The 140,896-nt window shown below is 50.9% G+C and overlaps 4 protein-coding genes across 4 annotated transcripts; all 4 read left to right on the forward strand.

Moving 5' to 3' along the window:
- Positions 1 to 4,986: 4,986 nt before the first annotated feature.
- Positions 4,987 to 17,011, forward strand: BPIFB6 (BPI fold containing family B member 6). The gene is made up of 15 exons (XM_004746629.3): positions 4,987 to 5,083; positions 6,349 to 6,433; positions 7,121 to 7,225; positions 7,698 to 7,847; positions 8,003 to 8,066; positions 8,489 to 8,549; positions 9,343 to 9,434; positions 10,412 to 10,588; positions 11,639 to 11,692; positions 12,094 to 12,267; positions 13,259 to 13,326; positions 14,766 to 14,811; positions 15,609 to 15,672; positions 16,105 to 16,181; positions 16,800 to 17,011. The coding sequence occupies exons 1-15, from the start codon at positions 4,987 to 4,989 to the stop codon at positions 16,830 to 16,832; spliced, it is 1,347 nt and encodes a 448-aa protein (XP_004746686.1). The 3' UTR covers positions 16,833 to 17,011.
- A 6,230-nt stretch (positions 17,012 to 23,241) lies between these two features.
- BPIFB3 (BPI fold containing family B member 3) lies at positions 23,242 to 39,218 on the forward strand. Its single transcript, XM_004746628.2, has 15 exons — positions 23,242 to 23,359; positions 24,062 to 24,218; positions 25,878 to 25,982; positions 26,422 to 26,562; positions 27,818 to 27,881; positions 29,823 to 29,883; positions 30,611 to 30,702; positions 30,829 to 31,008; positions 32,562 to 32,615; positions 34,480 to 34,650; positions 35,456 to 35,523; positions 36,732 to 36,774; positions 37,513 to 37,576; positions 38,049 to 38,125; positions 38,924 to 39,218. The coding sequence occupies exons 1-15, from the start codon at positions 23,248 to 23,250 to the stop codon at positions 38,951 to 38,953; spliced, it is 1,419 nt and encodes a 472-aa protein (XP_004746685.2). The 5' UTR covers positions 23,242 to 23,247; the 3' UTR covers positions 38,954 to 39,218.
- Positions 39,219 to 45,955: 6,737 nt separating this feature from the next.
- Positions 45,956 to 73,237, forward strand: BPIFB4 (BPI fold containing family B member 4). Its single transcript, XM_004746627.3, has 16 exons — positions 45,956 to 46,049; positions 47,056 to 47,118; positions 48,080 to 48,599; positions 49,532 to 49,636; positions 50,396 to 50,539; positions 53,211 to 53,274; positions 53,724 to 53,784; positions 54,884 to 54,975; positions 56,589 to 56,792; positions 58,262 to 58,315; positions 61,066 to 61,236; positions 63,425 to 63,492; positions 65,913 to 65,955; positions 67,675 to 67,738; positions 69,670 to 69,746; positions 72,887 to 73,237. Exons 1-16 carry the CDS (start codon positions 45,956 to 45,958, stop codon positions 72,908 to 72,910), a joined length of 1,848 nt encoding a protein of 615 aa, XP_004746684.1. The 3' UTR covers positions 72,911 to 73,237.
- Positions 73,238 to 118,737: 45,500 nt separating this feature from the next.
- Positions 118,738 to 129,214, forward strand: BPIFA2 (BPI fold containing family A member 2). The gene is made up of 9 exons (XM_004746626.3): positions 118,738 to 118,849; positions 119,844 to 120,013; positions 121,680 to 121,824; positions 122,473 to 122,580; positions 123,916 to 124,065; positions 126,409 to 126,490; positions 127,513 to 127,576; positions 128,443 to 128,524; positions 129,039 to 129,214. Exons 2-8 carry the CDS (start codon positions 119,857 to 119,859, stop codon positions 128,481 to 128,483), a joined length of 747 nt encoding a protein of 248 aa, XP_004746683.1. The 5' UTR covers positions 118,738 to 118,849; positions 119,844 to 119,856; the 3' UTR covers positions 128,484 to 128,524; positions 129,039 to 129,214.
- The last annotated feature ends 11,682 nt before the right edge of the window (positions 129,215 to 140,896 follow it).

The raw sequence follows: 140,896 nt of genomic DNA on the forward strand, positions 1-140,896 counted from the left end.
CCTTACTTGGACCACAGGCAAATGTCTGTAGGAAGGAGGGGGCCTGCTTCCTGGGGCTGTGGCCCCACAAGCCAGTCTCACTCCTTACCTCTACAAGCTCTCTGAACCCCGCGGGTCAGCACGACCAGATGGCCTAGGGAAGACAAGGGACGCAAACCGTGACAGGCAAAAACCATGTGATATTTTTCCCCTTGATAACCTAAGCTCTTAGACAGACAGAGTGTTCCTTCCTGCCTAGATATACAGGCTTCACGTTCTGTTTATGTTTCTCGGGGGGTGAAAGGTGCCTGAATTCCAACCCTCAGTGAGCAAGGGCTTTGGGACAGTGGGACACTAGCCTGTCTCCCTCTAAGGCTTACGGGTTCACCCTGAAGTCTTGGTGTGGCAGGCTGAGGGGCCTGGACAAACCCAGAGTCTGGATGGCGGGTGGCAGGTGTGAGCAGTGCTGAGAAGGGGGAGAGGTGCGGCTGTAACATCCAACCTCGTGACTGTCTTCAGGAGAGCACAACTTTTCTTTCATTAGGTTGCTTAGTTAATTCATTCATTAATCCTACTTTTATTGGGACTTAATACAGGCTTAGCCCAAGGCTGGGTGATTTAGAATAGGAGAAAGATAAAATTCTAAGATACAGACCCAGCCAGGAGAGGAAGGTAATAACTTAGGAACAGATTGTGGGGTTGGGATCCAGGGTCCATGCAGGAAGCGGTCAGTGCAGGGATCCGACCACCCGCCGCTGAGAAAAGTCAGCATCACCCCCACTCTGACGGGGATGCGTTGAATTCCCTCATTTATCATAGGAGAGTGTAGGTGTGTTCAGAAGGTCACTGACCCGCTCAGGTCTGGCCCCTCCACAGATCCATCCCCACCTTGCACACACACCTTGCACACTTGCCCTCTAAGTCTTTGCCTTGGCTCCTTCTCTCCCAGGACATCTTAGCCAGGGGGTTTCTCCAGCCTCCCCCCCACCATGTCCTTCCTTGCTTCCTGGCTCTCCCCACAGTACCCAGGACGGCCCAGGGGAGAGACAGGGAGGGCCGGCTGCCGGGAGGCACATGGTGTGTGTGAGGGGGAGATTTGCCCCCAGGAGGAGGAGGTGAGGTTTGTGTGTCCATCTGCCCGTCAGGGGCGGATCAGCAGGGATAAAACGATGCTATCTGCGGACTGGCTCCTCCAGCTCAGGGCTCAGATCAGGATGGAGCCTGACTGGGCTGACCTGGGACCTTCTCTCCTCCTGTCCCAAACTGGCTTCCGTCCCGCTGAATCAGGCAGGCTCTCACCCCCTCCGGCCTCAGGAACCCCAGTGCACACTGAGCACAGTAGCCAACTCCGTCTTCCAGAGCTCCAGGCTCCCTGTGGGGTGGATGAAGAAAACCTCCGTCCTCTAGCAGCACCCCGGGACTCTCCATCACTCTCAAGGGGTCCCCCTTGAGACCATCATGGCATCATGGAAAGCACACGAGAGGCTGGACAGCCAAGCCCGGGTTCCAGCCCCAGCTCTGTGGCCGGTGTGGGTGCTGCCCTGGGATCCCCCTGCCCTCATTGTCCTGGGTTTGGACCCGGAGAGAAGCTCAGTGGCTATTCACCAACTCCCGGCATTCCCTCCAGGAGGGTCCCTCTGAGGATCCCGTGTGGGGCCATTAGCTCCTTGTGTCTCCTGTGCATCTCTGGCAGGTCCGGCAATGTCTGCCAGGCCTTTGCACTTGCCGACACCGGCCTGGAACACCTTGAGCAGGGGCTCTGCTCGCTCCTCGGGCATCAACTGTAATACCCTCTGCTCCACGAGTCTTCGGCACTAACGTCAACTCCTTGTTTCCCTTCCTGTCTCATCCCCCTGGGTCAGCGGGGGACCTGGCTTACCACACTTACGACCCCAGGAACGACCTGGCTCTGTGATTTGTCAATTTGTGGCATGTCTATCTCCCGCTGTAGGCTCTAGGAGGACCCCAACAGCTTTGTTCAATGCAGCACCTGCACAGGCCTGGCACACAGTAGGTTCTCAATAAACGTTTATGGAAAAAACAGACGAGTGCCAGCTACGTGTCCAGCCTGGTGGGAAGTGCTGAATGCAGGGAAGGGGAGGCAGTGTGAGCCCTGACACCGGCTAAGGCGACCGCATCCTCCGCTTCCCAGTGCCCACCCTCGTGCAGCACCCAGGCTCCCCAGCCACTCTCCTCCTCTGTGTTATTGACATTGGAACAGACTGAAGCATCACGTGAGCTTCGGGGCTCCTGTTCTTTGGGCCGCTAGATAATTATCTGGGCCTTATTAAACCCTTAATTACCCAAACAGCTAATCAGGTTCCTGAATATAAGGACTTTCTCATCCCAGGGTTGGGAGGCAGAGGTCTGTCATCTGCAGGCTATCCCTGGGCTCAGCAAGGTAAGGACAGGCCCCATCCGTGGAAATCTCCCCAGACGGTGTCATCTCCAGCTCTGTCATTTTACAGATGAGAAGAGGCCCAGAGAGAAGGGACTTGCCTGAGATCACAACAAGTGGGTGGAAGGTCAGGGCTTGGATCAATGTCCCGACCCCTGCCTGGATCCCCCCCACCCCCAACAGGAAGCCACTGAAATTTTCAGATGCTGCAGGACTTAGGCAAGATGGAGACAGAAGATCCAAGGGGCCTCGCTGGGCTCTGAGGCTGAGGGAAGACCGTGGAGATCCTGCTTTGCAGGATCTCAGAGCTGAGCTGGGGCAACAGGGGCAGAGAGAGGGAGGAAGGGACTTCAGTTGGAGGAAAACATGTGAGCAGAGGATGGGGTGCGGACCGCTGGAGACACTCATCTTCAGTAGGATGGATTAAGACAGTCAATTTCAAGCTGCAATCTTTGAGACTGGGGCTGTTTGTCTCTTCCTCCTGGTGGAGGAGACGAAGGCTGAAATTAGGACTTGAGGATGAGCAGGCTGTGGATTGGGGCAAGGAAGGGCATTCTAAAGGAAGAACAGCCGAGGCAAAGGACAAACAAAGCCAGAAACAAAACCTTAGCATTGACTGTCCCAGAAACACTCACACAACCCTGTTACCCCAAGCTGCTTATCCCCCAAGTAGGCTTTTCATTTTTAAAAAAAGATTTTATTGATTTATTTGAGAGGGAGAGAGCATGCACCACAGAGAGCACAAGTAGAAGGGAAGGACAGAGGGAGAGGGAAAGGTAGACGCCCCACCGAACAGAGACCCTGATGCGGGACTCGATGCGAAACTCAGTCTCAGGACCCTGAGATCATAACCCGAGCTGAAGGTAGACGCTTAACCCCCTGAGCCACCCAGGCGTTCCCTACCGAGTGGCCTCAATACCTGGCAATAGTGCTGGCCTGGGCATGAGAGACTGAGGTGGGCTGTCTTGGGGCTGGGAGGTGGGGTTGGGGCCGGAGGAGACCTTCACCAAGCCCCTTCCTGCTAGGTCACCCTGACATTGAACTTCACAATAACTCTGGGGATTTTCAAAGAGGCTCGGCCTTGAGCATGCAGGTACCCCACACATGCCCGTGGCACATGAGTGTGTGTGTTTACAGACGTCGAGGAAACACTAAGACTGATTTTGTTTAAGCCCAGAGAGAGCTTTAAAAATTGAATGAGAGACTATGGTTAGTGCTGTGAAGTGTGTAAACCTGGTAATTCACAGACCTGTACCCCTGGGGCTAATAATACATTATATGTTAATAAAAAAAATTTTTTTTAAATGTTTAAAAATTGAATGAGAGAGAAAGAGATTAGATTCTGATTTAGCAAATGTTGATTGTAGGCCTGAATGGTCTTCCTGGCGTTTTAAAAGCTGGCTGCTTCTCATCATTCAGGTCTCAGTCTCAATATCCCCGTCTCAGCAGGGGGGTCTTCCCTGACCCTCCCAGCCCTCATGCCCCGAGAGAGCATACACACACACACGCACAAGCAGATGCACACACATGCACACGCACACACACGCACACAGCCCCCTCCACACACATGCACGCACGCATGCACGCACTCTATCCCATTCTATTGCTTCTCTTTAAGATTCAGGAGGAGTAGGACTATCTCTGCCATGTGTACCTTGTGGCCTGGTCTGCCTAGCACATAACAGACACTCAGTAAATGTGAGGTAAATGAATGAATCCAGGTATGGGCTCTGGCCGGGGAGGCAGCTCCAGTAGGCGCCCACCTCTGTGGGTCCGTGGAGCCCCCAGTGGTAGAGCCTGATGTTAGCAGGAGTCCAGCTGGAACTCCCCGTCTCTGGGTGACTCAAGCCAGGCGCCACGGTCCCTTTTTAAATCTGCTCGTCCACAGCTCAAACCTGAAATAAACACTTGCCCTCTGCTTGGGAGAATTTCAGGTCTCGGTAAGTAAGAGGGTGGAATTTCTGGGGGTCCGGGGTTGGGGTGAAGCTTTTCTGGAAACCTTGAAGGGCCCGGGGAGGTCCTTATTCAGTTCTCTACTCACTGCCTATCAGACCTGTGTGTTTGCCTCAGTTTCCTTTCTGGTGTGGTAATATCTCAAGGGACCTTAAGGAGCTGTGAGTTGAGATTTCTGGAAGTGAGATTGAGCCAAAGGAAGTGGGGGATGCCATTGACTGTAGTATCAGGATTGGGGGAGCAGAGGGTTCCCCCATTCCCATACCATGGTGGGAGTTCCCCATCCCCTCTGCGGCCCTGGCATTGCCTGGCACTGAGCTGCCCTTGAACTTATGAAAAACAGCAGCTGAAGCCCCCCACCAACCCCATAATGCAGGCTGGTCAGAATATATCATGCCCACAGATGGGGAAACTGAGGCCTAGACAAGGGAAGTGACCTTCCTGGGGTGCCCCTGAGGCTCTGTGTTTAATCTGGACACTTTTGGACCCCTCTGGAAGTCAGCAATGAGGTTTGTGGAACTGGCTAGAGTTCAAAGGCTCCTGGACCCCCAAGACCATCCAGGGGGCCTGTTCTCTTTTGGAACATGGGAGGCCCCCAGGGCAACTGGGGCCTGGGGGGCTGCAACCAACTGCGGACCTGTGGCACAGGTGGAGCCATGATGCAGATCCTGTTTCTGGCCCTCTGCGGCCTGCTGACCCATACCCGAGCAGACCCTGGGGCACGGCTGCGGCTGGGCATGGACATCATGAACCGCGGTGAGCTGGCGAGCGGGGCTCGGGGCTGGGGGCAGGTGGGGCGTGGTGACCGCTCCTGTTTGCACGGCCTTGAGCATCCCACGATCCTCAAAATAAAAGTTAACGGCAATGATATTATTCCTCCATTTGGCTGAGGAAGAAACTGAGACCCAGAGAAAATAGGGTGACTTGTCCAGGGTCCCTCCACAAGTTGGAGGCAGAGCTGGAAACCCTGCTTCCCCAGAGACTCTCCAGACCCTGACAGCAGGCCTGGGGCCATAAGAGGATTGTGGGGAAGACAGACCGGAGCCAAAGCCCAGCTCTGCCAACAATTTGCTGTGTGACCTCAGGCAAGGTGTTACTGCTCTGTGTTAGGGTCTACTCCTCCATAAACTTAAAATGTAAAGAAATGTGAAATCGGGTGACCAGTCCTTACAATGAAGTGTGAGTTTACACTCTCCTGGGGTACCTTTAGTAAAAGTTACTTGCCACCTCCTAGCTCCACGATGTCAGGGGAAATGAAGTCACGTGCTGCTGCAAAGAGCTGATGACAATTCCTCCGGCTCTGTCTTCGTCCCCTTTCTGGGAATCAGTCTCTGACTGGGGGCTGGGACCCCCAGTGGGGAACCAGCAGCATCTGCATCTTTAATAAGCTCTCAGATGCTCCCTCGTCACGCAGCTTTGAGGGTGGCTGGGCCACAGGATAAAGTCAATACTCTAGCCTGGGGTTCGGACCTCCATGATATGCCCCCTGCAGACTGCTTCCTCCCTGTCCTGTCTGGCCCCTGCCCTCCAGCCTTGCTGAATTTTCTCACTCTTAACTCTCTATGCTACCTTCTTCCTCGCTTCTCGACTTATGCATTTTTCATGGACTAGCCTTCAAAGTCTCTGCCTCCTAGTGAAAATTCCTATCCCTCCTTCAAGAACCAGCTGATGGGGCACCTCCCCTTGGAAGCCTTCCCCAGCTCTTCTCCTCCTGGAACAAACCCCTCCTGCGGTTCCTCCAACTGTCTGCATACTATGGATAGCTCTTGTCACTTGTTACTGTCATTGCTGGTGACTGCTGCGTGAGGCTGAGGAGGACAGGGGCCAGGTGTGGCTCTTCTCTGAGTCTCCCCATCACCCAGCCCAGGGCGGGGCACAGGGACTGTGGGCACAGTGTTGTGCCACTTGTGAGTGGCCTATGCCTGGGATGTCTGAGAGGTTGGCTCCAGACAGGAAAGCAGTGGGGAGCCCCGCTAAGCATCTCTCTGTGACACCCCCCCACACCCTGTCCCATCCAGAGGTGCAGAGTGCCATGGATGAGAGCCACATCCTGGAACAGATGGCAGCTGAGGCAGGCAAGAAGCCCATCAAGGGCATCACCAAGTGAGTAGGGGATGGGCTTTGGGGGTGGCAGGGCAGAGGGTGGTGGGGAATGCTGTGTCCAGGACCTGAGAGGGCAGAAGGGAGAGGAGCCTACCTGGGATGTGCTGGGGAAGATGGACTCTGAGCACTCTGCACTGAGCTGGAAATAGACGGTGACCAATTAGCAGCGTCTGCTGAGAGCTTGGGTCAGCAATGGTGGTGATGGAGGGTGTTAGATGAGCCACATCTTTGTTATCCTGGATCTCGACTGGTGGTTCTCAACCATGGGGGATTTTGCCTCCAAGGAACATTTAGCAATGTCGGGAAATAGCGATGCTGCTAAACATCCTATGAGACACAGGACAGCCCCCCACAACAAAGAATTATTCTGCCCAAAATGCCAACAGTGATGCCATTGGCAAACCTCCCCATCTTGCCAGTGGGGAAGCTGAAGCCCCCAAAGAGGAAGGGTACAGCCCAAGGTCACACAGCCAAGTGTCCTGATTCACACATGGCAAGTACTGTGTACAAACAGTTTCCAGGCTTTCCATCTCACGATGGCCCCATGACGCAGGCTTATCCCTGTGACAGGATGGGGGCGGGGGGCGGTTACCCAAGAGTTCCAGACATGGTTGTGGAGGAACAGGGTTCAGGGCCTGGGTTTCAACAGTCGGGTTCTCATTGCTGTGGATGTCTGACCCCTCCCAGTGTGAAAGTGAAGGATGTGCAGCTGCCTGTCATCACCTTGAACTTCATCCCTGGCGTGGGTATCTTCCAGTGTGTGTCCACCGGCATGACCATCACTGGCAAGAGGTGAGGATGGCAGAGGAGGGGAGGGGGAGAGGGGCATGCCCTTGTCTTACTCTTCTGTGTACATTTATTGAGTACCTACTGTGGACCGCCTGGGCGCTGTGCTCTGAGATGGGCATATCTGGTTCCTGCGTTGGGTGGGAACCAGACCTGAGCCTAGACGATCACAGACTGAGCGCTTAGCCTAGGACAGAGGAAGCACTAGCAGTGTGAGGGCAATCAAAAAAGGCTTCGGGGAGATAATGATAGCTGAGGAGGGTTTTATAGGTTGTGTAGGAATTCCCCAAAGCAAGAGGGAAGAGGAAGACTGGTTTTGTGACCTTGAGCAGGTCCCATCCTCTTTTCTGTCCTGTGGGGGTGGTGCCTCTGACCCTTTCCCCCTCCCAGAGTTGCTGAGACTGAGAGCAAAGATGAGACAAGGATAGTGGCTGCAGTGGCATAGCTGTCCATGATGCCTGCTTGCCCGCCCCTCCAGCTTCATGGGCGGGAACATGGAGATCATCGTGGCTCTGAACATCACAGCCACCGACCGGCTTCTGCAGGATGAGGAAACGGGCCTCCCCGTGTTTAAGAGCGAGGGCTGTGAGATCATCCTGATCAGCGTGAAGACCAACATGCCTAGCAAGTGAGGGACTCCGTGGCTGGGGAGGTGGGTGGGGTCCACGGTGCCGCCCCTGCCCTCTGTCCCGCTCCCGGAGTCACTCCCTTTGTCGTGTCCCTGTATGACTCCTGTACCTAACTGCCTACCGTCTATGCCCTGTCCCCATCCTCTGTGTCCAGCATGCTGCCTAAGGTTGTCAACAAGTTCCTGGACAGCACGCTACACAAAGTTCTTCCGAGCCTGGTGAGTGCCTGGAGCAAGCCTCCACCCGCACCCACATCCAGGGCAGTGCTCGGACCAGGGCTGGAAAATGCCTTTTCTCTCGAGTGCCACTCCAACTGACTGAGGAGGACTCTGAGGCTATGGCTGCCTCAGGGGGAAGAAGTGCTTTGATCATCTAGTGATGTCTGCCATGAGCACAGAAGGAGGAATGCTTACCATTTGCTGGGGGACCAGTCCTTGCTGATTCTGCAGACTGTGGTTCGGAGCTTGGGACTCTAGCCCAGGCTCTGCCACTAACTTTCTGTGTGACTTGGGGCCTCGGTTTCCCCTCCAGTCCCTGTCCTTCCAGGACTCTTGGGTCTCCCCATGGAGTACCATTCAGCTGTGAGGAATGAGGTCCTCCATGCCGGGGCCCCCTCAGCCCAGCGCCTTTCTGCTTCCAGATGTGTCCAGCCATCGACGCGGTCCTGGTGTACGTGAACAAAAAGTGGGCCACCCTGAATGGTGAGTGGCCCCAGCCATGCCTTGCTCCCACATGGGGACATCTGGATGGCTGGATTTGGCAGCCTTTATTCCCCATTCAAGCACCTTTTCCAAGCCCAGCCTTGGGACAGAAGAGGTCTAAGGTCTCGGTCTAAGGTCTACCCCCCTACTGTCCAGATGGGAAACCTGAGGGCCTGAGGGACTCTGGGATTTTTGTCTCAGCCTTCCATCCAATGTTCTATCCATGACCCCCAATACTGCAAGGACAGCAGTCATGGTGGGCTCTTCCACAAACCTCGCACCCTGCATAGTAATCCTATAGTGATGATACCTGACTCTTTCCTCTGCCCCTGGGGATCTATGGCATCTGCTATCTCAGGGTTCATGGGGTTTGTTAGTGGGGTGAGAGGAAAACCCAATGGCTGGGAATGAAGAAAACTGGCCCATGTGCTCAGCAGCATGGCCTGGGACACTTTACTCCTCTGAGCCTCAGTCTACACATCTATAAAACAGGGCCAAGAACCCTGATCACACCAGTCTGTTGTGGGAACTGAGCCACAACAGCCCTCAGGAAACTCTCAAGTTCTGTGGCCACAGAGTGATGCAAGGGAGCGGGATTTCCAGGCCAGCCACCACTGGCTCTATTCTACAGATGAAGTTACTGAGGCCCAGAGATGCTAAGCAACTTGCCTTGGGTGACACAGAGGGCCAAGGCCTCTAGTACCTGGGCCAGCTCAGATAGCAGCTGGCTGATGCCAGCATCTATGACCTGCCCCTAGTTCGACCCTCTCTGAGTAGAACCCTTCTTGCACAGCCCCGATGCCCGTGGGCCAGATGGGCACGATCAAATATGTCCTGACGTCCATGCCGACCACCACGGCCAGCTCCGTCCAAGTAGACTTCAGCGTAAGTGCCAGGGGACCCCCCAGGGTCTGGGATCTCACCAGCCTGCTTCTGCTGGGGAGGTGGCTGGACTGGGCTGTGGAGGTTTGGAGGGTCCTTCTGGCTCTGGCAGACCAAGCCCACCAGGAGAGTGTTCCCTGACACTGAAGCTTTCTCCCTCTCTCTGCTCTCAACATGAATCCTGAGTCCTGAGCTGACTCCCAGGACTGCTGACCCCACACTCACACCTTCTGAAGGTTGTCTGCTTCTTGCAAAGAGTGGCTCACCCAGTTGTACCCATGGGAACACGGGGGCCAGGTGGTGGGGGAGACAGGACTTGGGTCTCACTGGGAGTTGGTGGCAGAGGTGGGTCTCCAGAACTCCAGGTGCCTCTTCCTGGATTGGGAAGAAAAACCCCGCAACATCATCTTCTCGTGAAGCCTTCCTCTGGTGCGGTGCTCCCAGGCCTTGTGTTGTTTGCCACTCACTTCCTTCTGAGTATAAGCAGAAAGCATGTCTACATCAACGAGAGCTCCAGTCAGATTAACTGGGGTTATTTAAGCAATCCCATGAGTGACCACCTGTGGCTTAGTGATTGATCCTTTATCCTCAAGGCCTCAGTTTACCCATCTGTACCCTAGGAGGATAGCCTGCTCTTGGCCCTACCATCTAGTGACTTGCTGACTTGAGGGCTGGTTTGGCACCACTTAGTTTGGAGGACGGAGTCTTTTTTTCTTTTTTTAAAGATTTATTTATTTATTTGACAGATCACAAGTAGGCAGAGAGGCAGGCAGAGAGAGAGAGAGGAAGGGAAGCAGGCTCCCTGCTGAGCAGAGAGCCTGATGCAGGGCTCGATCCCAGGACCCTGGGATCAGGACCAGAGCTGAAGGCAGAGGCTTTAACCTACTGAGCCACCCAGGCGCACCAAGGAGGATAGTCTTTTTCCCAGCCACAGTCCTTCATGGCCAAGGCCGAGCATCTCTCTCCCTGCTGTCCCACAGCCTACAGTGCAACAGCAAGGGGGCAACACCATCCAGCCTGCCAACGCTGGGGAGGCCTTTGAGTTCCCTGAAGGCTATGCTGAAGGCTCCTCACAGCTGCTGCTCTCGGCCACCTTCCTCACCGCAGAGCTGGCCCTTCTGCAGAAGTCGTTCGATGTGAATGTCCATGATATGAAGGTGAGCTGCCCTGTAATGACAGTCCCTGCTTGGTGTGTCTGTTCTGAGAATTATCCTGGGGCTGGGGAAAGCACCAAGACTGGAGTTGCCGGGACTGATTTGGGTCTCTATCATCAGTGTGCCCCAGCACCAACCATCTCTCTGTCCACGTAACCACATCTACTCATCCGTCCGTCCAACTGTCCATGCAACCAAGCATTTATAGATCAACCTACAAGTCTCATGCTCTGGCCATCCATCCACATTTTCTTATCCAGTCATCAGCCCCTTGTCCATCCATCTCACCGTCATGTATTCCTGCCCTAGACTCTATCCATCCAGCCGCCATCCAACCACAGGGTCTGATACTACCAAAGAAGTGAGTCTATATCTGTCCTTCGCCACCCAAACACCCATCTACCTACCCAACTCTCCATTATCCAGCCTCCTACTCATCTGGACATTCATCCATCTTTCCATCCATCACCGCTGATCCGTCAATTCATCATCCCATCCATACACCCTCCATCCATCCATGTACCTTCTCATCCATTCTACCACCTATCAATCCATTCCTTATCCACTCTACCTTCCATTTATCAGACCACCCCACATCTTCTTACCTACCCATCTTCCTATCCATCATTCCTTTCATCCCTCCACCCACCCCATCCACCTGCTCATTTATTATTCATTCTCTTGCATAACGGCTCATCCGTCCATCCACGAATCCATTCAGCACTCATTTGTTGATCCATTTCCCCATTCATCCACGCACCCACAAGTCCGTCCACCCACCCTCCTCTCATGCATCACATCCATCCATTCTACATCTGTCTGCCAGTTTTTCATCCAATATTTTCTCAGCATCTCACCTTATGCGAAGAGCCATGGACATTGGGTCATGTAAGCCACAATCTGGGCTACCCGGGAGCTCCTTATCTACTTAATCACAGGGTGATAATACGCAGGAGGGAACCACAGAGGGCTTACCTTATAGACTCAGAGGAGGTGTCTGTTCAGAAGGACAGGGGAAGACTTCAGTAATCTTAACCTTGATTTATTTTGTAGATTGGTCAACTGCCCCCACAAACCACGAAGACCCTGGCTGGCTTCATCCCTAAAGTGAGTGCCCTGACTGCCCATGATCTCCCTATTTCCCTGCTCTGTTCTCCAGTTGAAGGGAACAAGAGATTTGGGAGGCAGACTTTCAAGGTCACATTTCTCTTGTCTGATATAGAATCATCCTGACTTCTCCATAAAGTACTCTTTGGGTCTAGCATAGAAAGAGCTCAGGTTTTGTGGGTTATACTTTCTATGTCTAATAAGAAAGAGCCAGACTGCTTGTTTTGTTTCTTTTATTTCCCGGTAGACATGCATGTCATGTTTTCTGTGCATGCATGCCCTTGCATGTCATGTTTTCTGTGTCCAGGGTACTAATCACCCACTTCATGATGGACTCCTGGTTTCAGCTGAAGCCACCCATCTGAGGGTGGGCCTTGAGGGGAGTGTCCTGGTTTCTGTAGGTAACTAAGGCTTATCCCAAGCCGAAGCCCTTGGTGACCCAGATCAGGATAAACAAGCCCCCCAAGATCACCATGGAGACAGGCAATAGCCTACTGCACCTCCACGGCACCCTGGAGATGTTTGCTGTTCGGCGGCGGGGCAAGGCTCCCGTATCCCTCTTTCTCCTGGAAAGTGTGAGTATAATCTCTTTCCCACTTAAGCCCCACTTTATGGATATTCAAGGCTGCAGTGTAGGATTTTAGTTGATAGCCAAGTAATATATTGACATATCCTTAATTAATCCCAATTATGTGATCCTAACCTCCTGGGAGCTGTCACCTGGTATCTGATACTTGGCTCTGCCACTGAACCTTTGAATGGACAGAAAGATCAACAAACTGAGGGTCAACAGTTGGGTCCTTCCTTTCTCTCTCCTCCCTCCATGCCTATCTTCTTCCCCCCTTCCCTACCTCCTTTCCTTCCTCCAACATTCATTAGCATATACAAGGGCTGAAAAGGGCTCACCTAGGGAAATATAGGAGCCTAGGAAGTTCTCAAATCTAGTTGAGGAAATCACGGAGGACTTCCCAGAGGAGGTGATGCCTACACTATGTTTTCAAGGTTGAGCAGGAGCTGGCCACAGAAAGAGTTAAATGCTGGTGATAGAAGGTACCCCACGTAGATATAACAGGATGTGCAAAGGCTGGAGCAATAGCGTGGTGTGTGCAAGGACCTACAAGGTGTCAGATGTATTTATTTTATTTTATATAATTATTCAAGAGAGAGACAGACAGAGATAATGAGAAGAGAGCATGGGTAAGGAGGAGAGGGAGAAGCAGGCTCCCACTGAGCAGGGAACCTGACATGGGGCTCGATCTCAGGATCCTGGGATCATGACGTGAGCCAAAGGCAGATGCCCAACCAACTGAGCCACTCAAGTGCCCTGGTGCCAGATATTTTTAAGAGTCTAATCCTGGGGCAGGTACAGAGATGTTGAGGAACCTGGGCTGTGGGCAGGGGGAGACTACTAGATTCAGTTCCTGAAGGTGGGATGGGCAGAGAGGAAGACCCCTGCTTTGCCATGGCAATGATGCAGGGAAGGTGGTGGAGCCCCTGGGTTTTACCAGCCCTTAAGGGGCACCCACTGCCTTCTCCCTGCTTTTGTCCCCTTCTGCCGCCTGCCAGCACTTCAACCTGAAAATCCAGTACTCTGTTCGTGAGAACCGTCTGCAGATGGTCACCTCTCTGAACAGGTAGGATTCTGCTGCCTGTGCTGGTGTCCTTGTTCCCCTGCACGGGCATTACCACAAGTGCTTGGTTTTTCTGCTCCAGGGTCTCCCTCTGATCCATCCAGCATGACCCACACTGCCAGGCTGCTCTGGTCACCATCTCTCTTCTAGAATCCTCAATAGCTCCCCATTATTTGCATGATCTTCTCCCAAATCTTAGCCTGGCACTCAAGGCTCATCTCAAATTCTCCCACCACTGCTTCTGCTCTTCTAGGCTCTTGCACAGTGAGTCTGATCGTGGGTCCATGTCCCCTTTTCCATTAATAAGCTTTTGCCCATGTCATCCAAATGCCACCTGCCTCCTGGCATCCACCATAAATGCCACCTCTTCCTGGAAGCCTGTCCTTCTACTACCAATAGCTAACATTAATAGAGCTCTGTCTGTATGTGAAGCACTGGCTCCAACGTTATATTCATTATCCTACTTCAACACCGTAGTCTTCCTCCTTACTTTTTACATTTGACTTAATCTTGGATCTGACTTTTATCAGGCCAAGATTCTTTCGGTGCCAGAGACAATTCCAACTTAACTGGCTAAGCCCAAAAGAGAATCTTCGGGCTCACATCATTGAAAACTCTAGGGGTAGATCTTAATTTCTTACTTTCAGGCATGGCTGGATCTTAGGTACACAAAGTCCTCAGGATCTCCCTCCTCCCTTGATCTTTACTGTCCACTCTGTTGGCTGAATTCTCAGGCAGCCTGTCCCTAGGTGGTGTCAAAGTGACCCCAACACCAAGAGAGGCCTCTTGTCCAATGGGGGCTCAGTTCCAAGTTCAAGGCTGCTTCTCATTGGTTTAGCATGGATCACATCACCAGTCGGAAACTAGCCACTGATGTCAGAGATGAAATGTTCTGATTGGTAAGGTCCGGGTCGTGCTCACCCTAGGACTCTGAATGCCTTGGAATGAGAGTGGAAAATGGGAGGTCTGCTACTGAATAGAGAATAGAACTTGGGAAGACAAAATCAGATGACTGTCACGGGTGCCATCATGTATTAGTGCTTATTGGAGGCTGTGCAGGGAGGGGGTCATGTGAAGGGTCTTAATCCTATGCCCTGCAGGGATGTGGGACTGATTTATTGGGCAACAAACCCTTGCATGCCTAGCATTGGGCAGGAGCATAGACATGGCTGGGAGTCCCAGAGGGAAGAGTCAGGACCCATGAGAAGAAGGAGTGGTTTGAGCTGTAGGAAACAAAATAGGCTGTAATGAAAGGAGAGGACTGCTCCGTCGTAGGTAGTATCCAAGTAGGGACTTACGAGCATCTGGTCTGAAGGCTGTATAGGGACTTCTGCATCAGGGAGGGTCTGTAGGTGTTGGAGATCCCCTTTATCCGTGGTCAGGAGCAGTAGCTCTGACTGCCCTGCCCACTCCTTGTCCCCTGCCCCTGCCACCCCATGCAGATTACTGAGCCTGTCACGGGAGTCCTCATCGATTGGTGCTTTCAATGTAAGTATCTCAAGTGCTTCTTTCTGGTCTGGTTTGAGGGCAAGACTGTGCTTGTTCTCCCTTGGCAGGGATGGCCCCTGAAATGGAGGCAGAAGGAATAGAGCAGCTCACGCTGGGGCTTGGGGAAGCTGGCTTTGCTGTGTGACCTTGGGAAATTCACGTAGCCTCGCTGAGTCCCTCTCCTCTTCTGGATAGAATTTAGACATCTCCGTGAATTGATTTTAATTACACTGTTGTGCATAGCAGCAGCCTGGTCTGGGTTGGTTGGCCCAGCTGTCATTTTTATTAGTCTCTGTAGCCTTAGGTCCTAGGACAGAACCTGACCAGTAGGCACCAATAATAATAATAACAACAATAGCACTTCCTAAACACTTACTCTGTGCTCTGTGCTCTACCCAAACTCACTGATCCCCTGGGCATAGGCACTATTATATTCCATTTTCACAGATGGAGAAACTGAGGTACAGAGAGGTAGTGAATGAATGACTGATCAAAACTACTGAGTTTTCTGTAGGAGCAACATGAGACCCACAGGTCACCCTCTGTGTCCTCAATTCCTCCGTGCCTGCACCATGACCCAAGGCCCATCATGTCACTCAACAGGGGCTAACTGTATGCATTAGCATACAGTCAAACAGGGTCCTTCCAGTTTTGATGCTTGGTGAACAATTTGATGTCTCTAATATGCATTCCTGTGGCCCCCAGACGTGGCTGAAGTGAGGGCTGCAAAAATCTTTTGAACTGAGTTGAATCAAATGATGGGATGTGGGTGTTCTCTCTTTCTCTCTTACCCCCAGGAGAAGAAGTTGACTGGCTTCATTACTGATTATCTCCGAGAAGCGTACGTCCCAGTAGTCAACGGTGAGGGCTCCAGGGGGCTTTGATTTTACTGGTGTCAAGAAACACTGTAAGGAGGGGATGCCACCTTGGTGGTCTCAAATCCCCTTCACTGGCCCCAGATAAGGGAGGCAAAGAGAGAGTGGACTGTCACTGCCGGGTCTTTGAAGTTAATGGAGTCTGAATGTCACCTGTCTGGGGACAAAGGCCCCTTCCACAGTTTGGGATCCTCAGCTCTGGACCCCACACCATGAGTCAGATCTTGCCCCAGACCTGGGATGTGAGTACGCGGTGACCAGGCTTACATTCTCTATGCCACGCTGGCTGGCAGAGATCGTGAATCCGTCCCTGTGCTATTTCCCGCTACTCTGCTCCCAGTGGCCAAGGAGTGGCTTTAAGGAGTAATCAATTGACTGCAGAGTCATCAGCTCAAATGACTTTCACTGTGTTTCTCAGATGCGCTCCAAGTTGGGTTCCCACTTCCAGACCTTCTGGACATGGATTACAACCTGGCAGAGCTGAGCATAGTAGAGGTGAGTTAAGGAGCTAAGAAAAGCCGGGTCAGTCAGTACTTTTGGCCAGTGAATGATGAGCAAAAGCCTGCTTCTGTCAGCCTGGAGGGAGGAGGCCTGAGGAGGGCAGCGGCCATCAGTACAATCCTGCTGCTTTCCTGAACAAGAATCTCCTCCTCAGACCTAGGGCTCCCCTTGGCCAGGGGCTCCCCAGAAGGAAACTTGAGTCCTGCTACTTCCCTTCTCTAATACCTCTGGCAAATGACTTCACCTTTTTCTGTGGCTTAAAATAGGGCTGATAATATGGGTGTATCTACCTCAGAAAGAACTATTGAGATAATTCACCTAAAGGCATACAGTAAGTGCTTAATAAATATTAACTTTACACTGCATGCCAAGTATTTAATAGCAAGCATAAATGTATGTGTTTCTCATTTGACCTCTCCACTCTGGGAGGTAGGGATGCTGTCCCCACTCGATCACTGAGAAAACGGACACTTAGAGGTGCAAAGGGCCACAGGCAGGTCTAGGATATCCTTTGCTCCTACACACCACCCTGGCTTCCATTTTCTGGCCCCCAGCCCGAGCCATCCTGTGCGATGGTTCCCCGGCCCCACCGGTCCCTTTGCTTCCTTTCAGAATGCCCTGGTGCTGAACTTGAAGCTGAACTGACCAGGGCAGGTTTCGCCTGCTGGTTGCCCCCACGGACCCACCCAGCTGCGCCCCCTGGAGGAGCCCCCGAGTGGAGCCGGTGGGCCAGGGCCCCTTACTGCGAGTGGCCACCCTCTTTGACAAGGAGTGAGTGGGGCCGGCCTGGGCTGGGCCTTGGCAATAAATAGGAGAAAGCTCCTCACGAACATCTGATGGTTTGATCTCTTTATTTGTAGTAAAGTGACGCCTGCCTCTTCTTCCACTTCAGTGGGTTTTGGAGTGTAAGACTGGCTTGGAGTCTACAGGAACACTGGTCACAGCCTTCAGGGGCAGATGTGGGCATATAAGGAGCGCCTGCTGAATGCCATGCTCCAGACTTTACTTGTACTATCTCATTTCATCCACCCAATAACCCATGCAACTATGGCCATCTCCATTTTACAGATGGGGAAGCTGAGGCACAGGGCCAACTCCCTTCATGAGGTCACACATCTTAGCAAATGGCAAAGCCCCTCTCGGCCCATCTCAGCTGCTTACCCCAGATCTTGTGTTGAGGACGGCCCCATCCACAGGGAGCCTGCAGAAGCTCTCCCATGTCAGCCTCTGCAACCCTCACAACACCTGTGTGCGGATGGGAGGGTCCACTGTAGTGGTTTGAATGGGGTAGGAGCTCTGGTGTCCATCCTTGTCTGGGCGTCTGTGTGTTCCCGTGTACAGAGTCTGTGCGGGGGCGTTTCTATGTCTCACAGACAACACTCGCATGAGGATGGGCTCCCAGGATTTGCCGTATCTGCCCTGTCACCTCTTCCAAGACTGGCACGGCTACTGTTCTCTGCATGGTCTCCATTCACAAGTAAATGCTGTACACGTTCAATTTACACAAGGGTGTATGTCAAGTATATTTCAATTAAAAATAAATATAAAATAGAAAGTAAATGTATGTTTATACATAACAAAGTGAACAACGCATTTTAAAACAAGTCTGCTCTATATGGACCTTAAAAATCAGTGTCATTTGCTAGAATGTTAAAAAAAAAAATAATCATGACTTTGGGGGAAAAAAAATGTACATCAGGGGTGATCAGTTGGTGCTCCAGCCCCGAAAATTCCTGGGTTGGTAGCCATGGAGCTGTGTGTCTGGGCCTCAGTGCGTGTGTCTGTTAGGTTTTCTTTGTCTCCCAAGGGGTGAGTCTTTGTACGTGGGGCTCTGGGTGGGTCTGTGAGGGTGGGGGGCTCCATGTCTGTGGGTGGCATGGTGTGGCCAGAGGTCTGGTCGGGAGGCCAGCACTCCCAGAGCCTATGGGGCCCTGGCAGGTTCGCCCTGGCCCAGCCTGGCCTGGACTGACGCCACAGAGGAGGGACAGCCCTCCCCTGCCACAGTCCGGATGCCAGGGCTGTCTCCTCATCTCCCGTCCCAGGCCTAATCCCATTACCCATCATTTCCCCAAAGCCGGGACAATGGCAGCATTGAGGAAGGTCTGGCAGATCCAGAGGCCTGGGTGACCCAGCGCTGGCTGATACCCTACCCTGGGCATGCTAGAGACGTCCCTCCACTCCCCCAGACCGCCCTTGGATGTTCCGACAGTACACATACAGCCCCCTGAAGCCTCGCCGTCACCTTCCCCAGGCCAGTGCTCTGATGGAGAAATCAAGGCACATATCTGTGAGAGTCAGGAGGTCTGGTCTCCCCCCATGGTATGACTGGGGACATATTCTTTGGCCTTGGACAGGCCACAGCTCCTCTCTGGACTTCAGTGTTTCCATCTGGGAAATGAGAGAAAGGTCGGATGCTCTGACCTTAATCTGATTTCAACATTCTTTGAGTGGCCAGTTACCCCGGATTTACCCCTGGGCAGAAATGGGGTCTAAGCTGGCCAGGGGAGCCCTGTGATGTAACCCCACCTCCTTGGAAGGTAACGCTGGAGGTTCTCAGCCCATGGGCCCTACTCACCTTCCACTCTCTCCCAGCCCTACATGAACAAGTGGAAGCTCAGAGGGGTGACGTGACAGGCCCAAGGGTACACACGTGTGCAGCTGGGACGTGAACCCTGCCTGCCCACGTCTAAACCTCTTCCTTCCCCTGTTATGCCACACTCAGCAGTGGGACCCATCATTCTCCTGTAAGGAAATCCAGAGAAGGTGTGTGACTGGCTCGAGGTCACAGAGCAAGAAAGAAGCAAGTCTTTGACTCAGGTTTCTGACCCTGGGCCCACAGCTCTCAACTCAACTTGGCCTGCCAAGGAGCCCAGCCCTGGGAAGAGAAACACCACACAATGCTCCCCCAAATTTGCATCCACCCCAATCACCACCCATTCTGCCTTCTCCTGTCCCAGCCCACTTTCAATTCTGTGAAGACTTCCCAGGGATCTCGCCATCCCCGGGATTTCTCGGGCAGTCTGGGCACCCTTTCTTAATGCCCTAAAGTCCATTTCCAGGATATTTGTCCTCACAGCCAGACCGCTCGGGGGAGGGTGGGCACCTAATTTGCAGACGGGGAACTCGCAGCTCTGCAAGAGAAGTCACTGGACAGTCAGAGTCAGGTTTTGAACCCCAGAATTCTGGCTTCAGAGTCTTCACTCTAGGAGCTAATGCCTGTGGGTAGTTGGCCTCCTCAAGTCCACCCCCCCACTGCCACCTCCCTCCCCACTCTAATCCCTTCCTTGGCTCCCCATCACCCTCCCTGGGGCTCTCAATATGGCTGCCCATCAGATTGCCCTCAGAGGCTTGTTAGATCTGCCAGTTCCCAGGTCCCCCAGCCCTGCCCTGCTGGGTCACGGTGGCCAGGTAGGGCCTGGAGATATGTATTTTAATTCCCCCAAGGCAAACGCAATCTCTGACTTGGCTTGGGGGCCTGAGGTAGCTTACAGGTATCTGGGATCTGGATAATGTTTGGAAGGAGTTAGGAGAAGACAAGGCAGGCCAGATGCTAGGTAGCCCTTTCCTGCCTTCCAAGGGACCAAGCTGGGCAGTAGTTGTAATGGTGAGCGTTAGTCCCCCAGCCTGGCTGGACTTGCGTTGCAGGGCCCCAGGGGATGTCTGGGGAAGTCCAGGCGCCTCTCACAGGAGAAGGGAGAAACAAACTGTGGTATGTTCACAGAACAGAGTGGTAGAGAGCAAAGGGGAGCACATCACTGTGTCACACAACATGAATGAGTTTCAGAGACACGGAGCAGGAAACCGTGCCCACCCGTGACTCCATGCAGGGACCCTCGAGAGCACATGGAGCTCATCCCTTGTGTTGGATGTCAGGACTGTGGTCGCCCTTAATAGGCAACGACTTGGAGGGGACACAGGGGCTGCTGGAGTCTTCAATCAGTAATTATGCATCGAGCTGTAACTTAGGATCTGGGCCCTTCTCTGTATGTGCTTTCTAGTTGAATAAAAAGTTAATTTTAAAAAAGTGGTGCGATTGTGTCACCGGGCTCAGCGTCTGAAGTCATCAGGATGAATACCGTAAGGAGGGGTTCTGAGGCTATGGGGTGGGTGCGGCAAACACCGTCCCTCCTCTCCATCTCCCCAGGTAGTGGTTCTAGGCCCTGGGCAGGAGACAGACCCACAAACACCCAGAAACAAGGAAACAGATCTACGTGTCACAGACTCTGACAGAGGGAATCCCAGGCGGCTGTGGATCACAGCAGGCTTGGGGGTCAGGAGGGCTTCCTGGAGGAGGGGATGCCTGAGCCAGTACCTATAGAAGGATGACAAAACAATAGCCAAAGTCTCCTAAATCCATACAATAACCTGTAGGCTCCCATCGCCTCCTTGGCCATCTGTTTCCCACTGCCCTGCCCTTGGCCTTATGGGCTCTTCCCCAGATATACCCCCCGGCCCACCCCCTCTCCTCCTGGAGGTTAAAGGGGCACACCTGCGCCAATCGGAGACCTCCTCTGACTACCATATTGAAAGCTGCACCCATCCCTGCTTTATTCTTGTTATCAGCCTGTGCCTTTCTGGGTCATGGGTTTATCTGGTCCTTCCTCCAGAGCTACGCTGTCCAATAGGACAGGTGAGCGCTTGAAATGTGATGAGTCTAAATTTGGTGTGAGGTCAGTAGATTTTGCAGACATAATATGAGAAAAAGAGTATATGTCGTCTCATTAATAATTGTGTATTAAATGTTGAATGACAATATTTTGGATATATTGGGTTAAATAAACTGTGCTGTTAAAATGAATTCACTTGTTTCTTTTGACCTTTATAAAAACGTGGTGACTAGAACACGTGCATTCGTGTCGTGGTTATAGCGGTCACCTCCTTTGGGGTTGGGGTTTGCTCCTTCCGCTCATTTCTGGATCCCTGGTGCCCAACAAACAGTAGGGCACCTACTGCAAATGCCTGCTGAAGGGGGTACGGACGAAGGAAGGGATGGATAGAAGGATGAATGGATGGATGGATGAATTTCTCTCCACCATCACCGGCACCAGCCTCAGGAAGGAGGAAAAGCTCCTGTTCTGGAGCCTGGGGACACTGGGGGTTGGGAGGTGGGGGTGGAGTTGGTGCCCATCCCCCAAGTTAGCGCAGAGTTCCTCTCTCCAGGCCCCACCGCTATTTCCATGCCAGGCTTGGGGTCGGTGGGAGGTGGAATAGATTCTGTGCCATCCGGGTGGCCCTCGGGGAACCCTGGAGAGAGACTCCACAGGTGAATGCCCTGCCCTGCCCCCAGCTCTGGGAGGACCGGGCTGCTTCCAAAACCCCACACCTTCACTCCCGCCCCTGGGCACTAACCCCAGCCCCCACCCCCTCCCCCTTCTCTCTCCCCCCAGAAGGAAGGCTTAGCTCAGGCCCACAGGAAAAACCGCAATTGCTTCTGACATAACCCATTGATGGATTTCTGGCGGCTGTGCCCCCTTTGTGTCCCCAGAGCTGTTGTGGGCATATAAGGGCTGCCCCCAGGCCCAAGAGGGTGGAGGAGCTGGCAAGAGGCTGGGAACCTCCACCCACCCCTCGTGGAGCTGCAGGTGTGGGTAAGGCAGCCTGTGGCAGCCCCAGCCTCATCCAGATCCCCAACCATTGACCCTGCGACCATCCTGCTGTCCCATCTGAATAACGGGCATGGAAAGAATTCACCCTAGGAGGGCACTGGGGTTACCTGGAGGGTGATGGGACAAAAATCCCATTTTACCGATGGGAAAACTGGGGCTCAGCAGCGGCAAAGACAGGGATGGGTGCAACAGAAGACAGAGGACCAAACCGCACTACGGGCAGGGCTCGGGTGGGGGAGGGGGAGGCATTTTTCTTTAAGCCGTAGAAACCAGCTGGTTTCCCCTAGTGGGAATATTTCCTTCTGTAAGGGACCCTGAGGTTATAGGGAGCTGTTCTGGGACGATTCTTAGAAAAAGAAGATAGGCACTGCCAAGATTGCTACCGGTGCTTACGGCATCCATTTGTACATTCGTGCAAGTAAGGGAAGGTGCCCTCCTGGGCAGACACACCCTGTGCCAGGGCAGATGGTAGGTTAGTAAGGCATGGCTGGGTTTCCCTCTGCTCTTGCCCCCTCAGCAAGTACCCAGCCAGCACACAATCATGCACAGAAGCCCTAGACACAGTCCCTGACCTCGTGGAGCTTACACAGATGGCAAACAAGGACACAAACACATAATGCATAGTGGTAAATTATGATAGAACCTTAAAATAAATATTTTGAGTGATGTCTAGTGACAAACAGACTTCTTTAGACAAAGGAAAGGAGGGAAGCCTTTCCAAGCTGGTAATATTTGTTCAGAACCTGAGACGAAGAGTCAGTCATGCAAAGAACCAGGGGAAGAGCCTTCCTAACAGAAGGAAGAGCATATGCAAAGGCCCTGAGGTAGAAAAGGGCTTGGCATGTTTAAGACCATGGAGGTCGAAGAGGTAGGCAGGGACCTAGTGGGTCATGGCAAGAAGCCTGGGCTCTATCTCAAAGGCAGTCGGAAGCAGGGTTTAAGCAGAGGTTACACAAGGGGTTAGATGGGTATGTAACTCTGTTCTCAATTGCTCCATAAAGATAAGTCTCATCCTATGAAACTAGTAAGTCAGCCATGCTCTCACCTTCTGTCTCATTCCTTTCAACATGGAAGGACAGAAAGTGGGGAGGAGAGAAATGGGACATGTTAAGTAGCGGGTCCCCTGTCAGCCACACCTTCTGAAATGGCCTCATGAGCCAATGAGAAAGCAGGGCCAGGAATCGAAGCTCCCATCCTGCTGTCCTGGAAAGGAAGGTCCTTCTGTCACTCTCCCTCAGAGACCTGCAGGTCAACGTTCACCGGGGATTCAGAGGACTAAGACTTCTAAGTCAGGCACATTAGCTGCTACTCTCCTGGGAGTGAGGCTGGACGGAGCTGGGCCGGGTGGGCAGGGGGGCCCCCACGCTGGTGATGGGGCCCAGGGGCCAGGCAAAGACTTGGGCACAAGGGATGCCTCAGTTCCCGGTTCTCCCCTGCTAGGTGTGCCATCCAAGATGTTGGGTATGTGGTCGTTGCTTCTCCTCTTGGGGCTGGCGACTCCATGCCAGGGGCTGCTAGAGAAGGTGGGCACGCTCGCTCGGATTGACAAGGATGAACTTGGCAAAGGTGAGCCTGAGGCGGGTAGTGTGGACGTCGCATTGATATGCTAGGGTGGCTGCTTTAAGGAAGAGCAGTGACTCTCATCTACTCAGAGAGCTCGGGGACTAAAGGTTTGCTTGTGGGTTCCCGTGGGCGATCAGCTCACCTTCTCCTGAGAGGTGGGCTGGGTGAGGCGGTCTCCAGCCCTGTGGAGCTGTGTCTGCCTCAGGGATGGGGCCAGGTGGGCTGGGGGAGGTGACGAGGAGGGGGCTGGCTGGGCCAGTGTCTTTGCCCCATGTTTCCAGGATGGGGGAACTCAACTAGGCGTGGGAGCTCCGTGGCCCAACGGCCCAGGGTCACAGTCTCAGCGGTAGTGTATGGCAGCAGTGAATAGGAAATGCTTCAGGGAATTGACCCGGTCTGCCCCAGCCTCCCCAAGGAGGTCCCTTCTGTGCTGCCTTTCTTATAATCTACAGAGTCAGGCCAGGGGTACCCAGGAAGAGCAGAGGTCACCTCTTCCATCTTGGTCAAGCCCTGGTGGCTGTGGGCTTCCTCCTTTGCTCTCCCCTTTCTTTTGGTGCTACAGAGTGGCCCAGAGTCAAGGAGCCCTAGTCATACTTTTGGTCCCAAATCCGATTTGCGGTGCAACTTTGGGCAAGTCTCTGTCCTTCTCTGGGCCATACTTCCCCCTTCTGAAAAATGAACTTCCTCCCTCAACCCTCCTTGTAGCCATCCAGAACTCGCTGGTTGGGGGGCCCATTCTGCAGAACGTCCTGGGGACGGTCACATCTGTGAACCAGGGCCTCCTGGGCTCTGGGGGACTGCTCGGAGGAGGCGGCCTGTTGAGCTATGGAGGGGTTTTTGGCGTTGTGGAAGAGATTTCTGGGTGAGTCCGTACCCTGTGGCATCGCAACTCTCCGCCTACCATGAGCCCTATAGGAATCCTTTCTTTGCTTCAGGGAAGAGAGGAGAGATTGACGGTCTTCAATTTGTTGGCAGGCAGTGGGGGTAATGTGGGAAGCCCTGGATAGGGGAGTCCGAGAGCCCAAGTCAGGAAATAATGAGTTCACTGCCTACTAGGAAACATGGGAGTAGCAGCACATCCCTATGGCTGAGGGCTCTAGTTTTGGGGCTGACTTCAGTTACTCACTGTGTGAGCTAAGGCAAGTTGCTTAGTGTCTCTGGACTAATCCAGGTATCTGCCTGGCTCCCTCCCTCACATCCTTTGGGTGTCTACTCCAAGAAGCCCTGCTCTGGAAAAACCCCTTTTTTCTCCCTTGCCTGCTTTCAAGTTCTCCAGAAGATGAATCCCTCCTCCACCCCATACATGCTTTACTGGCTTGTTTCTTGCCTCCCCTGCTAGGTTATAAACCTAAGGGTGGGTAGGGCTTCTGTTTGGCTGGTTTATTGTCATATCCCCAATGTCATTAATAGTGCTTGATATATAATGGATGTTTGAAAAGTATTTTTTTAAAGATTTTATTTATTTATTTGACAGAAATCACAAGTAGGCAGAGAGGCAGGCAGAGAGAGAGAGAGAGAGAGGGAAGCAGGCTCCCTGCTGAGCAGAGAGCCCGATGCGGGACTCGATCCCAGGACCCTGAGATCATGACCTGAGCCGAAGGCAGCAGCTTAACCCACTGAGCCACCCAGGCGCCCCGAAAAGTATTTTTGAATGAATGAATGAAATCACATAATGGCTAATATTTATAACTTAATTACCACCTAGCCAGGTTTTCTGTGTAACTAGCACTGTGTTGAATGTTGTAAATTAAGTATCCCATGGAATCTAGAGGTAAGACTGTTATCAATAGCATTTAACAGGTGAGATTGAGGCCCTCAGCAGCCAAGGTACCTGTTCAAGCTCATCCAGCCAGATTGGTGGTGGGGGGTGTGGGTATAAATCAAAGGCCTTACCTGCCTGCCCCAGGGGGATGGTTGGTGGTGATCAGGGCAAGGTCAGCCTGGATAGCCAGGAGGAGTCAGCTGGCTGAAGGTGGATGCAGAATGGAAGGAAAGTCAACGGAAAAGTGTTCCAGACTGAGGGAACAGCCTGGGCAAAGGCCCAGAGGACAGAGAAAGCAATGAGCTGTGGGGAGCTGTGTTTGAGAACCCGGATGAGTTGCACGTGCATGAGTCTGAGGGGTGCGAGTAGGGAGACAATGATCCAGGTCAGAGACTGAACCAGGATGGAGGCCATGGGGACGGGGTAAGAACTTTAATTCACTGAGCCTCCAATGAGGGCGATATTACATTTACTTAACACACATGGTACCAGCTTGAGCACACACATTTATCTCACTTGCCTTTGCAACGTTTGAGACAGCTACTAGTATTGGCCCACTTTATAGCTGAAAAGACTGAGGCCCAGTGGACAAAGTAATTGGGCCCACAGTTGGCTTTATGGGTTACAGATAGGATGTGGGACATAGGCCAGAGAGGCTCTAGGCACCACTGGTCTGAGAAGGTCAAAGCACTAACGGACTGACACTAGGGGGTGCGGGCGTTTGGAAGTGAGTGGCCCTCCCCTTGACCCCCATCCCAGGCTGAAGATCAAGGAAATCACACTGCCCAAGGTGTCACTGAAGCTGCTGCCTGGTTTTGGGGTGCAGCTGAGCCTGCACACCAAGGTGGGCCTGCATGGCTCTGGGTGAGTGTGTCCCTCTACCCTCCTGCTCCCCACCCCAGCCCACTGCTCCACTGGGGACCCCTACTCTGCTGCCCCTCACCCCCAGCTCACTGACCACTGTACTTCCACCCACTGTACTTCCTCTCCACACTGGTCCCTTCCTGGATTCCAACCCACTACCCTCCCCAGGGACCTCCATCCCACTGCCCCCCAGCGACTTCTCTCTCTCCCTCCCTCCCTCCCCCTGGAAAGGTCTGGGACGGGGTGGGAAGAGGATACAGGAACATGCAAAATGGGGCAGGGACGCAGTGGGTGACAGGAAGGTATGGCGGCTAGCCCACTCGCAGGACTACCCCTCCCACAACTCAGGGCTCCCTCAGCCCCCGGGGGCGTGGCCGAGGCGGGCCCTGTTGGGTGGGGCCTGGAAGCCTGGCCACGCCCCCAGCATCCGGTCTCGCAGCCCTTTGGGGGGCCTCCTGCAGCTGGAGGCAGAGGTGAACGTGTCGTCGAAGGTGGCGCTGGGCGTGAGCTCGCGGGGCACGCCCATCCTCGTCCTCAAGCGCTGCAGCACGCTCCTGGGCCACATCAGCCTGCTCTCCGGGTTAGTCCGTCCCCTCCGGCCAGCGCCCTAACCCGAGGGTGGGCTTCCTGGGAGCCGCCGGGTGGGCGGGGCCTGACGTCACCCAGCTTCCGGTCGGTCCTGCCTGTTCAACCTGCTGCGTAGACTCGAGACCCGGGACCCGCAGACTGAGACCCATCACGGACTGGGACTTCGGCCCAGCCCCCAGCTACCTCACCCACTCCTGGGCTCTCCCCTTCTCCGCCCCGGCCACCCCCGACCTGAGATCCTGCAGTCTCCTCTCCCAGAGGGGCAGACCCTGGCCATCTCAGTTCCCCATCTCAGCCCGTCAGAGACCCAGCTCTGCCCCTGACTCTCTGTGCGACCCCAGAGGAACCTCCTCCTCTGCCTGGGCTCCAGTGTCCCCAGCTGTATAATGGGGACCTAAATTTGATGACCCAGAAGGCTCTTGGCACCTTTACATCCGTGTTTTTGCTGAACTGCTCAGTACACAGTGATCTTCCCTACACTTGTGTTGAACCATCACTTCTGTGGGACAACTGCGGTCTAAAAGGGGCAAGAAACTTGCCGAAGGTCACACACAGATTGTGGCAAGGATGGAGATGGGCCGCTCTCTGGACTCAGACCCCGGCCTTTTCCCCAGGGCTGGGCACCTGCCGCTCCTCTGTCTCTTTGCGGCTCCACATTGGTTTCTACATTTCAGGCCAAACCCCATGCCCCCAGCCCATCTTTGCTGGGTGGCTCTGAGCAGGGAGGGATAATCAGACAGTTCTGTGGTCACACCCAGGAATAGGGTGAACGAGGGTTCTCTCCTCTAGTTCTATCCACGTCGAGCAACATTTTTTTTTAAGATTTTATTTATTTATTTGATAGAGAGAGATCACAAGTAGGCATAGAGGCAGGCAGAGAGAGAGAGGAGGAAGCGGGCTCCCTGCTGAGCGGAGAGCCTGAATCGGGGCCTGATCCCAGGACCCTGGGATCATGACCCGAGCCGAAGGCAGAGGCTTTAACCCACTGAGCCACTCAGGCGCCCCGAGCAACATTTCTTTTAAGGTGGGCATTTTACAGATGGGTCAATGGAAGTCATCCCCTGGTTTCCACGGCATGGTGGAGTCAAGCTTGAAACCCAGGTTTTCAGAGCCTGAGTCATCCCCACCCCTTCCGCCGGAGAGAAGACAGAGATAGCCAGAGCCCTCAGTGCCCACTCCTCCCTGTCACCCCAGTTGGAGCTGTCCCTGTATGGTGGCCCCACCCTCACCCTTCTCTCCTGGCACAGGCTGCTGCCCGCACCTCTCTTCGGGGTCGTGGAACAGACACTCTTCAAGGTGCTGCCGGGACTGGTGAGTGTGTGGGCCCCGGGCCAGACATGCCCCTTCCCTTGACTGCGCCTCTCCCTCCCCAGCTTTGAGTAAATCTGGGCGCCAGGGAGATTAGGCTGTCCTTCCCTTGCACGCCCACTGAGTAATCCCATCCTGTCCTGCCCCTGAGCCTCCCAGGTTCCGCCAGCCAGTCTCTCCGGGGCCTGACACCATCCATCCCAAGACTTCCGGATCCCGAGTTGACAGCTCCAGATGACCTTAGCCCCCATTCCCAAATCCAAGCCCCTTTCTTGCCCCCTGCTCTGTCTTTGCCTCCTATATAATTATTGACTTTATACTTTTCTTTAAGACTAGCTTTGAATTGAAATTGAGTCACTCAGTTTCAAAACTGAGTTAAAACTGAGTCCTGGGCTTGGCAGACATGTCCTGAAAAGCACACATATATCAATTAATACAACCTAAGTCAAACACGTCGTGATTAAGCTGCTCCAGAATGCCCGGGCGTGGCCTGCCCCAGCTGTCCTGGTGTCCTCCAGGGGACGTGATGCGCCCCTGAGAACAGCTGGTCTGCCCAAAGCAGCCTTTCACTGGGCCCAGTGAGGGGACAGTCTTTGCTGGGGTCACAGAGCCAAGGGCAGCCAGGTCTTCTGCCCCCCAGTCCTGGTAGAACCTCTCTTGTGAGTCCTTGCGAAGAATACCTGTGGGAGCCCATGGTTAGCAAAACTGCGCCGGGCTTGAAAAGCCAATTGGAAATGAAGCTCAGGGGAGAAGGGAAGGTCCCAGCAGCAACATCCCCAGCCCAAGCCCATCTCAGGCGGATTTCAGCACCGTGGAGTGGGTGCATTTTTTTTTTAAGATTTTATTCATTTATTTGACAGACAGAGATTACAAGTATGTAGAGAGGCAGGCAGAGAAAGAGGAGGAAGCAGGCTCCCCATTAAGCAGAGAGCCGATGTGGGGCTCGATCCCAGGACCCTGGGATCATGGCCTGAGCTGAAAGCAGAGGCTTTAACGAGTGAGTGAATTTTAATCTCAGCCCCTAGCTGGGGTCCCTAGGACAACTGGGTGCAAGGCAGGATTTGTGTAACTCAAAAAAGTTTTAAAAGTGAGGGTTGGTTACTAGCATTTTGAGATTGGAGGTTTCTCCTAACAGGCTCTGGTGCAGTCAGCCAGCCCAGCTGCCGTCCCTCCTTCCTGCAGGTTATATACGCTGGGGCCAAGGAGAGCCCCTCTGGTCTCCTCTCATTTCTGTGACATGCCTGACCCCAGAAGTCCTGGAGTTAGGGCTCCCTGAATGTCAAAGAAAAGGCAGCCCTCTCTTGTCTGAGAACAGCTGTGACCTTGGGCAGTTTGCCTTTCTTCCACCCCAGCGGTGGCATGAAGGGACTGGACTGGGTCACCTCTGGGCTTCCTGCTCTGGCGGACTTAGACTCTATGACTCCCAGACCCAGGGTTCTGAGAGCCAAACTACCTGCTGTCTGTCTTCCTCTCCCAGGCGCTATCAGCACACACACGGTGGTGTAGCATGCACATTAGATGGGCCCAGGCCTGACTCTCCAGGTGGGGGAGAGGGGTTCCCCTCTTTGGTGTCTGAATTCTAGGTTGTCCAGAGCCCACCTGGAGAGCAGGAGGAGCCTGAGACCTTGGAGGGGGCAGCTACCTTTGTCTCCTCAGAGGAGGGCACACCCCAGCTGGCCTCTGGAACGTGCTTCCCCTGTTCCTCCGGCATCCTTCGAGGTTTTCTGAGGGGGCCCCTGTAACTGGCCCTTTAGGCCATCTGCTCTGCCCTCTGACACCAAGGTCCAGCCCCTCCCCTGCCTCTCGCCTGTGTGTCCGCCAGTCCGTCTGCACATTCTGACTTGCCTTGGACCCCAGAACCAAGTGATTTAGAGAAAAGGCAGCTGTCCCCTATGCTGGGCTGGGCCATTATCTTCCTGTAACACCAGTTTTCTCTGGACACAGCTGTGCCCCATGGTGGACAGTGTGCTGGGCGTGGTGAATGAGCTCCTGGGGACTGCGCTGAGTAAGCTGGGGCCCATCCCACCTCTCCCTGCCCCTTCTCCCTCCCCCACCCCATTAGCCCAAGGAGGGGCGGGTACCAAGGACAGAGGAAGGGGCAGAATTCTGGGGCTTTCACTTCCTCCTCAGACTTGATGAGGCCGGCACACGGAAGAGGTGTAATGGTGGGGTTCTGGGCTGAGGCCGGTTCTGCGGGGCCTGGAGGCAGGTCTCCCCCTGCCAGGGGCTGAGGGCCACTTGTCCAGCACTGGCCATGTGTCTGGCACTATCAAAAGCATGAGGCAGATATTATTATTACCTGGACAGACTAGATGACTGAGGCCCAGAGCTTAAGTCAGGAACCCAAAGCCCGACAGCCACCGTGGCCTCCAGTCTCTTTGAGCCTTGTGGAGACACAGGTGCCTTTGAAAAATATAAAAAGACATACCCAGGATAACGATAGAGAACTTAGAGGCACACCTGTCTCTCTATGTGGTGTTATGGGAGAGAGGCAAGACATGGCTGGCCAATTAGCTCTGGAAAACCGAAATCCTGGCTTTGCTATTCTGTGGCTTGTGTGACTTTGGGCTCGTGACTTCCTCTGTGTGAGCCTCAGTTTCCTTATCTATAAATGTGGATGACTGTAGTGCCCAAGTGAGCACTTAGTGGAATGCTAGGCACTCAATATGTAGAAGGTGGGCTTGTTATTATTGGGGGCTGGGCTCATGGGGTCTTTTTCCCTCCCCCTACAGGCCTGGTGCCCCTTGGGGCTCTTGGATCCGTGGAATTTACTCTGGCCACGCTGCCTCTTATCTCTAACCAGTACATAGAGTTGGACATTAACGTGAGTGCCTACCTAGGCCCTGCCCACAGCTGGGGGTGGGGTGGGGTGTGGGCTGCTGGCAGAGGCTGGGTAGGGGATGCTGGGTCCAAGAGAGGTGGACAAGCCATGGTGTCTCCTTCCCTACAGCCTATTGTGAAAAGCGTAGCTGGTGACGTCATTGACTTCCCCAAGCCCCCCAAACCCATTAAGGTGCCCCCCAAGGAGGACCACACATCCCAGGTGGTTGTGCCTCTGTACCTCTTCAGCACCGTATTTGGGCTCCTGCAGACCAATGGTGCCCTTGACATAGACATCACCCCGGAACTGGTAAGTGCGGCACCCTGCCCCACCATGGCTAGACAGTGCTAGCAATAAGCCAGTCCTATCACCACCAGCCAGCCTTGACTAGCCCTCTTCTCTATAACTAGAGAGGGTTGGACAAGTTTACAGCAAACAGAGGCCCACTCTTGTTGCTAATCAATAAAGGCCCTCTACTTGGCTAAGTCTGAATGGGACCTCTGAATCCTTCTCTACATGGCCCTCCAGGAAGTTACTTTCAACTGGTCAAAACTGGCAGATGAAATGTAGCTAGTTTTTGTCCCCATTCCATATGAGACCTTCTGGAGTCAAAGCCCAATTTTATACTAAAGTGTGAATGGTTGACATTTCCATTGCTTTCTCAAGGGCAGATTTGCATCGGAAAGAAGAAAACTAGGGTTGGACATCTGTTCTAAAGCTTCTCAGACTTCTCTGCTTCCATTCTGGCCCTTCTCCTACCCTCACAGATGTCTGGGAGCCCCCCAGGAGCTTTACCCAGAGACATTTTTCTTAGTTTCACCCTTTCCAAAGGCAGTGAGTCTGAGCCATCTGAGGCCTCTACCTGCAGTTCAGGCCCAAGACGGCAAGGGTTGATCATTCACTTCCTGATGGTGGGGTCCAGAGAGTACATGAAGGCCTATGGGAGGTGGGAATAGGGCCCTGAGCTGGGAGGCATGTATCTTCTAGCTGGAGGGAAGAGACTGGGAAGGCTAGGCAGAGACTATGAGCGTGAGAATGTGTGTGTCTGAGCGGCTTTGTGTGTGTGTGCACGTGTGTGTGTGTGGGCAGGAGGAAGGGACCTCAGTGGCCATGCATGATAGCTGTGTGTTGAGTGAGTGTCTGGGAATCCTCTAACCAGGAGAGAATGTGTTTGTATGTTTATCCTGTGTGAACAGTTATGTTCTGAAAAGTAGACGTGTAGTTCAAAGACCTCAGATGTCAGGGCTGTGTGGCTGGGCCATTATCGGTGAAAACAGGTCTGATAGGGCTGTAGTGAGCTAGGGATCTTGTGCCTCATGTCTCTGGCAGCTGCCACTCAGTTTCCCGCAGGGGATGGGGTGCAGGCCCAGTGTGATCAGGCTTTCCAAATTCTTAGCCAGAGCCTGGCAAATTGACATGAAATTTCTTGATTTGTAAATGCTGGAAAGAAATTCTCAGTTTTTGAAAATACCGTTTGGATAAAGGGCAGAAATGTCTGGGTTCAGATCCCTGGGCCTTCAGATCATAAGCTCTGGCAGAGTAGTGTAAGAGCTCTGGAGTCCGCTTCCCAGGTCAGATCCCACAGCGCAACTTACCAGGGGTGACCTTGGGCAAGAGCATCAGGTTTCCTGCCCGCAGTGTAATGTAACGCTGACAGGAGCAAAGGCACACAAAGCCCTTAGCGTGTGCCTGGCAAGTGATAAACACTCATCACTGGCCAAGAGAAAAAACCCAAGTGTGTGTAGGGATGTGTGTGTGTATAATGGGTAGGAGTGGGTGGGCTGTGGGCAGAACACTTCATGTATGCTGAAAAACTCCTGTCCTGTCTGTTCAACCCGCACCCCATTTGGGCTTGGGTCCAGGTCCCCAGCAATGTGCCACTGACAACTACAGACCTGGCGGCTTTGGTCCCTGAGGTGAGTGACCCTCTCATGGGCTTTGATCCTTGTCGCTCTTTCCCGATAAGCCTGAGTGAACTCCTGAATCTTTCTCAACACAGCTCTCATTGAGTCCAAATTCACACTAAAATTTCAAAGACTGCCGCTTAAACTTTCCTGACAACAGACTTTACTCAGGGAGGAAAAGATCTGTTTAACTGCCCAAAAGTCAACCGCGCATTTGTCCTGTGGCTCCGTCAGGCAGAGGACAGGAGAGTCTTCCTCTCCTTCCATCAGCCCAACTTCATCTTGGTCTCGGTCTTCTCCACTCACAGGGAGAAGATTCCGGGTGCTGGCCCTGAGGAGGGAAAGGGAAGGAGGATTCAGGGAGGGTTGACTAGTGGGCATCCCTCTGTGCATGACTGCAGGGCCTAGGCCCAGCTTTCCTGACTGTTCAGCTGGGGCTGGACCAGCTACTTTCCAGCTGTGGGAATCTGAATTCATACTAAAGTTGAAATGACTACTACAAGGTCCTTATATAATAGTAGATTCTGATAGAGGTTGGAATGAGGTCCAGAAGGTCTGGGTTTCTACTGGGGAAGATGGAGGGGGGCAGCTGAGTTTAGGGGTGTAGAGAACAAACTGAGTCCTTGAAAGGTGGTGATTTATATCCACCTTAGTGGGCATGGTTGGGGCTGCTGCTTCTTGGAGTCCTTGGCCAAAGCACATACAGGTCTTAGGCAAGGGAGGGGATGGGGCTAGATAAGCAGAGGAACCTCCCAAGAGCAGGAGTTGGAAGATGGAGAGGGACCTGGGGGAGCCAGGGGTGGCATGGGTGGGGGGAACCTGTGCCTGCAGCAAGCTGGGCCTTGTCCCTCCAGTGTGGGGAGGCTGGGCCTATTTGGAGGCAGAAGCATTTGTAATTGTGGGATCAGAGCCCTGTAGCCCCAGCTCTGAGGCTGGTTCTGTGGCTTCAGAATCTGAACACATAAGGATGGAATCTGGCGATTCTGTCTTTATGACCCTGTGACTCTGGCAGTCGGGGCTGGATGGGTTACCAGGCTCCAGCATTCAGGTGGTCTTAAGCCTTGGTGACTCCCTGGCTTCCAGCATTTCCATGATGTTGTGATTGGGAAGCTTGGAATTTCCTGACTGTGAGATTCATTCAGTCAGTCAGCAGCACTCACCGAGCACCTGCTGTTTCCCAGGCCCTGTGCTAGGCACTGGGCGTGCAGAAGGAGCCAAAGGGGAAAAGCAGACCAACGTCTGTCTGCTTCAGGAGCGGCCATCCTGGTAGGGGTGACAGACACTGGACACATGAATAAGGAGACTATTCACAGCATCAGAAGGCAGAAGAGGGCGGGGCGGTGAAGGTCGAGGAAGAGGTGGGAGTAGTGATTTTAAGGAGGTGCTTTGCGAAGGCCTAAACTAAGGAGTTTGACGTTTGAACAGTAGGCCGAAGGAGCGGAGGGAGGGAGTATCTGGAGGAGGGAACAGCAAGGGCCAAGGCCCTGAGGTAGGAGTGTGCTGGCAGGCAGGAGGGACAGCAGAGGGGCCAGTGAGGCTGGACAGAATGAGGGGCCAGTGGTTGGAGGGGAGATGGAGAGGGGGGCCGAGGACGGGTTGCGCAGGGCCTGTGGGTCTGGTGGGGGATTTTGACTTAGAGACGGAAGGCTGATTCAGTTCCATGGGTTGACGTCTCCCCACTTGAATGTCAGGCTCGGGGGGGGGGGGTTGGGGCGGGGCATGGGCAGGTCTGTCTGGGTCAGGCTGTCACCTTAGACCCCAGCATGGCGCCCAGTGCCCATCGGGTGCTCAGGGAGTGTTTGCTGACTGACTGGTTGCATTATTGGGGCACTGAAGCTGCCCTCATGCCCCCTGCCCTGCCCCTGCCTCTCCTCAGGCCCTGGGAAAGTTGCCCCCGGACCAGCAGCTCCTGCTGTCCATGCGGGTGAAGGAAGCGCCCTCGGTCACGCTCCAGAAGGGCAAGGCCATCATCTCTATCCCAGCTAACATCCATGTGCTCTCCTACCACCCGAAAGGGACCCCTGAAGCCCTCTTCGAGCTGAATGCGGTGAGTGGCCCAGGGATAGGAGCCTGGCACTGGGGTTCTACACCGTCCAGGACCCTGATTTCGGGGAGGAGGGCCAGCATGACACGGCCCAGGAAGTCCCCGTCTCCATGGCCGTCATCTGAGCCAAGGCCTGGGTACCTGCTCCATCATGCATCTGTCTGGTCCTGTGTGCTCTGTCTTCCCCAGATCCCAGGAATGACTCCCCAACTCCTCAGACTCTCTGTGCTCAGATAGCGCTCGGGGGACCCTCTCACTTTCTCCTGGCCCTCCACCTCTGCTGGTTTCCCCAAATGCACAGCTGGGAGAGGCAGGGCCTTCCCTGCTCACCCTCCGTCCTGGGCCCCCAGGACCAAGCAGCTTTGCCCGGCATTCAGTGCCCTCCCGCCATCCTCTGCCTCAGTGACTCAGGGCTTGCGGGTCCCACCTCCCCGCCTTTGTTGGGCAGGGCCCACCACCTGCAGTGCCCTCTCCCCCTGCCCTTGGCTAACTCTTCCTCTTTCAAGATTCAGCTCCGGTGTCACCTCACCTCTGGGGCGCCTTTCCTTGCCCCCCTGTAGGCTGGAGTCTGGGTCTCTCCAAGCTCCTGGAGCCTCAGAGCTTCCTCTTGTGTAACACCAGGTCCTGGACACCAGAACCTTCAAGTCACTTCCTCATAGCCCAACAGGGACGCTAGCACACAGTAGGGCCACAGTAGGGATTCATGGAGGGAACGGATGTTGGAAATTCACCTGTTGGCCAAAGCGGACCTGTCCTCAAGCCCTCCTGCCACATTCATGGTTGACCTCCGCTTGCTTTTTCCATGCAGGTTTTGACTTTAAATGCCCAGCTGGCTCCCTCGGCTACCAAGCTGCACCTTTCACTGTCCCTGGAATGGTAACATGGGGTCCTGGGCCTTGTCTTTAGGAACAAGAATTAGGGGCCAACTAGAACCACCATCCATTCATGGAGCATCAGTTAAGCCGCCGGTGTTCTACCAGCCTCTTCCTTAACCTGCAGGACCTGCCAGGGAGGGGTCGGTATTAGCCCATTTTACAGATGGGACAACCGGGGCTCAAGGAAGCAGGATCCATAGCAGTCCTCTTCTTCCACATCTGCTCCAAACCTGGCCTGGGAGATAAACTGGCCTCCAGGTCATGGAGCCCCAGTATCTGAGTTACCAACCCCAGAGACTAGTCACAGAGATAACTGCAAAATGCTTTGTTTTTCCCGTGAACTAGTTACTTCTCTAATCTCTCCACTGCCCGTGGTAACTAGGCCCCAAGATAAAAACCGAGATGGTGATGTTGGTGACAGTCCTTCCTGACACATGCATGGCACTTTACAGCCAGCAAAGCCCGGGCTCACACAGCAGTCTTTCTCCAGAAGCCAGGCTGCGGTCTGGGCCTCCACTGTCCAGGGCCAGTGCTGTTACCATGGCCTGAGGCCTGGGGACCTGCCTGTCCCTCCCCTAGATGTGGGGAGCTTTCCTAGGGGTCTCTGGGATCTGCCTGTCCTGAACTGTAGGCACCCAAAGCTCACCTGACCCCACCACATTCGTGTTCTCTGCAGGCCCCCCTGCAAGGTTCCATTATCACCCTGACTCTAACCTTGTCCCCCTGCCTGGGTTTGCTTCTCCTCCCTGGGGGTAGTTCATAACATCAGCCCTTCAGGAAACAGAGGTGTGTTTCCAGGCTCTGGCGCTGCACCTGTATTTGGACCAACTGGGATCTGTCAGTGCGTTGCTTAGTGTGCACCTGCTGGATGCAGGGAACCCTGTGTCTAGTGCTTAGTCTGTGGAAGGGCCACTCCTTTGGGAGGTTCAGCCACTTGCTCAGGGCCGAACAGCTGGGAGGGAGATCAAGACAACAGGACCACAGAGTCAGAGGTGGCGGTCATGATCCCTCAGAAGGTTAGATCTGTTCAGGTCCATTTTACAGGTGAGAAAACTGAGTCCCTGAGTCAAGGCTGAACAGAGGCAGAGCTGGGGCTGTAACCCTGTTTCCTGATCCTGGAGAGCTAGGGGTGGGGCAGGCTGGGAGTGGGGTGGGCAGAGTGGGGCAGTGGGTGCTGTGGCCCCTCAGTGGCTCTCTTCTTTCCACCAGGCTCAGTGCCAAGCTGGCCTCCTCCTTCTCCCACGCCTTTGATGTAAGTTCCTGGGAGGGGGAGCAGCTTCCCAATGGTGAGGGTCTTCAAGTGGGGGGTGGAGAGGGGCGGGATGAGTCATGGCTCATATGCCTGAGCTGACTCCAGTCTGGGCTCTGCCCCGGCAAGCCAGAGTGGACAAACATCAGAGCAAATATGCATGTGTGTGTCATCGTCTTAGGAAAGGGAATCTTGTGATCTTCAAAAGTCTTGGAACCTCACAAAGTTGTAAAAATCCAGAATATCACAAGGGCTCAAAATTCTGGAATTTCACACAAGTAATTATGTTCCTGAACTTGGAAAGTTCTAACATTTCAGAGGCCCACAGATCCCTGGTGTCTCAGAGTTCTAAAGTTCTGGAGTCCCACAACTGTCTTATGTTCTAGAACATTCTAAGGGTCCCTAAATGGATAGGAATCTAAGAGCAGATCACTCAAAGTTCTATTGGAGCTGGGCATGTTTTCTGCACTTTCTCAGGCATTCCCTCTCCCAGCCCCACAGACCCTTCCTCTAGGTAGACAGCTCTTCAAACTCATGGGGCCTGCATGAAACTGTTCTAAATCAGAGTCCCATTTGGGGTTGTTGATGGACAGCCACCCCAGTGGGCCCTGTGCCCACCAGGAATGTGTCCTCAGGCTTGGAGAAGGCTCAGCATCTGAATTTCTGGATTCCCTGCCCAGGAACGGAGGTGCTGCTCCTAGCGAAGCCACACCTCCCAGGCTTCCCTGTTCTCTGTTGCAGGCTACCCGATTAGAAGAATGGCTCAGTGATGTGGTCCGGGTGGCCTATGTGCCGAAGCTCAACGGTATGGGTGGGCTTTGCTCTCTTCTTGGAAACATGGAATGCCTAAAATCAGATTGCTCATTGTTCTGATAGAGACACTGAGGCTGGAGGGGTTGATCTCCTTTTCTAAGATGTAGAAACTGAGGCACTGATGTTTCCATTCAAACTGCATTGATGAGCACCTCCATCACGCCAGACCCTGGGCCCTGAAATCGGTCTGACCGATGTTGGCTTAAGCTCACAGTCCAGAGAGAAATAGTCATATAAACAAATGATTAAAATACAGATGACTCAGAGTGTGCAAGGGACTGATAGAACCTAAAGGCAGCCACTGATGACAATTCAGAATAGGAACATTTTTGTTTGGGTTTAGTAGGATGAGTAGGAGTCTGCCCATCGGGACAACTGAGTCCCCAAGAACAGAAATGGCTGGCTCAAGGAAACTGGTCCCAGTCCCCCACATATTTTTGTTTTCAACCATTTCCTCCTCACAGTGGACCTGGGTGTTGGAATTCCCCTGCCCAAGGTTCTCAATGTCAATTTTGCCAATGCAGCCTTGGAGATCATCGAGGTAAGCTTCTCACGCAGGTATGGCTTTGACCTGAGGGGAATGCCCTGCCTCACTGTCTGGTCTGTCCCTGCACTGTTCTCTAAGTTGCTCAGGGCATTACAGGTTACTTCACCTGGGAATGTCAAACATAGGATGGGTGCTACAACTCTTTCCTCACTTGCCCACGGCAGGCATTGTCAGTCGATCACAGAGTCCTCTTCTGTTGAATGCAGACACGCCTCTGCCCTATAGAATGGGATCTCAGACTCACTCGCAGAGTCCCAGCTCCCCTGGCCCAGGGGGAGCAAATCTATGTATGTCCCGTCTCTCCTTTATCCTCTGCCTGTGGCGGGCATTGACAGGCATGGCTAATAGATCATGACACTTTTTCTTGCCGAATATCAACATGGCCTCACTATCCTTTTCAATCCAGCACCACTCTGAGTCTTGGAACAGCTCTGGGAGGTGGACAGAGCAGGGAATTGTGGATGCATTTCTCAGATGAGGATCGGGAATGAAGGAGGTCAAATTTCTGGCCCAAGGCCACTCAGTAAATTAGCAGGAGAAATGGCACTTGAACTTGTGTCTCTTGACTTAAGTCCCGAAGTCAGTGACCTCTCCCACACTAGATGTCACTCATTCACCATCCACTCACTTGCTTGTTCATTTAGTTAACGAGTGCTTGCTGGGTTCCAGGTTCAGTGCTAACCCCAGGGCAGGACTTGGGGCCGGTGTGGGGGGGAGGAGGAGGGTCAACATGGAGACCCCGGGGGCAGAGGGCATGGCAGATGGGCTAACTGAAAACCTCGCTCCTTGCAGAATGCCGTTGTGCTGACTGTGGCCTCCTGAAGCTGAGAATGGCCACCTGCCCTCCCGTTGACTTCCAGAGTCCATGTACCTGCCCACTTGGCCTCAGTTTCCCTCCTGGTCTCTAGCCTGTGTCGGTGACAGGGTTAGTGTCCCTTATCCACCCAGGACCACCCAGATGCTCTGGCCCCACCGCTCTGCCCCCAGTCTGGGGTGGGGACTGCAGGGCTGGCCACAGGACACTGCTTTGAAGAGCACTCTGGCCTCAGTGGAGAGCTTTGAGCTTTCAATAAACCGCTTCTCTCTCTCTTGGCACCTCCTGGCTCGTTATTCCCTGGCATGGAGAGGGGCTGCCTCGGCCTCTTTGTGGAACCCTCCTTGCCAGCTCCAGGCCGGGGCTCCTGGAGGGTAAGGGACTTGGGGCCTAGCCCTTGTAGCTTTGCCTCCCAAATTTACCTCGTTGGCCTGGGAAGCCTCTGTGTCTTGTCCTGCCTTCCTTCACCTCTGCCTCGGGCTCTTCATGCCCCTCTTGCCTGACCCCTGCTCCCCTTCCATCTCTAGTTTTCTAAGTACCTGGATCTTTCACTCTGAGTCTCTGATTCTGTATCTGTCTGTCTCTGCCTCTCCGACTTGGGGACCCTTCTCAGAAGCGATCTGTGAGCAGAAGGGTGAATAGGAGTTTTTCAGGGAGAAAAGGAGCCGACATTCTTGGAAGGAAGGAAGGCCTGGTTCTGCCCTGGAGGGATCCCTATGGGCTGCACATCAGTGGTGGACTTGCCGCAGGACAGGCCTCAGAACAAACTACACCAAATGCTCATAGAGAGGATGGGGAAACTGAGGCACAGAGAGGGTCCTGGCTGGCCCAAGACCGCACCACAGTAGAGCTGCATTGGGAAACTGGGAGTCCTGCCTCAGTGCTGGGGCTCCTCTCCACTGTTCAGGATTGGCCCCCCGGGTTCTGGGGAATGGCCCCAAGTTGGCACTTACATGTGGGCTTGAGGGAAGACGTGCCAATGAAGTCTTGGTGGGGGGTGGCTCAGGATTTGGGGAGACAGAAGAGAGTTGCAGCATTTGTGCATTAATAGGTTGAAGGGTTTTGCATTAACAGGAATGACCCTGTGACCACCCACCCGTCCAGCTCCTGTGAAAATCATCCTCAAGTATAGAGAAGCGTGTCTGGCATGCGGTAGACCTGCCTGCTATGTGGCCAGCTAGTCTCCCTGCCTCCTTCCTTTCCTTCCCCCTCCTGCCCCATCCCATCCACTCACCCCGCAGCCATCGGCCCCTGTTGGCATGTATGCCAAGCCTGGGGCTAGCTGACATGTTGGGGTTTATCTTTGCCTCTTTTCTTACTTCCTTTGTCTCTTGACTCCCACCCAGAACAGGGCAGTGGTTCAAGGAGTGGCCCAGGCTAGCTGTCTGTGTTCAAACCCCATCCCAAGTGCCCACGAGCCACGTGGCTTTGGGCAAGTCATTCAATCCCTCTGACTCTCGATCTCTTCCTTGGTAACTTGCGGATGATAGTAGTGAGGTTTGGCGGGTACCCAGCGCTCTGAACGGTGAGCTCCTGTTACTGCTACATGGCTCTGCCTTCCCAGCACGCTTCGTCCGCTCCCTCCCTCCTCCCATCCTCCTCCAGCCCTTCCTTGACCACTTCTGACCATCTCACCACCGTGGACAGCACTCCATTGTCGGGATTCTCATGGCCAGCAGGAAATCATCCAAAAATCCCAGCTCGGCAGTCAAGGCTGCCCATGACCTGGCCTCTGCCAATTCCTCTGAGAGCATGAAGAAGGAGCAGAGTGGTCCCTGGGCCTCGAGCTCCTCATCTATGAAATGGGAACACTCTAGGACTCCCTCATAGGTCGTTGGAGGATTAAATGAGAAAATCATCCTCAAGTATAGAGAAGCGTGTCTGGCATGCGGTAGACCTGCCTGCTGTGTGGCCAGGCCCTCACGTGGGGCTCCCCCTATTCCTGGAGCAGCACCCCTCACCCAGGTATGCCTGGCAGACTCTTGCCGGCCCTCCACATGCAGGGCTCCTAAAGCCTTCAGCCTCCCCGTGCTATAGGCAGGGTCCATTACTGTCCCCGCCACACTGGGTTGTCACTCCTTGGTCCCATTTTCCCCCTCGACCAAGAGCCAAATTAGGGACGGTACCTGCTGCACCACAGTGAGCCCTGTGGCTTCGTAGGGTAGCTGAGAGCAGCTGATCTCCACTGAGCACCTACTGTATATCAGTCTTGGCATTTCCTGCCTAACATCCCTTACCTTAGTGAATTTTCACAGCGACCAGAATCAGTGGATGTGATGGCTCTGTTTTACAGAGGAGGAAATGGAGCCTCCGAGAAATAGAACTGTCCAGCCCCGGAGCGGTAGAGCCAGGATTTGAACCAGATCCTTCTGACCGTTTTTCTAACACCTGGGCGTTTCCCCTGTCATGCTATAAAGTATTTGCTGTATTTATTATGTTTCCTGTTCCAAGGGCTTTAGGTATGTTGTGTTTTTGACTACTTGAACCAACCCTGCTTTCTAGGAACTGTTTTTACCCTCAATCCATAGTTGAGGACCCTGAAACACGGAGAGGTTAAGTGACTGGCCCCCGGCCCAACACAGCTTAGGAAGAGACAAGGTCAGGATTTGAACCCAGCTCCCTGACTCCAGACCTCAAGCTCTGAACCTTTGCACTTCGAGTAGGGGGATGAAATCAGATATGTAGAGAGCCCCTCGATGGGCAGCCCCTTTGCAGCCCTCGTAGCTGACAGCTCACGAGACCCAGTGGAAGGAAGGGCAATTAATGGGACTGGTTCTGTTTCCTGATCCCTCAGCCCCTTGCCTGAGCCCCCCACGTGGCCCCCTGCACAACTGAGTCATCTCTGGGTGAGTCAGTCACCTCCCAGGGCCTGGTTGCTTCAGCCCCAGACAAAGGTGCCTTTTGGACACTAATCCCAGGTGAGCTCCCTGGCGCCAGAGTTGTGCTAATCCTCTTGGAGCTCCAGGGGACAGGCCAGCCTCATGGCCACCGGGGTCTGGCGGGTCGCAGGACTGGGAAGGGCACGGAGCCTCAGGTGACAGGTGCTAGCCAACCATCTTCCCGTGTGTGCTGCCCTCTGGTTTCCAGTGCGCACTGTTCCCTGTGGGGGCAGGGAGGAGGCCACAGAGCACCACTGCCTTCTTGCATTGTATTTCCATTTTTAAAGGTAAAATATTTGTTTAAGAAGCATTTATATCCCACTAAATGCCAGACAATGGGGAACCAACAAGGGGGCTGCTGTTTGCTGAGCCCCCACGAGGCTCTAGGCACATTCTAGGCATCTCCTGTGTAACCTTCTAAACCCAGCTAGGGCAGTGAAGTTATGCCAGACTGAGGGCCTGGAGCGGAGCTTGTGTGGGGTGGAGAGAGCAAATGGGACATTGGAGGAGTGCAGGTATGCGTGGTTCTCAGGGCCCCTGCCCTAGAGCCCTTCCAGCCCCCACAAGTGATCAGCGAGCCCAGGGCTGGGGCTAAAGCCCACTCCCCCCGCAACATTCACGGCTCGCTCAGATTTGCCGCCATGTGGAACCAGCAGGGACCCGGATCATGGGGACAAGAAGGCCACCTACTAAGCACCCGCTGTGTGTCTAGCCCTGTTCTCAAGGCCACGTGTGATTAAGTCCCTCCATCCTCACAACACTCTTGAGGCAGACCCATCCTGGTCACCATCTCAAAACCGAAGAATCAGAGGCTTGGAGAGACATGGCAGCAGTACTCAAATCCAGCATCCAGCTCCAAAGTCTGTTCACTGATGCACCCACTGCAGATGGGGAAACAGAGTCCCAGAGTGGGGCAGACCCAGGGGCCAGTGACGACAGTGAGCTTGGCGGGACTTGATGGCTCTGCTGCCCCCAGGAAGGGAGGAGGAAGCCATCTCCTTGCAGAATTCAGGGAAACACATTTCTTCTCAGCCCGATTTGAAACCAGGCCTTGATGGGGAGAAAGAAGTGCCCCCCACAGCCAACCGCCCCGAGGAGTTCCCAGGAGAACCTAGTCAGGGCAGGGAGGAGGTGGTATCAATGAAACATGGAGGCAGGACCCTGATGGGGGTCCGAGAACTCCAAGCCCAGCGGAGAGTGAGCGCTCACTCTGGCAGCTATGCCCGTGCTCGCTGGGTTTTTGGGGACAGGTCTGGTTTGTCCAGAGCAACACCATCTCTTATGGGCTGTAGAGGGCCTGGGGTGGCCCAGGGGAAGGGTCAGGGTTGGGGTTGTCACAGAAGGTTCTCCAGAGCAGCTGACATTTCTGTACAATGATCACCAACAGAGTCTGGAGAAGGGAATCCTGTGGCAAATATTGCACGTGCAAAGACCCAGAGACAGGGAATGGGGTGGGGGGTGGAGTGGAATGAGCAGCACACTGTACGGAGAAGAGCAGGATGGAGTATGGGAAGTGGATGCATCTTGGATGCCAAGGAAGGGGCCCCGGGCTCTGTCCCGGCAGGTCTTGGAGGGGAAGTGGCTGCCTCTGAGGCACTGACTGGGAAGGGGCAGGAGGCAACATTCTGAGGTGATGGAAATGTTCTATACGGAGATGGGTGCGGGCTACATGATTGTACTGAATTGTCAAACTTCAACAAATAAACACTTCAGATCCGTGCATTTCACTGTTTATACTTTGCATCCACAGAAAAGAGTCACGATGACATGGGTATTGAGGCGTTTAGAAGGAAATGTACTGTTCCCTGCAGTTTACTTTGAAATTCATTTTTTAAAAAGAAGGATTATCAGATACATGGGTGGATAGGAGATGGAGTAAGAGGAACAGCGTTAACGGCCAGAGTAGCCGTTAACGGGGGGGCGGGGCGGAAGGTGACAAGTGTGTGGGTCTTCAGGGTACGATTATTTCAACTTCGCTGTATGTGTGAACATTTCAGAATAAAGGACTGGGAGAAAATCTTCTACAGAAAAAAAGTCCATCTACTTGTTCTCTTCACACCAGTCCCAAGTTTGAAGAGTCAGACCTATATGCATCTCCCTGAATCTTCCAATCTGTCCCGGGAGGCAGGCATTATACCCATCTAACAGAATGGAAATGATGAGAGACCCAGAGAAGGGGAACGGCTAGCCCAAGGTCATGCAGTGAGTTGGGGGTTGAACCTGAGTCAGCCTGAGGCTGAGTCCAGTACTTGAGTCCAGTCCCGGGGCTCTTCCTGGCTGCCCAGGCCAGGGCCTGACTCATAGCTGAAACCAGATGCGTCTTAGGTGTTTCTAGTTCTCCCATCTGGGGCCTACCTCTACAGAGAACCCAGTAATGTGCACAGAGGCTGATAAACCCCAGCTCTTGTGACACCATCCGGGGCTGAACATAGCTCTCAGAATTAGCCGCAAACCGCAAACCTTTGTGGTTTTGGGGCTCAATGCCCGATTTGCAGAGCACATCTGGATTCCAATCTCTCATAATTACATGGTGTTTCCCTCTCTAGGTCTGGGCTCCGACCCAGCTGCTATATAAGCTTGGCCTGTAACTAGACTCAGCCAAAAGCAGAGGGCTGGGTGGACAGGACCTCTCAAACCGGAACTTCAGGGACATTTCAGGGGTAAGGAGGAGTCCCTTCCCCATTCAGTATCTGGGTCGGGGGGAGGCTGAGGAGAAGAGTCTCAGACAGGAGATCTGTGAGGGTGACCCCTCTCTGAGCCTCTGTTGTCTTGCCTATAACATAGACACAGACAGGAGAGCCTCTTAGGGATCAACAAAAGGGCCTGAACCACACCAGTGACCATGGGTTAACAGAGCTGCACTTACATTTCCAGGGATTTGGGGTACCCGGCACCTTTGCTACTTCTCTGAGACTTCTCAGCTGCTTGCCAGAAATCCCTCCATTGGTGCCCATCTTTCTAACTGAAGATGGTGATCCCTCTTTGTACACAGAACTTTCTAGGTAGTAGGTAAAGATGAGGTGAAGAAGCCAGGACAAAAAATTTTTTGCATCTATTAGTCCTTCATATTCTAGTATAAGTGATTGCTTCCAATATTCTGCAAGTAGATGGAAGTGGGGAAGAAACATGGGGGCTTTGTGACCTTTAGGAGAAGTGGAGGCCAGGAGAAACGAAGAGGTTATGTAAGTGGAGGGGGCTGAAGCTAGTGATTTTACAATTTGGCCCAGAGGGGAGTCAATGATCCTCTAAAGCTGATGACTGGGTAGACTGAATTAAGAGTGAGAGAAGTGGGTGAGGGCATGGTGGCAGCAACATTAAGTCTCTTAGAGGCCAAGCAGCTCATCCCAAAACGCATGCTTTCCTCCTCTCCAATCCCATAACAAGCCACACCCACTCTTTAGGGCTCTGTAATAATAGTACCAAGACATCAGCAACAGCTGCTGTTTATTGAATGTCTACCTCATACCAGAAACAATGTGTCAGTAATTAGGAGGCAGAGGTTCAGAAAAGTAAAGTCTCTTGTCTAAGGATTAAAACCCAGACAGCTCTGATCCAGAGTCCTTAATCTTAACTACTTGGTGTAGGACTGTCTCCTCCAAAGAGGCAGAAATGTTTTCTGGCTGGCTGGGTGCACTGAAAGGGTGGTTAGATTAATGTGTTAATAGGTGGATGAACTGATAGAAAGATGGATGGATGGATGGATGGATGGATGGATGGATGGCTTGGTGGGTGAACAGAGGGGTAGATACTGAAGAGATTTCCTCTAGAGCCTGTCTGCTACTAGTCTTCTACTCTGGTTGGAATCAATATGACCCCCCTTCCTGATACTGCATTTGGAAATTTCATCTTGAGGGATAATCAGACGTCCATGGCTCTAGGACAGTTTGGTTCATGAGTTTGCTTTATATCTCCAGACTCATTTCATTTTGAAAAACTTAGAAGATGGTCTTGGGAATTCTGGACCTGCCCCATGTGTGACCTCAGTACATCCACTCTCCCTCAGTCTCTGGGCCTCAGGGTGCTAGTAGGACCCTAGGGAGGGGCTGCCTAGCTCCACCTGCTGGCCAGGGTGGTGACTCCGGGCCACAGCCATCCCATGCACTGTCTCCTCAGCAGAGAAGCCGCACCAGCATGTGGACGGCCTGGTACGTGGCTGCTCTGTCTGTGGCAGCTGTCTGTGGCACAAACACTGTCCTCAGGGTCACCAAAGATGTGCTGAGCAACGGTGAGTCCAGGACTGCAGGGGGTGAGGGATGACACAGGGTGGGTGGGGCTGTACAGCCGCCTCTGAGGTGCCCCGGGGACACCCTTCATCATTGGCAGGTTCTGTGTCAGGTGGATGAGCGAATTATTGCACCTTTTGCCTTTTTTTTTTAAGATTTTATTTATTTATTTGACAGAGAGAGATCACAAGTAGGCAGAGAGGCAGGCAGAGAGAGAGGAGGAAGCAGCCTTCCTGCCGAGCAGAGAGCCTGTTGCGGGGCTCGATCCCAGGACCCTGGGATCATGACCTGAGCCGAAGGCAGAGGCTTAACCCACTGAGCCTCTTTTTGCTTTTTGCTTTTGGGTACCATTTCCTTAGCACTCACTGTGTGCATGATAGCGTGTTGAGGACTTTAGAGCTGAGGCAGCAGACGCCGCTAAGAGCCTGGAGTCCTGGAATCGGCCTTCTTGGGGCTCAAATACGGACAATGTGGCCTTAAGTCCACTACTTGCATTCTCCGAGCCTCAGTTTCCTTATCTTCAAAATCTATCTGAATTTGTCCGAATCACAGAGGACAGATACGAGGACGAATGAGAAAGCCTTTTGAAAACTTAACACGGTTCCTGGTGCATAGGAGGCCCTCAAATGCAGGAGCTGTTATCAGTCCTGCCTTTAATTCTTGGGACCTCATTTTTGTCATCTGGCAAACAAAGACACTCCCTGCCCTGATTCCCGTCTGAGCAGGTTTATAAGCTCTAAAGTCTGGAGCACTCGGAGCAGGGGATGGAGAAGAAAATCTTTCCAGGTTTGGTGAATGGTGTGAATCTAGTTCAAGTGAGAGCAGGTCAAGGTCAGCAGCTAGTGAGAATGCGGGACGTCAGGGCTGGATTGGTCTGGAGGCATTTTCCCATTTAACCCTGACGTTTTGCCACAAGGAAAAGTAGGGCCCAATGAGGTGAGCAGTTCCAGGGGCGGCACCCAGGAGCTGTGGGAGAAAGCCCTGACTGGTACCTTTGCTTCCCGGCAGCCATTTCGGGCACCCTACAGCAGAGTGATGCTCTCCGCTCAGCCCTGAGAGAGGTGCCCATGGGTAAAGCCGGTGGTGATGGTGGCGGACCGCTCCTGGGGGGTCTGCTTGGTGGAAGTGGAGGTGGAGGTGGTGGGGGCGGTGGTCTTCTGGGGGGCCTGCTTGGTGGTGGGGGTGGAGGGGGTGGTGGTGACCTGCTGGGTGGAGTTGGGGGAGGCTTATTAGGTGGTGGAGGCAGCAGCGGTGGGGGGCTTCTGGGTGGTAGTGGTGGGGGGCTTCTGGGTGGTAGTGGTGGGGGGCTGCTGGGTGGTGGAGGCAGCAGGGATGAGGATTTGTGGGGTGGTGGAGGCAGCAGTAGTGGGGGGCTTCTGGGTGGTAGCGGTGGGGGGCTGCTAGGTGGTGGAGGCAGCGGTGGTCGGGGGCTCCTGGGGAGGTAGCGGTGGGGGGCTGCTGGCGGGTGGCGGAGGCAGCGGTGGTCGGGGGCTCCTGGGAGGTAGCGGTGGGGGGCTGCTGGGTGGCGGAGGCAGCGGTGGTCGGGGGCTCCTGGGAGGTAGCGGTGGGGGGCTGCTGGGTGGCGGAGGCAGCGGTGGTCGGGGGCTCCTGGGAGGTAGCGGTGGGGGGCTGCTGGGTGGCGGAGGCAGCGGTGGTCGGGGGCTCCTGGGAGGTAGCGGTGGGGGGCTGCTGGGTGGCGGAGGCAGCGGTGGTCGGGGGCTCCTGGGAGGTAGCGGTGGGGGGCTGCTGGGTGGCAGAGGCAGCAGGGATGAGGAGCTATTGGGTGGCGGAGGACACAAGGGTGGGTCGCTGCTGGCTGGTGGTGGTGGTGGTAAGGGTGGTGGTCTTCTGGGGGGCCTGCTTGGTGGTAGGGGTGGAGGGGGTGAAGACAACCTGTTGGGTGGAGGCGGGGGAGGTTTATTGGGTGGTGGTGGCAGCAGTGGTGGTGGTCTCTTGGGTGGCAGTGGTGGTGGTCTTTTGGGTGGTGGCCGACACCATTACAATGACTACAGACGCGTTGAATTCTCCCGAGGTGTCGGTGGCGTTCCCTACAACGATTTCCATGTCCGAGAGCACCCCCCAAAATATACAAATGGCAACCAGCTTGGCGGTAATTACAAGTATGGTCACATCGAGACCAATGACAACACTGCTCAGCTAGGGGGCAAATACAGATACGGTGAGATCTTTTATTCAGATGGAACCATCAGGGACCTCCGAAGCGGCAACTACCGCCATGCCGAGAATGCATATGGCTACAACAGGGGCCATGGGCGGTACAGGTCAGCCGAAGGTGCACCAGCCGTGGGCAGGCTTCACCGGAGAGAGCTGCGGCCTGGAGAGATCCCAGCCGGTGTAGCCACCGGGGCGCTGGGCCCAGGTGGTTTGCTGGGCACTGGAGGCATGCTGGCAAATGAAGGCATCCTGGCGGGCCAAGGTGGCCTGCTCGGTGGAGGTGGTCTCCTTGGTGATGGCGGGCTTCTCGGAGGAGGCGGAGTCCTGGGCGTGCTCGGCGAGGGCGGCATCATCAGCACTGTACAGGGCATCACTGGGTAAGGAGGGGCTGGGCTTTTCCTATCAAAGTCAGATGATGAACCTACAAATTGGGTGATGACCCCCAAGGGCCTGGAGTTGGAGGGGCGACAGTCTTCAGAACCCCATGCACTTCGAGGCTTGGCCTCAGGACTGGAGGTCTTGGGAGTCCCCAGTTGTATGGCTTGGGGTCTTGTCCTTAAGCAGTCTTGAATTTGAGTCTCAACTCACATTTTTGTATATGTGTGTGACTCTGGGCCACACTTTACATCACTCTGAGTCTTGATTTCCTCATCTGGAGACTGGTCCTAGTCACAGTTCAAGTGGAAAGTACCCAAGGATTTAAAATTACACACAGATAGTAATTTCAACTGTGCCCAGTCTCCTCCTCACATTCACTATCTAATTCATCAAATACTTAGTGCTCCTCCTATGTGCAGGCCGCTGTATTGGCACTGAGCACACAGTCACATGGTCAGCGAAAAACGTGTCTCTTGTCCTCATGGAGCTTACAGGCTGATGGGGCATATGGGCTTTCATAAAAACCCCTGAAAATAATCATACAATTATGACACTGGTAAGCAGTTTATGGGGAAATGAAGATGTGTATAATGGGGGAGGTCAGGGAAGGCTTCCTGGAGGGAGAGGGTCTTAAACTGTAATCTGAGAATATGTAAGAAGGAACCAGGCAAAGAAGGGGCAGGGACAAGCAGAGGGAATGGCATCATTACGAAAACAAAACAAAACAAAAAAAAAAAACAAAGGAAATGTAAACAGTGCATCTCCAAGCAGTAGGGCGAAGGGCCATGCATTCTTCCCCTTTCATTTCTTCAGGTCTCTTTAGAGGCAGGAGGGATGAATGCAGCACAGAGAAGGGGGTGGCGTGAGACTCCTAGTGGAGGGTGGCAGGCGGGGAGGGGATGACCCCATCTTACCACCCTGTCCTATGCAGGCTGCGCATCGTGGAGTTGACCCTCCCCCGGGTGTCCGTGCGGCTCCTGCCCGGTGTGGGTGTCTACCTGAGCCTGTACACCCGTGTGGCCATCAACGGGAAAAGGTGTGTGCCCTCAGCCCCAGAGGGGTCCCCGTCACCCTGTGTCCTGGCTGGGTGATCTTGGGCAGCTCATTTCCCTTCTCTGGCCCTCAGCCTCTTTGTCCACAATGTGGGGAATAGTAAGACCTAATGCGTTACCAGTGCATGACTTATACTTTTGAGCTGAGGTCATCCTGTGGTCCCTGTCAGCAGTGAAGGAAGGTGTGACATCCTGAGTTTGAATCCTGACTCTCTTTAAAGCTGTGTGACCTCGGGTCAGCCCCGTCATGTCACTGAGCCTTTGTGTCTTCGCCTGCAATGGGCGTAATGACATCTCCTTTCCAGGTGGCTGTGGCCACAGGTGAAGGAAGGCAAGCAAAAGCCTCCATGCAGAGGGCCTGCCACAAAGTAGGTGCTTATCCAAGGACCTCAGACAGTGGACTTCTGCGCTGAATTCTCCCTGTGGGATGAGGTCATGTCTGTATTGCTAGGTCAATGGGTAGTCACCTTGGAAACCAGATTTTATGTATAGAGCTCATTTATTGACCGATCTCATGGACTAAGGGGGAGATAGATTTGTTCAGAGATGTAGAGGGAGCAGGGAAGCCTTCTGGTTTGGACCCCTAGAGATGAGTAAGGGGCTTAATAGATGCCCAAAAGCAAGAGGCGGGGAGAGCAAGGCTCAAGGCCAAGGTGAAAGGTTCTATGTAGAAATGAATGAAGCTGAGCTGCCTGGCAGTCGAGGTTGACTCACTATCTCACTGGCCCCATGATCTCCTCTAGTCTCATTGGCTTCCTGGACATCGCTGTGGAAGTGAACATCACTGCCAAGGTCCGGCTGACCATGGACCGCACGGGCTACCCTAGGCTAGTTATTGAGCGATGTGACACCCTATTGGGGGGTATCAAAGTCAAGCTGCTTCGGGGGTGAGTACCAGTGGGCAGTGGAGTGCCTTGGGAGATGGTGGAGTGGTCCGTCTTTGACAAACCATATGGCTCCGGGTAAAGGCTCTAGAAGCAGCCTGGAATTCAAACTTTAGCTACACTATTCCTTGCTGTGTGACTTTGAGCAACTCTGTTGCCCTCTCTGTGCTCCAGTTTCTTTGTCTATGGGATGGAGGTGATATTTTTCCCTTTGAAATTGAGATAATGAGTTCAAAACACTTAGTACAGAATCTGGTACATTTTCAGGGTTTTCTGAATATATGTCTAGTGGGAGTTTTGTGTCCCTTGGAGCCCCTACTCATGGGGAAATTTCCCAGCTGATTCTGTCCAAGGCAGTGTTGGTTAGGGGTTGAGTTTTTTCTGTTATGCTCTCCCCACAAAATGGCCAAGTCCCCATAATCTGTTTGGAGAGGTTTCAAGTGTCAGTGTATTGAGGGCTATGCTGCCCCCAAGTGATGGTCTTGAATGAGGGCACATCAGGGCAGCTCAGATCTGAGTCCTTTCTTTTCACTGCCTGGTCCTCATCATGGGAGATGCTTCTTTGGCTTCTCTCTTTGAGACCTCCACCCCCTACTCCTTCCCCTCCTGTGTTATCAATCTTTTCTCCCTATCACTCCTGTGCTCATCCTACCTATATTTTGGGAGTAGAAAAACTCATTGTGCCATTTGGACTCAAGAATTTCTGATTCACATGAGCTCTTCTGAGTCTTTGTGTCTGCTCTAGGGTAGTTAAGGACATAGAAAACTGGCCCCTGATATTTTGGTGAGGAGAGGAGGCAGAGAGAAACACCTAGAAACCTCACAGATTTTTACATTCACATTTTCACTAGGAAATATGTTTGGTAACACATGGCTCAAAATATAAAAAAAAAAAAAATAGGGATGCCTGAGTGGCTCAGTTGGCTGAGTGTCTGACTCCTGGTTTTGGCTCAGGTCATGATCGCAGGGTCATGAGATAAAGCCCCGCACTGGGCTCTCCAAGCAAGGAGTCTGCTTGAGATTCTCTCTCTCTTCCTTTGCCCCTCTCCTGCTCTCTCTCCAATAGATAAATTAATCTTTAAAAATATATATGTATATACATAACTAAAAATGCACAGACTGAAGAGCTCCTTTCCCACCTGGACTCCCATCTGCCCCTCCCCAGCAAGCTCACTGTGCTTCTCTCCTGATTCTCCTTCCAATTCCTTTCTATCAATGAAGCAAACATGAACTTAAATTCTCATTCCCAACCCTCCTTTGAACACACATAAGTACACCTTACACACCCCATTTTGCACTTCGTCTTTTTCTTTTACTCTGTTCGGAGATTTTTCTGTGTTTGAACATTGAGAGTTTCATCCTTGTTTTAATGGCCGTGTAGTATTCCATTGTCTGGACGAACCACCATGTGTTTGTCTAGTCGCCTGGTGTGAGGACATGATAATTTGTCTGAACTTCTGCTTTGACAAACAGGTTACAATGAATAACCATTTACACACATTTTAAACACAGGCCGATGTGTCTGCCAGATAATTTCCCAGAAAAAGAAAACAGTCTGTGCCCTGAGTGTACACAGATGAAATCCCGAGGCTCCCTCGCCCACACATGCGGGCACACACATGCACCCATGCGTGGGTAAACAGGCAGGTGAATTCTCAAGGGTTTTATCCTCCAAGGAGAACTGGAACCAAGACAAAGCCCCCTGAGGTACTCATCCCCTTTAAAAGGAGGCCAAAATGCATCTTGAAACATTCTAATTAGGACACGATCTCAAGAAGTTCTTGGCTCTGTCCAACCGGCAAGTGCTGGATGGTGAGCTACGATGTGAGCAGGCACAGGCAGGTAGTGGTTGCTGGGGGCAGAGATGGCTAGATTTTTAAGGGGATGAACTGTTTGTTACTCTTTGTGGTAAGAAAGCCATGTTTCCACTCACCTTCCCATCACACTGCAAAGCCTCAGAAACATGCTTGTTTTACAAGTCGTCTGTCTATCTGTCCATCTGTGTGTTTTGTCCTTGCATCAACACTGTGATTTCCCCCCACCCCACACACACACACTTGACTAACTGGTTAGAACAGTTAATTTACAGTTGGTGATGGACTTAGAACTCACTCTGGACCCCTTCTCTGGACCTGTTTCTTTGTAGGACCGATCATATGTCCCAGGCATTTCAACATCAACAACTCATTTCTGCTTGTGGACCACAAGATCATGTTTTACCTGCCTTCCACAAACATTAACTGAGCATCTACTATGCCCCAGAAACTGTGATAGGTGCTTGGATCAAGTGATATGTTCATTTGACTTTGGGAAGACTGCACAAAGCTGCACCAAGCAGCTCACTAGAGGGCCAGATGAGCAGGAAGGAATGACTTTTGCACTCATGAAGGGGGCCTGGCCAGTTGCAGAGTTCAAGGAGCATTTGTTTGTTGGTTGGATGTATGGATAGATGGATGGATGGATGAACAAACAGATGGGCAGACAGGCAGACAAGTGAATGAATTGAATGAAAAGCCAAGTGATTGCCAGGATCGCCTGTCCAGTCAGGCCCAGCCACTGTCCTTCTAACTTCCTGAACAATTTTCCAGTTCTTGGTGGTCAGGGCCTGGCTAGGGAGCCTGAGTGTGGGCAAGCATGGTGAGCTCCCTCCTTCCCTCCACTCCTCTCTCCTCAGGCTTCTCCCCAACCTCGTGGACAACTTAGTGAACAGAGTCCTGGCCAACGTCCTCCCTGACCTGGTAAGAACCCACCCTGGATCGGGAGGCTGGAGCACAGACTTTCCCCAGACTGAGGGACCACAGGCCGGCTCCATCCCTGTGGGCATATAGGTGACCCAAAGGGATGGTGGGAGCCAGAGGGCTGGGGTATATTCTTGGGGTATGGGGAGGACCTGGAGGACCATGGACGGACAGATTAGTGAAAGCATAAGGAAGTGGAGCATAATGGTCACCTGTTCTGGTTTGAATCCCAGCTCGGGTGCTTCCAAGCTGCATGATGATCCTATCCCCTCTCTGAGTCTTGGTTTTCCTAGCTATAAAATGGGGATTATGAGAGAGCCTTCCCCATAGGGCTGTGGGGTGGACCGTGCCAGGCACAGAGCGAGCAGGCAGGAAATGCTGGCTATTGTCAGTATCCGGGCACCCTTCCCCTCCCCAGCCCTGGAGCCTCATACCATCTCCCCCTACAGCTCTGCCCCATCGTGGACGTGGTTCTGGGTCTTGTCAACGACCAGCTGGGTCTCGTGGACTGTAAGTCCTTCCTGCTTTGCTTCATTCAGCCAACATCTGTCAGCCCTGATCTGGGCCCAGCCATGGGGACATAGTGTGTCTAGGAGGAGGGTCCAGTGTGGTGGGGACACACCTGCTGAGGCCCTCATAGTGTGGTGTGGCTGGTGCCACTAGAGAGAGGTTACCTGGCCAGGCATGCCCCTGGAGGGAGGAGCTTCCCACCTGGCCTGGAGTCTCAGGCTCTAGACTGTGATGGGGTGGGGGGGTGGGGGCAGTGCTGGGTTTGAGTCCTGGCTCTGCCCTGAAAACGGTGTGGGCTTGGAAAGACTTTCCAGTTTCCTCATCTCTACAATGGGGGGCTGGCTTCAGCCTGGGGAGGGACTAGAGAATGAAGAGCAGGAGACATGGTGGCGACTGTCCGGGTCCTCAGAACCAGGCTCCAACACCACCCCATGATCCAAGATTTCTTAGTGAACATTCCTGAAGGCAAACCTGCCCCATATAGTTGTGCAGTTCATGCACAGCTTGTTCCAGGGATCTCCTTTCATATAGACCACAACATCACAGAGGCTCCTGACTTATGAGGGCCTATAGGTCCTAACGGCCATAAAGCGCACCCCTCTGGGATGGCTGTCACATCTCTAGGGACCCCAGGCAGTTTGAGGATGACTTACCCAGACAGATAAAATTCTCTTCCTTTGTGGCCAGGAACAAGAGAGGAAGAGCCCAGATGATGGGGCTGTTGGATACAAGCAGTCAGGGACATCCCAGCTTCAACTCAGCACCACATTGTGGAACCTTAAAACTTCCTCCCTGGTCACAGTACTTCACAGTTTACAAAGTTTATCAATATCCAGAATCTCATGGACCCTACAGTATAGTCCAAGGGGTTCTGTTAAGCCCATTTTACAGAGGAGGAAACAAGTTCCGAGAGGTGCAGTGTCTTGCCAGAGGTCACACAGCAAGGAAGAGGCAGAGCTGGAATTTGAAACCAGAGCTCTTGGTCTTTTCATGCTGTCTGGATCTGGAGCCTTGACGCTTTGCCTGCTTTGGGGAACAAGGAGGGAAGGCATCTTGGAGGGTCAAGGGGACTTCCCGTGACCCCTACCTTTGCCGGCAGCTCTGGTTCCTCTGGGGATATTGGGAAGTGTCCAGTATACCTTCTCCAGCCTTCCGCTTGTGACTGGGGAATTCCTGGAGCTGGACCTCAATGTGAGTGCCGGGGCTTGGGGGCCGGGGGAGGCGGGCAGGGGGTGATTGCCAGACCCATGGGCTTCTACTCAATGTCTGGGAAACAACGTTTGAACAGGACCCTCTTCTGATGACTTGAGGACCTTCTAGGAGCCACATCAGAAACATAATCACAACCAACACTTACCAAGGGCTTACTACTACTTTTCAGGCACATTCCAAGTGTCCTATGTCGATGAACACAGGCTATCTTCACAACCATATGACATAATAAGATGAACCCTTAGTGAGGAAACTGAGGCACAGATATCAAGCCACTTGCCCACGGTCACACAGCGAGTAAATGTGAGCCTTGGATCCAAACCCAGGCAGTCCACCTTCTGCTGCTACAAGCTTGGGTCTGCTGGAGGAATGAATCTGGCCATAGGGGGTTGATGAGCGCTAACAGCCAGCTCTTTATGATGTTAAAAAAAAAAAAAAAAAAGTCCTGATTTGTAGTATTTGCGGATTTCCATGTCTAAATACTGCCTCTGTGGCCCATTTCAAGCTACCAACTTGATATCACTAAAGAGCTGGGAAGACAAGTACAGAATATCACAAGAGTGCTATGAGCCAGCATGAGCTGGTTCTAGCCCACAGCGGCATCTGGACCCTGACTGCATGGGGTACACGCATGCGTGCTTCTCCTGGGCTGTTCCAACATGGGTGCATCCCCCCACTTTGCTCCATTAGAAACAGAGCTACAGGTGAACACCCACGCAGCCCCAGACACAGCCTGCTTATGCACACATACACAGGCACACCTCGTCTATTCATAAACAATAGCCATTCAGGAGGTATTTGTTGGTTACCTGCTGTTTGCCAGACTCTGGGCCAGGGATGGAGGTGCATGGTTGAACAAGGTGAGTTCTCTGTCCTCATGGAGCTTATAGTCCATTGGAGGGGATAGGCCATCCAAGAGTCACTCAGAAGAATACACAACTAAGGCTCATGAGTACTGTGAATGAGGGTTCCACAATATCAGAGCCTAAAGCAAAGAGAAACGATGTAACCAGGGAGGTCATGGAGTGCTTCTTGGAGGAAGTGACACTTAAACTAAGACCTGCCAAATAAGTTGGCCATTATAAGAGAAGAGTGCAGGGGAGGTTTGGAACAGTGTGGGGGAAGGTGATGTGGTGGGAGTCATGAGATGGTGGGTGGCAGGGCCTGGCTGGGGCAGTAGGGACAGAGTGACTCTCCAGGAGGTGGAGAAGTCCCCAAAGGCAGACCATGCACATTTGTAAACCATGGAGACATGTCTGGTCTCTAGAGAGTAGATACGCCACAGCATTTGGCAGATCCATAACATGCTAACTCGTTTTGGCAAGACTGAAAGGGGAAGAATCTATGTCATACGTGTCCTGAAAGCAAAAGAGGGCTAGAAGTGGTCATAAAGTGAGAACTCTTAAGAAGTTCCATTCCATCACAAATGAAGAAGAGCTGGGGCCATGAAAGAAAAGGTAACCCAGACCCAGTGGGTCTAATCAAGGAAGGTGGCTTGGCGGCAGATTCAAGACTTCACCCCAATCTCAGCCTCCTCCTCCACTCATCTCCCCTTACCCCTCCCTGTGACCCTTTTCTCTCTGCTTCCCCAGACTCTGGTTGGGGAGGCTGGAGGAGAGCTCGTTGACTATCCACTGGGGCGGCCAGCCGTGTCTCCCAGACAAAGGATGCCAGACTTGCCCCCCATGGGTGAAAACACCAACTCACAATTGGCCATTTCTGCCAACTTCCTGGGCTCAGTGTTGGCGCTCCTGCAGAAGCAGGGAGCACTGGATATCGACATCACCAATGGCATGGTGAGTCTCGGCCCCATGGAGAGGTGGCCTGGGCTGGGCAGCAAAGAGCTCCCCTCTGATCCTGTCTAGTCCCCACAACCTTGGGGAAATTGCTTTAAAGCAAGAACTGTAGTAGATAGTCCAACCCCCACTCATTTCCCACTCACAGACATGTACTGATTACATTAGTGTTTACCAAAGCATGGTGCCTGGGATGATTTTAGGCAATTCACAGTCATGGAATGAATTAACATCAAGTCATATGATGAGAAAGTTGCTCCTAGTCAGTTCTACTTAATTTTATGCAATCCTTCTTAAAAGGCTTATAATATATTCCCATATAGGTGTCACAATATAAATGCTTAGAGCCCTTTCACTTGGTAAACATTGATAATAAAAAACTAAGTGATACATAAGAATAAGGTATGATCCAGAATAATTTTCTTTCCAAACCTTTTCTCGTGAAAATTTCAAACCTTCAGAAAAGTCACAAAATAACACAATTAATGCCCAAGCATCCTTCACCTAGATTCACCAGTTAATATTTTGCCATATTTGTTTCATGTCTACCAATCCATCCATCCATCTGCTTATTCACCCATCTACCCACCGACTTATCTATATATCTATCATTCTAGTCATCTGTCCACCTACCCATCCCCCCATCCATTCTTCCATCTCTCCATCTTCTCACCCACCCATCCTTCCATTCATCCACCTATCTAACCTATCATCTAGTTAGCTAGCTAGTTATTTTTGAACAATTTAAGTTTTTGAAAACATTTCACTCCATAACTTGTGTCTATCTACTAAGAATAAGACGTTCTCAAAAAAAAAAAAAACCACCATATGATTAGTGTCCATCTTCGTTCCATCAAAAGGAAAGTCTCCACTTAGTGCTAGTATGTAGTTAACCCTCTCTTGAACTTTTAAGTGTCTTCTTTTTAACTCAGAGAGAACAGAACTCACACCTGTAGCCCTCCACAGACAATGATATCCAAGCAGAATGTAATGGCATTATTTTGTTTTTATTGCATTTATTTTTCCAGTTGCCATGTCTTTCTGTCAAATGGTACTGGCTTTCCAGTGTTTGAGGTCTTTAAAAGCAAGTCAGTTGGAAGAATACATTAAGTAAATAATAGTACGGGTTGTTCAGAGATATGGCAGAATTATGCCTTTACTGGACACTGGGTTATGCACATGGACTCACTGATGCTGAATTGTTTTAATCAAGAATTACACTTAGAGGAGAAAGAGTCAGGTCTGCGGTGAGCTTATGTGGCTGGCCCTGTCCACTTAACCACAAAACAGCTACCATGATCAGTATGGTGGTTGCTGTTGGGCAGGCAGGGCCCCCGAAGGGCTCTTTGAGGAGAAGAATGTGCCCCCCACCGGTTGTCTGAGGGTGTGTGGAAGTTTAATCAGTGTTAGCAACTTCGTCTGTCCCCATAACCTCAGAGACTCACATGACCCTTTCTCTTGTCCTGCAGTTTGAAGAGCTTCCTCCTCTCACCACGTCCACACTGGGAGCTCTGATTCCCAAGGTAGGTAAGGCAGATGTGTCCCCTGGTCTTCAGCCCTACCCTCCTTCTAACTGTCCCAGGAACTGGATCAGAAGGGAGACACTCACCACCAGGGTGGGGAGATCTGACACCCTCCTTAGGGGTATAGTGATGACGGTGTGGTATCCAAATTTTTATGGGCAGGGGCAGCCTGGAGGGTTGAGGTGGAAAGACCCTGAGCTCTTCAATAGACTGACCTGCCTAGCTCTAATCTTGCCCTGGCTACTTTGTTGCTGTGTGTCTTCAGGTAAGAGTCTTAACATCTCTGAGCCTTAGCTTCCTCATTTGTCAAAAAAGGGTGCTAACTCCCACTCTACAGCTTCATCTAGGAGAGTAAGGGCATGAAGGTGATAATTCATATAAAGATGCTGACACAGAGCACATGCAGGTAGAGGATGGCTTAGATGGGAAGAGTCAGATATGTGGAACAGAGAAACATGATTTTGAATTCTAGATCAGTGTGTCTCAACCACACTACCATAGGCAAGTGACTTCTCACTGGGCCTCGGTTTTCTCATCTGGAAAATAGGGATAGCAACACCCACTTTGTTGTGTGGCTGTGAACCTGGGATCTGAACATAGGCCCAGTACGCATTTGATAAATGTTCACTGTTATTGTTCTTCTTTATAGTAACAAAATCTTCTTTAAAAGGGGTGGGGGTAAGTGAGCTCTTATCAGATTAGTAGCTAGGTACAGTGGGAACAAAGGCCTTTCTGATCCCAGTTCTTGTCCCAGTGTGGGTCCCAAGCCTGTTACTTTGCCCCTGCTGCAAAGAGCTTCTTCCGTAGTAAGTGTCATTGCTGTAACCTACACCCATTTTAGACACTTCCCTGTTCTACCAGTTCTGTTTCCGGTTGTAATTCCGAGGCAGGAAGGGAGACCCAACTCAACAAATGGTCACTATCGCCCTCGTGTGGTTGGAAGCTGAATGGCAAAGCACCATTATCTAACATCGTAAATAGCGGCAGCTCCGAGAGGCAGGGAGAGCCGTCAGTCAACCCGACCTTTGATTTACTGGGTCCCTTCTTACGTTAACTGTACCTTACAGCTTGTGAAAAAAAATTAAGAAGACGCTCTTTTATTTGGTTTTAATCACCCCTCTCCCCCGCATTAATGGGGCCAGAAGAGAGGAGCAATCCATTCTACGGACCGGGAAAAGAGGCTCAGAGGAACCACACAATGCAGCAGTAGCAGGGCTGGGTCTGCAGCAGGGGGAGGATTCAGGCTGGACACAGAGGAGTGTATCCAGGAGACCCAGGTCGGGGTGGAGTCACCACGAGAGGCTTCATCAGAGCTGGGAGGAGCATCCTGGATCTCCTGCTGCTGTGGGGAGAGTTTGAGGGGGACTCTCCACGTCCCTGCGAAGGAAGGTATTGCTAGTTGTTAGAGACTGTGTATGTTGGGGTAGGCCCCTCCAGCTATCCTGAAAATCCCTTTAGGAAAAAACAGTCCACCAAGTCCCTGATTTGTTGAAAGCAGTTCGCCGAAGGGTGAGTTCACTAAGTGGTCATTTGGCTGAATTTACTAGATTTGCCAATAGACCCAGTTTGTTCAAAAGAATTTCCATTTAAGGCACCTGGGTGGCTCAGTCAGTTAGGCATCTGCCTTCGGCTCAGGTCATGATCCTGGAGTCCTGGGATCGAGTCCCATGTCTGGCTCCCTCCTCAGTGGGGAACCTGATTTTCCCTCTCCCACTGCTTGTGTTCTCTCTCTCACTGTCTCTCTCTGTTAAATAAATAAATAAAAGCTTTAAAAAAGAAGAAGAAAGAAAAGTGTTCTTTCAAATAAAATTTTTTGAGATCTTATTTATTTGACAGACAGAGATCACAAGTAGGCAGAGAGGCAGGCAGAGAGAGAGGGGGAAGCAGGCTCCCCGCTGAGCAGAGAGCCCAATGTGGGGCTTGATCCCAGGACCCCCGAGACCACAACCCGAGCCAATGGCAGAGGCCCCAACCCACTGAGCCACAGTCAGCCCCCTTCAAATAATTTTTTTGATGAAACATTTATTTAGCAAATATGGGAATGGATTGCTTGATGAATTCTCCTTTTAGCTAATTAGCATTTAGGGAATCCATTTGCAGCAAACAGGCTCCGATTCCTACCACCATGGGTCTCTAGAGACCCCAGCCAATCCAGGTAGTCTGTGTCCTGCTCTGGGACTTTTCTTCGAGGCACCCTGAACTGTGGCTTTCCCATTCCAGGTGGGGCATCCAGAAGAGCAAGAGGGGAGGGAGACCCTGGACTTCTGAGAGGCATAGACCTGGGCTGGACCCTCAGATCTCCTGCTGACCTTAGACCATTTGCTTGAGCCTCAGTTTTGTTTCGTTTTTAAAATCTATAACATGGAGAAAAAAATACCCCATGGAGTTGTTACGATGACTCGATTCAATGGTGAATGTCCTAGTGAACCCAGCTTGCTCAACAGCAGGTTCTGAGCATTTCCAGGCATTAGGCATTGAGCTCGAAGACTTGCTGTCACCCCCCCCACACACACACACTTTTTAATTCTCCCATTAACCCTATGCAAAAGGCACAGAAAGAGCAGCCCCCTCCCCAAACCCAGCAGCAGGTCAGAGCCCCGGCATGTGGTTTATAGGGCTTGAGCAATCCTGTTGGATTGGAAGATGCCCAGTCTGAGACCCTGGGCCATATGTTTAGAGGTTGGTTGATGGTCCACTGGAACCACAACTCTCTAGGGCTCCACTGACTCTGGCCTGGTGTCCACCCCCAGGTGTTCCAGCAGTACCCTGAGTCCTTCCCACTCACCATCAGGATCCAGGTGCCAAACCCACCTTCAGTGACATTGCAGAAGGACGAGGCACTGGTGAAGGTGTTCGCCACCTCTGAGGTCATGGTCTCCCAGCCCAATGATGTCGAGACCACTATCTGCCTCATCGATGTGGTAAGTATCGGTGATACGGTGGGGACGCCATGGTCTTCTGAAGTCCCTAGACCCCTTCAAATACCCACGGACCAACTACAATGACTACAAGCCCCACATGGGGCCAGATGAGCTGATTCAAATCCAGTCTTTAGTACTTGCAGCTATAACCTTAGTTGGATCACTCCCTCTGTCGGAGCTTCATTTTCTCCTCTACTTTGTGGGGGTGGCAGCAGGTATTAGTAAGATGCTCAGAGTGGTACCTGGAAAACTGTAAGTGTTCCTTCCCAGGTGACAATTCATGCACTCAGCAATTTGTGTTGAGCACCTACTCTGGGTTACGCTTTCTACTAGATGATGAAGAAAGAGGAACCAAGGCAGATGGTGCTGGTTCTTATGTCCCTGGGACCCACATACAAATACAGTAATTTCCAGTTATCTCATAGAGGGGAATCCTCTTAAAACCATGTGGCTCCTTTTGGCAAAACTTTTCCTTTCAATCCTGAAACAAAAGCCCATCCCCTAACAATGACCCACAGAGTTCTTCTAGATCATCCCCTGGTTACCCTTCAGCTCCTCCCTCTTTCCCTCTTTCAGCAACATGCCAGGTGGAGTTCTACCCCAGGGCCTTTGCAAATGCTGTTTTATCTGCTGTTTGCAATGCTCTTGCCCCAGGTGTTTGCATGACTCACTTGTCACCTTCCCAGAGAGGTCTTCCCAAGACAAGGTCTTCCCCATTGTCTAAAATGTCCCCACCCCTGGCTTCCCTCTCTCTCTCTGTCTTCCTTGTTTTATGTGGTTCATGGACTTAACCTGACACCATATAATGTGTTTGTTAATTTACTGCTGGGCCGAGATGTGCATTGTCTTCTTCACTACAGGATCCTCAGAGCCTCGCACAGGGTCCCGCACATAGAAGGTGCTCAGTAAATATTTGTTGAAGCAATGTGCTGTGTTAAGTACCACTTCCCCCTTGATGGCTAAAGCTTAAGATTCAGACACTTAGGCTTCTGTCCCATTTGCTGTGTCTTCTCAGGCTCATCTACCAGGGCTCAAGACCAAATGGGCCACCTCTAATCCAGGAAATGGGCATTTTCAGCAAGAGTATGCCAAGCCAGGGCGTGCTGAGGGTCATTTCTGGGCATCAACAGATGCCAGATTAAAAGGGCTGGTTCTCACCCAGGGAGTGGAGATGGCTGCCCCTTGTTGCTTAGTCCCTGCTGTGTGGAAATATTTCCAAATCCCAAATGTCATATGATCCAGTTCAGAGCCCTGCCATGACTCCCCAGTAGCCCCGGGATGCAGCCATGACTTCTTTCCAGCCTGCTAGCCCTGCCTGGTCTGGCCCCTTCTCACTCCAGTCTCCTGCAGTCCTCTTACCTCCTTGCTCTCTAGCCTTCTCTTTTCCCTCTAATGCCAACCTCTTTCTTGCCCCGGGGCCTTTGCACATACTTTTCCCAGTGCCCGGATCACCCTCACGCCTTCTTTTTCACGTGGTCAAATTCTTCAGGCCTCAGTTCATGTATGGATGGGATGATTTTGCACGCCCATGCGGGTCCCTGCCATACACACCCAGAGCATCCAGTCCTCCATCATCCTAATTTTTGTTACTATCGTTGCTAGCAATAATGTTACCGGGGTGTGTTAGAGCTTCCATTTTCCCACAAGACCAATTTATTTTATTTTATTATTTGGTGGGGGAAGCAGGGAAGTAAAGAGGAACATTCCTATGACCCAGACTCTGCCAGAGAGGGGTTGAGTCTGGACCTTTCATGCCCTCTGCTGGGAATGGGGGTGGGGCCCTTGTGCTTGACATTAATGATGCCCAATCCCCTACAGTGGCTCATCTGGAGCAGGGTTCATAGGCTACAGTCCCCCAACCCTGAGACAGCTCAGACATCCCCACCAGCCAAGGGATCGCTGCTCCCTGCGAGTCTGGTCTTTCTGCCCAACGTTCACTCGGCCCTGCTGACTTACTTGAAAGCAACACACTTGTTGGTGAACGTAGACAATTTATTATTCCCAACCCCTTCCCTCCAGAGTGGGGATATCCATCCTATAGGGAGCGTAACTGGGTCTTTGCTAGTAAAGGGAGGTTTGACCAAGACCTTGGGGGAGAGACACCCTGTGTAATGCAGCACCTAGTGGTCACCCCACACACACAGCCCCCGCTGTCAGCAGCACCTCATTGTCACCCCCTTTCTTCCAGGACACAGAACTCTTGGCCATGTTTTCCGTGGAGGGAGATAAACTCATGATTGACACCAAGCTGGACAAGTAAGAGGGTTTGTGGACTCGGGCTCCTGCTGCTCAGAAAGGCCTCTTTGGTGCTGCCCTGCCTGGAGCCAGCTCCTGAAGGGACCCCTGGGAGGACACTGGAGATCCCCTCGCATGGCTGTCAGGGCTGGGTCCATCCCAGAGGCTGCAGGGGTGAAACTGGGCTATGACTGCCAAGGCCACTGGTGCGAGCTGGGCAGGGCAGGTGATGCCGTGAGCTTCATAGAGAGGACCCACGGCCAACAACAACTACAATGTCAATAATAATAACAGTGATGGGCGTGAGGATGATGTTCCAGGCTTTGCACGAGGTATTAATATGCATGACCTTGTTTAGCCTTGCAATGGCCTTGTAGAGTTGAGGCTCCTATTCTCCCATTTTAAAGAGAAGACAGACAACTAGGCTTAGAGAGGACGGTTTACTGACTCGGGGCCTCACCGTGGGTACAGAGAAGGGCTCTGGGCCAGCCCAGGTCTGTCTTGAGCCGCCCTGCTCCGTTATAAGCACGCACTTTGGAGCCAAGCAGTATGAGTTCCAATCCTAATGTGACCACTGACTGGCTGTGTGACATGGGCCAAGTGACTCTCCCTCTCTGGAATTCAGTTTGCTCACCTGAAAATGGGGATAATAGTCCCTACCTCGTAGCACTCATGAGAACAGCTGCTACCTGTTGGATGCTCTCTCTGGGCCAGGCATTGAGTTAAGCCCTAAGTGGGTCCCAATTCATTTCATCCCTGACCTCAGCCTACTGCAGTAAGTACTATTACGATTCCTACTTCAAGATAGATGAGAGTGTGTGTACAATTGTCTCCAGTCAGTAGGAGTGCGTGTGTACAGGTGCCTAGTTCATTATAAGTTGTTCTCCTTACAACAAATACTTATCAAGCCCATTAGTGGGAATTTCTCGGAATATGACACGAATCCAGAAGCATCCAAGTGTCTCTAAGGAGGTGATGCTGACCTGAGGCCTGGATGGGGAGAAGGGGCCAGCGGGGGGCCTCAGGCAGTGAGAGCAGGGCAGGCAAACTTGGAAGGTCAGGGAAAAGTTCAGGTCCTGTGGATGGAGTGACCAAGGGGGAAGGAGGAGCAGGAGTGGAAGTCGGCCCTGGTTTCTGTGCTGAAAATGTGCAAGGGCTCCAGTGACTCTGGCCCAGGCAAGTCTGGTCTGGCCTCCCTCAGGTGGGGCTGTCACTTTGCAGGTGAGATTCAAGTGCAGCGAGACAGAGACCCTTATGGTGCAGAGAGAGACCTCGAACCCCGGCCTCGGGCCCCCTCCTCAGAATGGTGCAGCGGCCAAGAACACATCTCGGGGCATGAGTCCCCATCTTTGGGCTTTGCCTCCCGAGCTCTGTAGACACGGCAGGGTCCCCTGGAGCCTCAGGTTCCTCCCCCAGGGGCTGGCAGAAAGGATCAAGCCAGGTGCGGACAATCACTCCTGGGTGCACGGCCTGCGCCGTGTACCAGGCACGGGCTCTACCTGGATTGTTCATTCAGTCCTGGCAGCCCCTCTCTTTGCAGAGGGGGACACACAGCCGATAGGTGTCACAGGACAGGGACACACAGCCAGTAGGAGTCACAGCTATGATTTGAGCCGGACGTACAGCCGTCCCTTCTGATCCATGGGAGATAAGCTCCAAGACCCCCAGTGGCTGCCTAAAAGCACAGGGAGTACCACATCCCAGCTACACGTGAGTGCTAGGCACACATACTTGTGATAACAATTTATAAATTAGGCACAGCAGGAGGGTAACAGCAATAACCCATAAATAAAACAATTATAATAATATACTGTAGTAAAAGTTATGTAAATGGCCTCTCTTTCAAAATACTGTACTATACTCACCCTTCTTTTTTTAAGATTTTATTTATTTATTTGTTTGAGAAAGAGACAGCACAAACTGGGGGAGGAGCAGAGGGAGAGGGACAAGCAGGCTCCAGGCTCAGTGCGGCGCCCAGCATGGGGCCCGATCTGAGCCACAATCAAGAGTCAGACACTTAACTGACTGAGCCACCCAGGGGACCCTATACTCACCCTTCTTCTTGGGATGATGTGAGATGATAAAATGCCCACGCGATGAGATGAAGGCAGGTGAATGACGTAGGACCTTCCGATAATAAGTCAGAAGGGGGATCATCTCCTCCAGGCCACAGCTGAGCACAGGCCACTGAGCCCGTGGACAACAAGACCTCGGGGAAGGGGGCTACCGTGTATGGTAGAAAAGCCCAGACACCATGTCTGGCATACAGTTGGTGCTCACTCCCTGGACCTCAACACTGTTCTTATTTATGTCTCCCGGGGATCCCGGGATGCCTTTGTGAGGATGCTGGTGGGGGGGGCTTCTTAGAGTTTATTGAAATACAGCCTCTTACGACTCTCAGGCAATTGCTCCTTCTAACGGGCTGTGTGCTTTCTTGGCAGGACTCACCTCAACCTCAGAACCTCAAACGTAGGCAACTTTGATGTAAGTACTAAGCTCAGGCCCCAGGTCAAGGTCTTCTGGGAATGGTCCCCCACCCCGTGTGGCTGGCCGGGGCCCAGGGAGGTGGAGAATGTGAAAGCATTGGCATCATCTCTGGCAGGCCTCATTTACAGGTGGGGAAATGGAGGCCCACAAAACCGGGGAGGTGCAGAGTATGAACTCACAGCTCCAGCTCTGCCAGTGAGGCTGTCCCATTGTAACCCACCACTTCCGTGGAGGCCACTTGGCCCCGATCCCTCCACTTCGGGCTGGGGAAGTGGTGTCCTACGGGACCGCCTTGTCCTGTGAGACCCCTGCCTTTCTGGAAGCAGGGGTTGGCTTTGCCACTGATTCCCATGTAATCTCGAGCCACCCCAGTCCACTCTGAGCCTCAGCAAACAGGTCTGGGTTTATTTCTAGCCATCATTTTACCTCCGAGCTCCGGAGCGCTGCCTTTCTAATCTGAGACGCCCAGATTCCAGGATCTGGTCCTGTTTCCTCATTTCTTTGTTGATTCTTGGGTCCCCCCCACACACCACCAAAGTCTCCAGACATGCCTCCCTTTTCTTTTACAAATTGACGACTAAGCATGTGCCTGCTTATCAGAATGAGCTGGGGTGAGATTTCCACCTGTGCAGAGAAAACTCAAGTACCTGTTGCATTGCCTTCTTCCTGTTTGCAACCCCAGCTGCTCCAACCCGTGGAGTTGGGTGTCACCAGCATCATTTTATAAGTGGGGGAACTGGGGCCTGGGCGTGGGCAGCAACATGCCTGGCAGCTGGTTGGGACACAGTGGGGACCAGAACTGGAATCTCCAGACTCCAGGCAGAAGAAACAGCTCCCACAGTGTGAAATTAGAGAATAGTTCGGGGACAACAGACGCGGGCATGGGGCACCCAATTAAGCTTTTGTTTTCCTTAATTTTTTTTCTTTGTTCAAACAAACTTCTCTTATTTAATCCTCATGACAAACTTCCGATTTGGGTACAGTTATTATCCCATTTTCCACATAAGGCAGCCGAATGCAGAGAGAAGTTGGGTGGCGTGTCCAAGGTCACGGCACTGGGATAAGAGTCCCGTGCGCTTACCCTGGTCCTACCGTGTGGTTCTCGCCAAGGCTCATACTTTACATAGAGGAGTTTACATTTGGCTTTTACAGCCTACAGAGGAAGGGCTCCTCACACCCGTTTTCAGCTGTGGAAACCGAGGCTTAGAGACATTGAGATGCACACGCACACACATGAAAAGTCTCAGGACAGAGCATTTCAGCTGATCTGCCTATAATCCTGGCTGCCTCCTTAAAGTGGGGCTTGTTGGCCCATTTTACAGCTGAGGAAGCTGAAGGTCTGAGAGGTCAGAAAGGCTTCCCAGAGGCCCACAGAGGCTGAGCTGGATGGGAACCTGGAGTGTTGGTGACACAGCCCCTGGGGCCCTGCGTGACATCACCATAGACTACAGGCCTTGGGCCTCCCCCAGTCCCTGCCTCACCACGAGCCTTGGACCAGCACTGGCCCTGCTCTGGGCCTCTCCTAACCGTACAGACAGCAGGCTGACTGATGTGCCTTGTGGCTGTCCAACTCGGTGGTTCTGGAGTCATGGCAGCTCCCAGATTCTCCCAGAGCAACCCTGCACCTCCTGCTTGGGCCTCAGGGCGGGGCCTCAAGGAGCCCTTGGGGATCCAAGTGAACTGCTGCAAGGGTTGAGTTTTCCTTGTTCCCTGCAGGTTGGCCTCCTGGAGGTGCTGGTGGAGAAGATCTTTGACCTGGCGTTTCTGCCCGCCATGAACGGTGAGAGCTATGGCCATGCCTCTGTAGGGGGGTGTGGCTCGGGGGCCCGCAAGCTGCTGGTTTGCTGGAAATATTTGACACATAGCCGTTCTGCCTCAACTGTCTTTCTGAGAACAGCATCCTAAGCTTAAGTATTTAACCCTCTGAATGCAAATGTTGCCCCAGGGGGCCAGCAGCTTCTTTATTTGCTGCTTCTGCTCTGTTCTCTTTCTCCTCCTTCTCCTGCTCCTCCTCCTCCTTCCTTATTTGGCTGATTGTTTTGTTTTTCTCATTATCGATGTAAAATTCTGATTACCTATGAAAATGATATGTGCGTACGTTTTCCAAAGTCCGGAACAGTTTAGAAAGTAACACCTCACCTCCCAGAGGCAATTCATCTCAGTATCTGGTTAGAGTTACTTTTAAATTCTTTTTTCTCCATTTAAAAAAAGTCCAAGATATTTCCTGATTCTTTGTTGTGTGTTCATTTTTAGTTGGGGTAAAATACACATCACATGAAATTTACCTGCTTAAGCCTTGTTAGGTGCAAATTTAGTATTGGTAGGTATATTCACAGCATGATGGCCCTGGTTGATTTTTAATTGTGTATTTAATTTTACTTCTATAGGGACTATGTGAAAATGTTATTAATGTAAAGAGTTCAGTCAATACAGATAAAGCTGAAATTGTTCTTAACACCGGACCCAGAATCTGGGCCCTCGGCAGCCAGGTGATCAGTGACAGGGTTTTCTGCTTCATAGAACAGAAGGAAGGAGCATGATTCCTCCACTCTGTGGTGCCTTGGGGATATTACCAGGAAGTTACTGGAGCTGTGGGGCCACTGGAGGCTGGGAGAGCTGAGAAACCACACCCCTAAGGCCTCCGCCAACCTGGCCCCAACTCCTTTCTCCCCTCTTCCCCCTTGTGGAGGATGGAGAAGAGCTGCTCTGCGGGGCTTCATCTGGGGAGGCCTTTATCCTGGAAACTCACCAGAGGAGGCTGAATGTCAATTCCAGGAAGGCCCTGGTCTCCAAGGCCAGGGATGCCAGGAGCGAGGATAGGCTGGACTGACCCTTGAGGCAAGAAGTGAAGACTCTAACCCAGGCTTGGTCACCAAGAGGTGGTGTGAACTTGGCAGCAAATCTCTCGATTTCACTGTCGTGCAATTTACCAGTCTCAAAAGTGAGAGACTGGATCAGGACCATGATTCTCAAAGTGGGTTCCATGAAAAATTAGTCCTAAGAGGTGCTCTTAAGAAGAGGGTTCCATGGCCAAGCAAGTTTGGGAAATTCTGAGTACACTGCCCTGGGGTAGGTTCGCCATGTTCTTAGCTCTCTGAAAAATCCTGCTGCAGGCAGAAATCTGTTGAACTTCACTTCATCTAGTCCCCTCCCCCCACCACACCCTTCCTTTCCTTCCTTCCCAGAACAGGAATCAGCATGAATCTAAAAGCAAACAGTATGTCCCAGGACGGTCACATGTCAGGACTCCGTGTATATCCTTCCTTGCCTCCATTCAGCAAACATCTGTCCTCTCCTCTGTGCCCAGCCTAGAGCTGGGTGATGCCAGGGACACAGTCCTGGCCTGCAAAAAACTCATAGTCTGGGTAGAGGTGACAGATGGGGAAAGAGAGAATTCATATCCTGTGATTCTGTAATGGTGGGGGGTGGTTCAGGGGAGCGGCAGGAGCCAAAGGTTGCTTGGCCTGGGATGGGGAAACCTCACAGAAGAGCTGACGTCCAAGCAGAGTCTGGGGGGAGGCTCAGAACTCGGCAGGCAGGCAAGGATGAGGGCGTGTGCTCTGGGCAGGAACACCTGCGAAGACAAAGGCCTAGAGATGGAAAAGAAACGGCTCGTCTCCTTGAAAATCCTGGTGCCCTCCTATAAGGCTAATGCCTCTTAGCCACACTGACTATGCCTGACCATTTGGGTGGTGGTGTTTCTTTTCACAGCTGTGCTGGGCTCTGGCGTCCCTCTCCCCAAAATCCTCAACATCGACTTCAGCAATGCAGACATCGACGTCTTGGAGGTAAGGAGAGAACTCTGTTCTGCCCTCTGCTCCAGAGAACTCTGTTCTGCCCTCTGCCCTCTTCCCCTCTGCTCCTCTGACCAGGAGTTGGGAGGAAGAAGAGAAGGGAGGGGAAAGGTGGGGCAACGGAGGCCTCTTCCTTCAAAGGATGGGTCTAAGGGAACAAGAAACAAAGGTGAAGAACCCCTCAATGAAGTCCTCCCCATCCACCATCTCATTTCATCCCCAGGAGAGATGTCATTGCCCCATCTTGCAGATGGGAATACTGAGGCTCAGAGCAGGAAGGGGCTTACCCACAGTAGAAGTGCAATATGGTTCACTGGAAAAATTTTTATTGAGCATCTACTGAGTGCCAGACAATGTGCAAGGGGGTGGGAATACAGCAGTGACTAAAACGGACAGTCCTGACCCATGCACAGCTTGCCCAGCGAGTGGGAAGATGGGCTTTTGGACAGATATTCCTGAAATTATTGCTAATTATAATCATGGTAGGTGCTTTGAAATTCAGTTGTAGGAGGTCATCTTTTGACACGACAAAAACCACATATGCTCATTATCTGAAACTTGGAAAATACGGAAAAGATTAAACAAACATATTTATCCTCTTAGATACATTTGCAACCTAGAAATGACTACTTAGAGCATTTTGCTGGTGTTCATTCCATGTTTTCTGGAGTTTTATTTTTAAGCATGACTTTGCTCAGTAGGGCCTGGGTTCCAATCCTGATCCAGCTGGGTGACCCTGGGCAAGTCACTTAGTGTCTCTGGGGCTCAGTTTTCCCCCTCTGTAAAAGGGGTTAATCATAGTACCTCCATAGGGCTGCTTTTAGGATACAGTGAGATTCTATGTGTAAAATGCCTTATAGTCAGTATATCAGAAAGGGTAGGCCACTTGCCCAAGGTCACCCAGCTAGTGAGAAGTGGATTTTGTGCTGGAATTGGGACACAACTCCAGCTGGTGGTTCTCGACTGGGGTTGTATTGTCAGCCTCCCTCCAGCCAAAAGGCCTTTTTTTAATTTGTGGGGCTGATTTTTTTCTTTCCTAAATAATCAGGCTTGAGTATTTCACATCAAATACATATTATTGCATATCTCATTTATTATCTTTTATTTCTTCTTTATAGTCTTGCAAGGGATATAAGTAGGTTATATAGATTATGAATTTCATTTCAGAATAATAAAGAATAATAATAAAGCACAAATACCTGTGATAAAATGTAAACAGGGTTGTTGGGTCTGAAAGGTGTAGGACCACTGATATAAAGAGAGACCCAGGGGCACCTGGGTGGCTCAGTGGGTTAAAGCCTCTGCCTTCGGCTCAGGTCATGATCCCTGGGTCCTGGGATTGAGCCCTGAATTGGGCTGTCTGCTCAGTGGGGAACCTGCTTCCCCCTCTCTCTCTCTGCCTGCCTCTCTGCCTACTTGTGATCTCTGTCTGTCAAATAAATAAATAAAATCTTTAAAAATAAATAAATAAATAAAGAGAGACCCAGCTTTGGGCTACCTGGCTGGCTCAGTGGGTGGAGCATATGACTTTTGATCTCGGGGTCATGAGTTCAAGCCCCACATTAGGTATAGAGATTACTTAAATAAACTTTAAAAAAAAAAAAAAAGACCCAGCCCAGACTTGGTCTTGTACAACCTTTGTAATTGATAGCTACTTTCTTCTTTTCCTCCTTCTTCTTCTTTTTAAAGATTTATTTCTTTATTTTAGAGAGAGTATGTGGGTATAGGGGAGGGAGAGAGAGTCCCAAGCAGACTCCTCGCTGAGCATGGAGCCTGACACAGGGCTCATCTCATGACCCCGAGATCATGACCTGAGCTGAAACCAAGTCAGGTGCTCAACCAACTGAGATACCCAGGCGCCTTCTCCTCCTTCTTCTCCCTCCCCCACTCCTCCTCTTCTCTCGTTATTACTGCTGTAATTGTATGGATCTAGACCTTGAACTTCTCATTTTAAAACAATTTTAGACTTGCAGAAGAGTTGCAAAAATACCACATAGAGTTTGAGAATACTTTTCACTCAGTTTTCCCTAATGCTAACAACACCTATAACCACAATATAGTGATCAAAACCAGGAAGTTCACGTTGATAGAAAACTGTGAACTCACCTACAGACCTTCCTCAATGGTTTTCCCACCACCGTCCTTGGTCTGGTTCAGGATCCAGGATCCCACTTGGCACTTGATTGTCAATCCAAATCTGGGACACTGCCCTCTAACATGGGACAGTTCCTAAATTCTCCTTGTGTTTCATGCCTTGGACATTTCTGATGAGTCTGGCCCATTGTGTGAGATGTCCTCCAACTTGGATTTGACCGATGTTTTCTCACAATAAGATTGAGGTTACGTATTTTTGGCAAGAAGAAGGCAGCTGGCGTGATGCTGTGCCCTTCTCGGTGCACTGTCTGGGGGGCTTGCAGTGTCAATGTCTTGTTCCTGGGGATACTGACTTTGATCATGCGGTTAAGGTGGTCCCTGCCAGTTTCCTCACTGTTGGTTAAGTTACTATTTTTCCCATTGTAACTAATAAATATCTCACGAGGAGATACTTGGAGACAACCACCCACATATCCTAGTTCTCATCACACCTTCTCCCACTCATTTTGGCATTTCTTAATGACCCTTGTCTGCAGGAGCTATTGCTGTGGTGTTTCTCTCATGGAGACTTTCCATTTTGATCATTCCTTCTGCATTTATTAGTTGAAATTTTGCTACAAGGAAGAGCCGTCCCTTCTCCTCCATTAATTTATTTACCCAGTTATTTATATTAGTACAAACTTATGAGTACGTTCTTTGTTCTATGGGTTAAATTTATTATTTACTTTGTTGTATATATTTTGAGTTAGGAAAACTGGATTTTGGAAGAATGTGGACAGAGGCTCAAGCTTGCTTCCCTTATTTGGGGGAAGTAGATGAGGGGCAGGAAGGGAAGTATCTTGCCCAAGGTCCCCTGCACAGGGCAGACTAATGATATGGCCAGGGTGCTCCTCGGGCCCCTTTAATCCCAGTAAACCCCCACTGTTCGCACTTGCTCCTTCTTGGAAATGTGCCTTGCCTGGTCCACAGGCAGGTGACTGCTGCGGCTGTAAGCAGAAGCCATCACCTCCACTAACTGGGTTCTCTGTTTGACCTCCAAGGACATTCTGGTGCTGAGTGCCTGAAAGACAGGGGCAGGGACGCTGCTGCAGCCCCAGAAGAAGCCAGAGCTTGCCCTGGAAGGGCTCTGCTAACACGGTCTCCAGCCCCGAGTCCCTTCAGCCCCTACCACAGGTTCCCCCCCAGCTTCCCATACCTCTTCCCACCTGCCTCCCCCCACACCCTGAGAAAGGAACCAGCCAGAGACTCGTTTGGCAAAAGTCCCATCCACGATCAGTCCTACGGTCCATCCCCAAAGAGGGAAGCAGGTCACCCGGGGGACTGAGGCCTCTCAAACCCCATGCCAGACTCCACACTGCGCACTTTAAACTTTCAATAAAAGATTCCAGTTTCCCTGCAGTTGGGGTGAGTCTCCACGAAGGACCCTCCCTCAAGGTCTGGGTGGTTCTTCCCTCCGTGGCTGCGCCAGGGGCACCTGGCCGTTGCCTCTGTCACCTACGAGCTGATGGAGGATGGTTCAGCTCATGAACGAAGTATGTCAGACACCACTGAGGACCCTACAGACGGACAGGAGGGGATTTTACTCAGTTCTCACTGCCTTGGTTCTGGGCTCCATTTGGCTGATTCCTCTTGCCTCAGTTTCCCCCACCACTCCTCATCCCGTGAAGGGGATCCAGACTCGGAAGCAACAAGGTCAGAGCCATCAGGCTTCACACTATCAGAGGGATTTCCTTATAGCCCGGCTCCTGGGTGCCATGACGACAAGGGTCTCCTCTCTTTTCTCAGCTTCTAGCCGCCCTCTCCCCATCCCCACCTCTTCTGGGTTCCCAACACGACTTGCCCAGGTCCAGAAGGGGTGGATGGGTGTATCCCAGGTTCCAGGGGAGCCGTGAAAGGGACAAACAAAAACTACCCTTCTGTCCCATCTTTCTGAGAGCACATATTCATCGAGGGCTTTCTGTCTGCTGAGCCCTGCACTCAGGCTTTGGGATTTAATCTCCTTTAACATCATGAAAGCACCATAAGGTAGGTACCAGGTTGGCCCCTATTTTGCAGATGGGGGAACCGAGACACCGAGACATGAAGGGACTTGCCTGAGGTCACACAGCTGCAAAGTGGCAGAGCTGGGGTTAGGGCCTGAGGATTTCGCTCCAGAGCCTGTGCCTTAACCACCCACCACATAGCATCTGATCAAACCTTGCAGGGAGAAGCGCTGGGCTGAATCTGGCCCCAGGGCTCCGAGTCCTCAGCAGAGAGAAAGCGCAGGGAGTCCCACACCAGCACCACTTTGGTGCAGCTACTAGAAAGAGAAGCACATCGCTTTGCTTGGATTTCAGAAGCCACCACAGGTCATGTGACCCTGCCTGGCCTCCAGGGATAAGGACATGTGATCCCTTCCTCTAGGGAGGAAGGTAGGAAAACCGGATATACTGGTGAACACAAGAAATGCTTTCCACACTCTTCTGTGTTCTCCTGGGGAGAGGAGGCTGGAGATGAAGCAGGGCCAGGGGCTGAGGGGAACTCCGGCGGCATCAAGATTCTGCAGAATAGTAAGGCCTCAGGCCTTCAGGTCCAAACTGGGGAGCACAATACAGCAGCAGCTCAGAAAATGAGCAAGGAGCCTCACAAACTGGTTCTTTGCAAGCGTGCCCTTGGTTTCTAGAAATAAAGCCCAGTGACTACAGGCTCAGGGAAACCTCAGCCCTGACCCTATATTGTCCTCTCAGAGCATCTGTTCCCCTCACCCCCACCCAGAGCCTCCTGGGAAACCTGTCTGCCGGACAGAGAGGGGAAGAGCCAATGGCTTCAGATAAAAAGCCATCAGGGGCGCCTGGGTGGCTCGGGTCATGATCTCAGGGTCCTGGGATCGAGCCTCGTATCAGACTCTCTGCTCAGTGGGGAGCATGCTTCTTCCTCTCTCTCTCTACCTGCCTCTCTGCCTACTTGTGATCTCTGTCTGTCAAATAAATAAATAAAATCTTAAAAAAAAAAAAATCAAACTGCATTCTCCAGAGAGATTCCCCAGCCAGTGGGACAGCTCTGAGCATCACCAATCTCAACTCTGGCCTCCGGGGTCATTAAAAAATGAGAATCTTGGATTCAGGAGGAAGGGCTCAACTTCTGTCTCTGCCACTTGGTTGACTTGGTGAGGCCTGAGGCCTTCTGAGCTTTAGTTCTCCCATCTGTAAAATGGATCCTAATAATTATTATTACACTCCAAGTGTGAAGATATTTAAATGAGATTTGTTTTTCGGAGCCGCTCAGCCCTGAGGCTGGCATACGGTAAGTGCTCAGTCTGTACTTGCTGTGACTTGTGCTAGTTTCTAAAGTGTGGGCTGTGGGGACCCCTTGCTTCTGGCCAGAGCTCAGCTGAGGACCAGGAAGGGTGGTTGACATGCAAGACAGCGCCCCAAGAACCGCTCCCAGAGCAAGGCAGAGGCTGCTCTCCCCAACACCTCTGCCTCTGTTTACAGCCAAAGGGCCCATTTAAAGCAATTTCAGCTTCTGTCCCTGAGAGGGCACAGAAATACTGGAGTCCCTTTTACATAATCAAGATGGTTTTTCCTCCCAGTGATTTTTTTTTTTTTTTAGGTTTTATTTATTTATCTGTGTGAGACAGAGGGAGCAGCAGTGTGGGGAGAGGAGGGACGGAGAGAGAGGGAGAAGCAGACTCTAGTGCTGAGCAGAGAGCCCGATGCAGGGCTTGATCCCAGGACCCAGAGATCATGACCTGAGCTGAAGGCAGAGGCTTTAACCCACTCAGCCACACAGGTGCCCCTCCAGAGGGGTTTTTTAACTGCAGGCATACAATCACTGCCCTTCCCTGCTTCAAGCCTTTCCATGGGCTTTTCATGGCATCCAGAGCAAAATCCAGATCCCCCATCACTGCCCACAAGGCCCTGCTGGCTCTGCCCCCACGGCCTTCTCCAGCACCATCTTGCCCCTCCCTGGTCCTCCGCTGTAGGAGGGGCAGTGAAGCCCTCCATAGTCCCTCACACTCCTTCTTCAGACATTAAAACATGCCCACCTGCTCCAACGTGTCTCATTTCTGCTGCTATTTAATTTTCTAGGGGACTTTAAAACTTTGGGGGGAAACTTTTGGATTATAAAGAATTTGTTTCATTTTCCACTGACTAGAGTTTCTCAACATTCAAAGGACGGGCTCAGGCATTCTTGAAAGTAGGAAAATGGAAAGATTTGGAAGAGTGGGGAGAGAGGAACAGACGAGGTTGGATAGGATCAGAACTGGAGCCGAGCAGCATGGGGTTGAGAGGCCCAGTGATAATGCATGACCCAGAATGCTTCGGACTTCTGGGGCGGTGACAGGTATGGACGGAGGAGTGAGACACGGTGGGTTAGTGCAGCTGACAAGAGAGGATCTTCGACGTCTGACATCTGAGAGGACTGCTCAGCCTCAGCCACTTTGCCCTCTCTTCCTTCAGCTCACAATGACGTCGATCAAATCACCACTGCACCCTGAATTGACAATGACAAAGCCAAATGAGCCATTGTTTAGTTATATTTTTTAAGATTTTATTTTGAAGACATCTCTATACCCAACAGAAGGCTCGAACTCACAACCCCAAGATCGAGGGCCACATGCCCCCTTAACTGAGGCAGCCAAGCCCCTCTGTCCTGTTGTTTTCTTTCTTTCTTTTTTTTTCCTCTTAAGATTTTATTTATTTATTTGACAGACAGAGATCACAAGTAGGCAGAGAGGCAGGCAGAGAGAGAGAGAGAGAAGCAGGCTCCCCGCTGAGCAGAGAGCCCGATGTGGGGCTTGATCCCAGGACCTCGGGATCATGACCTGAGCCGAAGGCAGCAGCTTAACCCACTGGGCCACCCAGGCACCTGTCCTGTTGTTTTCGATTTAAAAATAAGATGAGCCTTTACTAGTCATGTCCACAAGCTTTGGATGATACTGAGGTTTCACTGGTAAACCAAGGATGGCCCTCAGAACGGCAGGAATGCCGACCCTGTGCCTGTGAAGGCGGGAGGGAGGGGCCCTTGAACAAATTCACAGTGGGACATGCACGGAGCCTTCTCCTATGACTTCACTGATGTTCTCCCTCCGCTGTAGCAGGCCAATAGCACATTCTGGAAGCTCTCCCTGCCCCCAAGTCCTTTAGTAGTTTCTGCTACTACTCCTGAATAACTAGCCATCTCAAAACTTGGTGGCATAAAACCTGATTTTCATTTCCTCCCAGGGTCTGTGGCCCATGACAGCTTATCTCTGTTCCAGGCTGTCTGGGACCACAGGCTGGGAAGAAGAGCCAGGGGGCAGGGGGGTACTTGAGGGCTGGGGGCTAGACTCATTTAGAGGCTCCTTCACTCACCCATCTGGTGGTGGACGGTGGCTGCCAGCCAGAACACCTATACCAGTCTGTGTGCTTGCAGGGTTCAAAAAGTGAGCATCCCAAGGGCACACAACACAGAAGCTGCATGGTGTTTTATGATCTCGTTCCGGAAGTCCAATAGTGTCACTTCTGTGAGACTCATTTAGTCAAAGCATCACAAAGGCCCTTCCAGTTCATCGAAAGGGCTATTTGGTCACAATGTTGTGGAAACCTGTGAGTGACCGTACTGCCTCTGAAGTCCACTCCATTCCCTTCCCCCTTCAGCACCTTAACCTTCGATCCCACATGCGCGGTCTCAGCTGTAGGTCCTCTACTGGGAAGAGTCCTGTTCTAGTCCGTCTTCCCACTTTTCTGTTGAGTCAATCAAGGCTCAGGAAGGGGAGGGCATCCCCCAGACTCAAGTAGTAGGAACGGCCCAGGGTGCTGGTGTGTTTAATAAAATTGCCTCTGAGGCTGGTGATTCCTAGGAAAGACTCTGTTTCCATTATTTATTACGGCATCAGAGACCACTCCCAAACTTAATGGCTGAAAAAAACCCAACAATTCATTATTTATCATGCTTCTGCTGGTTACCTGGGCCCTTCTTCTGCCACATGTGTTAAGTGGGGGCCCAGGGATGGCTGCAAGCTTCAGCATTGAACCTGAGGCCTTCCGTTCCACTTGCTCATTTTTTGGGCATCTGTCATGCATCCCAAGAGAAGGTTGGGTCTTGCCAGCATCCTTTGGTAGAGCCTGTTTGTCCCAGACCATCTACACTGGTATTTGCCTGATGCCTTTGCAAGTCCTGCCAGTCTCTACTATAATCTGGGTCCCATCTGGGGTTGGAGTGCCAAGACCTGATCACCAATCCCACGGAGGGGCACTCCCCATGTAAGCAGACGGTTCTGACCTAGACACACTGTGAAAGGGCCAGTAGGTCCCCAAGGGCACTAAACCACTCTTTGGTGCCAAGGCTGAGCCCATCTGGTCTGCACTGTGCAGGCTTGGCCTTTCTCTGACAATCTGAGAGAAAGTCAGTCCTTTGATTCAACAAATGGCAACCACCACCATCACCAAGGCCATCACCATAATAACAGCCGCTTACTGAGCACTTACTGTGTGCCGGGTACTGTGCTGAGTACTCACAACCACCTTCATGCAAGCATGGTCACTCATCCTTCCCATTACACAGATGAGGCAACTGAGGCTCTGAGAAGCTAAGTTCCCACTGCCTTACGGTGTGCAGGTGGCAGCGCTGGGGTACTTCCTAGGCCAGTGACACTCTGAAGTGGGTGCCCTGCTGTCAAGGAAGACCCCTCCCAAACAGACACATGATATCATCGTGAGGTCTACATTCGTATAGCATCTAATCTATTATCCAAACTGGGGAAGTTTTTTTTTTTTTTAAGATTTTATTTATTTGACAGAGAGAGATCACAAGTAGGCAGAGAGGCAGACAGAGGGAGAGAGAGAGGGGAGGAAGCAGGCTCCCTGCGAAGCAGAGAGCCCAAAGTGGGGCTCGATCCCAGGACCCTGGGATCATGACCTGAGCCGAAGGCAGAGGCTTTAACCCACTGAGCCACCCAGGCACCCCTGGGGCAGCTTTTTTTTTTTTTTTCAAGATTTTATTTGTTTATTTGAGAGAGAGAGAGCTAACATGTGCACGAGTGTGGGGAGGGGAAAAGGGACCGGGAGAGACACACTCCACTGAGCATGGAGCACTGAGCCTGATGTGGGGCTCGATCCCAGGACTCTGGGATCATGACCTGAGCTAAAGTCCGATGCTTAAGCAACAGAGCCATCTAAGCACTCCTCAAACTGGGACAGTTTTGTGAGTGGAAAGGGGCACAGTAATACTTACCTTGGACAACAGGTGTAAGCTGGGACTATTATTTGCAGAAGGATCGGAAGATCATCCTAGTAAAAAAACATCAAATGGATACCAGATTCTGAGCCAGGTGTAGAGAAGATGTTCATTTAACCTACAGCTTGTCACTCCCCAACATGGCCAGCATCCCCCATCAGCCAGCCACCTCCTGCCACCCCATCACGAGTCTTGACTTAGGGGAAAATGGTCTCAACATTGGTTCTAGGTCACTGATCAGGTGTATAATGGGAAGAATTATTCTGGGTTATAAGGACCTTCTGTTAATTGAACATGATTTCTGTATGATCTGCCAAAATTAGAAATGTTGGATACCCCGAAGCAAGATGATATTTAGATTTTATCACAATCAGATGAATTTACAGAACCCTGGGAGACAGAAGCCAACCAGGGAGATTTATGGACTTTATTCCCCATTAAATATGGTACCAGGAACTCAGGTGTTAGTTACAAGACTGCTGCCTTTTGCCTAAAGCCAGGATCCTCAGATTTTGAGATGTCCGGGCCCCAGAACCGACTCAGTGTACCTGGATCTGGGGGAAGACGGGAGCTGCTATTGGCCATCGCACTTGGCCTCAGCCAGCTCGATAGAGGGAGGAGGTGCTCTGATCCTGTCAGCGGAGCTCCTCAGAGCAGAGCCTGTGGCCTGCTCTGTGGTGACAGCCCATCCACCTCTCTAAACTCATTTAGGACACTGAGAGGCACCTCAGGGAGGTTCCTGGTCTTCGTTAGAGACTTTGAAACCTGACAAGCAAAACTCCCGGACAAATAAAGATGTTCTGTCGGGCACGTGGGCAGGTCCCTCGTTCTCGTTCCTTGTCTTGGACACTGAGAGGTGTTTATCACAACGGGGCGGGGGGCAGCGTGGCCTAGAGCAAGGCTGCCTGGTCTAATGCTGCCATGCCCCGCTGCAGGACCCAGGCAGGCGCCTTAACCTCTCCACGGCATGGTAAGGGTTAAGTGAGTGACTGCAGAGAATGCTGAGTGCCACATACATACATGAGTTTTGCTGATTTATTATGATCTGGGAGAAGGGGCCCTGGACGATTGCAGGAGTGCCTTAAGGACAGGAAGCAATGGCTGAATCTACGGCTTCCCAGAGCTTCCAGCCCTTGGTGCCTGGCTGTGAGGATGAGAGACACTTGGGGTAGCAGTGGTGGTGGTGGTCTTATGAGGGGTGACAAGCAGTTGGCACAGCAACAAAAAGGCTCAAAGGGACCGGGGACAGGAGATTGAGAGAGAGACCTCGTGCGTGCGTTTCTGTGTGTTGGCTTTGCCTGGAGGTGGTGGCCATCTCTGTTGTCAGCGGTCCATTTGGTGGGACACCCATGTTGGGTCCCCTGGAAGGGCTGCTCACAAGATGATGACATCATCTGAAAAGTAGCAAACCGTGTGGTGAGCCACACTCCCTGGCCCGTGGCCCGTGGCTCCCATACTCCCCCTGCAGGTGCATGAGTGTGACCCTTTCCTGTGCCGGCACTATCCCTGCTGAGAGAGCCTCTTCCTTTTTTTTTTTTTTTTAAAGATTCGATTTATTTATTTGATAGAGAAATAGAGCACAAGTAGGCAGATGGACAGGCAGAGGGAGAGGGAGAATCAGGCTCTCTGCTGAGCAAGGAGCCTGAGGTGGGGCTGGATCCCAGGACCCTGGGATCATGACTTGAGCCAAAGTCAGCCACTTAACCGACTGAGCCATCCAGGTGCCCCAAGAGTTTCTTCTTTGAATTCAAACTCCCAAGACCCCTTCTGCCCTGTCTACCCCCACACTTCCGGTCCTGGTCTTCTCAAAGCCATTGGGGAATCTTCGAGAAGGCAGCCCCCAGAGCCCCACATTGTTCCTTCTGGTGTTATTGGATTGGTCTTTGGGTTGGTCAAAGCACGGGCGGAGAAATGATACTGTAAGTTTACACCCCGTAAGGCAGGTCAAGTTTAACAAAGAGAGAAGGATGGAATGGAAAGGAGCCACTATTTATTAAATGTCTAGCAAGTTCCAGGAGCAGCGGCAGGCATTTCGTACCCACTAGCTTGCAAAAATCCTTAGAGCCATCCTCAGAGGGGAAGGGTATTATCTTCCCTTCACAGATAAGAATGTGATACTCAGAGAGGTTAAGTGACTTGCCCAAGTTCACAGAGCAAATGAGCAGAGGAACTAGAACATGGCCCAGATTTGACTTCAGAACCTTCTCTCTTTTGCTTCACCACACAGAGCAGAGGCACAGAAGGAGGAAAGCCCAGAGAACCTGGGGAATAGAAAAAAGACTGGTCCGATCAGACCAGATGGGGATGGGGCTGGTGAGTGGGCACCAGATTGCAGAGGCCTGGAAGTTTTGCTGAAGAGTTCAGATTTCCTTCTGTGGGTCGTAGGGAGCTATGGAAGGTTCTTGAGGAGGAGTGGAACCTAATGTTGATGTTGACTAAGCTGAGGTGGACAAGATAGACCATAGCAGGAAAGTCTGGAGTCTCAGTGAGGGCCTTGGAGGAAAACAGGAAACCACTGGTCTAGGCCTGGTTAACTGGACATTGGTACTTCATTTTCCGAGGACCTCCTTGTGTGAAAAGGATGCCCACCCAGTCTGAGACCTGGATCCCTGAGGTGTCCCTACTGCCAAGCCCTGAGGTCCACACTTAGGCACATTGGCTGTCCCATACCCCCAGCTACAGCTGCCAGGCTGAGGCTCTCTGACTGGACATGGGACTCCCACCAATGTCACTGAAGCTTGCTCTCAAATGATTCCACCTTTCACTTTGCACACAATCCTGGGATAGAGACGATGTCTGCAATTCAGTGACAGATCAGCCTAAAAGCCCCAGCGTGGGGTTCTGGGCACCTGGCAGGTGCCTGAGAAATGCAAGCCCCCACCCTCTTGCGGATTGTTAAGTATAGCCTTTTTTACTTTGGAGATGGGGAAACTGAGGCCCAGAGAGGCAAAGAGCCGCATGCCAGTAGTATGGCAGGGTCGGGACCAAGTCTCCTGAGTTCACATCAAAGGTCCTCCCATGGGACACCTGGGTGGCTCAGTTGGTTAAGCAGCTGCCTTTGGCTCAGGTCATGATCCCAAGCGTCCTGGGATTGAGTCCCACATCGGGCTCCTTGCTCAGCATGGAGCCTGCTTTTCCCTCTGCCTCTGCCTGCCATTCTGTCTGCCTGTACTCGCACTCTCTCCCTCTCTCTCTCTGATAAATAAATAAAATCTTTAAAAAAAAAAAAAAAAAGGTCCTCCCATTTCATCACTGCGAAAATCACTGTCTCAGACCCTGGTGAATGTGGGATCCCCAGGGCAGCATGGGAAAATGCCGGTCCCCGAGCCCCCCCCCCACTCCTTGGCACTGCTGACTCAGCAGCTTCAAGATGGGGAACTAGAATCTGAGTTTAATAAGCTTCATGGGAGGAATGAGGGGAAAGACCTGGAAAAACATTGTGTTAGTCGATTCTCTCAATTGTGCAATCAGGGAAACTGAGGCTGGGAGAGAGCAAGGGGCACATATAGCAAGCAGGTGACAGGGCTGATTTCAGGTCCCAGGTATTCGTGCCCAGCCCTGAACCCAGCTGGGCCTGATTTATTGGAGAGTGTTTGGAGCCATCTCCCAAACCCCATGAGTCTGCCCCTCTGCGCTGCACGGAGGTGACTGTGACCAAGAGTCCGCTCAGCTGTCCGCTCCTTGCCCCAGTCGCTTTCCAGGCAAGAGGTAACTCGGTAAAGGGCAAATGCAGAAACTGCCAGGGCCTGGGCTTGATAAAAACAAGTCAGGCTGTTGTCCTAGGGGCCGCAGGGCTCAGTTCTAAGGAGCCCTTGTTCTCAGGGCTTAGCTGACCCCGGCCCTGCCACCCAGGCCCCATCTCCCCTGTGGGCCAGCGCCATTCACCACCCCCATGGGGAATTCTGCATCTCCCCCACCCAGTCTGGCAGGCTGCACCCTCAGAGCTCCCTCTGTCCTCTCTGTACGCACCCTCCTCCCTCCTCCCAGACTTGCCACTGTCCCCCTCTCCAAGTTGCCCAGATCATTCAAACGGCTCGTTGTCCCTGTGCTGGTTCAGGACTCGTTTCCTGGTTTCTGTGCCAGAAAAGTCTCCCAGCTCCTGTCCCTGCCCAGATCTGCCCTAGCGTGGGCCATACATTTGATTCTTCATCTAACGATCATTCATTGAATGACTACTATGTTCCGGGATGCAGGATGAATAAGACAGTCTCCCCTCCCCATTACACTTTGAATTTCTGTACTGTTTTGGGGGGCCATGATTGAACTTGGAAAGCTTTGCCAGGGCTGCGAGTTCTGGAACCTTGGCCCCTACACAGCCTCCAACTGCCGGGGTCCTATTGTCTCTCCACTACACCACCGAGAGCTGGGTGCCAGCCCCAGTGTCCCTTCCCAGACTTGAGCACACCCTCCCCGACTGGAGGGTTACAAAGCGTGCTGTCATTGTGGTTTTATTTGACCCTCATTCCGGGGGCTGTAAGGCAAAGCAGGGGTAGGGATTCCCATTTCACAGATGGGGGACTGAGGCACAGGAATGGTGGGATTTACCAAGGCCCCCTGGAGAGGAAAAGACAGGGCTCGGTGACAGCCCAGGGCTCTTGATGTCACCTACAAGGCTCCTGCTTGCCCTCATCTTCCCAGCAGCCATGGCTTGGGCTCACTCGGTGCCTGGCATCACGAGGAGCTCTTGGCAGGCGATTCGCCCAGCCGTCACAATAGCCCTTCACAGCGGGGTCATACCGTGACTCCCACTGATAAGGACACAGGGACTCAGTGACGTAGCTGGAGGTTACCCCATGCGTGAAGAGCAGAGCAAAGATTCAACCGCAGCTTCTCCTGATTTCGGAGCATGTGCTTCTAACCTAAGCCACCAGGGATTATGGGGTGACATTTAAACCCAGCCAAACACAGGGTCATGCAGAGTGCCCAGAGGAGGTGGCTGTGAGGCTGGGAGTCAGCAGCTCACATCTTACCAAAGGGTTCAGACTGAGCTCTTTGATGAAATGAGAGTTTCCCGGCAGCTTTTGAGGTGAGGGGATGCTCGGGTGGGCTTCCGAGGCCCTGCCCCTCCAGCCCCTCTCCCTCCCGAGATGGCCTCTAACTGATGAGGATAACGGCATTAACAATAGCGGTCAAGACCTACTATTCTCACAAAAGCAGTGAAGAGTCTATGAGCACCCACCCTTTCCATGGGTTCATCTGTAGGACTCTTTATGGAACTCCGTTTCCTCATTTCCTGATTCCCAGGGTTTCTGTGTTCTCTGTCCCCAAGACCTGTCCTCTCAAGTGGCTTCTCTCACTAAGCCTCCCACCTTCCCTTTCCAAACACTCCTTCTCCCTCTTTATGAAAGATATTTTCCTCTTTGTCCCCAGTCCCTACTCAAGGGCATCGGCCGGCCGCGCAAGCCTCGAGCCTCACCACCAGGGCTCTGAACAAAGAAGAACAAAGAGGCTGTGATGGCCCACCAATGTCTGGGAAGCAAGCCAGGTGGTTTTCAGCTTGCTTTCAACAAAAGAGTGTTATTACTGCTACCAGACTTAATCTACTTAGAGTTATTGAGAAACAATCTTTGATCACATACCATATCATGATTTTTGGCATAAATGTTGGAAGCAGTTCCAAGAAGTGAGCAACACTGCCTTAATAAAAGCCCCCATGTCCACCCATTTGCCAAACAAATAGACGGCGATTTTTTGTAGCGCTTAGTTCTCCAAAATTAAAAATTAGGACTCTGCTGGGTTGCTGAGTCCTGCCTCTTTCGCAGTGACTAAATTAATTCACAGATGAAAAAAACAAATGGAGAAAAAGCTGTTTATTGCTTTAAAAAAAAATCCATGTCCAAATCAATATTACTTTGTGTGTAATTATTATTAGTTTAATAAGTCTATACATGAATGGTAGTTGGAATGATAACAGTGTAAAAGATTATTTTAAATACTTAGCGCTTTATGGTAAAAAAAGAAAAAGAACTGAAAAACTTTTAATCAAGATACATATTTTTGGATGTGAGGGCGATCTGGCTGCGACATCTGTCACCCCATTGATCGCCAGGGTTGATTCGGCTGATCAGGCTGGCTAGGCGGGTGTCCCCTTCCTCCCTCACCGCTCCATGTGCGTCCCTCCCGAAGCTGCGCGCTCGGTCGAAGAGGACGACCTTCCCCGATAGAGGAGAGGACCGGTCTTCGGTCAAGGGTATACGAGTAGCTGCGCTCCCCTGCTAGAACCTCCAAACAAGCTCTCAAGATACATATTTTTGATGCAGAGAAGTGCACGTCCCTCTTTTCCTAAAACCCCATCCCCTGTTCTTTTCCCACCTGTTAGCTTCACAACAGCTTTGCTGACCTCCTAACTATTCCTCCAACACACTAGCACCCCAGGGCCTTTGCATATTCTGTTCCCTCTGCCCAGATTGCTCATCCCCTAGGTATAATTTCAGCCTCCTTTCTCGCCTCCTGCTGTCTTTGTTCTCAGTCTCCCTCTCAGGGAGGCCTTTTCTGACCTTTGCATCAAAAGTATCTCCCCCTTCCTCTCAACCCTTCATCTTGCCTTCCCTTTTCCCCTCTCAGTACCGATCTCCTTATAATGACACCAGTCATATTAGATTAGGGCTGACCCTCATGACCCCATTTTAACTAAGTTACCTCTTTTTAAAAGTTGTCTCTCCAAGTGCAGTCCTGGGAGTTGGGACTTGAACATATCGATTTGGGAAGGAGACACAAGTCAGCCCACAACACATGGGAAGCTTTCCTTTATACTAATTCCTCCAGCTCTAGGCTTATGATTTGTGTGTTTTATGGTTTTTATGTACTGCTTCAATAAGGAAGATGTGAGAGCCTCATCGTTTTTTTAAAAAACTCTATTAGTACGTATACAATGATTTGGAATCTGCTCAGGGGAGGTTGCTCTGACTAAAAATCATAGTGGGTCTTCCAGGGTTCTAGGGTGACACCCCACATAAATTCCCAGAGACAGGGACAGCCCACCAGGTTCCACATCCGGACTCTGGAGAAGGGCCACCTGCAGGGGTAGGAGGAGGCTGGTCCTGCTGGTCTGCCCCATCTTCAGCAGATAAATCCCCTGCCAACCCTCCCAGATGGAGGTCTCCAGGCCCTTATATGCCCATTTTACAGATGGTACAAACTGAGGCTTCAAAAGAAAGGACTTTCCCTAGGGCCACCCTGGCGCTTTGACTCTGAGAGCCCTCAGCCCTGACTGAGCCTGACCACGCAGGGCTGTCCCTCAGGCCTGGCATTGTCCCACCATTATCTTCCTCCTGCTGGGCAAGCTGTGAAGAGGGCAAAGAGCCTGCAGGCAGAGAAGGAGGTCAGCCAGCTCTTGCCCAGCAGCCTGCCCAACCCAGGCATCCTTTGGCCTGGTTACCTTGTGACTGACTCCAGATTCCCACACCAGTGACACCCTAAGGGCACTGGGGCCAGCTTGGGTGCCTTGGAGGGATGAGGAAGTGGATTAAGAGAGGCCTGTGGGGATCAGGGGACCTGGGTCCCTTCTTGTGCAATACTGACTTGCTGTGTGTCCTTGCTGAGCCCCTTTGCCTCCTGGGCCGCGGCTTCCTCTCCTCTGACGTTCCTCTCACCCCAGAAGGAGCCCAGGAGAAACACACTGAGGAAGAGGGAATGGCAAGAGCAAGACCCATGTGTCTTTGTGGCCCAAACAGCCCTTCAATGGCACCACCTTTTAGAGTGTCCAAGTCCCCCTTCCTGACCGTCTGGGAAGCACAGCTAAGGCCAGTGTCCGGGGGACTCTGAGACCCAGGGATGCCCCAGCTTCCACAACTGGCCAATGGCAGAGCTGGGACTTGCCCCTAAAGCTGCTGTGGGGACTCCGGGTCCAGCCTGGGGGCTCCGACGCTCCTTTGGTGACCCTTGGGAGAAGGGAGAATTCTTGCATGAGTCTTGGCATTTCCAGAGAAACTGTTATACTTCCCTTGGTCAGAAATGCAATTCTCCCAGGAATACCGAGATACTTAGGAATGTTGACGATTCCTTGGAATTCCCACAGGATTTGCACAGCTTTCACAGAGACATCATACCCTGAGAGAGCACTCATGGTTCTGAGGAAACACTGAGCTGTCATTAGAATTCTCTTACAAATAAATAGGGGTGTCTGGGTGGCTCAGTCAACTAAGCGTCTGACTCTCGGTTTTGGCTCGGGTCATGATCTCGGGGTCCTGAGATTGAGCCCCATGTTGGGCTCCGTGTTCAGCACGTAGTCTTGTTGGGTCCCCCAATAATGGGACTATGGTCAAAGGAGCGAGACTGATACAAAGTGAAGGTCAAGCAAAGCTTTATTTCAAGTCAAGCATCAAGAATCAAACCGACCGTCAAACAGACGGGTAGGGGCTGCTACTTACAGAGAGGGCGACCCCTCCCTGCCTTACAGATTAACTTTTATAGAGCAAAGGCCAAGTGGTTGGGGCTGGCCACACACAGGTGGCCAATGAGATTGTAACACACATAGAAAGCTGCACAGTCATGCTAGGTCACACAGAAGTGACCAATTGAATTACAATTTACCCTATAGTAGATATTTGAACTAGCCTATCACCTTGGTCAGAATTGGCACCCAAAAGGCGGGGCCCACACTCCTTGGTAGCTAGGGAGATCGTATGCGCACCCTACTGATTGGATGTCTCCACCTGACCCAACTCATCCCTGCATTCGGGCTGTTACCTCCACCTGACCTGACCCACCCTTGTCTTTGGGCTTTGTGACCTGGGATTGGTTTCCCGGACTTGCTTTTAAGTACGTTCCCCCAGGGGGGCGGGGGCAGGGTCAATTTAAGTTTTACTACATAAACAACAAAATGGCGGTTCAACCGGGGTGGGGCTGCTCTGGCTGAATAGGCCCTTACAGTCTGCTTGTCTCTGTCCCTCAGCTCCCCCACCATGTGTGCTCTCTCTCTAAAATAAATAAAAATCTTTACCAAAAAAAAAAAAAAAAAAAGAATTTTTTTAGAAACCAAGTATCTCAGAAATAGAGAGATTTCATAAGGAAAGTTTAGCATTCCCAAGAATTCAAGTGTCTTCTCAGAAATGTGAGTTTCCTTGTGAATTCTGAGATTTGTGATACCCCAGGTGGGCTGACAGTCTGCCCCAAGGCAGGGATTCTCCTCCAGCAAACTAAGACTCCACAGGAAGTTGCTCAAAATAGGAGCTAACTTCTGGAGGGCTTAGGATGCCTCAGGGCATCAGGCGGTCAGTTGTGGCCTCTTCCCAGAACATTGCAGATACACACAGGTCGTGGACGCATGCAGAGAGCCCCTCCAAACACGCATGCACACACACAGATATGTACACACTCAGATACACATGCCAGGATTCAGGGTGGTTTCAGGAAGTGACAACTCCCTGCCCAGGCGGCTGGCCCAGAGTGCCTCATGGCCTCATCCTCCTCAGGCCACCTGGGCTGAGAGCCTTTGCCCTGCTCTCCAACAACTTCCCAACCCCCTGCTCCCCCACCCCTGTTCTGGTATCAGCCAGAGCCCTTCTCAGGCCCCCAGGGCATCCACCAGCTCCCTTCACCCGCCTGCTACTTAAGCTCCTCTCCAACCCAGGCTCTCACTCCAGAGGCAGGTGGCAGAGACCTGAAGGTCCTAGGTGACAGGAGCCATACCCAGGTAAGGTCCCCACATTTCCCTGTTCTAAGAGGCCTGGAGAGCAGCCAGGTGGTGGTGAGAAGGAGCTGGAGCCCTGGGTTCTGGTTCTAGCTCTGACACTGACCTACAAGGTGACCCTGAGGCCTCAGTTTCCAGATCCGCCAAATGGGAGCCCTCCACCTTTGGTATATGATGTCTGTCAGATAGCCAACACCACACCTACAGGGAATCCAAAGCCTACTTGTCCAAAGATCAAAAGCCTGTTGGCTTATGGACAGGCTGTTGACTTTACTCATTGATGGTAAATATTAAGGATTCTGAACACTCCTCACCCAGGAGGAGGGGGACACAGAAATGATGCGAGATGAGTGCTGAGTGCAGGGCCTGGCATCTGGAAGCTGCTGGCACATGGCAGTTGCTGTCATTGTCATTGTTCTGGAGGACCATGTTTAGCCCAAAGAGAACAGAGCTCCATGTTGGGGACTGTTTTGGCTGCCTCTCCACGGGCCCAGGTGAGAAAGGAGCGCAGGCTGGCGTCACAGGACAGTTCCTGCGGGGCTCTGAGGACGGGGTGAGGCCTGTTCGCTGGGTGTTTACAAAAATCATAGCTGTGGTTGTTCCATGTCTCTGTCCAATGTATGGGACATAATTCCCACCTCTGCCATCTGCAGGGCGTTCAGAGGGGGATACCAGAGCCCCACTGACTGCGGGACACCACCCCTTTGTATGTACCAAGAAAGGAGACACGCTGTGAATTAAGCCCATTGATTGTAGGATGCCTCTTGATTTCAGAGACAGTCATGGGAGAAAACTGAAACGTGGCAGTAAAAACTGTGAAGGCATAATAGGACAAGCTTCTCAGCCCTGGAGGGGCAAAGCACTCCCCTCCCATCTGCCCACTGTCCTATGTCTTTCTTTCTGTCCCAGGTTTTAAGCTGAGGCTTAGGTCACATGCAGTAAAGCCTACAGCTTGATGACTGGGCTTGGACACCCATGTGATCAGCGCCCCCATCCGGAGACCCAGCATTTCTGTTACCCAAAAGGCTCCCTTAGGCTCCATCCTGGTCAGACCTGTCCCCAGAGGGGACTCCTACTCTGATCTCTGTCACCATGTGTGAATCTTGTCTTGGCTGTTTATGAGCTCCGTGTAAGTGGAATCACACTGGCTTCTTCTCTTCGAAGAAGGCCTGTGGGGCCCACTCACTCGTCTTGCTCTGTCTGTTAGCTCTCTCTCACATCCCTGTTCTTCTCAAGCAAACGAAATCTAATTCAGGAACCCTGGCTCCTCCTTTCTCCTGCCCTCCCCTCCCTCGGGTGCACTCGGGCCCCAAACTAGTCCTCCCTGTCAATGTTGGCTGGGCCCACTGCCCCTCGCCCAGGCTGTAGAGTGGCCCTGGAAGGTCCTGCTGGTGACTCGAACTCTCAGCCTCCTGGTCAACTTGAGGCCTGGAGAAATGCCACAGACCATTCTTTCCAGCATTTCTCACTCGTGTTCAGGCCTTCATGAGCATCCCTCGGGTGACAGCCCCAATTTCAACATTCTGTATCTACCACCATGTCCCCAGGGCGAGTGACGTCTGCCCTACCCCGGTAACCTCCAGTCCCAAGCTCCTTGGGTCTGTTTTCCCTCCGTTCAGCTCAGTTAGCCGTACTTTTGGGCTTGAGTTCTCAAACAATCATTTTCAGGGACGGATCCACAGGGGTGCGCGCGCGCGTGTGTGTGTGTGCGCACGCGCGTGCACATGGTGTGTGTTCATTCCACAAAGTATATTTGCATAATTTAAAAATTATGACTTAGTTACCAGCATCTTAACATTGAGAGCTTCAATTCACCCTCTTGACAAATTGTTTGGTGTGTCTCTGATGAGCCAGGCCCTACTGCGGAAGCTGGGAATACAGCAGCGAACAAAACCAGGACCTCGTCAAAAAGGACCTGACCTTTTATAGGCACTTGCCTAAGAATTAAAAAAAAAAAAAAAAAAAAAAATCCAATCCTTGCTTTTCTTGAAAATTCTAGGTTCTAGCCAAAAGGGGTCCACATTTCCCATGTGGCACTAGTTGGCTGGTGTCTTGTAAGAGCTGCACATTTTAAAAGGCACTTGCCCTCCAGTGTGTGGCAGCCTCCTTCCTGCATTTGTGCACTCACCTGGCTCCTGGAGGCATTTGAATTCTTTACCTCCTGGTCTAGACCTCTGGAAGGCAACTACTGTCGATCCTCATCTACAAGAAAGGCTGTTAATGACCCTTCCCGGGGCACCTGGTGGCTCAGTCATTAAGCGTCTGCCTTCGGCTCAGGTCATGATCCCAGGGTCCTGGGATCCAGCCCCGCATCAGGCTCTCTGCTCAGCAGGGAGCCTGCTTCTCCCTCTCCCACTCCCCCTGCTTGTGTTCCCTCTGTCTCTCTTTGTCAAATAAATAAATAAAATCTTAAAAAAAAAAAAGACCCTTTCCTGCCTTCTCCCCTCCCCACTTTGCTCACCCTGTCTCCTCCCCACCCATAACATGCACAGAAAAAGCCCAGGCCTAGAGTTAGGGGGAGAGAATATTCCTTTCCAGTTTCCATAGTATGAAAAATAAATTCCAAGTGATTCTCAAGAGGCCACCAGCTCCACTGGATTATTAGGAAATGACTTTTCTATGGTCATTGCCATCCACTGAGGATTTCTCATGGGCCCAGTGCCATGCCAGGGGCTTTGTGCACCTTATCTCACTCTGTCCTCCAACCTCCCTCTAATGAAGGACCTGCTCTAAGCCCCATTTTACAGCTGGGGAGGCAAAAGCTCAAAGAGGCAAAGTGACCTCAGTCAAAGGCATCCAGCAATTAGAAGGTGGAGCTGGAATCGGGAGGCAGATCTATTTGTCCCCCATAACCACCTACAAGCCCCTACTCTGATCCACTCCCATCCTTGCCCAAGGGGAGTCCTTGCTGCTTTTCTCTGGAGCTGAGGAGGATAGCACAGCTCACCACCCCTCCTGCCATGGTCTCACTGCCCACCCACCCCCCCATGATGGGACTGAGCTGAAGGAAACTGGTAGAGAAGAACATTCCCACTATTAATGCCTACTGCATACACATAGGTCCTGCGCTGAGATCTGGAGATAGCAGATCAAAGCCATCCTTTAGGAGGTGACACCCAAGGGGCAGTAGGTTGCTGTAATGACTGCAATCAGGGATGTCTTGGGCTTAGCTCTTGTTACCATTTCCTTTGCATCTGATCTGGTTATACATTGCTGCACAGCAAACTGCCCCCAACACTCGGTGGTCTCTATCAGGAATTCAGGAGCAGTTCAGCTGGACAGCTCCAGCCTGGCATCTCATAAGGTTGGAATTAGGTATTTGCTGGGCTTGTAGTCGCCTGAAGACTTGCTCATTTACATGTCTGGTGGATGATGCTGGCAGTTAGCCGGGTCCTTACCTGGGGCTGACAGCTGGAGTGCCTACCTGTGAGCAGTGTGTGGCCTGGACTGCCTCTCAACACAGTGACTGAAGTCCGGTCTAGAAGCTGTGTTCTTTTAATGACCTAGCTTCAGAAGTCACATAACATTACTACGGTCATGCTACATTCTTTGGAGCAATCACCAGCTTCCCCCCAACTCGAAGAGAAGGAATACAGACCCCCCTTCCCGCCTCCATGGGGGAAATATCAATGATACTGTATAAAGAACATGTGGGACAGGATAAATACACAGTTGTGGTCATCTCGGGAAAAGGCAGTCTAGCATAACATCCCCATCCACTAGCCCAAATATTAGAGTGAATTCAAACAATAACCATCTCTCATAGTTCCAGCTCTGTCATTACCACCGAGTGACCCTGGGCAAAATCATTTACTTCCATTTCTTAGTCTGTAACTTGGAGTTAATAGTGCGTGCCTCTCAGGGTTGTTAAGAAGTTTGGACGAAGTGAAATGGTAAATGGAGAGCCCTTAGCAGGGGACTGGCACAGCGCAAGCCCTCAGTAAATGGTGACTCCCACTTCAAGCATGTCTACCAACGGAAGCACCATACCACAGTGTGCACTCCGAGGCCAGCCTGCCTGGCTCTGAGTTCTAACTGCCACTTTTCAGCTGTTCTCCTTTCTCTACCCATAAAACAGGCAGGATAAAAGCACTTGTTTCATAACGTTCTTAGGAAGATGGAATGGGGTATTGCAGACAAAGCGCTGTCAAAGCACAATGTCAGGTACATAACACGCTTACTAAGTGCTAGCCATCATGAGGACTCCAGGCACAGGGGAACCTGCCGCACGTTTCTGAAATGCTTCGGTGCTCTTGTGTTTTCCTATCAAGAGATGGGGCAAGTAAAGATAGGCCAGTTTTACCGATAAAGAAACTGAGCCTCCAAGAAATAGAGTAGCTTAGATTAAGCCACATAGAAAAGTGATGGTGAAGATCGGATAAGACGCCAGGGCTCCTGGGCCCCAGAACAGCGTTTCCCTGCTGACCGACTCTTGTGCCCGCAGGTACTTGGAGTCAACATGGGGTTGTTTTTGTGGGCTCTCCTCCTCTCCTGGTACCTGCTTAGCACAAGTCGTGCTCAGCTCGGAGGTTCCAGATCCCAAACTGGTGAGTTGTTCCATCCTTCCTGGAATCTCCAAGAAGATTCCAGAAACGAACTCCTTTCTGCTGGACAAGCTGACACCCGTCACCAAGGCTAATTCATTATTAGTGCTTAGATATGCAGGGGAAATAGGAGGCACTTTGCCTTTCCCAGAAGTTCCCAGAAGTACTTTTCAGATCCCACTTGGTGTCTAGATCGTATGTTTAATACAAACCACTTGTTGCCTCTCTGCCCTCTGATTGTGGTCTTCCCCACTTACACTGAGTTCCCAGGCAAATCTTTCCAGCCTTAGTCTCTGATGACCTAAGTTCAATGAAATGGCAGGTGAGTCCTTAGCCAGCTTCTTTGGAACCACATATTGCAGACTTAAAGTTTGCAATCTTTTGATAAAAGACTTTGGAAACCACTCATATACCTTAAGTCCAAAGTTTGAACCATATTTTTTTCTGAAGTTTTCTTGTCTGGAACCCCTCTCCTCACATCAATTTCTGTCTTAGAGATTGTTTGGTTGCAAGGAACAGAAACTTTCCCTACAAAGCAGTTGAGTAAAAAAATCGATTTATAAAAAGAGGAGAGGTGCTATCCGAGTGATTTTGAAGTTCAGAATTCCCTGGGCCTCCCAGGGCACTAATGGGAAGCTGTCAACAGCTAAGTGGTTACCCACTACCTCCCATGAAGCCACAGTGCTTATTTCTCAGAGCATAACTGTATCATCATTCTCTCTGCTCCACCATAGATGGCCCCAATATGACTACCTTCTGTATGACTTGTCATTGCCCCATGGGTCAAATGCTGAAGAAAATCTAGTAAGAGATTGAGTCGCAGTTCTAAATCTCTAAGGGTAATCCTTATCCTGGTTCCTGGCCATGGTCACAGAGCTGGTGTGGAGCTGAGCTCCTCATTCCTGTGGCTCTAGTGGGAGGACATGGTCTAGAACTCACCTATGTGCCTTTGTCCCAGCAGGTAGTAGGAGTGGAGGTCTCCTGGGCAGCGGTGGTCTGTTGGGCACAGGCCTTCTCAAGACTGGCCAGGTGCTTGGCAATGGTGGTGTGCTTGGCACAGGCCTTCTCAGTGGGAGCAACCAGCAGGTTCGGACCACCAGCAGTTCTTCAAGTAACAGAGGAAATGCCCACTTCTATGAACAGAACTCCCCTAAGAATGACGAGTACATTTCTCTGAAGGACCCTGATACTGAAGATGTCACTGAGTACAGTGTCCAGCCTAAGAAATCCAGTGTGCTCCCAGCCCTGCCCCTGAAAACCAACCTGGTGACCGCACCTCCAGTAAGAATGGCCGGGCCCAGTCTTATTCCACCCATGAGAACCTATGTGGCCAATCAGGTCACCGTGGGTTACCCTGGTCAAAGTGATATGAGGGGTCAAGGTTCTGCTGACAAAAGTGATGTTATTAGCCAAGGATCTTTAGATCACAAAGGAGTGACTCCCCCCGGACAGTTTGGTCAAGAGGTTGTGAAGAGCCCTGGCTACTCTGACCATATGTCACCAGTCCACCTTGACATTCCAGGTGCGAGAAGTCTGAATGTCTCAGGCAGTGGTCTTCCCACAGGTGCTTCTCTAGGAAGTGCTGTCATGTCTAGGGCATCTGTGCCTGGAAGTTATGGTCAGTCTGGGCCTGGGTCACCTGGTGGTTTTGGTCAATCTAGGGAAGAGACAATAAATGCTCAGCTTGGGTCAGGGAAAACTGGTGGTTTTGGTCAGTCTGGGATGGGGTTAATGAGCAGTCAGTCTGATGATAGATCATCTAGTGATTATAGTCAAACTGGGGATAGGCGATCTGATGATTATAGTCAAAGTGAGGATAGGCTCTCTGATGGCTCTAGTCAGCCAGGGAATGGGTCATCTGAAAGGTATGGTCAACATGGGGCAGAATCAATAAATGGTCAGCCTGAATCTGGGTCACCTGGGGTTTTGGATCGATCTGGAACAGAGCCAAGGAGTGGTCCAACTGCAGATAGGTCATCTAATGGTTATGGTCTATCTGGGGCAGGGGCACTAAATGGTCAGCCTGGGCCTGGGTCATCTGGTGGTTTTGGTCAATCTGGGGAAAGGCCAGTGAATGGTCAGCCCGAGTCAGGGAAAACTGGTGGTTTTGGTCAGTCAGGCATGGGGTTAATGAGTAGTCAGACTGGGGATCAGTCAGCTAGTGGTCATATTGGGGATAGGTCATCTGGTGGTTATAGTCAAAGGAGGGATAGATCATCTATTGGCTATGATCAGCTAAGGGCTGGGTCATCAGAAGGATATAGTCAAACTGAGGTTGGGTCATCTGGTGGTCATGGTCAGTTTGGGACAGCATCATTTGGACAGTATGGTCAGTCTGTACCTGAATCATCTGGTGGTTTGGGTCAACCTGGAACAGGCTCAATGAGTAGTCCAACAGGGGATGGGTCATCTAGTGGTTATGATCTATCTGAGGCAGGGGCACTAAATAGTCTGTCTGGGGCTGGGTTATCTGGTCGTTACAGTCAAACTATAAGAGAGTTAAGGAATGATCATCTTGGATCAGGGAAAATTGGTCATTTTGGTCAGTCTGGGGTGGGGTTAATGAGTGGTCAGAGTGAGGATAGGTCATTTAACAGGTACAATCAAATTAGAACAGAGTCATCTGGAGAGAATAGTCAATCTGGGGAAAGGTCAATGAATGGTCATCTTGGGCACGGAACATCTGCTGGCGACAGTCAGTTTGAGGCAAGATCACATGGAGGATATGGCCAACCTGGGTATGGGTCATTTAGTCATTTTAGTCAATCTGAGACTAGATTGATGAATGGACTGGATCAGCCTAGAGTCGGGTCATCTGGTGTGGGTCAGTCTGGGGCTTGGTCAATGAATGGTCAGCTCAAGGCTGGACCATCTGATGGTTATATTCAATCTGGGCCCAGGTCACCGGGAGGAAATGTTCAGCTTGGAGAAAGGATATCTGATCGTTATACTCATTCTGGTGCTGCATCATCTCTAGATTCTGGTCAGTTTGGAGCTGGAGTATCTTTTGGCTATGGTCGGTTTGGAGTTAAGTCACCTAGTGGTCATGGTCAGCCTGGAGCTGGGCCATCTGGAGGTTACAATCAATTTGGGGCTGGAGTATCTTTTGGCTATGGCTATTTTGGAGCTAAGACACATAATGATTATGGCAAGTCTGAGGCTGGGTCATCCTTAGGTTATGATCAGTTTGGATATGGCATCCCTGGCCCCTCTGGTCCCACTATAAAGGTACAATCTGGAAACCCTGGCCACATGGGAACTCCAGTGAATGACAGGGCTCCCCAACACAGGAGTCCAACCAATGGCAGTGGGCAGCCTCCCCTGGTTCATCACAGTCAAGGAAAAGGTTCTGAAATGGAAACTGGAAACCCTCTTGGCCAAACAAATGTCAACAAAGATCTCCTGGCTCAGGAAGGGCTGCTGGGAGTCATCATTCTCAACAGTCAGAATCTGGTGGGGGAGAGGGAAATGCTACTTAAGATCCTCCTGGGCAGCAGGACCTTACCTGCCGGCAAAGATCACCTCCTGGAGGCAGCTGGGTCCTTGGCTCTGGAAGGCCTGCTCGGCAAGGGTTCTCTTGGGGGCCTCTGTGGCCATGGGAGTCTTGCTGGCATCAACGATGTTCTGAAGAGCACGATTCCTTTGGGGAAACTCAACAGCTGGTGAGTTTGAGTCCTTTAGCAATAAAATAATTCTCCAAAACATTACTTAGTGAAGGTTGCAGGTGTCTGAAAGATACCACCCTGCACTATAAGCATCAGAGTTTCAGTCACCTGCTTGGAAAGTAGATATTGAGAAGGCAGCATCAGACACTGCTTCCTCGTCCAAACTGTCAACCCACCACCCAACACTCTGCCATATGACTTCATCTCTTGGATTTATGTAGGCTTGTCCATGCCCCAACTGAATTACAAATGGCTCTGGAAAAGGTTACAGAGGAAGCCTTTCCCAGCTGATATCTTAGGAATCACTTAATAATCCCAGAGTTTAAAAGAGCATCTTTGTATATAAGCTAAAACCATAGTTCCCAGGGATGCTTTGAATCTGAGGTCTTCATTTTCCTTTAGCATGTCAATGAACTGAGAAACATCTCAGTTGATGACTAATGCTTTCCTTGGAAGGGTGGGATTCAGAATGGAAACCCAGGTTAAGAAAGGGAGGACCCAGGATGGAGGAAAGGCCACGTTGCAGTTTGGGTGTTGAGTTGAGAAGACTGGGAATTCCTGTTGGCTCACTTTCCCTCCTGATTCCCATTCTGTAGGCTCACAATCACTGACTTTGACATCGTCCAGGTATCATGGAAGGTCCATCCTTTCTCTGACCTCCAACTGCAGCTTCAGACGAGACTGACTATCACTTTCCCAAGGTTAAGTAACCATTCCTAGCTAGAGAAGGAGGCGTAGAAGGGAATCCCTGGATTAGGGGCATTTTTTTTTTAAAGATTTTATTTATTTATTTGACAGACAGAGAACACAAGTAGGCAGAGAGGCAGGCAGAGAGAGAGAGAGAGAGAGAGAGAAGTAGGCTCTGCACTGAGCAGAGAGCCCGATGCGGGGCTCGATCCCAGGACCCCGGGATCATGACCTGAGCCAAAGGCAGAGGCTTTAACCCACTGAGCCACCCAGGCGAAGGGGCAATTTTTAAACAACTGGGAAAATGTGCTGTGGCTACTTAAATTACCCACGTGAGGCTCTTGACAGTATCCTTCTAAACATACAAGCTACTTAGGGATGGTTGTTAAGAGGAAGATAGGTGTGAGAGTAAATCTATTCTTTTTCTGCCATTTTTGCTTGGTTTGTTGTAATAAACGTGGAGAAAAAAATGAAGTATAAACCTAAATTCACAGCCCAAAGACAATGGCCATTAACATTTCAGTTTGCTCCTTTTCCGACTTCATTCAGCACCATTATGAATGGCAATAAATATCCCATCATATAGATGTACCATGATACATTTTTACCATTCTTCTATTGTTAGACACTTAAGGTGTTGCCAATTTTCGTTCTTTTTTTTAAAAAGATTTATTTATTTATTTATTTATTTCAGAGAAAGAGAAGAAGAGAGTGAGTTAGGGGAAGAGGGAGGGAGAACATTTCAAGCAGATCCCTGATGAGTACAGAGTCCAACATGGGGTTCAATCTCATGACCCCAAGATCACGACCTGAGCCAAAAATCAAGAGTCAGATGTCTAACTGATTGAGCCACCCAGACACCACCCCCCAATGTTCATTCTGATATATAATTCTGTGACTACTATCTTGCCTTATAAATCTTTGTTCATTGGGCACCTGGGTGGCTCAGTTGGTTAAACATCTGCCTTCGACTCAGGTCATGATCTTGGAGTCCTGAGACCAAGTCCCACACTGGGCTCCCTGCTCAGCAGAAAGTCTGCTTCTCCCACTCCCTCTGCCCCTCCCCCTGCTCGTGCACGCTCTCTCTTTCTCTTACTTGCTCACTCTCTGTCTCCCAAATAAAATCTTTAAAAATAAATAAATCAATTGATCTTCTTTCAGATCTCTGATTATTTACTTAGAAATTCTCGTAAGCGTTAATTTATAGCTTTTGGTGAGTACTGCCAAATTGTCCTCCAAAGAGATGACTGTGGCGATAAGACATAACTAATATTATTGAGTGCTTAATATATTCCAGGCACCATGCTGAGGTTTATGAATTATATTTATATAATATATGAATTATTTATGAAATATATATAAAATATATTATTCACCATAACCTTAGGAGGAAAGTACTGCTATTAGGCCCATTTTACAGAACAGGAAACAAAAGCAAGCATTTCTTTAACTGACTTTCAAATTTATATTCAAAAACAAATTAAGTTAAAAGTATAGAGCTTGAAGTCCGGAATTGTGATGCCACCAAATTAAAAAAAAAAAAAGTATATACTGAGGAGCAGGCATGATTATTTATTTTTACTTTATTTGAGAATGAGAGAGAGAGAATGAGCAGGGGAAGCAGAGAGGGGGAGGGAGAAGTCAACTCCCCAGTGAGAAGGAAGCCGGATGTGGGACTTGATCCCAGGACCCTGGGATCATGACCTAAGCCAAAAGCAAACATCTAACTGATTGAGCCACCTAGGTGCCCAAGAACAGATATCATTTAAAAAATATAAATGTGTGTAGGTCGCGTTTCAAGCCCACAAATGCCAGTGGTTATTTCCAAGCTTGAGGGACATCTTTAGAACAGCCCCAAACATTTGCTCTGGAAGGGGAGGGTTTCCTGCATCGCCTGGAGGAAACAAGCGCAGTGACTTGCCCCTAAGACAGTCCTAGGACCCAGAGAATGTCTTGACTATGACGTCCCAGGCCACCCCCAATTCAGGCCCCATCTGCAGCTTCCCCAGCAACTCAGCTCACACTGCCCTCTGCTGGGTGTCCAGGCTGCTCAGCTTCCTAAGCGGCTCCACACTGGATGTGACCATCAAAGCTCCCTTAGCACTGTCCCAGACCACATCCGGCCAAGTCTCACTCGCTCTACAGAACTGCCAGCCCGTCTTCACCGGGATCCACACGCGAACACGGTAGGTGCCGGGAGAGCTGAGTGCTGTGCGTGAGTAGAGTAGTGGGGGGCGATGCTGTGCATAGCGGCAACTACCAGGCTCCCTGGGGACCACAGACAGGGTGCAGCAAGCCACACCACCAGAGCATCTCTCCTCTCATGTCACCCACCAGGGAACCTAGATTTCTAAACAAGAGAGGTTAGCCTCTCACTGGAAGCACATGTCTTCCCTGAAAGTGGCCATGAGTGTTGCATGGTCCCTTGTCTGCGCAGGAACCTGGACAGAGAGATCCTGGGCAGGATCTCTGTCATATCACTTCTCACATTATGTTGTAACTGAGTGCATATCCCTACAGGAGCTCTGTGAGAGCAGAAGCTGCCTTATATTTATTATTCATTTGTTCATTTATTTACTCAACAAATATTCAGCCAGTCACTACAGTGTTGTTCCTGGAGATACACTGGAGCAAAAGACAGAGAAGAATGAGTAGATGGTTGGCTGGACAGACGAATGGATGAGTGAGAGGATGGGTGGCTGGAAGGATGGATGGATGGACGGACGGACGGACGGACGGATGGATGAGGTATATGGATACAGGATGGAGGGGTATATGGATGGAGGGATGGACTGAAGGGTAAAAAATAAACTGATGACTCAAAAACACTTTTGTGGTCTTCTAAAAACCTAAGCTAGGTTCACTAGATGAGGTCTAAAAATGCATGCTCACTTAGTTTAAGAGCAATGGGCTAAGAGTTAATCAGATTCTGTACCACTATATTTCAGACAGACCAGTCCCTAAAAAGGTGTCTGTCCAGAGGCTGGGCTGGGAACTCAATCACCCCCAATGGATGATCTCTAGGGTCATTACTTCATGGTTGAGAAAGACACTGTAAATCACAGATGGGCACTATAACTCAGGGTTTAAAAAGACAGTCAGCCTAGCCTGAGAACCCAACCACCTGCTGTCTGTGATCCTTTCTAGCTCCCAGACTCTGAATTCAATGCCTTAGAATAAAGATCATAAACTTATATGCCCATTAGGGGTAGGAAATTAGTAGAAATGAGTAAGTGGGCTCCAGTTAAGAGAAATACAACATGCAAGTTCAATTTCAATTTTATGGCCGCTATAGAGAATAGTGGGCTGTGCAAACCAAACATTATATGCCTCATCTGAAGAGGGCAGTCCCTCTTTGGCTCTAGCTCACTGGCCATCTGGGAAGATGGACCCAGTTGGGTGTGATTTCTGTATCTTAAGTAGAAACTGGACACATGGATTTTTATGTAAAGTTACTTAATTTTTAAATTCTGAAAACTCACTCTAAAATTTTAAAAAAGACTGTCCTTGCAAAAGGAAACACACCCATGGGCCTCTTTTGGCCTGCGACCTACCACTTAGCAACCATTATTTTAGAAGCTTGTTTCTAAGAAGAAATGCCTTTAATCAAGTCACAAAGAGGGTAAAAGCTATCACCTGTTTAAGAGGCACTAGAGGCCCTATTGATGACAGGTTGTCCTCCAGCCCATCTGTTTCTTTCACTTATCGACTCTTTACCACAACTCTATTTTATATATTACACATGAGAGGCACAGAGATGTTATGTAAATTGAACAAGGTCACACAGCCAGGAAGTAGTGCCCTGGGAGGCAAAGAATCTGTGTTTTTAACTATTATGGTCATTTGAGTTAGCAGATGCCAAAGGGCTTAGACTCGCCTCTGGAGGGGAAAAAACATTTTGTTAACTATTAGCTGTAATTGCTGTTCTTTTCAATGTCCCTGTTCCCCTTCCCAGCCTGCTCTCATCAGTGACGAAAGTCATGCTGAAGCGGACCCTGCGGAACTCCTTACCCAACATGGTGAGTTTGACAGGGTGGACCCGGCAGACCCTGGAGATCAGCTGAGGGTACAGAGGAACAGCCAAGGTAGGGAGAGGTGGCCCATGCAGGAAGTTTGATCCCTGGACCCTCCCGCCCTGCAGAACTTTGCTGCCCTGTCCTTTGTCTAGGTCCCCAATGCTGGGGGAAGGGGAGAGAAAGGGACACTTATGGAAGAACTATGTGTGCCAAGTGGGTTTCACCTGTGGAAGAGGGAGATCTGTGTTGTGTTTACAAAAGACTGATAAAATCACTCCACTCTCTATGTGGCCAGTCAGAGGCTGGGCTGGGCCAGGCTGGGAGGGTGGCCCAAGTCCCCTGTCACAGAGGCCTCTGCTCATCTGCATTTCAGCTGTGCCCAGTGGTCCGATTCTGGTTCTACATCATCAACCAACAGTTGAACGTCCTGAAAAGTAAGTGTTACCGGCCTGAGCATCACTCTCTTGCTGAGACATTGCAGGAGCGGCCCCGCCCACTCCTGTCTTCTCCCCTTCAGGGCTTCCAGAGAGACTTTTCTGCATTGCACTTCTGATCAGAATCTTCGGTAGCTTCCCATTACCAGGACAATCAAATGCAAAGCCCCTAAAGCTGGCAGTCAAGGTCTTTCCTGCAACTGCTCTAGCCTCATTCTCCTCTGTCCCCCTCCTGCTACTCCAGCCAGCTGATGTCCAGACAGCCCAGATACTCCAGGCCCTGTTGACACATCCCAAGCTTTGCTCTGAATGACTTCTGACGCCCTCCTTCTGCCTGGAAAAAATCCCACACTCTTTTAAGGTGTGACTCCAATGGTTTGTCCTCCCCAAAGCCTTTCCAGATGTCTCCAGGTAGAATGACTCTGGCTCAGGACTGCCATGATATTTGCACACCTACCCATCAGGCTTATCATACGGTGTAGTAATTGTTGGGTTTCCTGCACTACAATGGAAGCTCCTTGAGGGGGAGGAGCTCTCTTGTAGTCTTTCTTGTATTTGTCTCATAGCTGGGCAGAGTAGGCTCTCCACATATACTCTGTCGGAAAATGAACTGGAGACGAAAGGAAGGGAGACTGGATGAATGGAACGAAGGATGGAAGTATGAATGAATGGTAAAATAGAAAAGTGAAAATATGTATGGAGGAATGGGTGGAGAGAAGAATGAATGAGTGGATAATTACCAGGAGGTACGGACAGAATAGGATGAAAAAGAGAATGCAAGGAAGAGGGAGAATGGTGGAAAGGGAATTTAGGTGCAGGAAGGAATAGAGGGAAGACAGAAAAATGAGACGGATCTAGGAGAAGCAGGAAAGATGAAGGAGGATGGGCAATTGAAAGAAGGAAAGGGCAGAAGAATGGATAAAATAATGAAAGTAGAGAAGGAAGTAATAGATGGTTGAATAAAAGGATGAGCGCATGAAAGGGAACGTGTATGGATGGATGAGTGACAGGATGGATGGAAAGAAAGGAGGGTCTGTTACTAGGTGTGTGGAAGACGGATGATGGATGGGTGTGTGGAGAGATAGGTGGATTCATTGAGAGAGTGATGGAAGGAAAAAGGAAACAACAGAGATGGATGAAAGGAAGGGAAGGGGAGAAAGGGAGGGAACACCAGGTGGTCGGATGGGTGGATAGATGGGAAGACAGTAGAAAGATGATGGTGAGGCAGGCAAGAAGGAGATGGGTCCATGGATGGATGGACAGACGGAGGGATGGATGGGTGGATGGATGGACGGACAGATGGATGGATGGACGGACAGAGGGATGGACAGATTACTACCTTCCAAGCTGAGAATGTTCTCTTATGCCAGAAGACTGTAGGGCCCTGGGGCTACAATGTATTTTCCAGAAGTTTGGGAATTATCCCCCCCTTGTGGGTAAGTCTGTGTATGGCAGGGACAAAGGAAGGAGTTTTATGAGTCTGTATTTCAGTCAACTTGACTCTCGGATCTCCTCTTGTCCTCCCCCCCACTGTCACCTCTGTCCCTCTCTCTCCTTCAGATGTCCACTCCCTCGGGTTATTTAGGAGCCTTTACTCTGCTTTCACCCAAGTACCCACATCGTCGGAGCCTCATTACCGCCTGGACTTTCAGGTACGAGCAGCAGGTTCTCTCCTCAGGAGTCTTCTGAGATTAGCCATACCTTCGCAACTGAGACTAGCTCGGTTAGTGGCCTCCTCACTCACGGGGTCCCTTTGGCCAGGCAAATGTGCTACAGCTGCCCTGTTAAGAGAAGTGTACGTGTCATGGTTTTGGAGGCAGGCAGGCTTGGCTGCTGCTTGACTGTGTGACCTTGGACAGGTCCCCTTGCCTCCCCATGCCTCAACTTTCTTCATCTCCCAGACCCCTATGAAGTGATTATTGATCATCAATCAGTTCCAAGACACACATTTCCCCCACACTGTAACACTGTAACATCTGAAACTGGTATGTGTCTTATATTCAATGCTATGTCATACTGTAGTTGGCAATTTAAAAAAATTCTCAGTGGCACATTAAATAATGTGTATCTTAGTCAATGGTATTTTGACATGAGTGAAATACAGTAAAATGATTAGATAAGAAGATGTCTGGTTACTTGTCCAGCAAAGAGTAGGGACTCAAAACTTAGTGGTTTATTCCCCTTTTCCCTTGACTTAAATAATATTAAAAAAAAAAAAACAGTCAAGTTGGTTATTTGACATCACAATATGTGGGGTTCCATGCTGGAGGAGAGGTCCATGCTGGAGGAGTGGTCCATGGTGGCCTCTCTTGCATGAACATCATCCTACCAGTGCCTCAATACATGGGAAGTTCTGATTATGAAAAGGGTGTTTTGTTCCACAAAGTAGGACCTTCAGGGATTTTGGAACCAACAACCCGTATGCCTTCTGGCACTCAGCCGTCCAGAGTCAGAGATGGGGTTCCAGATTTTAGGAACAGCTCTGCCACCAGCTCACTGTAAGACCTGGTCAAAGCTGTTCACATCTCTGAGTCTCCTCTTCCCCGTCTATAACCCCCATGTTTGCAAGTTTGCTGTGAAGATCAAATGAGAGGCTCGGGCCCTGGCACGCAGATGATGCTCAATTAATGGAGGCTTTCTGATTTTCCCCAGGACAAACACTTCCCAGCCTCTTTCATTAACTGGCTGATTGAAAGTAAGTTTTTCTTCTTATATCCATCCCCGTTGTCCCCCAACCTCAATGCCGTCTTCAATGTTGAGCAATCCTTTCTCAAGGTTCTGAAAACCAGTGTAAAGTCCTGCGGCTGTGGACAGCCCACCTGACACACAATCTATATTTTGGTCCATAGTGAGCACTGAAGCTGGGTTTTTGGGTAGCAACGTCACAGTGACCAGTGTTACGACGGGGCTCCTGAGCTAGCCCTCCCCATAGTGATTAGTGTGACACTGGAATTCTAGAGTCTCCTATTCCATTGTGATTCTTTTTTTTTTTTTCAAAGATTTTATTTATTTATTTGTCAGAGAAAGAGAGAGAGAGAGCGAGCACAGGCAGACAGAATGGCAGGCAGACGCAGAGGAAGAAGCAGGCTCCCCACCAAGCAAGGAGCCCGAAGTGGGACTTGATCCCAGGATGCTGGGATCATGACCTGAGCCAAAGGCAGCCGCTTAACCAACTGAGCCACCCAGGCATCCCACCATTGTGATTCTTGTTGTAGATTTTTCTGAAGTAGCCCATTCCATAGTGATCAGTGTCAGACCCGAGTTCTAGGCATAGCCCACTCCATCGTCACCAGCATTAAGGTGGAACTCCTGAACTAACCTAGTCCACAGTGAAGAGTTTGGACAAGAGATCCACTCACTCTAGAATAATTAACCATTCAATAAAATTGCTGAAATTTTCTACTCTTGATGATCAGTTTTGTAAGATTCTTGGGATATCCTACCCAAAAGCGAAGACTATTGTAATGGTGTCCCTAAAATACTTCACTGTTGTGGTCCGTTACTGGGATATCTCATTCCATAGTGAAGGTATTACCGTTGGGTTTCTGGGCTAGCTCCTTCTCTTGGTGCTGAAGTGAAGCTGTTCTTAGTATTACGGTTAAGCTTCCAGGCCATCCCATGTTATGGTGGAGAGAATTGTAGTGAGATTCCTGGGACATTCCACAACTCTAGTGTGAGAAGCTTCCCAATAAAGCCAACTGATGACTGAGTCTTGGTAGAATTCTTCTTCCTTTCTTTATTTTTTAAAAAAGATTTTATTTATTTATTTGACAGACAGAGACCACAAGTAGACAGAGAGGCAGGCAGAGAGAGAGGAGGAAGCAGACTCCCCGCTGAGCAGAGAGCCCGATTCAGAACTCAATCCCAGGACCCTGAGATCATGACCTGAGCTGAAGGCAGAGGCTTAATCCTCTGAGCCACCCAGGCACCCCCATTCTTCTTCTTTTTTTAAAATCATGTCACTATGTTCCCAGTCTATTCCCAAATCCCCTAAGCTCTATGTATGCGGGGGAGGGAGCTCTGGACAAAGGAGAACTGTCCTGGCCAGACTTCAGAACTATCATCACAGCTTGCCTCAGGCCACCTCTGCCCCCTCTACGTCTCTCAGGGGAGGAGAAGAGACACCCCTCCCTCAAGCAGGAGGAACGGCCTAGAGTCTCCCCAGGGGAGCCAGGGATGGCCTGACTCATCGGAGAGCCCTCTAGCTGCTTCCCTGGCAGTTCTCCATAAATGTGGTAAAAGCCAGGGAAGATGGCCAGAAAAAGCTGTGGCCCAGGCACTCTGACCCCGGAGTCTGAGGCACAATGCCACTCCCAGCTTTCCAGTAGACCTCTACCAGTTGCATCCTCTCTCTGGGCCTCTCCTGTCCCACCTGTAAAATATGCACCATCTCTAAAGGTCTTTCCGTCAACGATGAGTGTTGGGGACACGGGAGAGGACAAGACCAGAGGCCAGAAGGGTCTCTGGAAAATCCGTAGCCACTATCGGTCTGTCTCACGGTGGTCTTTCTTTGTTGCCAGTTGCAGAGACCCAGTGGTCACCCTATCTGTAGGATCAGCGTGGCACCCCTGCCGGGAGTATGGTAAGGAGGTTTAAACCCTGGAGGGTCCCTGTGGAACTCTCTGACCTCCATCTTGAGGGACTGTCATTTTCATTCACTGCAGATAGTCCCTTTGTTAGAGCTTGGCTTCGGATATGCTCAGGGCTGGTAAGATGTCATACCTCTCCAGAAAGGTGTTTCAGCCTGGGGCCGCTTAAGGCAGAAGAGCCTCTAAGACCTGAACCAAAGGAATGGGGCGGTAATGGGGGAAGGCCAGGCAGTGAGCATCGCGCCCCCATCCGGGGGTACATGTGCTGCATGGCGGAGGGTTTGAGCATTCCCGCGGGCCACAGGAGCTGAGGCCATGTTCTGCATTCCAGTAAGATGTGAAAAAGTCAGCCTGTTGACTAGCTGTGAGCCGCTCAGGGCTCAGAGGCAATGGCGCTATCCCAGTGAGGTTGCCTGGGACCCTCTGACCTGCACCCTCAGCTCCTGCTTGTCTGTCCTCTGCCTTCCCGTCCCATAGAAGAAATCTGCTCCAAAGCTGCTTTTTCAGTGTTTAAGATACACTTCAGGATCTGCCTGGGAAAAAAAATACAACTGAGGAATAAGATATACATTTAAAATCCCAGAAGGACAGAATCCAGTCAGCAGAGGCCCTGGAAATCCCAGGATCTTCCCGATGGGTGGGTGGCAATGAGCTGGGAACCCTTTGCGTGCAGGAACCTCTCTCGGGACATGGTTGCATATTTCAGGGAGGGGGTGGCCCCTGTCGCAGGTCTTTGGTGCAACAGTGAAGAGCACAGGCTTTGGAGTCAGGTGGACTCGAGTTCAAATTCTGCTCTCCCACTAACTCTCTGAGCCTCCGCTTCCTCTTCTGCAAAATGGGAGTGAATATAGCCCCTAGCTTAGAGAGTAATCCTGAGAAATGCATGAAGAAAGCTTACGTGCAGAGCCTGCACCGCGAACTGCCTCCTCCCGGGAACAGTGTACCAATGAGGAGGCAGAGGGAGAAACTGGGCAAAAAGCTGGTAGGAACTTTAAGGATGTGAGAACCCATAGTCAGACCCTCCCCGTCATCCCTGCTCCCTACGGACGAGTCCCTACAATGACAGGGGTGGAAAATGCACGAATTTCAGCCACCCCCTCTGCTCATCCCTCCCGGCATTCCTCTGCGCCCTGCAGAAAGAGTGACCAGAGCAGACCAGGCAGGACCTCTGCGCGAAGGGGTGCAGTTCTGAGACTATACCACGAGGTGGAGCTATGCCCCTGCTAATCCGTGTTTCCTATACCCAGACTGAAGCCACTTGGGTAAAGCCGCCTTTTTAATGTCAGGCACTGTGCTGGGCACTTGGCTTTCATGATCTTGCTTGATTTTCTTTCCTTTTTTAAAGATTTTATTTACTTGTTTGTCAGAAACAGAGAGAAAGAGAGCACAATCAGGGGGAGCTGCTGGCAGAGGGAGAGGGAGAAGCAGGTTTCCCACAAAGTAGTGAGCTGGATACAGGACTCAGTCCCTGGACCCTGGGATCATGACCTGAGCTGAAGGCATCCAGAAGCCCCATTCTTGCTTCATTTTCAAAGCCACCTCTTAAGGTCAATATTATCAGCTTCATTTCAGAGAAGTGATATGACTAAATATGGAGGCTAGGAGTCAGAATTCATGGGCTCAAATCCCAGTTCTTCAGCCTACTAGGATAGTTAACCTGCCTGTGCTTTGATCTCCCCATTTGAGAAATGGGGCTAATATTAGCAGTAACATTATGGTAGTTAATAGACTTTAACTATTTGTTTGGTTTTTTTGTAGGCTCCACACCCAGCGTGGAGCCCAGTGCAGGGCTTGAACTCATGACCCTGAGATCAAAACCTGAGCTGAGATCAAGAGTCAGATGCTTAACCCACTGAGCCACCAAGGTGCCCCTTGAGCTGCTTGTTTTTGTTCTGTGTCTGGCCCTGTGCTGGGCACCTCACGTGAACCATTCATGTGGTCCTCACAGCCACCTTAGGAGGTGGCTGTTAATATCTCTGGTTTGCAGATAAGGAAACTGAGGCTTAGAGAGGCTAGCTGCCTGTCCCATTTTCACATAGACAGAGTGAAATTCCAACTCAGGTCTCCTGGCAGAGAGCAGTAGGAGGTGCCGGTGACTAAAGGCTCAGGGAAGAGACACCCCAGGTTCTTGTCCTGGCCCACAACTGTCCATTATGTCCCCCACGCTGCTCTGGCCTGTTTTCCCACTGGTACTACAAGAAACAGGAGGATGTAGGAAGCCAAGCCCTTTTGCAGTGCCCTGGCTCTGTGACTCACAGTATGGCAGCCAAGAGACCCCATCCTGGAGGTGCCAGAGCTGGGGCCGAGGGAACGCACAGTGAGGGAAGGAGCCCAAGTCCACCCTGCACAAAGCCACCCCTGAGCTCCAGCCTCTCTAGGCTTCCTCATGTCCCATGAACCCATGGCCTGAGGACACCCAGCGGTGGCTCACAAGGCCATTCTGGCCCAGTGACACACATAACAGCCTCCATTCCCCCAACCTCCTTTTCCAGCACCATCTTTGTGAACAACACGAGAGGTCCTGTAGGCCTGGAGCAGAACTGCGTGGAACCAGATGGGGAGACAACGAAGGGAGACGGAGGGAAGCAGAGTGGCCTTTGGTGTTCTCCCCAGAGTCTCTGCGGTGCCCCCCACACCTGGTGTCCTTGTCCGGCGATGAACAGCCCTGGGAGGTGGCCCGTTGCCAAAGAATCTGGAGTGGGAGGGCTGTTGGTTCTTTCAGACAACAAACACAGTCAGGTCACGTTTGATGTGAATCTGATTTATGCAAATATGGAACAATGTCCTGAGAAACATTAATGAAGTTTCACTTTGCGACCAGAAAGTTAATTTTTTTTTCATTGTTAAGAGCGTACAACTAAACACACTTCAGTCTCTCCCTCCTTAGGAAGAGTCAAGGTCCTTTCCTTTGGCACCACATTCCCTCCAGTTCCCTACCTCCGTCTCTCTTCCCCTTCTCAGCCAAGGTCCCCGGAGCTGAGCTTCTCAGCCTTGAACTGCACAAGAACCACCTGGGGCTCTGTTGGAATGCAGGTCCTGGTGTGGTTAGAGTGGGCAGAGACATGAGGTTCTGCCTTCCCAACACGCTCCCTGCAGAGACCGCTGCTATGGGTCCCTGGGCCACCCTTTGGGCTGCAGGCTTGTCTTGGGCACATCCAGTGCTCTGCCCACCTACTTTCCATCAGTCACCCCACAACCCAGCCCCCACACCAGGTCCTCAACAATTTCCATGTGGAGAAAACCTTGGGACCCTTGTTGGCCTCATCTTACTTGGCCCCAGTACAGACACTTACTTCCTCCTCCTCGAAACCAGCTCTTCCTTTGGCTCTGCTCCCCTGACTGTCTTCCTGTCTCTCTGCCCATGGCACCTCGCCTTCTCTCGTGGGTACGTATATCCATGCTGGCCTGTCTATTCCTTCATCCCAGGCACTGTGATCTCTTCAGAGCTCAGCGTGCAGCCCCAGCCGGGGCAGTGGGGGTCAGCCTAGCCTTTTGAAGAAATATTAGGGAAGAAATACCCTCTTTCTGCTAGGGTTGTTAAGACAGGGTATGGCCCCAGAGCTGCCAGGGGCTGTTTCTGCCACCTCTTGGGTATAGTCAGTCCGAGAACGAAGGCAATGAAGAAGAAAGCAGAGCCACAACATGAAGAGAAGCACAGTCCTGAAGATTTCCTTTGAGCACTGGGATTCAGCCGTGCCTGAAACCCACGGACCTTCAGGTTATGGGAGCAAAACTTCCCTGTCCCACTTAAGTCAATTTCGGTTGTGTTTCCCATTACAAGCAACCCGAAGAATTCTGATGGAAGCAATTAACAAACACATGGCAGTTGCCTCTGTGTCAGCCAGCTACAGTGGGCAGTGAAGCACATCCCAGACAGACTTTGGCCTTCCCGAGTTGACCATCGTGTGTGTGTGTGTGTGTGTGTGTGTGTGTGCGCGCGCGCGCGCGCATGCGCCCAAGGAAGAACCCTATTCAAAACCTAATGGCAGAGAGTGAGCAGGGCCAGTGGAGTGAGCCAGTGAGGGCTTCATGGAAGAGGCCCCCTGAAGGATGGGGAGACCTGTAGGCGTGTGACATCCTCAGGCCTGGCTCAGGGCACTGGGAGGAGGTGAGGCAAATAGGTCCGGGAGGCCAGAGAGGAGGCCCTAGGGGTGCTCCAGAACAGACAGAGAGCCTGAGAATGGGGGGACGTGGAGATCCCAAGAGACCACAGTCCCAGGAGGAAAGATAGGCAGCTCGTCTGGTTTCTCCAGACTTCATCCTCCCCGTTTACCGGACCAGCCACCGCCGACTGCTCCTGAACTCTGCCTCCTTCTTTCACTTAATGTCCCCCCAGGCCCTCCTCCCTGGGATCAGCACCTGATTTTAGAGAGGGGCTTCAGAGAACTGAATTGCCCTGTAAAATCACACAGCTGGTAAGAAGCAGGGTCGGAATAGAGACCTTGCCCCTTGCCCACCCTCTGACCTCCCCTGCGGGGGGGTGGGGTGGGGGGCGGGCATTGTGGAGCTATCTTTGCTGAGCACTTACTATGTGCCAGGTCTGGGAGCTTAAACCTCACCTAATTCTCACACCACTCTCAGCAAATTGGCCTTCCCGATCTCTATATTGCAAAGGAGGATTGGAGACTCAGAGAGGCCATGTAACTTGCTTAAGGTCGCACAGTAGAAAGTAGGAGGGTTAGGACTTGAACTGAGGTCTGGTTAATTACTAAAAGTCCCAGCAAGACAAACATACTCAAAGCGACCCCAGATTTGGAAACAATGCCAACATCTAATCTTCTGTCTTATCCATCGCCACCTATATAATAATGTCTTATTATTTCCTCTTTCAAGTCCCAAAGTGCTCAGTTCAATCCAATTCAGTGTTTATGAAGCCCCTTCATCAGGACGGGGCTGTGTGTCCAAGACAGAGTGAGGCCTCTAGAGGAAAATTCTGACCATTTGTAGGGTTTTCAAAGGGCAGAACATTTTCAAGTGTATTACCCCCACAGTGCGTACCTGTGCCTCAGGTGTACTGAGGCTAGATGCACATATGAGTGCTCTCTGGGGCCCAGAGCACGGCACGGGGCAGGGTCAGAATGGAAGCTCCATAAATACATGATCGATGAATGGATGGTGGGTAGGTGGATGGCCGAAGGGAAGGGAGAGTGGATGGGAAAAGGCAGGAAGGGAGGGATAGGATTCTAGAATCTTCTCGCTGGACGCTAGGATCTCATCCCCTACATTTATCTATTCAGCCAGTTGGCCAGCCTGTCAATTAACTTGTCTTTTGCACTTTAACTCAATATAGTGCTTAGAGGGACCCCCCATGAGCCAGGACCTAGACACAAGGATGTCAGACACAAAGATGGCAGAGCGGTGAGACCTGACACAAAGGAATTCCAATCCAACAGAGGAGAAAGAGGGAGCACACATTCCTTCCACTAATGCACTTTTATGGAGAGCTTCCTCTGACACTGACCTTGGGTCAGTGTCACCCCAAAGGGGTGCCGGTTATCAGGATATAAACGAATGTGTAGTGCGAAAAACTCTGAGCACAGACTCTGGGACCAGGAGACCTGGGCTCAGATCCCCAGCACTGGCTACATCTGTGACCCTGAGCAATTCACTTTGCCTCCCTGTGCCTCGGTTTCCTTGTCTATGAAATGGGAACGAAGTAGCACCGGCCTCTGGTGGTTTGGGAGAGTGAGCAAGCCTGAGTCCATGCTCTCCGACACTCCTAAGCTGAGGGCTGTGGCTTAGCCACCACCCTGGGGGGCGGCCATCATTGGGACAAGTTCGCCTCGGGATCTAACATAGGGCGTGGCACTCGGCAGGTGCCCCATAAATGGTGATCAGATGGAATAGTAGTCCCAGCTCACAACAATTTATATTTGTTAAATGATTGAACAAATGGGTACAGAAGAGGAATGAGGAAAATGAGAGGTGAAAAAGCAAAACACATTGTATCTAAAATCAGAAAAACAGCAATGTCAAAACTGCGGCATGTACAACTAAAGGTCTTCAGACAGCATTGTGACTTGATTCACTGTTATGTGTAGCAGTCATGAAAATGACAGCGTGTCGGAAAACATTTGTTACTCGGATCTTTCTTCTTTGCCAAGAGTTCCTGGGCGGGCAGTTCAAGTGTGGGAAACTGGGGCCTCTTATAAATTGGATGAATTATCTGTACCTGACTGATTTCAGAGGAAAAAGGGACAATCCTTTTAGCCTTTTTATAGTAAAATAAAGGAATATCACTCAGTGGGTGAGAGTGATCCCTCGTCACCTCTGGAAAGGGGGGCGGGGTGGGGGGTGGGGGGACAGAGCCTCAGCCCAGCCACACCGCCCCCAACTCTTGGTCTCAGTGGGCTGGATGACCTTCTAGGACCTTTCTTGCCAGGAAATTGAGCCATGTTTGGAAAAAGATACCAGCTCAGAGGTTAAGAGCTGGGTCAGTGGGACCAGGAAGCTGCCACAGTGGGGATTAGTAGTCACACTGAGCTAGCTTGTCCCACTGCGACAGCTAATCCGTAATGCCTCGCTGGAGATTCTCAATGAGAAATTCATCCCACGACCCTCAAGGCTGGGGCCCTTGTCCCCAGGAGGCAAATACCTGCTATGCAAGGAGAACCCGTACCCTGGAGAGGGGAGAGAGGGGGGCCGGACGGCACCTCTTCTCTTTCCGGGATGACTTGGACGCCTGGGCCTGGACCTCAGATGACCTCTGAAAGGAACGATCTCCCCAACCACCACCAAAGACCTTTCCCGTGTCCCCTCGCACTCACGGCCTGGGGGGGCTTAGAAGGTGTCTGCGGTGACACGGTGCCCCAGCATCGTGCCAGCCCCACACTGACATCCTGTCATGGTGTGTCGTAGCAGATGGGAGCAGCACTGAGCCCCGCACCTGTGCCCAGAGCAGAGAAATGGGCTCAGAGAGGCCAGGGATGCCCGAGGCCACAGCTGAGGGGAGAAGTTGGCCTGGCCAGCCAAGCCCACACTCCAGGCAACCTCCCAGACCCAGGGTCATGAGGAGCAAGCGGGGGCCAGAGAAGAGAAAGGAGAGGTGGGTTGTACCATAACATCTAGGGATAGGTGGATACGTGTGGAAAGTACTGGAAACAGAGCACCATGGTTTTTCTCCTTGGGGAGCCACCTGGGGACAAAGTCCCTGACCTGTGTGTAGAAATCCTAAAAGCAACTCAACGAGCATTTCTTCAACAAGGGGTCATTATGGCACTGAGGACGTGGCAGGGAGCAAAACAGAATCCCCACCCCCTAGAGCTTCCTCGGCAGATTCTCCCATTAGAAAGCACCCACAGGATGTACACATGATAACTGTCTGCTCTTTAGACGGGGCTGACACTCATGGTGTCCACTTTACAGATGAGTAAGCTGAGTCTCTGAGAGGGGAAAGCCACAGGACCAGAGAACGGCAGAGCGAGGATTTGAACCCAGGCCTGTTGCGTCTCAATGTCCCTGTTTATTGCAGTAATGATGATGACAACAGTGACAGGGATTCTTGGGGCACCTTCTCCAGCAGGAGCCCAGCTGGGCTCTCCACCCCCATCTCCGCATTTAGTCCCCACCAGTGGCTCTTCTGAGGTAGAGACCATTCTAATTCTCATTCTGTGCTAAAAATAAATAAATAAATAATAATAATAATAAATAAAAATAAACAACAACAACAACAAAAAACAGAGGCTCAGGGGCACATGGGTGGCTCAGTCGTTAAGTGTCTGCCTTTGGCCCAGGTCATGATCCCAAGGTCCCAAGATCTAGCCCTGCAATGGGCTCCCTGCTCGGCCGGAAGCCTGTTTCTCCCTCTCCCACTCCTGCTTGTGTTCCCTTTCTCTCTGTCTCTCTCTGTCAAGTAAGTAAATAAAATCTTAAAAAAAAAAAAAAAAACCAGAGGCTCAGAAAGGTGAAGGCACCTGTCTGCTGTCACACAGTCATCCAGGGGCTCATCAGGACTTCCCAGCGCATGAGGGTCAGAAGCACATTCAGTGAGCAGTGAGCATCCTGGGTGCACCGTCTCAGTCCATCTTCTCCGTGATGCCAGGGTGGTACGGCTCTGTGCAGGTTGGGGAAACTGAGGTTGGGAGCAGCAGAGTGACCAGAAACCAGCAGTGCCTATAATCGTCATGTGTCAAGGGCCTGCGGCATGCTAACCCCTTTCATGCGGGTTGTCCTCAGAAACCTGAGGCTCAGGGAAATGACGCCCTTCATCCAGGCTGTTCAGCCAGCAACAGGTGAGGGAGAGGATTGGAACCCAGGCCTACCCAAGCCCGGAGCCAGGCTCTGAGCATCACCCTCAGGGCCCCCTCAGTACCCTTTTGATTTCCATGGGCCAATGCTAGGCCTGAGGACTGAGCCATGTTCCCCCAGGGCGGGAAAAACTCTCCTCAGAGATTTCGGCACTGCCCTCAGCTCCATGCCCCATGGCTGGAGGAAGAGAAGATAGAGCTTTGCAGAACTCGGTGCTGGACAGCAGGGCCGGGAGGAGGTGGGGGGCAATGACTGGTCCAAAGCCTCCCAGCAAGTGCCTACTGGAGGGTTCTGCTGGACCCGGACTCTCCCTGCTCTGTGCTCTCATGGTGGAGCCTGGGTCCGTGCGAACAGAGCTAGCTCCCCAGCCACCAGTCCTCTCCCACCCTTATCCAGGCCAAGTTCGTGTGAAGGACAGGCCCGCCGGGAACAGAGGAGCCCTCTGCCAGGGCCCCCCAGCCTCACGCCAAGTGGCACACTGGGGTTGCTTGTGGTCTGTTCCGGGTTGACACAGGCCCAATGCAGCAGGCGTTACAACCAACTCAAACAGCAGAGGCCAAGGGATAAACAGGATATTCGAGCTCAAACAGCTGGCCTCAGTGCGACAGGGGTGAAAGGACCGTCCCCGGGGACCCAAACACCCAGTTCCTGTTTGCGAAAGGCCTGGCCGAGCCATCCCCTTTCCCTGGACCTCGGTCTCCTCCATGGGTAAAGGGGCTCTCAGGGCCTCCTTGGGGCTTGGGGTTACTGTCTCCTAGCCCTGCCCGGTCCTGTCCGCCGCATAGTCCTTCCTTTCCAAGCTCCACGTTCCTCACCTGAAAAACAGGGCAGTAACATGCCCCACGGGGTTGCCGAGGGGCTGAACCCAGATGAAGCAGAAGCGCCCGGGACAGAGCAGGAGCCGAGTAAATGGCAGTTGTTCTTCTCAAAGGTCCGCTCTTAGGGTCTTGGCTTCAGCAGGATGGTCAGGCCACACTGTAGAGTGCTATGCACTTGAGCTGTAGCATTGCAAGGGTCATGTCTAGGCTGAGCTGGGGCTCCGGAGGTTGGGCTGGGGTCACTGCTCATAGGACTCAAGGCACAGTGCACCTCTGGGCCATCCAGTGCGATGGCTTCCATTTCTAATCAACCGCGCCCCACCCAGGGTAGCTGGGACACAGACTGCCCCTGGGGCTCCCAGAGCCCCTTGTCCAAACTAGCTGGGGAGGGACAGGAACTCCAGTGCCTCTATGGTACATATGCTTCCTAAGTCATTTTGTTCAATATTTTTTGTACAGCTATTGCACAAAGTAAAATATTCCAACAAAACTAAAAGAGATACAATAAAAGAGGAAGAGAAGCAGGGTCCAAGGTGACTGTGTGGCCTTGGACGTGTACTTCTTTTCTGGGCCACAGGCTCTCCAGACTTCTCGGCAAGGAGGTTAAACTGATGCGCTCTAATCTTGCTCTGGCTTCGGGCCCTGCAATGCTTCCAGTGTAGTGTGTGACCCTCGAGCAGCCATCAGAAGGGAGGAGGCCAATGTGCCACTATGAATGCCTGAGTCGGAACTGCTGTGGGAACGAGTGGCAGGAGACCCATTCATATGGGCCTAAGCAAAGAAAGAGGGAAGAAGAATTTTATTCGAACTGAAAAGTCCTGGGATATAAATGACTTCAGGCACAGTTGGATCTAGGTGCTCAAACGACATTTTCTCATTTCCTTAGTATTGGCTTCACTCTCCAGTGGGCTTTGCCAGATCATTGTATCTAAAATCGTTAGAGAGCAAAACAGACCCAAGTGATCTATGGAGACCCAAATCCCCCTATGTAGGATGTGAGCTCTTGCATCTGAAGCAGCGGTAACATGATCTCTGGGCTTCTGTAAGAAGTTCTCTTTGCAGGCAGGGAAACATATCCGTGTTGTTCATAGAAGTCTAGCTTGTGCCGACTTGTTCTTGCACGAGCACATACATACACGTGTATATGTGTGAACACGTATGTATATGTGCTTGTTCAGGAATCCCACACCACTGTCGGGAGTAGCATCTGGAGAGCCAGCCTCAGGAAGAAGGAAGCCTGGTTTCTCCCCACTTTGGTAGAGTTACACCAGACTTGGGGGTCCCCTAGATGCTTCAGCAGAAGGGGGCCCTGGAGGGGCAAGGTCCTGTCGTCATGTGAAGCGGGCCAAGGAAGCAGCAAAGGAGTTAATGACTGGGAGAATATGGCTCCTTAGGCAGCAGAACTCTTGAGCTGCTCAGGCGAGGACAGGGTCCACTACTCACTGACCTGCCTCTGTGCCACCCCAGGCCCACCCCAGGGGACAGAAGCTTCTCATCAACATCACCTTAGAGCTCAGCTGTGAGTGCCAGTGGGAGGGGCAGTAGCCATGGTGGCTTCCAGAGGCTACAGTGGGGCAAGGCTGGGGGTAGAGGTGGGGGGGAGTTGGGGAGAGGAAAGGAAAGAGGCGAGAAGCCTGAGCCCTGAGCAAACCACATTCCTGCAAGGTGGTTGGGCACAGGCAGAAAGGAAACCTGAGGGGAGGAATCATAAACATGTAGATCACCGTTTAAGCACTAGGCCAAGGAGATCTAGACTCATGGCTCTAGCCATGTGAAGCCACACAGGACCCCAGCAGTTACCTAGTCCAATTTCTGAGCATCTCTGGTGATGGGGACCTCACCACCTACCCAGGTGGTAGCTGCTCTACAGGGTCCTCCAGGGAGAGGCTTGGAGCTTTCCAAGGACCGATCAGGGTCCCAGGGACCCATGCGACAGGAAGGGCCCAGAGCACAGGGCGGTTAGCTACTTGCTGGGGACAGGGAACCAGTTCAAACAAAAAATCCAATTGTGGTGATTTGTTGTGAAAAGAGTAGCAAGTTGCTGAGGGGAGGGAGCATCCGGCTATCTCAGCTAGACCCTCGGGGAGGTTCTGAGGAGGCAGAGTCTAGGGCTGGGGACAGCTGGGGAGGAGAGCTCTGGGCCGAGAGCACAGCCTATGCAAGGGTCCAAGGCAGGAAAGAGGGGGGCATCTTTCTGGAACAGAAGGAAGGCCAGTAGGGGCTGGGAGAGGCAGGTGAGTTTTGAAAGGCAGACAGCAGACGACACACGCTCTGTGGGCCACGGTGGGGACCCTGGGGGTGGGCTGAGCGACGCCTCTCTGGCTGCTGTGTTGACAGAGGAGCAAATGGGAGCAAGTGGGCAGAGGGAGACCGGAGATAAGGCTGTTGGGACGTGCCTTCTGACACTGGCTGTGCAGCCTCAGGCAAGGCTCTTAACTTTTCTGGGCCTCACTCTTGCTCACATTTGGGGCGGTAATGGGGGAGGGGGCAAATTTCGTTTACTCTCAGGAGGAACTCTCTGCCAACTAGATGGAACCACAGGCAGGCTTCCATGAAGCCCTCCGCCGTCAAAAACATTCACACCGAGGCTGGCTCCATTGAGCCTGGTGCTGAGGGCACTCGGATACCGCAGGAGCGTTAGGCAGAATGACCTCCCTGGTCCCTGACCCTGACTCTCCGTGGGCCACAGTTACAGCCCCTCCTCTGAACCTGTCCTACTGGGTGACCTCAGACTGGTTGCTTCCCCTCTCTATACCTCAGCTCCCAAGTGAGGACAGAATTAGCCGCTTGATCGCTATGGGGCCTCTCACCAGAATGTTCTCCTGTTCATCCACTCTCAGTCCTTACCTCAGCCCCCATTCACGATGGCCGCTGTCTTGGCTGGCCGCTGGAGGCTCCGTGAATTTTGTCTTAGCCTTGGCGAAAAGGTCTCTACATGTCCATCCACTTCCGTTCAAGCATCCCGGGTGACCTTTCGGTTGGAAATCTCTCTGCTCATCCTGGACTGGGTTTATTTACTTTGGAATCTCTCTGGATGGCCCTGGAACTGGTGCTAGCTTCTGTGGGCAGCCTCCCATCCTGTCACCATCCTATAAAGGCCACCAACACTCAGCAGAATCCCAGCGGGACCATACAGAGGAGCAAGGATTTACGACCATCCTCCTCCAAACCTGTGAGTGGTGGGCTTTCCCCCGATGGCACCCCACATGGTGATCTTCAGAATGTTTTGGGGGAAAGAGGCAGAAGTATGGGGCCACTTAGATTAGCTAATATTCTGAATATAGCATATTTAGAGATAAATTTTATTAGAAGCATCAAACCAATGAGCAATGCAGGGTCATGACATGGTGTCCCTTTATTTGTTCATACTTTTATTCAGCAAATATATATTTCTCATTCCAAACTAAGTCCAGGTTTTTTACTGGGGGCTGGAGAGTGAATAGTAAAGTGGGTTGTGATCTCTCCCCTCAGGAGGTCACAGCCTTGTGGGAAAGGCAAACAAGTCATCACTAAATGGCACCAGAACTCTGATCAGAGAACAAAAATGGCAGGATGATGTGGTGGGACCCCCTAATCTCGACTCTAGGAAGGGAAGGGGCCTAGAGTGGGCTTCGCAGAGGGTGTGGTGTCTTACTAAAGCTGGAGAGTCAGTAGGAAATGACTTAGGTAAAATTGCAAAGATGAGGAAAGATGTTCCAGGCAGAGGAGCCAGCATGTACAAAGGACTTTTTTAAAAAAATTTAATTTAATTTATTTATTTGACAGAGAGAGATCACAAGTAGGCAGAGAGGCAGGCAGAGAGAGAGGGAAGCAGGCTCCCTGCTGAGCAGAGAGCCTGATGTGGGGCTCCATCCCAGGACCCTGGGATCATGACCTGAGCTGAAGGTGATTAACCCACTGAGCCACCCAGGTGCCCTATGTACAAAGGACTTTTGTGTAAAGAGCACAGACTTAGGGCTAAGTGTGACTTTTCAAATTTCAGCTCCTCCACTCACTGGCTGTGTACCTCTGGACAAGTTGCTCTAGGTTTCTGAACTGACTGCCCATCTATAAAACAGAAGCGAACCACATCTATCTTACAGGAATGTGAAGTTAAAAATAATAGGTGCTTTTCAAGGGTGCTTATCTGGGTAATTCTCACTCCTGTCCCTCCTATGACTGTTCAGGTGTCAAGTCAAGATGCTTCAGCTTTGGAAACTTGTTCTCGTATGTGGCCTGATCGCTGGGACCTCAGCATCCCTTCTTGAAAATCTTGGTGATAATCTGAGTAATACCGTGAACAAGCTGAAACCTGCTGTTGAGAAAGGACTCCAGACCGTTGACAATACACTTGATTGTGAGTCAGGACACAAGTGCCTCCTAAATGCTATCCCTGCATTACCAGAGGCTACCACCAAGGAATGCTATTTACGGGTAGTTTACCAAGAAAGTGGGCTGTTCAGTTCTTGGTTCATTCCCTTATTTTTCTGAGAACAGGGAATCTCAAATGAATATCCTCTTATATATTATATCATGGCAAGTTTTTCCTAATATATCCATAGGATAAGTTCCTAAAGTGGAGTTTCAAAAGTTCGGAAGGTATGCACAGTTTAAATTGTAGGAAGTGTTGACAAATAATCCTCTACATTAATATTCTCTCCAAAAGTCTTGGAAAAGTGCCTTTTTCTCTACTCCCTTGACAGCATTGGTATGGACAACTTAACAGTTTTGCTAATATCATAGATAAAAGATTATAGCTCATTTCACTTTGCATTTCTCCAATTATGAAAGAATTCACTCATTTTTAATATTTTATTCACTATTTACATATTTTAGCACAAATATTTTGTTCATATTTATAGCATATTCTTCTGCTAGGCTGTTCAGTTTTCTTACTGACATGTATTAATTCATTGGAAATTAAGGAAATTAGCCATAACTCAGCCTAGGTAGCTTTAAAGCCACCTAGCTTTACATTTAATCATGTCTCTTTTTAATTCTTATTTCTTAAAAGAATTTGGCTTTCTTTTCATTTTCAACATTAGCACACTGATAAACATTATAGGAGGAAGTAAATGCTATGTCTACCTTTCAAACGCTGTCAGGGCTTAGGTCTTGTTAGGGCTTAGAGCTTCAAAGATACAGAAGGGACCACTCTCCAATTTCACTGTTGGGAAAACTGAGTTCAGAAACAGAAGTGTCTGGATCAAGGTCACCTAATGAGTTACATGACCAAAAAGAGTTTTATTGAAATGAACTCCATTTGTTATACCATTATAACTAGGTAGATACCATCCACTGCACAGCCAAGTTGGAAAACCATAGTTAACATTTCTTCTCTTGTACAGCCTTTGTTTTTCCTTGAGTTAATAATTGCCTTGTTTTTCACTTGAATTATTTGCTACACATAATTCTTAATTCTTTACATATGCAATATTCTACATCTGCCATGTCTATCTAATCCCTCTTTTCTCTGGAGTCCTTCCATTAAGACACTTTGTTTTTGTACTCCTGTATGAATTGTTGCTCTCTGGGCTTGCTGCAAAGCTGTCATTCTGGGACTCCCATTTGCCACTTTTATGAGGTGGACCATACTTTTTCCTGGATTCTAGATTCTCTATTTCTTATTCTCTCATTTAGTTTGACCTAGTTTTTCAAACTTGCATGAACATCTCAGAGCAATAGACATTCTCCCTGTCTCGAGTCACAAATAGAAGCTGGTGTACAAGCAATTTGAATTGCCTGGTTAATTGATCACTTTGTTTATTAATGATGAATATATATTAGTAGGAAGGCAGCATGGAAGGAACAAAGGCTCCCCAGCCGCATGAATTTAGGCACATTTCTTAACCTTTTGATCCTTTATTTTCTCATCTGAAAATGCAGATAAAACCATATCTAGCTCATCTGTGTTATTATGAAGAGTAAATGAAATAACATAGGCAATAGTCTTACTTGGTGTCTGGTACATAGTCACTGCTTCCTAAGTGATGCACGACACTAATGGCAATTGTTTTTTTTAGCTGTCGTTCAGAAACTGACCTCTGACTTCAAGAAGCTTCAGGAATCCAAGGCTTGGCACCTGGCCCAGGAGAAGGTGCAGGAAGTGAAGAACTTGGTGAACGATGCTCTTGCTAAGATCACACCAGCTAAGGATGAGACTATGGGGTGAGTTTGTGCTTCAAGGTGGAGATCTTTGCTCCAAGAAAAAGGAACACGCATCTTTGGGGAGGTGAGTTTAAGGTCAAAGACAGAAAGGTTGATAAACCTTGTTGTCCTTGAGTCAAGGTGGTCTGAGGCCAGGTTCATCAGAGCTTGAGCAAATTAGAGGCAGGGCTGCAGGGTCAGTCTGGGCATCTCATGGGTTCGGACTTCCGTGTTATGTAATTTCAGGATCAGGGTGAAGATCCTCTCAATCCTTACCTCCACCTCTTTGGTGGTGCCTGAGGTCCCCTTTCCAAGGAGTAAGATGTTCTTCAAATATAGCTGAGGATGAAAGTACCAATCCCCTTCAGGAGAGAGAAGACAAGTTCATACCACATTGCTGGCTTCATGCGTGGAGTTTGGGAGTCAAGCAGTTCTGGGTTTGAATTCTGATTCTGGCACTTATTCCTCCCTGAATCCCTGTGGGCAATTACATCTGTCTGAGCATCCGTATGCCATGCCATAACATGGAGAGGGTCAAACCTCTGAATAGGGCGATTGCGAAGGCCAAAGTGGTGAGGCCCAAATGCTCAGCCTGATGCTGGCATAGAGAAGCATTCGGACCATGGCTGGCCCGAGGAATGCCAAAGAGAAATTGTGGCTTTCACACAGGTTGAACATCATTAACTCCCGCATCCTGAAAATCAAAGCGGAACTGACTCCTGATGGTGAAGGCATTAACATAAGGGTCCCCATCGTCGCTAATGTCACCCTGGCCCTGTGAGTATGCATTAGAATCTGGGATTTGGGAGAGGCTGTGCAGCATGGCCAATGATCTCCACACTGGAATCGGGCTCTTTCCCATGTTACCGTGTGACCTTGGGTCTCAGTCTCCTGCTCTGTACATGAAGGGGCCTTTCCCTGCTCTAAAATCTGAAGCTTTGAAATGTTATAATGAACTCTGGCCGTAATCAAGCCTCTTTGAAAAGAATCCTCCATTAAATATTTCTGAAATCATCACATTTCTCTAATTGTAAAATCTGAAAAACTGAGAAGACATGAGCACTCATAACTCTTTTTTTTTTTTTTTTGAAGATTTTATTTATCAGAGAGAGTCGGGGGGAGAGAGCGAGCACAGGCAGACAGACTGGCAGGCAGAGGCGGAGGGAGAAGCAGGCTCCCTGCTGAGCAAGGAGCCCGATGTGGGACTCGATCCCAGGACACTGGGATCATGACCTGAGGCCGAAGGCAGCCGCTTAACCAACTGAGCCACCCAGGCGTCCCGAGCACTCATAACTCTTTGGCAAAATTTCCGCCAGCATTATTTCGTCTTGTGAGATTCTCTTTAAGTAACAGTGACCATTACGCTCAACATCTATAGTAGTGTACAGTATATAATGAAGGGCATGGGTGAAGAAGATGATCTTAAAGCATTTTGATTACTTTAAAAGAGAGATAGGAAAATGAGTGGAAGGAGAGAAATTGAGGACCCAGGGATTCCATCCTTCATTAGCTATGAGATCTCGGGATGGTTACTTAACCTCTCTATACCAATGTTTCCCCATTTTGAAAATAAAGATAATAATAGTACTTATACCTCATGGTATTGCTGTAATGATGACATGGATTAATCCAGGAAAAAAAATTTTTTTCTTTCACAGATTTATTTATTTTAGAGAGACAGAGAGAGGGGACGGGGAGGATCAGAAGGAGAGGGAGAGAGAATCTCAAGCAGACTCCCCGCTGAGTGGGAAGCCCCACATGGGGCTCGATCTCATGTCCCTGAGATCATGACCTGAGCCAAAATTGAGAGTCAGATGCTTAGCCCACTGAGCCACCCAGGTGTCCTGAAAAAATGCTTTTTAGAAATGCCTACCATATCATTTGCCCTCCGTAAATGTTAACTGTTATTATTATTTTCATTATTAGGGTGGTGTTAAATAAAACTGTTATACGGACCAAATGGCAAGAAGCCCTTAATGTCGATGTCCAGTAAGAATCCAGACGATGCTGACATTACCCACAGACAAGCTGGAGGGTTAAATATCCACACAGGTGGAGGAACCCTAGGGCACCTTGGAGACCTCTGTTCACTGGGAATCTTATCTCCTGCAGGCCTGTCATTGGCAAGGTCAACCTGAAGGCCTCGCTGGACCTCCTGACTGCTGTCAAAGTTGCAATCGATCCCCAGACCGGCACCCCCCGACTGATCATAGGGAAATGCAGCAGTGACCCCGACAGCATCTCGCTCACCGTGCTGGACAGGTGAGGCCCGTCCATCTCAGAGGAGTGGGGCACTCGGAGGAGTGGAGGACCCCTAGCTTCCGCCCTATCCCCGTACCCCATAAGGTGGCACAACGTGGCAAAGGAACACAGGCTCTGGAGTCAGACCTTGGTTCAGGTATCAGCTATAGACTTACAACTTTGTGAACAGCTTAGCCCCTCCGAGCCTCAGTTTTTCCATCTGTAACCTGAAGGTGACAATAACATCTCCTCCCTGGCTGCTGACCGGACCATCTGGGAAACTAAAGTGTTGAGCCCAGAGCCTGGGTGCACGCTCGGCCCTCAGGGATAGTGCCATCCATGCTGACCGTGTCTTCTTGTTTTCCCCATTCCCAAGACAGGAGTGTTGGCCCCCGATCCCTTGGCAGCTCTGTCAAACCCACTTCCTGCTTTTGGAGTCTCTGTTGTTCCCCGCAGCACATTGCGGGTTATTACTGCTTCTTGAAAACTTGACCCCTTTATCATTATGTTATATCCCTCAACAACCATAACAGTAATAGTAAATGGTATTTTCCTTCCTGCCTCTGTGTGGGAGAGGGAGGAGAAGTAAATCCTTACCAGGGGCTCTAATTTCAGATTGTTCCCAGAGTCCTCCATTCATTTGGAAAATTCCCGAAATCAGAGATCTTAACAAACCGAATCCTCTCCATTGAAATCACAGATCCCTGCTAATCCATTATCTACTTCTTTTTAAGATTTTATTTATTTATTTGACAGATAGAGAGATCACAAGTAGGCAGAGCAGCAGGCAGAGAGTGGGGTGGGGGTGGGGAGGAGGCTCCCTGCTGAGCAGAAAGCCAGATGCGGGGCTTGATCCCAGAACCCTGAGATCATGACCTCAGCCGAAGGCAGAGGCTTAACTGACTGAGCCACCCAGGCGCCCCTCCATATCTATTTATTAAACTGTGTGCATGCAAGGGCAGGTTTGGTGGAGGAAGAGGGTGGTGGGGAGGCAGGGTGACCCTGGCGGCAGCTGTTGGAGAATGGTCTAGAAGTCAAAACCAGGGGCAGGTTGGCTTTGGCAGAAACAAGGCTGGGTTCTCAGCTCTCAGACCGGAGGGCCATGAGCAGAGGTCACTCCACCGTACCCCCTCAAGGGATCTGATCAAGGCATCTCAACCCCACGTACCAAAGAAAGGCTCTCCTGTCTGATGTTACTGGGGAAGGCTGGGATGTCAATGGAAACCCTGAACCCTGCTGGATACTGCCTTGTCTGCAGCCCCGGGGACTTCATCCTACCGCTCTGGGTCTCAGTGTCCGCATCTGTGAAATGGTCTTCCACTCTGTGGCCCAAGACAGCTCAGCCCAAGCACTCCCACCGCCAACCAGGCTCAACCCTCCTACCACTGCCCTCTCGCTCACTCCACTGCAGACACACTGGCCTTTTCTAGCCTCAGACAGGTTCCTGCCCACCTCCAGACCTGTGCACATGCTCTTCTGGCCTTCTAGAACACCTTTCCCCTCACTTCCACGTACTTCTCAAACTTCAGGTTCTAAAAAGGGTTCTTCCTCTTCTCCCTCAAACTCATCTACTCTTGGCCTCCATAGTAATTGTCACAAGCTGTCATTCTACGTTTTTCCAAAGATTTTATTTATTTATTTATTTATTTATTTGAGAGAGAGAGAAAGAGAATGAGTGGGGGTGGGAGGAGCAGAGGGAGAGGGAGAAGCAGACTCCCTGCTGAGCCGGCAGCCCAGTGCGGGACTCCATCCCAGGACCCCAGGATCATGACCCGAGCCAAAGGCAGACACTTACCCCACTGAGTCACCCAGACCTCCCATCATTCTATATTTACTTCTACGTTTACTTCAGTCCTTCTTTCAGCCAAAAATATTTGCTCATCTGCTCTGTTCCAGATAGGCTCTGAGCTCTAGAGAATGTATTGGTGACAACAGACAAGGACCCAGCTTTCCCAAAGGCCTCCCTTAGGCAAGCAGTCAGGGAGGGCTTCCCTAAGGAGGTGTCGGTCAAGCTGAATGCTGAAGGTGGGCAGGAACCAGCCTTAGCAAGACCTGTTTGGTGTCTAGGTACCAGCTGGAGCTATTTGTGCTTTGCTCATCCCCACGTCCTCAGTGTAGTCAACGTCTGGCATGCAGGTGGTGATCAGAGTGGGATCTTAAGCCTGTGATGAGACTCTCACAGGTTGAGGTGAGCCTCTGGTCAGAAGTGGGGAACCCACAGGCTCAGGCTGTGGTTAGAAAGGCATTGCAGCACTCCTGGGTTTACCTGATTTCCAGGTGCTCAGCCATCTCCCCCTCCCCCACGCCCACCCCCACTGTGTGGCCACTCTGCCCACGGTTTTATCAGTTGCTACTCTTTTCCAGCCAAAATGCTATGATTGAGAAGGCCGTGAACACCCTGAGCAGCTTCCTGACAAAGACCATGTCCCAACTGGTAGAGAAGGATGTGAGTCCTCCACACCCTGGGGCCCAGAGCCATGCGTGGGGGGCGGGGGTGGGAGCGGTCAGGTGTGCCATTCACAGGAGCTACTGTACTCTCTGAGTGCCTTTTCTTCTTGGGGGCAAACTCCTCATTGGCCTGTCAGCTGGAACCTGTGCCCCTCTGCTCAGCCTGGGGAGAGGGAGAAATGACAAGCGGAGGCCCCACATTAGCTGAAATCACTGGATCCCAAGTTTGGGTCATTTGCCATACCCACCTACTCCCAATATGCCTTATTAGCTAGTGTGGTCCTCCTTTAGACAACGCAATTTTACTCAAGCTTATTTAAATATGTATTTTAAAAAGAAAACTATCTACCATAATTAGAAATGCATATCATTCAGATAATTAATTTAAAAGATAACAGGCCTATAAAATTGGTATTTTCAGCTATGCATCACACAAAACCATTTTTACTGCATGCCCAAAGTTCCAGAGAGTCTGAATCCTTCTGGAAGGCGGCTGGGAATCTGGGTTTAGGAAAGAAAAACCCTCCAGGTGGCTCCATCACTCATTGGACTGGAGCCTCAGGACTCAAAATACGGTCCTCTGCCCAGCAGCTCGGGGGCCCTCATGTGGGAGCTGGTTAGAAACGCAGGCTCTCAGCCCCCCAGCCCTGCTGAATCAGAATGTGCACTTTAATGAAATCTTCAGGGAACTGTACAGAGTGAGAAACTCTCTGCTCTATGGTGCCCAGGACCCAATCTGATTTCTTAAAATTCCAGGGTTCCCAAGTTCAAGGTTTCTAAGAGTGTAGGATTCTGGGATGTTTAACACTCTAGATTCTCAGGGTTCTAGGATTCCAACGTTTTAAGGATTTAGAATTCTAGCATCCTATGGTTCTCCCGTTTGGGACTTTTAGGTTTCTATTGTTCTAGAATCCTAAGGGTCAAAGGTTCTGAGATCTTGGTGGGTGGGTGGCAGTGTGGCCCCAGCTGATAATGATCTGTTCTCCTCCCTCTCTCTCTCTCTCCCTCCCTCCCCCTCAGGTGTGCCCACTGATCCATGCCTTACTTTCCACCGTGGATGCGTCTCTTGTTCAGGACGTCATTGGTAAGTTACAGCCTGGGGACCGGGGGTGCTTTCTCTCTGCAGCCTTCCAAGGGCAGGTGTACACCCTGTGCCCACCCCAGAGCAGGTGTGATCAGGGACCCCTGGAGAAGCAGGAGGACCCAGCGTCTGAGAGAGCTGGGAGAGTGTGGCAGGACCGAGGGGGTTCTGTAGGCCTCTGTGAGCCTCTGTGAGCTCTCTACCATCATCCCTCTTTAAATCTGCGGAACCTTCGTGGCAGAACGATGTGAGAAAGAAGGATGGGCCAGATCTGGGTTCAAATCCCGACTCTGCTATTTAGCAACCGTGGGGCCTTATTCAAGTGGCTCTGCCTCTCTGAGCCTTGGTTTCCTGCTGGGTGAACCCAAGATTAGAAACACTGGAGGGTGATGAGTGGATGAAAAGAAAAAACATAGAGTCGAATATCCAGTAAGCAATACTAGTAAACACCTGCCCTTCCCTTTCGCTCTTTATGAAAAGCTGTGGGTTCGCCTCCAGCCATGCGGGAGCTGTCTTTGGCCTTTGAGTTTCTAGGCAAGGCTGGGGTTGCTCGGAACACTAGAGCAACAGAAATGGGGTAAGTGAAGGTGTCAGGGTCCCGGAGGCGGCCCTTCTATGGAAACAGCCATAAACCAGTTTCTTGGGCAATCGCTCTGTGCTTTGCATACCCCATTCCACTGAATCCAACAAACCTGTGGGGTGGTTACTGTCATTATACCCATTTTACAGGTGAACAAACTGAGGGTCAGAGTGGTAGACTGACGTGCCTGAGGTCCCATGGCTGTCAGACTGACCCCCTGGAGAGTGACAGCCTTTGGGGTCTGGTTTCTTTTGGAGACTGAGGCCTGCTATTTATTTTATTCCTTCAGATAAATTACAAAAGGAAAACCACCCACAAAACGATGTCTGAAGAGGGAGATGGGGAGGACTGCTGGTGATGCCCAACTGAAGGTAAGGGGTGGCTCTGTGCCTCATATAGAGGATGAGGCTCCTCTTCTTTTTTTAACAGTAGGCTGAACCCTAATCTTAGTCATAGACTGAGCTGTGACCCTGGCCCCAGCCTGAGACCTGATCCTGGTCATACCCTGCATCCTGAGCCTTATTCACATATCCAGACTGAGCCTAGATCCTGCTCACAGACTGAGATTTGACCTCAATGATTTACTGAGCAATGACCTCAAATCATAGACTGAGCCCTGACCTTGATCTCAGACTGATCCATGATCCTAATCCTACACTAAGCCTTGAACCCTAGCTCCAGTCTTGGCCTATGATCAGTCTTTTCACATCTGCATTATTCCTAAGGTGAGAGGAGAGGACAATAAGGGGAGGAGCGGTTAGGGCTACGTGCCAGAGACAAACCCCAACCACAGATGCCAGCCCCCTCTTCAAGGCCTTCGACTCTGCAGGGGATTGTAGGAAGGAGTTTGTCTGGCAGTGTCTGATCGCTGTGGTCTCGTTCCAGATCGGTGCCCCGTGGCTTGATGGTGTCCCTGGTAGCATCTCCATCTGGGAAGGTGCTGCCACCCCTAGCCTGAGCACAGCCAGAAGGGACCCTCCCAGAGATGATTCCTTGCAGTCAGGACAGCAGCCTCTGTGCTCACCACCCTCCACCCCCTGCAATAAAAGACCATTTCTGCACCCTCCTGTGTGGCCCATTTTATCCCTCCTTTGGGATTAAGGGGGAGAGGGCAACTAGAGGGGTAGAGACCTGGGTGGGAGCTGGAAGGGACCTCTGGGACTATTCAGCTTGTTTTATAAATGGGGACACTGATGCACAGAGGGGGAGGGCAAGAGACTGTCCCAGGGTCACATAGCCAGTTGGTGGCAATGGCAGACTTGTTTCATCCATTCACAAGCTCAGCCAAGCATTTAGTGAGGGGAGGGCAAGAGACTACCCTGGGCCAGGCAGGCAGTGAGAATGGGACAGTCTCATTTGGGGTAAGCCCACCCAGGATCTTTCTCCCTTCCCCTCCAGAGACTTCTAAGAGGCCTTATGGAGGATGGGGCACACTGGGTCTGTGGGCTCAGGAGTACAGGGACGAGTGACACAGGATCAGAGGCCTGAGCCAGATCTCAGCCTGCCCCTCCATGCCCTCCAAAGGGCTAGGATTTCCCCCGCAACGGAGATCAATTCAAGCAGCACCTGAGAACACCCATGGTCTCTCAACGCCATGGCTCACCTGCCTCCTACCTCCAGCCCTGAGAGCCTGTGCACCTACCAGCCAGACTGCACAGGTCCCTGCTTGCTTGGCAAAGCCAACCACCTAGAGGGTGCTCAGCCATCCCATGGAGACCAGCTCCTCTCTCTGGCAAGACCCCTCCACCCACACCCTAGAACTCAGCTCACCCCAGGCTATGCCTGGCTGTGATCATCACTCTGGGATGCTAATACCACCACCATCATGGACAGCTGACTTTGCTGGCACATGTGACCTCACCAATTCCTAAGAATGCCAGGAGACACTATTCTTGTCCCCATTTAACAGATGAGGAAACTCAGGCTCACAGAGGCAAATGACTCATCAAGGTCACACAGTGAGCAAGTAGCAGAGTCAGGATCTGAACACATGACTATGAGAACCGTTGCTCAGAGAGCTTACATGCCTGCGCCCAGGCACTCGGCTGCCTCCCCAGTCCCCAGCAGGTGCTGCTTTCTTCTGCCCAGGACAGATGAGAACCTCCTGAGGCTATTCCGCCTACACGCAGGCCCCAGTCTCCCTTTGCCCTGCAGGGAGGAGCCCGCCACCCCTTCCAAAAGGGCCTTCCCTTTGAAGAAGGCTGCCTCACAGGGTCAAGTCACCTCAGAGGACCCTTGAGCCCTTGGGGTGACCTAAAGGGGTCGCAGACCAGTTCTCCTGTGAAGACCTCAGTTCAGGTTGTGCTGAGGGGCTGCTGGGCACAGGGCAAGGGCCGGGGTTTCAGACCCATCTGAACTCCACAGGGTCCCTGCCACTTTCTAGCCCTGAAATCTTGGGCAAGTTACTTAGCCTCTGGGAATCTCGGTTTTCTTACCTGTCAAACGGAATTAGCAGAAAAAAACCTCCCTTGCCGAGCTGTTGTGAGGGTGGGAAGTGTGTAACTGGGGCCTGACAGCTAGCGAGTGCAAGATGAGTGTCCCCTCTACATGCTGGAATTGCCGTTGTAACTGCCCTGTGTTTGTTGATTGACTGATGAAAGCCCTGATGTGGTTGAAAGAACCATGGTCCTGGGAGATCTTGGGTTTTCACCCATCTTTATGGCCAGACTACCAGCATCCCCAACAGTGACCAATTTTCTCTCCCTCCCCAGGTTTTAGCTGGGCATATGGCCCCCAGACAGGGACTACATGTCCCAGCTTCCCTTGCAGTAGCCATATGACTAAGATCCAGCCAATGGCATATCAGCAGAAATTAAATGCATCAAATTCCACTTTGCGCTCTAAAAGAAAGGGGCACCTCACTGGCTCAGTCCATAGAGCCTGTGACTCAGAAAGCCTGTGACTCATGATCTCAGGATTGTGAGTTCAAGCCCGACCCTGGGCACTGTGCTTCCTTAAAAACAGACAGGGAGCATTCCCTCCCGTCCCCTCCTGACCTTCTCTTAGAAATTAGAAAAAGTGGAAAAACTGCCTGAGATCTGAGATCTAGAGGTGGAAGCCCCGCTTTGAAGACAGCAGAGCTGCTCCAAGAGCCCCTGACCACCCATCTCGGCCCCTGTGGCAGTAAAGCAATGAGCTAGCTTATTTAAACCATTGTGTTTTGGGGTCTCTTTGTCAAGGCTACTTTATTTCTACCCTACCTCATTCTGCTAGTAACATGCTGTGTGACATTAGGCTGCTAACTTCTCTTCTCTGAGCCTATTTCCCTATTTGCACAGTGGCCCTTTCTGCTCCAACAGGACAAGAGTTAATGCTCCCTCCAGACTGGAAGGGGAAAGAAAATAAACATTTATGGAGCCCCTACTCCATAGCAGGCCCTGTGTTAGACGCCTGCTTCTTAACCTAAGGTGACTTTGCCCCCACAGGACACTGGCAATGTCTGGAGGTATTTTAATGGTCACAGACTGGGCGAGAGATGTTACTGACATCTCATGGATAGAGGCCAGGGATGTGGGTAGAAGCCAGGGATGTCACTAGTCGATACACAGGACAGCCTCTCACAATAAAGAAGCATCCAGGCCAAAATGTCAATAGTGTTGAGAAACCTTGCATTAACACTTTATGTACATTGTCTCGTTGAATTCTGTTCTTTTCGGGGTGATGCAGTGTATGGGGGAAGATATAGCAACTGAGGCTCAGAAGTGTGAAGTGACTTGCCCAGGGCCACACAGCTGGTCCGAGGCAAAGCTAGATTTAATCCAAAGTCATCCTCCTCTGGGACTGGGGCTTCCCTTCCAGCCAGGGAAGAACGGTGAGTTTTCCCTTCTCACTATTTTGTGACAAACCCACCTCTCACAAAAAAATACACAAAGGAGGTCTCAAAATTCAGGGCTTCTTTGGGCAGTAGCCAGCTTGAGCCTGTGCTAAGCCTTTGCCCATGCTGTTAAGCCTACTGAGGACACAGTGCCTTCTTCTCTAGCTCAGCCTTAAAATTTTGCTCAGCAGTCAACACCCAGCTAAGTGAGGGCTGCTCCTCCTTGTTTCCCAAAAAAGACCCTGTGCTTCCCAACATGTAGGCCGACCCAAGCGACCTTGCCATTACTGTCCAACACGGAGAAAGCATTTAGAAATTGTCAACTCTGGCTAGTCTGGTTTTCACCTTTCTTACTCATCAGTCTGCCCCTTGAGCCTGCAAGCTCCTTGAGAGCAAATACCTCCTTCTCCTTAGCAGCTCCAGGGCCCAGAGAAGGACCAGATACAGATACAGTACAAGCACTAACAAATGTTGAATGAATGAATGAGTGAATGAATGAATGAACCCCTTCTTTCTCTATACAATAACCAGACACCATCTCTGGGACACCTGAGTGGGTAGGTGTATGGGAAAATTCTAGCAAGCCAGGATTGGGGGTATGGGAGACTTGTCATTGTTTTCTGTTGACCAAGGCCAGATCCCTGGGCTTTGAGGACATAAACGCTATGGACCAAATGTGGGGCTCCTAAGTGAGTGAAGCCAGAACATGGTGGGGGGCGGGGGCCGAGGCCACACAGCCCCACTGGTGACTAACGTGGCCGATGGAGGGGAAAGGTGGCAGGGTGGAGAAGTGAGGCAGCATTCTCCTACTGGCAGCCCTGGAACCAACTCTGGCTCCTGGCCTACTCAGCCCAGACCTCAAAGAGGGATGAGAGCTTCCTGAAGATGGTGACCCACATGAAGGAGGCTTCAGGAAAGAGAAGGACATTTGGAGGAGGTGAGGGAACAACTATGATCAGGGAATATGTGGGTAGAAAAAGGCAAAACTTAACTGGATCCTGAATAATCCAGAAACTAGAGTGCAGGGGCACCTGGGTGGCTCAGCTGGTTAAATGGCTGACTCTTGATTTTGACCCAGATCATGAACTCACGGGCGTGAGATTGAGCCCCATCATGATCTCGGGGTGATGAGATCAAGTTCCACATGGGGCATGGAGCCTGCTTGAGATTCTCCCTTGTCCTCTCCCTTTGCCCCTCCCCCACTCTCTCCCTCTCTCTTTCTCTCTCTAAAAAAAAAGAAAGAAAGAGACTAGAGTGCAAAACTGTGGTTCAGGCTACAATTTTGAAGGCTTAATCAGTTAATAAATGCTGGATCTTTCCAATGTTTGCATGATTTCTTGAGGATAACATCTCAGGATCAGAATTATTTACTTTATGCGTTGGAATTTCTTATGACCCCAGGAACACATCACAGAATTTACTAAACCGGATCTTTCTATTTATACTATGATGAAAGAGTATATACATTTCACCATATATTTGCCAGAAGATGGACACTTTTATTTTAAATATCTGCTCTTTGAATGGGAGTAGAATAAACATCACACTGGAAAAGCCAAAGGTCCCAAATTAGGATAATCAGTTGATGAATCATTTCAATAGATTATTTTCTGAACTTTTTTTTTAAGTTGGGGAAATACTGTGTTTCACAGCTGAGTGAAAATACAGATCTTAGGAGTTGCTTAGCTGGTATGACAATGATGCAAAAAACTGAAACTGGGTAGGGGAACTGACCAGGATGCGACAATTTGACAAATGTCATTTGTTGGGGTGACTCATTTCTGTGTTAATGTTAGTACAATAAGTAAAATGGATTTTCAGAAAGCAGGAGGATTGTTGAGCACCTAGCTAAGCCAGGCCCTGCACTAGGCTGTTCAGGGGTGACCAAAGAGGGTCCCCCTTCCCAGCCCCTAACCACTACACCACCACCACCCTGCCCTCAGCTTAGCAGCATGGAGGGGGCTCATGCAAAATTCCTTGCCCGGAGCGGAGCAGGGGCACGGGGAGGGAAGAGGACAGGACTCAGGCACACAGCCTTCCCGGGGGGGAAGCTGGGTGCTGTGAGGGGCCCTCAGAGAAGGCCTCCCACAGCAGGTGCTGATTGAGCTGAAATTAGAGAAGGGAGGCAAAGGCATTGCCAGCAGGCAGAAGCGACCACATGAGCAAAGGCCGGGAGGCTAGAGTTAACCTGGCATCCCCTGGGAACCCACAGGACCTGGATGCTGCTGGAGCAGAAACGTGTGAAGGTCAAATGGAGGGCAGTGTCTGGAATGCTAAGCTGGAGGCAGTTTAGAGGTGATCCTCTCAGCCAAGAGTTACATTTCTTTGTCCTTAACACGCCTTCAAAACCCAAAGACCTCAAGGACCTTTTGTCTACATGGATTCTACCCATCGATATTTGCCACAAAAGGAACTAATATATATATTTTTAAATACAGATTCATTGAATTCTTTTAAAATAATAAATGGATTGCATTTTAACAAAATGACATATTTTTATGAAAAAAGGCTGTATGTTCCAAAAACATCATAACTGGGAAGAATGGCTCTTTTTACATTTTTTTAAATTCTCCATAATGACTGGCTTAATAGAAGACAGCTGGATCCTCACATCTGCTCTGCCTTCAGTTGGTTGTAATATCACATGTCATGAAGTGTCTAGAAAATTCTCTACACTTGTGACATAAATGAGAGCAAAGAGGCAAATAACATCTTCGTATTAATTTAGAATTTGGGGGGACCTTGCAGAACCCTTGAAAGTTTCTTTGGGGCCCCCAGACCACACTTCAAGAACTGCTGGGCTAGGTACGAGGAAGCCATGGAAGGTTTCTGGACAAGGGAGACAGCCTCGGTAATCAGTTTCCAGAAGCTTCCTCTGGCCAGTGATATGTCAGGTGAATTGAAAGGAAGCAAAGGCCATGGCTGGCCCAGGTCCCACCCAGGACAAGAGCTGTTAGGTGGAGAGCTGGGCTGAGGCCAGGGAGAAAGTGTGGCTCCCAGGGAAGGGGTGCCCACGAGAGAAGGTCAGCTAGAGCAGTCCCTCCTGCAGCTTACTCATGCTGAGCCTTTGCTATCCTGGGTCCCCAGACTAGGCTCCGGGGCCAGTGCTGATGGCTCAGGAGCCTGTATTCCACCCTCCTCCACTTGAGAGTGTTGTTGGAAGAGGGAAGACCTCACCTTTGGTTCCAGAAGAAGGAACAAAGTGATTCACCTTAGCTCATATCCAAGATCAGCTGGCAAAGTCATATTTGTCCCTATTGTTCTGCAAATGCTTGCCCATTCAACTGACCAAGGGGAGCACGTGTGCTGACAATGGCACCTATGGACCTGCATTTCACAACCCTGATCGAAGCTTCCAGAAGGTCTTACTGCACCATCCAGTGATCATACTCCTTGGTATCTACCCAAAGGAATTGAAAATGTATGTCCACACAAAGACCTGCACATGGAGGTTTGAGCAGCTTTACTCGTAACTGCCAAAACTTGGAAGAACCAAGATGTCTTTCAGTAGGATAAATAAGCTGTGGCCCAACCAGACAGTGGAATGTGATGCAACATTAAAAAGATGAGCTAGCGTGTGTAAACCTGGCGATTCACAGACCTGTACCCTGGGGATTAAAAAAAATATATGTTTATTAAAAAAAAATTATATATTAAAAAAAAGATGAGCTAGCAACTCATGAAAAGACATGGAGGAACCTTAAATCCGTATTACTAAGTTAAAGCAGCCTCATCTATGAGAAGGCTACACACTGGGTGATTTCAACTATGTGACATTCTGGAAAAGGCAAAACTATAGAGACAGTTTTAAAAAAATCAGTATTGTCAGGGTTCAGAAGGAGGGAGGGATGAATTGTCAGAGCACAGAGTATTTTGAGGGCAATGAAACTGTTCTGTAGACTGTAATAGTAGATGCATGTATGGCACTTTGGTCCAGATCCATAGGATACACACCACCAGGCGCAAACCCTGATGTAAACTGTGGACGGTGGATGATAATGATGTGTCAGTGTGGGCTCATCATTATAACAAAGGCCCACTTCCGGGGGCAGGGGGACTGCTGGCAATGCAGGAAGCTGGGTGTGCGGAAGGGGCAGGAAGTATATGAGAACTCTGCACTTTCTGCTCAAATTTGCTGTGAACCTAAAATTACTCAGAAAAATAGTCTATTAAAAAGCAAACAAGAGGCACCTGGGTGGCTCAGTGGGTTAAAGCCTCTGCCTTCAGCTTGGGTCATGATCCCAGGGTCCTAGGATTGAGCCCCACATCAGGCTCTCTGCTCATTGGGGAGCCTGCTTCTTCCTCTCTCTCTGCCTGCTTCTCTGCCTACTTGTCATCTCTGCCTGTCAAATAAATAAATAAATAAAATCTTTTTTAAAAAAAGCAAACAAGGGCACCTGAGTGGCACAGTCAGTTAGGCGACCGACACTTGGTTTTGGCTCAGGTCGTGATTTCAGGGTGATAAGACAGAGCCCCATATTGGGCTCCACACTCAACGGGGAGTCTGCTTGAGATCCCCTCTCCCTCTCCCTCTGCCCCTCCCCCCTCTCTAAAATAAATAAAATATTTTTTTAAAAAATCGAAAAACCAAATAAACCTTCAGGGTAGAGGCTCCAAGCCTGGCATTATGTTTCCCCTAGAATCTGACCTCTGCCTGCCCTTTCTTCCTCCTCTCCTGGGCTTCCTTGCCCACATTCTACAAAAAGGAGGCAGGAAGTAATATTTCGGCGGGTAGTCATGCTAAAATATCTGCTGGGACCCCCTGCTCTCTAATGACCCGCATGAGAATGGCCTTCAGGCTCTAACACGTGTCCATGGCTAGAAAACATACCAGATGAAACTGAACTGTGATTAAGACCTTGGCTCTGGGGTCTACCTCCTGGGTGTGGATCTTGGCTCTTCTAGGGGCTGGAAGCACAGTCTCTTTTCCTGTAATGTGAGTGTTAGAGCATCAACCCCTCCTAGGGTTTGGGGAGGATGAAATAAGATGAAGTGTGCAGAGTGTGTAGTATGAGGCCTAGGGAGACAGACAAACTTAGATACAGCCCCTAAATCTGACATATTAGATGCAGAAGCTGATATCCTCAGACCTGGGGTTGAATAGGGGGACAAATGTCCAGCTTTGGAGTCAGACTAATTGCTACCAGGGAAATCTGTAACATCTTCTTGGTAAGGATGAGATTAGAACAAGGCCTCAAAGAATGGGTCCTTCCTTCCTTCATTCTTTTAGCACAGATTTAGGCAGTGTTTGCTGCTTTCCAGGCAGGCCATAGGAACAACCTGAACAAAGGTCCTGTGGTAGGAGGGGCAGAGCATACCAGGGAAAAAACAAGTAGGTGGCATTTAGGGATGTTTGGTGGGAGATCAGCATGACAAGGTCCCCATGGCTTGGACACCGTGGAACTGTCTGATCTTTGCCAGAATGATTAGGTGACTTAGTATGGCAGACAGGAAAGTATCCTGTTCAGCTGTTCCTTCAGGAAGGCCTGCTGTGACGAGGTTAGCTGGTTGACTATTCTCCACCTCTGTATGTATATCCAGGCACACAGAATGAAGACTAGAGACCAATGAACCAAAGTGCTAGCGGAGGTTATCTCTAAATAGATACTGTTTTCTTTATGCCTTTCTGTATTTTAAAATGCTCCCTTGTAAACACAGATCATGCAAATAATCTGAAATACATGTTTAAATACATTTTTAATTAAAACTTGAGTGGGGTCTCACTTTCGGGAGCAAATGATGGAGCCTATCTGTCCTTCGGGCCTTGAGGAACAAGCTTTCCCATTGCAACAGAGATCTGTGACTCCCACCTTACAAGGAGGCCTCAGCTCTGCTCTAAAAGGAGGAATTTGGCATGTGTATCAAGGTTACAAGCTTGGGCTCAAATCCTGACTCTACTATAGACTGGCTCTATGACCTTGGGCAACTTTTTCTTCTCTTGATGCTTGGTTTCCTCACCTATAAAATGGGATAAAAAGACTAAAGGGATATAAAGACTAAGAATAGTCTTTATATCATAAGACTGCTATGAGGATTCCACAAGCATCTGTTAAAATTGTCTGTCAATGCCAGCTACTGTTATGATAGATGGAGAACCTGAGGCCCAGAAAGGACATGGGAGCTGTCCAGTGTCAAACAGCAAGGAAAGGTAGAGCCAGGCTAAAACCCAAGGCTCTCTCAAATGAGGCCAGTGTGCATTCCCCCCTGTCTCCACTCAGAGCAGACTGGTGGCTTCATCCCTCACAGTCCCTGGGTCTACCTCACTCATGGCATAGGTGAGGAAACCTGCAGGACAGGGCCATGGATGAGAGTCATGAACAGTCTCCAGACTCTCTCAATGCTCCCTACCTTTTCTGCACCTCCGCATTTGGTGAGTTTCATGACGTACAGTTTGAAATACATTATTGACACATCGATTGACACAAATGAGTCCCTACCCCATTAATCCCCAGGCCTTCTATGCAGGAATGTTTGCTTTGGAGGTTTTGGATGGACGTGGTAAGATTGAGGGCTTCTCATCAGCTTCCCAGCTGTCCATCACCCAGTGCCATGTCTCCCCAGCAAGGGGGCCACTCATCATTTATAAAGTCTGCCTCACTCCAGAGCCCATCCAGAATCAACTAACAGAGACCCAGGGTGTCAGAGTGGTCCTGAAACTGACTCTTCTTACCTGGGATCCCCACAGGTACTGCCCCAAGATGCTGAAAGTATCAGGTCTCCTTCTTATCCTCTCTGGGCTGCTTGCCCTACTGTCTGCTCAGTATTTGAATAATTGAATCACCTGTGGTTCTGTTATATTGTATATTTTAATTTCTTGGATTTTAGTCCATTTGTCGTGCATGTGTGTGTGTGTATGTATGTGTGTGTGTGCCTTGTAATTTTTCATTGGATGCTAGACATGTTAAAAATCACAGAGGCTCTGAATGGCCCCATCTTTTTCCAAAGAGCAAAGAAGACAGCCAAAAGTTAGAATATAAGTGGATTGATTTGATTCTTCTGAGGCTTAGATTTATGTTTTATGAGGGTAAAACTATTTTGATTTTGCTCTTACTCTTCAGGAGAAGCCTTTATTTCTAGAACGTGCCATTTCTCCTACAGCGTCTCCTACATCTTTTGGATCTTAACTAAAAGTCCAAGATGTTTATCAAGGCCCCTCCATCTTAATATAGTTAATCTTAATGGGAAGGTTGGTCTGGTAAATCTGTCATGACCAAAACCAGAACTCTGCAGCTAGAATTTGAACTTAGGGGTGCTGCAATGGTTCAGTTGGTTAAGCATTAGACTTTTGGTTTTCAGTTAAGTCATGATCTCAGGGTGGTGAGATAGAGCCCCAGGACAGGCTCTGCAGGGAGTCTGCTTGAGAATCTTTCCTCCTTCTTCTCCCTTACCTCTGCCCCTCTCCCTACTCTCTCTCTCTCTCTCTCTCTCTCTCTCAAATGAATAAATGAATGAATGAATTTGAACTTAGATCTTGCTTGAAATTTGTAACCACCCATTTAGGGCTCATGTTGAGAAGTTGCAACACAAGAAATGCTGCAACCTTAAAAAAATAACTTCAAGATTGGTTATTTCCAGAAAATGTTTTATGGGGAATAATATGACAAGTGAGCCAAGAAAAACACCCAAGTAGGTACATCCCAGGGCTGTTTGGGATGTTAATACAAAAATGACCAAAAGGAAGAGACTGATTAAATAAAATTGGTCAATCCATACATTAGAACATTCTGCAGATAAGGAAGTAGAAAGACTATCATGATGTGTTGTCATTTGATAAAGTGATTCTATAGAAGCATGACAGGGCAATCTTGTTTTTTCCATAATGTTACATGAATGCATACGTGTATGTGTGTGTGTGTGTGTGTGTGTGTGTACACACGTGTGAGTATAAAAAGCTTCTGAAAGGACTTAAAACAGAATTTAATCTCTGAGAATTGATTTTTATTTTTTTCTTTGTATATTTCTTTTCTAATTTTTCTACTTGTCTGAAAACAGATCATCAAAATTAAAATATTAAACCAAATGGGTCAATTTACATGGGATTGGTGACTGGGACCGGGCTCAGAGTCTTCCCTAAATTTGCCATGTGTCTAAAGAGAAGATTGGGCCCTACCAGAATTTACATGTTAGTCTCAGGTCCCAAAAGGGGACATTTGTACTGTCTTTTGGCTAAAGCCTCTGAAAATCCCACCACCATGTGCATAAATGTCTTTAACTCATGATGGGGTATGAGGTAAGTGTCAAGGTCCTGAGGACCTATCCCAGCCCAGAGAGCATGCCGTATAAGCAGAGGGTTCCAACCCAGAAGCACTGCAAACTGGAGCATGGTCTCCACGTACTTCAGACCAACCCTAGTTCCCTGGCCTGAGGTACAGGTCCATGCCGCTGAGCCTATGTTTCCCACCAACTCAGGAAGGTAAGTTTTTTGAATCACCGGATGAGGATCATCATAATCACAAAGCTCACCAGCCTAATGGCAACCATTTGCGGAGCACTTCCAATGGGTAGAGTGCTGCACTCGGTATTCATAAGAAGGCTGAGGGAGAAGTATGTGTATGTATCATCCACATTTTCCAGATGAGGAAACTGAACCTCCAAGACCCTACATTGCCCAGATTTCCCGGCAAGTAGGTGGCAGAGCTGGAATTCCATCCCAGGCCTGTTCTGGCTCTGAAGCCAGGGCACATCACCACCAAATTCTTCTGTAAAAGGAGGATAATATGTCCTCCACCCAATGTCATGTGGTGAAGCAACTTGCCCTAAATCCCACAATCCCACACCTGGTAAGAGGTGGAGGGCTTCAGACACTATTCTTGTAACTGTAACACGTGCAGCCTCTCACAGAGGGCAGTGAGCACCTCTACCGGGGAAGACTATATCCAGGCAGGAAAAACTGTACATCCAGCATCCTTGGGCATATATACAGGTTGTG

Source organism: Mustela putorius, unplaced genomic scaffold, assembly GCF_011764305.1.
Source record: "Mustela putorius furo isolate JIRA1106 unplaced genomic scaffold, ASM1176430v1.1 tig00000743_pilon_pilon_pilon, whole genome shotgun sequence".
Classification (NCBI taxonomy): Eukaryota; Metazoa; Chordata; class Mammalia; order Carnivora; family Mustelidae; genus Mustela; species Mustela putorius.

Excerpts from the sequence above, each read along its gene's own strand:
- BPIFB6 (XM_004746629.3), top strand. The coding sequence starts at position 4,987 with ATGATGCAGATCCTGTTTCTGGCCCTCTGCGGCCTGCTGACCCATACC. Across the intron at positions 9,435-10,411 it reads CCGTCCAAGTAGACTTCAGC|CCTACAGTGCAACAGCAAGG; the intron begins GTAAGTGCCAGG and ends GCTGTCCCACAG. Across the intron at positions 10,589-11,638 it reads TGAATGTCCATGATATGAAG|ATTGGTCAACTGCCCCCACA; the intron begins GTGAGCTGCCCT and ends TTTATTTTGTAG.
- BPIFB3 (XM_004746628.2), top strand. The coding sequence starts at position 23,248 with ATGTTGGGTATGTGGTCGTTGCTTCTCCTCTTGGGGCTGGCGACTCCA. Across the intron at positions 26,563-27,817 it reads CACATCAGCCTGCTCTCCGG|GCTGCTGCCCGCACCTCTCT; the intron begins GTTAGTCCGTCC and ends CTCCTGGCACAG. Across the intron at positions 37,577-38,048 it reads CTATGTGCCGAAGCTCAACG|TGGACCTGGGTGTTGGAATT; the intron begins GTATGGGTGGGC and ends TCCTCCTCACAG.
- BPIFB4 (XM_004746627.3), top strand. The coding sequence starts at position 45,956 with ATGTGGACGGCCTGGTACGTGGCTGCTCTGTCTGTGGCAGCTGTCTGT. Across the intron at positions 53,785-54,883 it reads CCAGCTGGGTCTCGTGGACT|CTCTGGTTCCTCTGGGGATA; the intron begins GTAAGTCCTTCC and ends CTTTGCCGGCAG. Across the intron at positions 69,747-72,886 it reads CAGACATCGACGTCTTGGAG|GACATTCTGGTGCTGAGTGC; the intron begins GTAAGGAGAGAA and ends TTGACCTCCAAG.
- BPIFA2 (XM_004746626.3), top strand. The coding sequence starts at position 119,857 with ATGCTTCAGCTTTGGAAACTTGTTCTCGTATGTGGCCTGATCGCTGGG. Across the intron at positions 121,825-122,472 it reads GCTAAGGATGAGACTATGGG|GTTGAACATCATTAACTCCC; the intron begins GTGAGTTTGTGC and ends GCTTTCACACAG. Across the intron at positions 126,491-127,512 it reads CCCAACTGGTAGAGAAGGAT|GTGTGCCCACTGATCCATGC; the intron begins GTGAGTCCTCCA and ends CCTCCCCCTCAG.